The 144,179-nt window shown below is 43.0% G+C and overlaps 6 protein-coding genes and 1 pseudogene across 6 annotated transcripts; 4 read left to right on the top strand and 3 right to left on the bottom strand.

Moving 5' to 3' along the window:
• Positions 1–3,974: 3,974 nt before the first annotated feature.
• Positions 3,975–12,083, bottom strand: LOC147857016 (carbon catabolite repressor protein 4 homolog 1-like). Its single transcript, XM_087328199.1, has 11 exons — positions 11,731–12,083; positions 9,760–10,495; positions 9,539–9,625; positions 8,173–8,256; positions 7,992–8,078; positions 7,764–7,856; positions 5,852–5,905; positions 5,684–5,775; positions 5,445–5,559; positions 5,049–5,178; positions 3,975–4,944 (listed from the first exon to the last, which is right to left on the bottom strand). The coding sequence occupies exons 1-11, from the start codon at positions 11,886–11,888 to the stop codon at positions 4,799–4,801; spliced, it is 1,782 nt and encodes a 593-aa protein (XP_087184325.1). The 5' UTR covers positions 11,889–12,083; the 3' UTR covers positions 3,975–4,798.
• A 55,424-nt stretch (positions 12,084–67,507) lies between these two features.
• On the top strand, positions 67,508–78,881 carry LOC147857014 (uncharacterized). Its single transcript, XM_087328933.1, has 13 exons — positions 67,508–67,713; positions 69,828–69,937; positions 70,034–70,144; positions 70,234–70,291; positions 72,060–72,149; positions 76,355–76,449; positions 76,575–76,628; positions 76,711–76,854; positions 77,662–77,719; positions 77,819–77,933; positions 78,135–78,204; positions 78,301–78,372; positions 78,482–78,881. Exons 1-13 carry the CDS (start codon positions 67,545–67,547, stop codon positions 78,599–78,601), a joined length of 1,266 nt encoding a protein of 421 aa, XP_087185059.1. The 5' UTR covers positions 67,508–67,544; the 3' UTR covers positions 78,602–78,881.
• On the bottom strand, positions 73,939–74,843 carry LOC147857015 (uncharacterized; annotated as a pseudogene).
• Positions 78,882–80,819: 1,938 nt separating the features above from the next.
• LOC147857013 (uncharacterized) lies at positions 80,820–82,324 on the top strand. Its single transcript, XM_087328073.1, has 2 exons — positions 80,820–80,917; positions 81,430–82,324. Exon 2 carries the CDS (start codon positions 81,468–81,470, stop codon positions 82,287–82,289), a length of 822 nt encoding a protein of 273 aa, XP_087184199.1. The 5' UTR covers positions 80,820–80,917; positions 81,430–81,467; the 3' UTR covers positions 82,290–82,324.
• An 11,128-nt stretch (positions 82,325–93,452) lies between these two features.
• Positions 93,453–96,482, top strand: NHO1 (Actin-like ATPase superfamily protein). The gene is made up of 3 exons (XM_087328645.1): positions 93,453–93,645; positions 94,436–95,603; positions 96,006–96,482. The coding sequence occupies exons 1-3, from the start codon at positions 93,521–93,523 to the stop codon at positions 96,246–96,248; spliced, it is 1,536 nt and encodes a 511-aa protein (XP_087184771.1). The 5' UTR covers positions 93,453–93,520; the 3' UTR covers positions 96,249–96,482.
• A 1,826-nt stretch (positions 96,483–98,308) lies between these two features.
• On the bottom strand, positions 98,309–103,124 carry LOC147857011 (pentatricopeptide repeat-containing protein At1g08070, chloroplastic-like). The gene is made up of 4 exons (XM_087328741.1): positions 102,970–103,124; positions 102,781–102,842; positions 99,939–100,026; positions 98,309–99,329 (listed from the first exon to the last, which is right to left on the bottom strand). The coding sequence occupies exons 1-4, from the start codon at positions 103,015–103,017 to the stop codon at positions 98,604–98,606; spliced, it is 924 nt and encodes a 307-aa protein (XP_087184867.1). The 5' UTR covers positions 103,018–103,124; the 3' UTR covers positions 98,309–98,603.
• An 8,703-nt stretch (positions 103,125–111,827) lies between these two features.
• LOC147857010 (uncharacterized) lies at positions 111,828–113,292 on the top strand. The gene has a single exon (XM_087328962.1). The coding sequence runs from the start codon at positions 111,961–111,963 to the stop codon at positions 113,065–113,067; it is 1,107 nt and encodes a 368-aa protein (XP_087185088.1). The 5' UTR covers positions 111,828–111,960; the 3' UTR covers positions 113,068–113,292.
• Positions 113,293–144,179: the final 30,887 nt, after the last annotated feature.

The following is a 144,179-nucleotide window of genomic DNA, read 5'->3' as shown; positions in this document are numbered from 1 at the left end:
CGAATCGACTAGTCAACCTGTTGGTTGAATAACTATTATTTTTATAATAGGAATGACAGTAGTAGTGGCTACATTTGTAAATAACCCATACAGTGTATAAGTATAAATACACTTAGGGAAAACAGAGGGAGTGTGTGTAGAACAGTATTGTGTGTGAGCCTCTGTAGTGTAGCACGACAAAGAAGAGAGAGTGAGTGTGAGTGAGCGACGTCGTAGATGTGTGAGATTAGACGTCAAGAGCCCTGTGAGGTTGTTACACTCTACGGCACGAGAATGTTGTAATCTCGTCGTCTTGTATATCCACTATATAGTGAAGATTTGTTCTCTCGTGGTTTTTTTCCGTTTAGGGTTTCCACGTAAAACTGTGTATTTGTTGTTTTTCTAGTTTTTCCACGATATTACCTATTTATAGTCAGTCTCTCTGACCACTTGAAGAGAACAAATCTCAATAAACTGGTATCAGAGCGATGAGATTGAAGATGGAAGGAGGTGTGACCGGCTTCCCATGCATGATAGTTCTAAACTCGTAGAACTATGTGGACTGGAAGATGAAGGTGGAGGACCTTCTCATAGTCAAAGACCTGTACGAGCCAATCGACAGAGCAGAAATACCCACATGGGTATTAGAGTCGGAATGGAAACTTCTTAATAGAAAGGCGGTGGCCACCATCAGACAGTGCGTCAATGTAAGTGTCCTTCAACATGTGGCGAACGACACAAATGCCTACGAGATGTGGCAGAAGTTGTCAGGTTTATATGAGAGGAAGAACGCCCTCAACAAAACATCCCTGATGAGGAAGATCGTGAGGCTGAAATACACTTGGGACGGGGAAAGCATAGTCAAGCACGTCAGCAAATTCATGGGGTATGTAAATCAACTTGCCGCAACCAAGTTTCCCCTTGAGGATGCAATGCAGGCCATCCTCCTATTGGTGAGAATCTAGTGGTGACTCTCAACACCTCGTGTCAGGAAGAGAACTTGTCTTTACAAGCGGTAAAGACAAGCATCTTGAACTAGGAGAATAGAAGGAAGGACAAGGGTGTCCTAGTCCAGTCGGAGTCAAATTTGACTCAACATACCAGTAGAGGAAGGAACCGGCAAAGGAGTCCACCAAGGAGAGAAAAGTTACATGCCAGATCCAAGTCCAAAGGTAAGCTAACATGCTTTTATTATGGAAAGCCTAGACACTTTTAGAAGGACTGTTGACACCTCAAGGAGGACAAGAGTGTCGGCAATAATGTTGAATCTAGGAAGATTCCTGATGAAAAGGGCACATCAACCGTAGCTATGAGTGTAGAGGAGATTTTGTTCATTTGTAAGCAGGCAAGCACAAATCTTGCAAGCGAAGAGTGCACCTAGGTAATTGACTCGGGTGCATCATTCCACATAACTCCATCGAGAGAGTGTTTTTCGACTTACATAGCCGGTGATCATGGTTATGTAAAGATGGGAGATCATGGAGAGTGCAAGATAGCAGGCATTGGAAGCGTGTGCTTGACGACGTCGACTAGTTGTCGACTAATGTTAAGGGTAGTTCGACATGTCCCCGATATCAGATTGAATCATATCGATTGGAAGATTGGACGACGAAGGCTACAGTGGTAGCTTCCGAAACGGCAAATGGAAGTTCTGTCGTGGAAACCTCATAGTGGCAGGAGCACAGAAGGAGGGCACATTGTATATGATGCATGCCCGACTGTGAAAGTCGGAAGTGAATGTGGCAGCCAACTCGAGTGGAGAGTAATGGCATATTAAGAGGCTAGGCCACATGAGCGAAGAAGGAATGCACATCCTGGCCGACCAGGAACTTCTCCCAGAAGTGAAAGGAGTACACTTGGAGAAGTGTGTCGACAACTCCTTAGTCGGAAAGCAGAACATGACTGCATTCCACATAAGACCACCGAGAAGAAGAGAAGTTGCACTAGAACTAGTACACACAGACGTGTGCTATGTAGATGCTCCATCGCATCGAGGTGGACAGTACTTCGTGACATTTATTGACGACCATAGTCGGAAGACATGGGCCTTCATACTGAAGTCAAGGAGTTCCAAGCAAGAACTGAACGAGAGTCGGGTCGGAAGCTAAAGGATGTCCAAACCGACAATGGTGGCGAATATAAAGGGACAGGAGTTGTTACCGTGGTTTTAGTCACAATAAATATGACCATTTTAGTTAGTCTATCAACCATAACCCAGATGACATCATGGCCTTTTTGGGTGCGAGGAAGGCTAACAATAAAATCCATGGATATACTTTCCCACTTATTGTTGGGAATTTCCAAGTGATGTAAAAGTCCAACAATTGTAAGTCACACGACTTTGTTAACCCGACATTGGTGACATTTAGGTCTGGCTATAAATATTAGGCCTAACTACCCTCATTTGATCATTTGACTACGTCGAGACTCTAGCCTCATGGTGATCAAACTCTTGTAGCAAGCGCGCCAGTACTAGGTACAACTTGATGCCACAGCAGTGGTTGGGACGCCGATCGAGGCTCATGTCTATCTCGATCCCTTCGCCCAGGGGCAATCGGGTGCCAATTTTTAAGTTCTTACATGAATATCTTAAACCCACATTGTGTGGGGCGATGCATTTCACACTATTCTTGAAGGGCCAATCAAAATATTCTTTTTTTGTATGAAAACTTCGTCTACATTTGTGATGCGTGATCCATTGTGTGACTTCCTTATTGTTTTTAACATCGCTAGTGGCAATTGCGATTTGGATGTTATTTGATAGAAGAAGTGTAGAATATGGAAACAATGTTTGATTTGGTACATTAATGTTAGTTGTAGTATTTTTATAGTTGTAAATCATACAACATGATCTTTGGCAACAATGTCTTATAGTTTCAAAAGGCACAATAAAATTTCTTTGCATGTCATGTGGTTAGATGGGTGTTTTTAAGTTTCATTTAATGGTTACTTGAGAATCACATATACAATTTGTACCTAAGCGTATGTGACAAGGCTCTTCTATTGGGACTTCAAATTGAGAGATAAACCATAATGCAATAGTTGCTTATTTGTGCTCAATGATAAAATCTCTATTCTCCAAACCATCAATGGTCAATTGTGATCCAATCTTTGTTTCCTTGAACCCACATATGCACATTTCCTTCACATAATGACAATCCAATTAACTTACATAATTTATCAAAATCAAGATTCAAAACACCACATAGACAAAGACATTTAAACTATGTAAGGTTGGGCAAGACTAAATCTAATCCAAATGGGTGATAGTTGTGCATTGAGATGCCACAAACTTTTGTTGCGACTCCAATGATGTATCTAGTTGGTGCCATTCACATCACATGCTATAATTGTGACAATAAGGAACTGGTTGATATTGTCTTGACAAAATACTGAAGTCATATGCCAAGGCAAAATTAAGCCAAAATAGTGGCAGTAAGGAAATTTTAAATAGTCATGAAGGGATATAACGTATATAAAAAAACACCTTTACTACTGATGATCTATGTGTTGCTTTGCAAGCAGATTCACACCAAATTGAACCAAGCTGCAATTGTAGCTACCAACATCAACCACCGAGTTCATTCTCACATGTATTTTAAATTTGTGATACAAGTTTTACCTTAATCCAAAACAATCATTCTAATGAACTTCAAATGCCAATTTGATCCATTAAGAGAAAAAAAATCAACACCACATGTTCATCGTTATGACAATAATATGCAGCCAGAAACCACATTCCTTGAATACACCCTGCATAATCTAATGCACTCAAATTCTCATGTATATACATGTGAGAGACTGGATTGCATATATAACACGGACAAGTATATCTATACAAACACAAACATATAATATATATGTGGGTATTCTGGAAGTACATATCAAATAAGTATTACCTTCCCATAATTACCAACTTTGTTTTTTCCATCTTCACTCAGCTTGCTTTCAATCCTATAATGCCCTAACAGAAATCATCAATGTAGGTATATATATACATTGAAATCAGAGACATATATGTATAACCATAATCAACATCATGTTCGAAATGTCACAATGAATGTGTCAACACAATCTGGATTAGAATGCATATCTAATACCTGAAAAGAGAAAAAGAGAGAAAAAAGTTCGGTCTATTGAGACCCTTTGTGTGTGATTAACCAACTATAACTAACTTCTCTTTCCAAAAATTGTTTCAATGAGAAAAGGACCTAGTGCACACAAATATGCACACAGGGAAAAGAAAATAAAAGAAGAAAAAAGGTACAAGCCAATTACTAACTACCTACCTTTGGGATAAGAGAAAAAGGCTGAGATTTCTATGAAAAAAGAAAAATAAACCCTTTACAAAGGGTGACATGTTGTCGTGGGTACATGGTCTCAACTAGCAAGAAACAGTTTTTTTTTTCCAAAGCTTATTGGTAAAGTGGCATTGTGGCATATATCACCACAGCCCTCTCTTCCCTCTCTCTTTCACACTCATTTATGATGGCCCGTGATACCTAAGACTATCAAATTTACACCCGACCCAATAATCTGCAATGCTTCCCTAGACCATCCGAAGCTTATGCCCACCATTTGGAGGAGAATATGATGGTGAAGAGCCAGAAGGAAGGATGAGCCATGGTACATAATCTATTGACCATGTTGATACATGCAAATTGGTCATGGTCCCATTCACCATCAAGCATAGAATACACCCATCCATCTAGCCATCGTAACTGGGAGGTTTTTGCAAATGAAATCCAAAAAACTTCACATTCATCAATCATGTTGTCCACTGGAGCTTTTGATGCTTGGCCCTTTTTTAGCTCCTATCTTAGCGCATTGATCTCGGCTTATATCGAAATTGTGCAAGCAGTGCAATATGATCAGATGACCACTCTGGTGATGGAAGAGCTGTATCTCTTCGCAAGCTCTCTTCATCAAGCAATTCCAACAATGACTCCACAGTTAATGAGTCAGCTGGAGAAGAAATCAAACAAATGAGCATTCACGTTTTTATCAATAAGTAATTGATCTCAAAGAACTGGGTATTATTTTAATAGATTGTATTGTAAGCTCAATACCAGTATAAAAGATGTAATCTAAAGTTCCTAAGAAATCACGGGTACAGTTGGTAAACAATGGTTCATTGCTAGCTGGGTCCAACCGTCGACGTTGTCGATCTAGTCGACCAAAGGAAGAGTAGGCACTAACCTGCATCACAGTGTAAACTATGAAGTCAATATATATATAATTGTTGATTAGGACAGGAATTAAAAGCTTAGGTTTCAGAAACGTGACCCCTTTGTGGTGGAGTGAACATACACTCCACTATAGCTAATAGACCAACAAAGCAAGAGCTACTCTATTATAAATGGAAGGCACATGTTGTGCTATGAAGGCGACGATGTTAGGAGGTGACGCTCATCTACTTTCAATGACATGTTTATTTGTCACATTGGACAGAGTAGGAAACTTACCAGCTGTAGTTGATGGCATAGCCTACTCGTCGGATGTAGAATGCCGAGAGGATCAGTTGCCAAATCTGGATGAGACGCTTCTACTCTTCCAGATGTTAAAAGAACATGAGGTGCACTGCTCCAGCCATCCATCATCATAAAAAAGCACAAATCTCAATATCAGTTTCAATTCAAAGAATCACAATTTTGAGCACTTCAAAATGAAAACGCTTGCCAAAAACGCACTAAAATTTCACAACCTTCCCGGAACAGAATTGAAATCGCCACAAACTAACATGGGTATGTCAGCACTGGCAGCAATTTTTTCCAGTCCTTTGAGAAGTGTTTGGACCTAGACAGAATAATAATAAAAAGAATGATTACAAAATTCAATGACCAGCTTCAAATATGAGAAAAAACCATCTAACCTGCCATAACTTTACATCCTTCAGTTCTGGGTTCGCATGAATGTGAGTATTTGCCTGCGATTAGCATTAGGCAAATTTAACCCAAATAAAAACCTATTATTACCAGAAAAAAACTTCCATTACAGAGAAAGAAATATTGATATGTGCATGCACAACAGTATACTTCATATAAATGCATCATAGAGATTCTTGAATATGAAAACCATGAATCCCAAAACTAAAGTCTACTCAATTCATATGGTCAAACTCTCTGCAAAATATTTCACAGAACTCAAGCCCAGGCATTGAGACCAAATAGGAAATTCAATATTAAACTAGTAAGAAAAGGATTTCCAAATTAATAAACTAAAACTAATAAGAATATAGTATTTTAAAACTAGTAAGAAAAGGATTTCTAAATCAAAATAGAGAAAAAGGGAGAAGTACAATGAGCAAGGTGTTGTGAGATTTCTCGAATTTACATTTTAAGCCTGGGAATATAGACTTTCACATAATGCAATCAATGAGAACCGGATCTTGAGGTATAAAACCTTTGAAATATTGGTTTATATGTTTGATATGACACCATGTGATTATCACAAATCCTCCATTCTCGCTATATGAGCATTTAAATAATTGAATCAATGGTGCAAAACGTTCCACTAGAAGGGGTCTACATGATGGGTGAAACATTTTCCTTTTTCACCTGTTCCCAGCGATGCTTGTTGCCACAAATTCATTATAGAGTGATTATATTTCAAATTTGCAGTAACGTATCATGCAATCACCTTAATGCACATCCTTTTCTATGCTCAATCTGGTAATTTGTTTCCCGTTACTGGTACTAATCTATTTATGAAAATTTTGACTTTATGGATTTTGTGGAAAAACTGACATGTTGCTTTAAAAATATTGACAGAGGAACACACGCCTAATTGTTCCAAAACTATAGACGAACATGTCTAGCCTAAGGAAATCTGGGCCAAAACACACTGACACAGTTTTTGCCTGAGCTCAACAATTGCTATTTCAAGCAACCTAACTCCTTTTATTCACTAACTTGCAAAACATCATATGTCTAAAATTGAAGGCACGTGCCAGAGAAGAAACATAAAGTGAAAAGAGAAAATATAATAATTCTGAACTGAAATTGTCTAGCCTTAGGAAATCTGTGCCAAAAACACATTGACACAGTTTTTGCCTGAGCTCAACAATTGCTATTTCAAGCAACCTAACTCCTCTTTTTCATTAACTTGCAAAACATCATATGTCTAGAATTGAAGGCACGTGCCAGAGAAGAAACAAAAAGTGAAAAGAGAAAATACAATAATTCTGAACTGAAATTGTCTAGCCTTAGGAAATCTGGGCCAAAACACACTGACACAGTTTTTGCCTGAGCTCAACAATTGCTATTTCAAGCAACCTAACTCCTCTTTTTCACTAACTTCCAAAACATTATATGATGAAATAAATATTTATTTGTAGAGAAATATTGGCTAAGAAACTGATTTTCCATATACTCTGGCTCTATTGCTCCATGCTATATTATTCTATTAGAATTGATGGCACGTGCCAGAGGATAAACAAAAAGTGAAAAGAGAAAATATAATAACTCTGAACTGAAATTGTCTTTCGAGCACATTGTGCTCAAATAGTTACGATCGGTAATTGAATCTACACATTAGTGTCAAGCTACATATATTAGAATTTCATATGAACTCTGAACTACACAACTTGAGTGGGCTTTCAACTTCCTGAGCCTACACTAGAATTTGATCCCACTTTCTAGGATAAAACAAAAATATCACAGTTATAAAATTCAAACTTGATATTCTTTTTATAATCTTCACATAATCTTTCATTTATAGGTGGGTTTTTTAAGCTGCCTCCCATATAGTATCAGACAAAAGAAAGAAAGATTCAAAAAGCTCACCACACAAAGTAATTGACGCTTTCCTGGAGCAGAGCCCTCAGAACTATGACCCGAATCACGAGCTTCAAGTACTACAATGAGAGCAACATTGTCCTGCAGTAATAGAGATCATTAGAGATCAAATTTCAGTAGAATGTGTAAATTGGCCGCATTTCCATGCAATAATTGACATAACAAGAGATCAAATTTCTGTAAAATTTGGAAATTCTTTTCTCCCAAAGACAGTACCTTCAAAAGCCGGCTTAAGGCTGCCTTCTTTTGGGCTTGAGGAATAGCAGATTCTGTCAATGACTGTGCTGCTTTGTTGAATTCAACCTGAAATTATAAAAGAACAAACATTTCTACATTATTTACTACTTTCAAGGCTGTGTAAAAGAAGAGACGTACGAAAGGAAAAAGCAAATTTTACTTCATATTTTTTCACCAAAGTGAAGCAATCTCTGCGGAAAAAGGTAGCACATCCATCATAAGCATATGCAGTGCCAGTATATAGCTGCAAATGAAATCACAAGTTTAGTAAACAGCAAGTATTTTGTAAATAAAAAATTTGAAGACCTACCCTTTTCGAGGCTATTAAGGTAAGAAAATGAAAAGGCATAAATCATTCAATCTTTATAATCGCATAATTACCATGTAAAACTATGCAACGTTTGTGACTGAAAATTTGTAAAATTGTAACTAAGTAACGTGAACCAACTGTCAGGATATCTATTCTTACATGATCATGTTTAATACTGCAATTTCCTCGACAATATAGAAGGAAGCCAACCTCAACAGTTTCATTGTTTTTGTCTTATCATCCCATTGATGCTATTGTTACCTCATCCACCAGAGTTTGACATTACGAAAAATAGTGCAATTGAACTACCAAAAGATAGTGATTGCATTTTACATGTAGTATTACAAAATAATGGTTGCACAACTAATTCCTCGGCGCTTCAGAAGCCACCCTCACTAGTTTGATTGCTTTTGTCCCATTATTCCATTAATGTTCTCATTACTTCATTTACAGAATATTGATGTTATAAATATGGAAGTAAACTAAAATTACCAAAAGTAGTGAAACAGATAGTGAATAAAATGAAACCTTATAGTAAAAGAAAATTGAATAAAAAAGTATTCACCTCCATGATGCCCAGTTGTAAAGACTCACTAAATCATGGCCAAAAAGTTTTCTAGCAAAAACAAGACGTACTCATAAATTATTAATGCTCATGAATCTTCTCTGTCTATGTAAGAAACCAGCACAGAACCCTTTGAAGGGGCGTTCAGTCAAAATCTCATATAAAATAATAAGTTTCCTTCATCTCCATATTTGAATGGTTTTTTAAAACAGTACCACAATTGGAGCCTCAGAGAGTAGTCACAATTCCTTTAAATGAATCATTGCTCTATACTGCATATAGATGTCATGTGATCTGAATTGTAATGAAAATGTGCATTGTGAAGGAAAACAAAGAAAACTTTCTTTCGTATACACAATTTGCAGTATCCACATATATAGATAATTTGTTTTCCACTCCATTGTTCTCAGATTGTCTGTTATGCGCAAGTTTAGTGTTTATTATCCTCTCGAGCCAACAACTGCCCAAAATATGAGTGTGTTTTATCTCCTCATCATTTGATTGTAATGGTTGCTAATAAGGCAAATGTGTACCCTTCAATTCAGGCATTACCTTGGCTTCATTAGAAGCTGCACTTATTTATGATAAACTTTGATCTAATCCATGCAAACATAGATTTTTAAAATGAATTCACATCTCTGGCTCATTTACCTCTGTAGTTTTCTTCTTGTAGACACCAAAATATCCATGTTTATCTAGCTCTGGTGAAAAAAATTCTTCATAATGATCACTCTGGACCTGTAAGAACCAAAGCACTTGTGAATGCTAGGTTAATTAATTCACACAATAGAGATATAAAGTACCTGTGCATGCTATGTAAATTTTAATTCACACAACAGCGATATCTGTTTTTTCAGATAAAATTCACTCACCTCTTGGAGACATAAGATGTCTGCCTTGTACCCAACAATTTCTCGTAGCAAATTCTGTCTCCTGTAAGCCCAAGATAAAGCCCAAGGAGGACAATAGCTATACATATCGCTTGTGGCATAAAGATCTGATAACACGTTATATGATAGAACAGTAAATGTCCCAGGTGCTGAAGTATGGTTCTCAGATTCTTGCCCTGACAATCCATCTATAAAGCTCAGAGGAACCATTCGTCTTGGTGTAGGAGAAGGTGCAGGAATCACTCTTGCAGTTAGAAGAGTGTTTGCTGGGGATACAGCCTGGCCACTACTGGAATCTATTGCACTACACTCAAATTTCAAAACATGGCCAACATCATCAGCTGATGGTGTATATGTTCTGTGCCGTCCAACTTCATACCATGTTTCACCACTTCCGCCACGATCCGATACAAGAATTGGTATAGATCCATTGCTTAACCCTAGAAACGTTGATCCACCAACAGATGAATTTACAGATCCACCGCCATTAAAGCCCCCAAAAAGCTCTTCTTCTTCAGGTCCATTCTCCTGAATGGCATTAGCTGCACGAGCATGCAATGATCTATGTTGCCGCCATGAATCAGCGAAACATTCTGGAGAACAATGATAGCTTTTGCTGATTGTCTTTGCCTTTATGCATCCCAAGCATTGAAGAGTTGCAGGTTCTGATGGATGTACACTGCATACTGCAATTCCCTTGTCACTTTGGATACGGAACCTGTACCCAAAATATGTTCAAAAAGCTCTTAAATCAGGACCAAATATAAAAGTTAAAGGAGGCATATCATATGTACAAGGTAAAGAGGAAAAAACACCTACGTTTGAGATGAATCCCCTTAAAAATAAGAATTAAAAGAGAAATTATATCTACCCTGACCAACAATTCGTCATTCTCCTATTTCTTAACTTCATATATAAAAGTAAAAAAGCAAGCCCAAGCATGAACACTAAAAGTTATAAGACACATATTACATGAGCTTAAAACAGGCATTTACTGGTCATTTCCCCATAGTCTAATTGGTTAAAATTCATATATGCAATGAAGTGCACAAAATTCACCAAGCCTAACAATGACCAGAACTAAATATTTCAAGAGATTATCATATTTATCCTGACTAGTCATTCTCTCATGCCTCTATTCAGAGAGGCAGCAAAAATAAATAAAAATCTAGCCATGCATAGGAAAATTAAGAGTTAAAGGAGGCAAACCATATGAACTCTAACAGCTCACGTCATCCAATCTCTATTCAGAGGTTTCAATAACGTGAACAGAGCCAAGAAATCATGAACTAAACCAAAAACAAAATACTTAAAGGAGACCAATCTACCATGACCAATCCTTTCTCCATACTCCTACTTGCTTAACTTCTGACATTCAACAAAGCTAAACAAGAATAAACTGGAAGCAAAACACAAGCATTGATAGATACACGCTATATATGTTTGATGGTAATGCCCTTGAGCGTAGAAGTTGAAAGGATACATATATATAATATGCACTCTGACAAGTCATTGTCCCGTGCTTCAATTACGTTTTCAAATTAGAAAATAAAGCTAGCCAAGCATAAAGTGAACAAAACCTATCTTTTATGTTCGGAATAAATTAATACAAAAACAAAAATTACAAGGCAAATACTACACCTTAATTAGTCACCTATCATGCTTCAATGTATGTGCATTAGAAGCAAAAAAAAAAAAAAAAACGTTACAAGAGAGATACCATATGTAACCTGATCATTCATTCTGACTTTCTTCTAGTAAAAGATATATAAGGCACATATCTATATCCTAATCGGCCATTCTCCCATGCTTCTATGCATTTGTTCAGGATCCAAAAACAAAAGCCCCACGGGGCATACCATAAGTACTCTTAACAAGTGCTTTCTATTAGTTGTTCAACTAAGTAGAAGCATACAACCAGAAACAAAAGAATATAATTAAAAGGAAGCATACCATCTATGTCTGAGGTAAAACCCATCTGAAGGGGCAGATTCGGGGATATCTTCAGAAGTGACTGAGCCATCAGGTCGTCGAAGAAGAACATAAGGAGTCAGTTCACAACCCACAATAGGGATATCCGAAGGGAGGTGCACACGCACCACAGTCAGCATTCTTCCCACTCAACCACAACAATGAGAGCAAATTTAGCAACTAGTGAAGAAGAAGAAGACGAATCCTTGATACCAGTACCACTAGAAAAAACCTTCTGATATGATGATGATGATGATGATGATGATGATAACGATGGTGAAATATGAAGCATATCTGCCATCAAGTGGTCAAAACAAAACAAAACAAAAGGAGAGGAGAGGAAGAAGAAGACGGAACAAAGTGTCCGACCTCTTCTGTACTGCTTTTTCTTTACCTCTGTTTTTTTAGGAGCTTTGAACAGAGAAGTGCTGCTGTATTGTTTCTGTATTAGGTCATTGTGGAGCGAAAGCAGAGGGGGAAAGGAGGAGAACCCAAATGAGGAAATCTCTGCAATCTCTTGGATCGATAGTGAGAACAGGGTTTCCTTATTAGGGGGACATGGTGGGCACCTTCGAGTACATCGTGTGGGTTTGTGGAAGAAGTTTGGCTATGGAGTCTTTCTCTGTGTATGTATGTGTGTTGTCTCTTCTCTCTCTCTCTTCTCTCTCTCTCTCTCTCTCTCTCTCTCTCTGTCTCTGAGAAGGAAGGAAGGAAGGAAGGAACCCAGAAGTTGAAAGTGAGACAGAGAGGCTAATGAAAGGTAAGGCTTTTGAAGAGAAGAAGAAGAAGAAGAAGAAGAAGAGAAGGAAGAAGAGGAGGAGATTTTATTTGTTTATGCCATGCTTTTTTACTCTACAAACCCATAATCACACATCATATACACGTATATGTATGTATACATATACATATACACATATATGTATGTATACATATACATATACATATACACATATATGTATGTATACATATCCATATACATACATATAAAAGAGAGAGAGAGAGAGAGAGAGAGAGAGAGACACACACACACACACACACACACACATAGATACTCAAGATCTCTTCTCCATATAACTATGCTACCTTCTCATGTGTGTCCCTTATCATCACAATCATCATCATCATCATCATCATCATGAGGTATGTTATGTTGTTTGGATAAACACCTGCCGCACGCACTTCTATCGGTGTCAGGTGATGCCACTGTCAACTACTATTGTTGAGGCTCTGCCGTCATCAATCACACTCCATAAGCTTCGCAACTTTTTCCTTCCATGTCTTGCCCTGACCTTTTCGCTCCATAGATGGCTACCATGTTTGGCCGATGAATCATTACATGTCTGGACACTTTCTTCACGCGCATCCCGTGATGTGCCTGCTTGATGACTCGACTCGACCCCATGTGACACATTGAAATTGGGTTCATTAGATTAGTATGAAGTAGTTGATGAATCGTCTCTGATTCCGAGTACTCGACTCGACTCCGTGTGACACATTGAAATAGGGTTCATTAGATTAGTATCAAGTAGTTGATGAATCGTCTCTAACTCCGAGTACTCGACTCGACTCCGTGTGACACATTGAAATAGGGTTCATTAGATCAGTATCAAGTAGTTGATGAATCGTCTCTAACTCCGAGTGCATTGAAGTACTCCTCGTTGTCAAAGTTAATGAACCAATGAAATTGTATACAACATCGGTTGTTTCTTTGTTACATTATCATCATGTAGATTCTTAAGAAGCATGTCTCCATTAGCACCACGTTGTTCTTTGATTTTAGGTCTGTGTCGAGAAGCTCCATGGGCATCATTGAATTCTTTGTTAGTTCAATGACAAATGGTTGTTAAATCAATTCAAATTCATCAACACTCAATGTATTAGTTGGATACCACATCATTGATGAATCAAGAGACCTAATGAACACTACAACATTCTTTGTTTAGGTCAACCTCTTCATGTGTGTGTGCGTGCGCGTTATATATATTTGCTTATCAGAAAACAACATCCCTTATCATTGATTTTGTTGTTTGACGAGTCAATTCAACTCATGTGCACATTCCAACAGCCTCCATCTAGGTCGAGACTCGACCTCTAAACATAGACATGTTGTATCTATTTGTCATCAAGTATCTTTCCCTCGTCATTCATTACTCTACTATTTTGTATTGCAATGGACTTTTGTCGAGGATTAACCCTTAATTCATTGACATATTCATTGTATGTTGTCCAAATACCCTTGATATGATGTTTTATTTTTGGCATTGTCATATACCAAAATGTGAAGATGTTTAGAAAATGTTAGGGGTTCATCCTCATGTATATTTATTTCATGTCATCAAGCACATTCCTTTGTTAGTAGGTGCTCTTATTTCTCTTTTTATAATTGGTCATTGAGTAAAAACACGTGCCTAATTTTTGAAGGTTTAGAAGCATTACTTCCATTCACTCTCGAGATTAGCCTTTGCTCTATCCTCTATGCCTTCTTTCATAAACGTCGCTCTTTTTCTTGTTTTGTGCTCTAAGAAGAAACATGCATCAAAATATAAAAAAAGTCTAGAAATCTTCCCGGGATCAAGCTTTTACTCTTTGCCATTGTATTCATGCTTTCATCAAAGGTCTTTTCTTAAAGAGCAACTTTTTCATCTTCATCGCTACTCTCATGTAACAAATGTATATATTTATATTTTCACTGTTAGCCTTAATGGAAATAAAGTCAAAATTCAATGTATTCACATCAAATTAGTAATATGCGCCCAATCTTAAATAATGACAAAGCTATAACAATTATATAAAAATATTAACATTGTAAAACTTATATTTTAAAGATGAAATTGTTAGTGCACAATTATAAAGAGTTTGTACAAGGAAATATTTTATTCGAACATCCTTGGTCAAGACTTGAACCACTATCTCAATGTTGCAAAGCAACAAATATATCCAAATATTGTCATGTTTAAATTCCATATGTATGGTCTATAAAGACAAGACTTTCAAGTTATCATTCAGCACGCGATGACTTGTTGTAAATAGTTCGTTTGTTTAGAATTCCGGACAATGTGATGATACCGGAAAATGATCAATGTTAGGGATCTAGGAAAGAATGGGAAGATCGTCCAGTAGGGATAAATAGATGAAAGTGCAAGCTAGTATCCGATTAGAATTGTGGCAAGAGATGGAAAGAAATGGAAGGTGAATCCACCAGTCAAAGAGGTTGAGGAGGATTGGATCTTGTACGTGGTTGAAGGCAAGCCTCTCGAGTGCTTAGAATGGGATCCCGCTGAATATACGTGGAAGGGAGAAGAAGATAAATCAATAGGTTTCTTTGAATACTCGACGCGCTTGGGAAGAAAGTTAGGTTGGTATCGTGAGAAGTGGGCCAACAAGTGGGCTCAATGTAGCTGTCTATTCAATCTTCGTGGATAGAACCAGGAGCAGGATATGGAACTCATCCCTTCCCGAGCGGGTCAAAGTGTTTTTCTGGTTAATCACCCATCGGGTTGTTCAAACGGGAGAGTGGCTTGGGAATAGAGGTGACATGAGTAGTTGCAAGGCCTGCAGTGCGAGCTTGGAGGACATCGCACATTATTTGTGGTGTTGCCCACAAGCCCAAGAAATTTGGTCGAGGAGGTTAAGAATCTTGGCTCGGTTCGGGGTTGAGGTTCATGTATCGAGCACAACAGGCACTTGGTTGGCCACTGAATCGGCTTCGTGGTTTCAAGGGTGGAATGGAAGCAGTCCTTCTTTAAAGGTGATGCAAGGAACTGTATAACCAACGCAAGGGGGTTCATTCTTCTTACAGGAACGCTACGTGGACATATGGTTATTAGTGGTCGGCCTTACGGTTTGTCAAGTGTGGGTATCTAGGTGCAATGAGATTTTCGTTGGTAAGTGAACCCCACCGGCTAAGAATTTAATGATGATCTCGTTTAATCTTATTTCTACGTTACGAGGAGAGTTTGAAAGTCTTCAAGGGCCCTCTGATGCAAGTGAAGAAGCTAGAACTCGGTTCCTTTTGAAATGGAGTGTTTCGTCGATGATGCAGATGGTGGATGGTAAAGCGAAGTGGAATTATCAACCACCACGGTGGTTGTTCCCTTCGAGTGTACCTAACATCTAGATGGGTGTTGCCATGAGAAGTGAGTGGAGGACGTCATGCTGAATTCGGGTTGTATGAGGCTCACATAGAGAGTATGCGTTCGGTTAATGCTATGCTCATCGAATGATGTGGTGTTTTGGAGTTGTTTTTGTTGTTTCCTCTACACATATTGTTTTCTTTTGACATGCAAGGTGGCCTGTAAGATATGAGTTGTATATTATCCTATATACATTGCCTTAACTAATGGAAGTAGTTTTTTTTGGAAAATAAATAAATAAAAGCAATACTTATAAGTTATCATTTAGGGCACAATGACTTGTTGTGATTAGTTCATTTATTTGTTGTCCTTTGACAAGTTTAATCTCGTCCTAAAATGTGAATAAAGGCTACAAATTATTGCTCTTTCATAGACTATGTTTCACACATTGCCCTCTTAACTTGATATCAAATGCTCGTGTATTGGTCTTGTTTTTAACACAAGGCAATGTTTTCATTTTGTTCCTTTTTGCCATGGAAATTGTGTTGTAAAACCAAATTTAAGCAAAAAGGTTTGATTTTGGTTATTGCAATGATATCAAAGTAAAACGTGAACCTTTTTTACATTGAATTTAGCAACAAATATGTTTGGTTAGACTATAAACCTTAAGATTATATCATCTATTTCATTAGTAATATATAAAATAGTGATTTCCCATTGTTGCTCTAACACATAATGTTTGCTTTCTATGATTAACTATGACCCCAAAAGGCAAAATGTCAAAAATATCTGGATCTATGTTGTCCATGGAAGTATACCTTTATTCATAGACACTTGGCTTTCATTTTTATTTTCGTGCTTTGAGATGAACTTCCTTAGAACCTTTCATTCATTGTCATACATGTGTGTCATTCTAGGATGCCTCTTTCTTTATTGTCGAAGAGGATTGAGATATGACTATTGACCACCAATCTAATAACCGTCACCGTATTCAATTGAGTGTTAAATCGTACAATATACTCTATGTCATTTATGATTGCTATCATTGAACATCTTTTGTTATCATTTTGATTTCTAACAACATTTGTTGTTGTGCATCAAAAAATGTTAATGTTCTTCATAGAGAACTTTTTCATACATGTTTGAATGCCTTTACTATCATTAAAGAAGATTAGGGAATGATAATTGAAAGACCAAACAAAAACCCCACAACATAATTGAACAAGTTTTTATTACTTTAAAATACATTTACGACAATATGTGATTATATCATAGGATTATGTTTCAAAGAAAGAACTTCAATGTGATGGTCATATATTAATGAAAAGAATAGCACTTAGGTGATGTAGCCCATTTCCCTTCTTCTCGTGGATATGGATTGGAGAATGGGAGCTCAATTAGAGATACAAAACTATGAAAATTGTAGGTTTAGGGAAATGGTGTAATTAAAAGCATATCATATCATAAAAATTTAAATAATAGGGAATAAATGTACCTGCCAATGTCATGGTAGATATAAAAGGATTCATAGATGGAAAACTTGAATGTTCATGTTGTTATGGACATGAATGGAGCATATTACCCAATTTCATTATTTTATTGCAAAAAAGTTCATAAATATCCAGAAGGATAAAAAATGCATAAAATTGGTCAATGACATTGGGCTCTCAATGTAAATTCCACAACGACACAAGAACATTTAAATTTGATGACCAAGGGATTTGTAAACTAGAGATTGAATAAATTGTTGAGAAAAAAAACGCATATGGACGACTCCCAAGTAGATGAAAAACGTTTCCATGTTTCCTACAAGTGACCAAACACAAGTTTCCTTGATAGCAACAACACACACCAATGTGCAAGATCCCACCTAATCATCACCATAGAAATAAATCATCCTCAAGATGCAACCTAATCTTCCACACCTCTTTGACTCCTCATTTCCATCAACACAATGACTTATTGATACGCCACATGGTAGTACAAAATGTATTCAATCACAATTCCAATTACAATCCTAAATATTTTTCCTTGGTTTAGAGAGTATGTAAATGTTGATTAGGAGCTAAAAATATGTGACAATGATGTGGCCCAATCTACTTCAATGCATAGTTTGATGGATGTCCCTAAACGAGCGGTTTTAGACTTGTTGATGGTGGAGGCCTTAAGGTATGATGCATTGAGTTTGATAAATGGAATTGATTTTGGTTATAAATTTCAATCTACACAATACAGACAAACTTGGAGTAGATTGGATCGCATATGCCATATATATTACGCATGAAGAGACATTTTTGCTAAAGGTATTGAATATGCAAGTGTATGGAGGGATTTGATCACATTGTCATGAAAATCCGTCACTAAGTGTGGATTGTGAGACGGAGCTATCAAGGTTTTGGATTGGAAGGATTTAGGGCTCACACGCACAACACGGTTGCTCGATCATTCTGTGAAAAGGAGAGATGCATGGGCAAACCCGAATCAACCCCTAGCCACAAAACGAACAAATGCACGAGAGGAAGGCTTACTTAGACAAGGCACAAAAGTTCAAATGCCTTTGCGAAAAGGCAAGGTGCATAGGCAAGCCCGAATCAACCCCTAGCCACAAAACGAACAAATGCACGAGAGGAAGGCTTACATAGACAAGGCACAAAAGTTCAAATGCCTTTGCGAAAAGGCAAGGTGCATAGGCAAGCCCGAATCAACCCCTCGTCACAAGACGAACGAACACACAAGAGGAACAACACACAGAAGAAACGAATGTTCGAACATCTTTGTGAAAAGGAGAGGTGCATGGGCAAGCCCGAATAAACCCCTAGTCACAAGACAAACGAATGCACAAGAAGAAGGCTTTACTGTTAGATATAATCAATGATCAACATGAAGTTGTAAATCTATCCCCATATGTGCTCTTAGAGTGCACATTTTGTGATAACACCCCAAATGATTAGCGACTAGTGTGCAACTCGACCATATGGGTTGATAAGGTGTTAATCTAGGAAACCGTAGATGTGTAGGACACAATGTATTTAGGAAAGAGCGAAATAGGTAATAAGATTGGCTAATCAAGTCAACTATAATATTTCGTGGGCAAGTTACGATGAACTTAGTCTTGAAGTATGTGCCATTGACTTCAATATAAGTACTATCTAGCATTGGCCTATATCTAGGGAATTGGGTCATATTAAATGACAAGTTAGTTGACAAAAAAGGAATATCTCCACTACTATCAACTGACTTGCACATTTAATGTTATACTCAGACCAAACATAGAATATAATCCACTTTCTTACACAGTGGCTAGATTGATCATCAGTCCCCACTAATTTTGTAGTGAGCTGGTCCATATCCTATCTAAGCTCTAAGGTGTGAGCGCATGGGTAAACTACCATTGTGAGCTACTCTCATATGTAATAGAAGTTTTGTTTTCATATATCCATCTTTGTAATTGTAACTCTATATACCTATCTAATCAATTCTCAATATTCCTAACATGGTATCAGAGCAAGGTTGATCTAGATTAGGTGTATATGGGTAGTTGTTGTCTAGCAGCACAAAGAAATAAAGAGAGAGAGAGAGAGAGAGAGAGAGAGAGAGAGAGAGAGAGAGAGAGTATCAATGGCCTTGTCCACGAATGTTGTAGCTGCTCCACTGCACATTTGCCTACCTCCATTGTCTAATGGAAAGCTAGATGGAACCAACTACACTCTATGGAAGTTCAAAATGTCTACCATTTTGGACTCCTACGAGTTGTTGGAGACAATCATGGGACCCACAGGAGGAGACCCTGAGCCCATGGCGACCTTTGACCCTGCACACCCTACCACATCAATCCCTCCAAATGCTAATCTACTTCGAGCCTGGAAGAGAAGGAATGTTGATGCGTTGTGTACCATAGTCACTGGTCTATGTGACTCTGTACTGACATTAGCACAACATACAACCAAGGCACATGAAGCTTGGAGCATATTGGCCAGCTAGTATGAAACCATAAATTATACAAGGATACAAAACCTCAAAAATAAGCTTGCTGCAGAGAAGCTTGTTGATGGAGAGAAAGTAGAATCCTTTGTAAAAAGGATTAAGGATCTTCAAGATCAGCTGGCGGCTGTTGGAGTAGTTGTCTCTCCAGAGGATATGGCTCGTCGGTGCATTCGAGTACTTCCTTTCAAGTATGATGGCATTGTGATAGCATTGAACACTCAAGTTTGACCCACTCCTTTAAAATTTGATGAACTAAGTGCAATGCTGCTTGAAGAGGAGCTTCAACTGAAGACAAGAGAAGGAAGGGAAGATTCAACATTTGTCTCTAGGATTAAGGGTAAAGGGGCATCCAATTCAAACAATGCGAATAGGATACCAAAGAAGAAGAAGTTCAATGGATCGTGTTTCTACTATGACAAGAAGGGTCACACAATCAAGGATTGTTGGAAGAAGATGGCAGACGAGAAGAATGGTTCTAGTAAGATTTCTTGGAGAGAGCCCGGGCCACCAACAATGTCGTAGATGAGCTTGAGTTATGGGTCGCAACTGAAGAAGTGTGTTCTTCAGTTGACACTCAAGTTGTCAACGACTCTTGGATTCTCGATAGTGGAGCGTCTCGACATATGACCAGTAATCGTGACTGGTACAACTCTTGGACACCTCTACAAGAGCCCATCAATGTTATGGTCGGGAACAATGCTCGATGTCTAGCCAAAGGAACCGGAACCGTCTCCCTCAAAGCAACGACCAGCAGGACAAAGCATCTCTCTCAAGTGTTGTACGTGCTGTCGAATACGAGTGTATAATGGCCGTATTCACATTGTCCTTTTTGGACAACCCAAGTTTGGGCTATTTCTGTAAATAGCATAAAGGGCAGCTGCCCTAGGATAGTCACTATATATAGTGACTTTGTAACCTTTAGTAAAGGTTGGTTGGTTGTCATTTGTAACGGTTGCTATTGAGAAATAAAACGTGTTCTTTGTGCCTATCTCTCTCTCTCTCTCTCTATATATATTGTTTCATTCGCATACGCAGGTTCTTCACCAACACAAATGTTGTTTGTTCTTTCGCACTGACGACCTTGTCCCCAACATTTGGTATCAAAGTGTTGGAGGTTCTTCAACCTGCTGCCGGTCGTCATCGTACACCACAACATTATGTTTTTGTAACTTCTTGAAGAATAGAGAAGAGAGAAGACAAACAAGAAGTTTGCATCTCACTGTGTTAAATCACTAATTGGAGTAAGCTAGCCGGCTGTACTCTGTTCCTGTGATTGTAACCACTTGAGGCGAGCTCCCTGTGCAACACCCGACCCAATCGTGCTTCATTCGGTTAAAGGACATCCGAATAGGTCACCAGACGTTATTTACTCGCTTGTTGTAACCACCCGCTGCAGATTGGTCTCTTGGCAACAACCAAATTCGTGCTTCATTCGGTTGATCGACATTCGGGAGGATTAGTTGGATCTGTCCCTCTCATCGTTGCAGTCACCCGAAGTAGAATCAACCCAAACAATCGGTTTCTTGTAATCGGTATTCGGCATACAATCGAAAGCTAACCGGGCTCACTCCGACTCGGCAACATTCGGGAAGACCAACCGGTTCTGTCCCTCAAGTTACCGAAGTCACTCCGAGCAAGTTCAGCAACAAAGTATTTGAAACCAAACCGACTCGGGTTCAAAATCGACTAGAACGATATCGGGTGGTCGCCTCACCCCACTAAGGTTCGTAGTCAACTCCGAACCGAGTCTAACCAACCGAAACTAAAGCAGATGGCATCAACATCCGGCTCATCGGAGATGAGTCTAAGGAGGTTCGACGGTTCGAACTTCAACTTCTTGAAGGAACAAATGCAGGACTATCTCATAGTCAAGGGCCAGATAGACCCGATTGAGAATGAAAATCCTCTAGAAGCATACAAGGCAAACGAGTGGCTAAAGTTGGACAGAATCGTCCGCGCCACGATTCAGATGCACTTGTCGGAGTCAATGTACTTCACAGTGCAATCATGTACGACAACTTTTGAACTTTGGAAAATGTTGTCTGAAACTTATGAAAAGGTCGCTGCAACGAAGATGTATCTGATCTGGCGCCTCTACAACTTGCGGATGAAAGAATCTGATTCGGTTCAGGCACACCTCAACGAGTACGAAAGCATAAGCTCCCAAATCTCGTCTCAGGGGATGACAATCGAGGATGAACTCAAAGCAATGATACTCATGACTAGTCTCCCCTCTTCATGGGAAACTTTCGTTACAACCGTGTGCAATGCTTCAACAGTTGCCGTTAAGTACTCCGAAGTCATGAGCGCAATCCTGACTGAAGCAACTCGGAGAAAGTCTTTCACCAAAGACTCGGCAGATGAAGCTTACGTAGTACAAGGTTCGACCGACCGATCAAACAACCGGGGAAGAAGTTCTTCCCGACCACCAAACAATCAGCGAAGCCAGAGCAAGTCCCGAGACAATCGAATCTGCAACTACTTCAAGAAATCGGGACACATCAAAGCCGATTGTCGGGCTGTTACTGATTAGGAACACAGTCTGCAGTCAGTCCTTCGACCTAGACCTCCAAGTGATTGTGAAACAATGAATGGTGGCGTCTATGCGTAATGCGTAGGGGAATGTTCCCCGTAACCTATCTGTGTATAAGGGAGACGGCTACAACTGACTCCTTATCAGTGGTTACACTCACTTTCTTACACGCTCAGGTATTCCAGACACACAATAGATTAGTCGTAGCTATACACAGACTTTCAGAGAAGATAGAATTCTATTATGATACACTTCTTTACATTCCAAAATACACGCTCCCTCTATCAGAGGTTTTCTGCCCTTTATATACACATGGTCTATTTAGCCGTTCACGCTTCCTGCGTGAACTATTACATGCGTTATGATCTTATATTATTTCTTATTCCTACGCTCTTGTCTGTCGGTTACTATTCCGGCGGACAACACCTGGCACGCCTGTGGGACAGTGCCTTGGCATGTCGGACCCATCTCGTTAATCTTCTTCCAAAATGGCCCGGATGTTTGGCTCTGCTACGGTGTCCGCGTTTCGAGGTGACGTAGGGCCCGTAGGTGCATCGTGGTGCGGCTCCCCTGTTTGGTTGGAATGGTTTCTCCCGGTGTCGCAGTCGTCGTGTGTGGGCGGTCTGGGTATGATGGGCTCTTCTTGAGCTCGTGAGTTGGGCTCCGCCATCGTCTTGCTTGCGGTCGGCCGTGACTCTGTCTCAATCGTTACTTCCTCCGTGGTGTCGGCTGTCTTTGTACGTTCTGGGGACTGGGACTGCGATTTTGCCTGGCCCGCATCGTTCTCCGTGTGGTCCGACGATAGCGTGGGCTCCTGTGGATGGAGCTCCTCTTGGGTAGCGGTTTCGCTGTTTTGTACTGTGGGGGACTCCGCTCGTCGGTCCGCGTTGTTCACCGTCGTCGTAATTTTTGGTGATCTGGCCTGAGGTTCGTCTTCTTCGGCTGTGCCCGGACTTGGCGTCGCGCTGGATTCCTCATTTGTTCGCGTGTTGCCGACTTGTGTGATCTGGTGGAATAGCTCCTCATGGCTTTCACCAAAATCATCTAAGAGGTGCACGAGTTCTTCGGAATGTTGGTCCGCTAGCGCACGATAGTCTTGCGCTAGGTCCTCGCGTATGGCCGCAATGCTCTCCTCATTTAGTTTATAGAAACCTCGGCCGCCTTTTCGTCGGTTCTCCCAGTCCGCATGATACGCGTGCAATTCTGCTGCTTGGGTTGCCCACGCCATCCATCCTTTGTCCAACACCGTTTTCAATTGCGCTGTGAACCTCTCCTGATTTGTTTGGAGAAGGATACGCACGTTGTCTGTGATGGCCTGGCAACGATTGCGTGCGTCCTCCATCGACTTCTGGAGGTTTGCAATTTCTTGCTGCCCAACCGCACTGCTTCTTCGTACGTGGTCTTCAGGCCCGCCCACAACTGGGATTCCTTTATATGTTGTTCTTCTAATTTCCCCATTTCATTGTTTAGGCGGATTTCGAGCTGATGCCTTCTTTCCTGTTCAACCACCAGCTGCTTGTCGAACCATACCTTCTTTTTCTCTAATAAGGCCCGGAGTCCCGCGATTGTCGCCTCCGATTTCTTCGCTTCCTCCCGTAATTGGGCGTTTTCGTCTTTTGTCCGGATGTGCTGAGCTACCTCCGTAGCGAGTTTCTCTTCGAGGGTTTTTACTGCCTTCCGGCCGTTAGCCCGTATCTCCTTTTCTCTATCTGAGGATTGGCGTAGTTCAGCTCGAAGGCGGTCAATTTCTGATTCCGCTAGTTGCACGACCCTTTTCGCTTTCGAGGCGATGGTGGTATGAGCCTCAATTTCTTCCTTCAAAGCATCAATGGCGTGGTGTGGTGGCGGAGTTGCGTGTTGCGCTGTAGTCGCGTTAGCTTCCAACTCCGCGATGCGTTCGTTGGGTTTTTGCAGCTCGGCTTGGGTCATTTTCACCTTCTTCCAGACATTCTTATTTTTAATGGCCATCTCCTTGGCGCCCGTGCTGACCTTTGCTAGTTCCCTATGGACTTCGACTAGGGCCGTGTTTAATGGGGGTAGCTCCATCCCCACTCGGCATACCCCAGCGTTCCTCTGTCTGCCGACCCTGGCCAGCCGGTCCTCATTGTCACTCTCCGCCGTTTGTGTTAGGGCACGCTCGATCATCTGGCGCTCCGCGTGCTCCTCGGTCATTCGTTGGGAGGCTTTTATCTGTTGTGTTGCCAGGAATTCTATGAGCTCAAAAGAGGTTCCGAACTGTAAGAGGGTGCTGAACTCATGGGCCGTATCTGGGATATCTGGATATGCCAAAACCTCGCTTTCCGCTGTCAATACGGTTTCCCTCATTGAGACTCGGTTGTAATGATCGGTTGTGGCTCCCGAATAATTTCGAATGTGGTATTGGGATCTGTAGCTACGGAGCCATCGCCTTCGGTCGGTGTATCTGCCGCCGTGGGGACGTCTTTGACCAATCCCCGCCCATCTTTCCTGTCCAATCTACGCCGTTTCGGTCTGGGGCTATCCTGCCGTGTTTTGGTGTCTGGCTCTGGGGCTGCTTCCACGGAACGTGCCGACTGTTCCTCCTACGTTGTCCGTGTCTGGCTGGGCGGTAGGTGTTGTCCGCAACACGGTCCGCGGTCAGTCCTTCGACCTAGACCTCAAAGTGGGTGTGGAACAACGAACAGGTGTTTAAGCGTAATGCGTAAGGGAAGAACCCTTGTAACCTATCAACGTATAAGGGGAGACGGCTACAACTGAATCCCTATCACGGGTTACACTTACGTACTTAAACGCTTAGGTATTCAAGACACACACACTGAATTAGCCGTAGCTATACACAGAAAATCAGAGAAGATAGAATTCTATTATCAGGTGTTTCTTTACATTCACAAAATTACACGCACCTCCATCAGAGGTTTTCTGCCCTTTATATATGCAGGGTCTATTTAGCCGTTCACGCTTCCTTCATGAACCGTTACATGCGTTATGCTCTTATATAATTTCTTATTCCTACGCTTTTGTCTATCGGTTACTATTCCGGCGGACAACACTTGGCACGCCTGTGGGACAGTGCCCTGGCACGTCGGACCCATCCCGTTAATCCTCTTCCAAAATGGCCCGGATGTTCGGCTCTACTGCGGTGTCCTCGTCCGGAGGTGATGTAGGGTCCGTAGGTGCATTGTGGTGTGGCTCCTCTGTTTGGTCAGGTTGGTTTCTCCCGGAGTCGCCGTCGCCGTGTGTGGGTGGTCCGGGTACGATGGGCTCTTCTTGAGTTAGTGGGTTGGGCTCCCCCGTTGTCGTGCTTGCAGTCGGCTGCGGCTCTGCCTCCATTGTTATGTCCTTCGTGGTGTCGGCTATTTTTGTATGTTCCAGGGAGTGGGGCGGATATTCCGCCTGGTCCGCACCGTTCTCCGCGTGGTCTAATGATAGTGTGGGCTCGTGCGGCTGGACCTCTTGTTGTGTAGTGGTTTCGCTGTCTGGTCCTGTGGGAAACTCTGCTCGTCGGTCCCCGCTATTCTCCATCGTTGTCATATCTGGTGATCGGGCCTGAGGTTCCTCTTCTTCGGCTGTGCCCGGAATTGGCGTCGCGTTGGATTCCTCGTTTGTGCGCGTGTTGCCGGCTTGTGTGATCTGGTGAAATAGCTCCTCCTGACTTTCACCAAAATCATCTAAGAGCTGTGCGAGTTCTTCAGAGTGTTGGTTTGCTAGCGCACGATAGTCTTGCGCTAGGTCCTCCCATACGACCACAATGCTCTCCTCATTTAGTTTATAGAAACCTCGACCGTCTTTTCGCCGGTTCTCCCAGTCCGCACGATATGCGTGCAATTCCGCTGCTTGGGTTGCCCACGCCATCCATCCTTTGTCCAACGCCGTTTTCAATTGCGCTGTGAACCTCTCCCGATTTGTTTGGAGAAGGATCCGCACGTTATCTATGATGGCCTGGCAACGGTTGCGTGCGTCTTACATCGACTTCTGGAGGTTTGCAATTTCTTGCTGTTTAACCACTACCGCTTCCTCATACGTGGCCTTCAAGCCCGCCCATAGCTGGGATTCCTTTGCATGATGTTCTTCTAATTTCCCTATTTCATTGTTTAGGCAGATTTCGAGTTGATGCCTTCTGTCTTGTTCGACCACCAACTGCTCATTGAACCATACCTTCTTTTTTTCTAATAAGGCCCGAAGTCCTTCTATTGCCGCCTCCGATTTCTTCACGTCCTGTCGTCTTTTGTCCGGATGTGCTGAGCTACCTCCGTAGCGAGTTTCTCTTCAAGGGTTTTACTGCCTTCCGTTCGTTAGCCCGTATCTCCTTTTCTCTGTCTGAGGATTGGCGTAGTTCTGCTCGAAGGTGGTCAATTTTTGATTCCGCTAGTTGCACGACCCTTTTTGCTTTTGAGGTGATGGCGGTCTGAGCCTCGATTTCTTCTTTTAGAGCGTCGATGACGTGGTTTGGTGGCGGGGTTGCGTGTTGCGCCGTAGTTGCGTGAGCTTCCAACTCCGCAATGCGTGCGTTGGCTTTTTGCTGTTCGGCTTGGGTCAGTTTAACCTTCTTCCAGACATTCTTATTTTTTATGGCCATCTCCTTGGCGCCCATGCTGACCTTTGCCAATTCCCGATGGACTTCGACTAGGGCCGTGTTTAAGGGGGGTATCTCCATCCCCACTCAGCGTACCCCGACGTTCCTCTGTCTGTCGACCCTGGCTAGCCGATCCTCATCGTAGCTCTTCGTTGTTTGTGTTAGGGCGCGCTCGATCATCTGGCGTTCCACATGCTCTTCGGCCATTCGTTGGGCGGCTTTGACCTATTGCGTTGCCAGGAACTCCATGAGCTCAAAAGAAGTACCGAACTACAAGAGGGCGCTGAACTCGTGGGCCGTATTCGGGATATCCGGATATGCCAAAACCTCGCTTTCCGCCGTCAATACGGCTTTCCCTCGTTGGGACTGGGTTGTAATAATCGGTTGTGGCTCCCGGATGATTTCGAAGGTGGTATTGGGTTCCGCTGCTGCGGAGCCTTCGCCTTCGGTCGGTGTCTCTTTTGCCGTGGGGGCTTTTTTTACCAACCCCCGCCCATCTTTCCTGTCCAATCTGCGCCGTTTTGGTCTGGGGCTTTCCTGCCGTGTTTCGGTGTCTGGTTCTGGGGCTGCTTCCATGGAACGTCTCGGCTATTCCTCCTACGTTCTCCGTGTGTCCGGCTGGTCGGTAGGAGGTGTTGTCCTTGGGTCTGGTTGGGCCGGTTGGGGTTCCTCTTCCCACTCTGGGGCCGATAACTCCGCTAACCTGCGTTTCGCGGATCGGGGCGGGGCCGTGGGTTGCCTACGCTGCGGTGCTGGCAGGCCTCGGGGTGGAAATAGTACCGTAAGGTATTGTTGGATGATCGGCTTGAGCTTTTTGCCTGCTTGGTACGCATGCAAGCCTTCCCTTAACGTTGGCCCTGTGATGACCCCCCAGTCGACGACACACCCTTCAAAGGTATCGATAATGATGCCCGCCTTCTGCTTAGGCATCCCATATGCGTTGACATGTACGCAACCGACTTCTAGCAGGAACTTGGCAACTTCACGGAAGAAGGGATCCGGAATATGTTTTGTTCTATAGGCCTTGGCGGAGGAGGAATATGGCCCAAAATACCGCTGCAACGCCTTTGCATGAGGTATTTGAAATGTCTTTCGCCTAGTGAGGATAGGTCCAACTTCTTTCGGATGGAAGAGTTGGTGACTGTGTCGATGTTAAGCTTCTTGGCGATGTCCATGGCATCCGAGTGCGGAGGTAACCATCTAGGCGTTTCTCCACTAGCCATCGGCGTAGGGCAGTAGAGATGAAGATCGGCATCGCCAGAGTAGGTTCGTGGGGAGGAGACGGGTGGTTGTGGTGAGTTGGAGCTCTAAGATAGGATGGGGGAGAAGGTTAGGGGGAGGAGTGATGGGAGCGTTGATAGCTAGAAGATGGGTTTCTGCTTTGTGTAGAAAATCTTCTGTTTCCTTCTTTTTGTGGCTTAGGGTTCATTGGGCGGTGAGCCATCGTGGTGCCGCGTGTTCTTGAACTAGGAGTTTGTGCATGCTTTTAGTCGTTTTAATAGTCGCTATCTTCTTCTTCTTCTTTTTTTCTTTCGTAACGGTTATTTACAACCTATTTTTACATTATAGTACAAGTGGGGCTGTCCATTTTACGCTGTGGGTTCTCCGGCTCTGTCTCGTTCGGCGGTGAATGGGTTAGGTGGCATAGGGCCCAGGTAAGGTTTGAGCCGAAACCCATTCACCTTTTGCCGTACTACTTCTCTAGCCAGTGTACCTAGTTGGAACGTGCCTTTTTCTGCTCCAATTATCCAGTATGGGCCGGTCCAGCGGAAACGTAACTTCCCCGCCATATGGCCCATGCGCGTTTGAAAAACTAGCACCGCTCAGCCCACGACGAACTCCTTTTCCCTTGTGTTCCGATGTCGATCCACAAACGCATTTTCCCCCTAGTTCGAGGAGCTGGTAGAGCCGTACCTCCTCCGATTTGACTTCTGATAATCGGTTTCGTACCTGAATGCGCAAACTAGGTACTTGAAATTCGACCGGCATCACAGTCTCCAGTCCAAACGCTAGTCGGAACGATGTTGACTGTATGCTTGTTTTGTAGCTAGTTCTGTACGCCCATAACGCACTCTGTAGTTTGGTATCCCAGTCCGTTCTATTTTCATTGACGGTTTTCTTCAAAATAGTCTGTAATGTCTTGTTGGTGGATTCTGCTAATCCATTCGCCTGCGAATAATATGGCGTGCTCTTCTTATGGACTACGACGCAATGATGTGTTAGTTCCTGAACCACCGTATTGAGAAAGTGACTCCCCTGGTCACTGATGAGCTCAATCGGACAGCCGAACCGGCACTAGATGTGCTCGTAAAGGAATCTGGCTATGACGGCCGCCGTATTTTCACGTAGTGCCTTTGCTTCTACCCATTTGGTGTAGTAATCTGTGGCTACCAATATGTACTTATTGCTCGTACGGGCCGCCGCTAGTGTGAAGGGGCCTACAAAATCCAATCCCCACTTTTGGAAGGGGTCTAGCGGTAATACGGGATGGTGTGGCATCCTTGCATCCTCCGCGGGCTGACCCATCCGTTGACACAAATCCCACTTTCTACAATACTCAGATGCATCCTTCTGCATTGTTGGCCACCATAAGCCCGTCTGCCATACTTTCCGAGTTGTCACGTCGCCCGCATAATGGCCGCCTACCGTGCAGCAGTGTGCCTCCCGTAAAATGCTTCCTTCTCATCCTGACGGACCCCACGTCGCCAAATGTCATCACTTCCTTTGTGATATAAAACACCTTCGACGAGGTAGAAGTGACGGCTTCGGACGACTAGTCGTTTCTTCTCGTCCGTGCGTAATTGTGGTGGTGGCATTCCTGTAGTTAAAAAGTACGCCATTTCCATAAGCCACCGGTCTGGAAAGGTCGATTCCGTTTTTTCTGCAAGTGTCGCTACTCGCAGGATGTCGGCGTCCGGAAAATCGTCGTCGTCTTTCTGTATTGTTTCTCCATTCTCGAGTCTACTCAAAAAATCCGCCACTACGTGTTGCGTCCCTGGTCGGTGCTGAATTACGAAATCGAATTCCTAGAGCAGCAACATCCACCGTGCCAATTTCTCTGTCAGGGCTTGTTTCTCCACCAAATACAGTAGTGCCGAATGATCCACGTGGAACGTGAATTTCCTTCCTAATAAATAGTGTCGGAATTTATTGATGTTATAGATCATCCCTAGCGCCTCTCGCTCTGTTGTGGAATAGTTACGCTCTGCTGCTGACAATTTACGACTCGCGTAGTATACTGGCCTGTACCAGTTTGGTTCGATGAGCTGCATTAGTGCACTTCCTATTGCTATGTCCGAGGCGTCGACGAACACGTGGAATGGCTTCGCCCAAACTGGTGGTTGTACGACGGGAGCCTGTGTGAGCATTATCTTAAGTGCCTCGTAGGCCTTATCCTCCGTTGCAGTCCATTGGAAAGAAATCCGATGTACGACAGCGTGTAGCGACGTGGCGAAGTCTGCCAAATACCGTATCATCCGACTATGCCACCATATTTGTCTTAAAAATCGGCTAAACGATTTGGCGTTTGTCGGAGTTTTGGCTTGCGTAATCGCGGAGATCTTGTTTGGGTCGACCGCTATTCCCTCCTTGCTGACTATGTGGCCTAGGAGAGTCTCGTTGATCACACCGAAGGCACATTTCGCGGGATTCAGGGTTAAGCGTGCAATGCAGCAACGTTCCAGGCACAATCGTAAGTGCGTTGTCGTGAAGAATTTCGGCCAGAGGCGGAAACCGGGAAATATTGGCTACATCGGCGGGGTGCACCATGTGCACTCACCCTCGTATAATTATATGGATAATAGGAGTTAAGTCGGGACGAAGAATCCCATGTAAATCGGGATTTATCCCACATTGTAACGCATCCCTCTCCTTGTTCTATAAAAGGAAGGGATGGTCCCTTGTAGAGGGGTTGCCCATTTTGTATTAGTAGGGTATACCGTTAGATGGAGAGACTCTCTCTCTCTCTCTCTCTCTCTCTCTCTCTTGTTTTAGGGTTTCTTCTTCTTGCTCTCCTCTGCTTCTTCTTCGTCCTTCTGTGCGTCGAGCCTTGACATCTAGCGTTCCGGTTTTCTACCTTGTATTCTGTGCAAGACCCCGCTTGGCGCGACAAGCCCGAGAGCTCCCCGACCGGTGGCTTGGCAGTAGACAACAGTTGTATCTTATGCGACCTAGGTCCGGCTCGAAGTTGGTGTTGAATCTCGTTGTCTTGTAAATACATATACATTTGGTTGTGCATATTCGTGTCTCTGTTGGTGTGCGTGTGTGTGTCTTAGTGTCTCTTTCTTGCTTATGTACATGAGGGTGCGAGTTGGGTCGGTGTTGTGTGCGTGTGTGCGAGAGTCGACGTTGCGTGTCTACTCTCTCTCTCTCTCTCTCTCTCTCTCTCTCTCTCTCCCTTCGGTTGCTTCCGGTGTGCTTCTGGGATGCCCCGGAGACGGTGAAGCACGACTTCCTACGCTCCGTCACTCCCTAGTCCAAGACCCCCGTGGTCCCACCTTTCTCCACGCACGCGCGAAACTTCGTGACATATTTGGTGAACCCGACGTGAAAGGCAGCAGGGGAGGATGGAGTCGAAAGACGACGACCTCGCGGAGATGGTGGCCGAAGTGGTGTTGGAGTTTGCACGAGTGGTGATGAGGCGAGAAGAAGCGTAACAAGCGGTTGAGCGAGTGGTCGAAAGAGTCGGCCATTTCAACGGGGACAAAGTCCTAGCTTACTTGGAAGCCTACAACGCAGAAATCGAGGAGCGAGACGTGAAGCGGAGTTCTTCTATCGGGTTGTCGCCGTCCGTATGCACGCGGAAGTGAAGGAGCTCCGAGAAGCTCATAGTTCGTGGGAGGCCTTTGAAGAGGCACTCCGGCAGGCATATGGAGGACGACGGAAGAGCCGGGGACGGCACGACTTCGACCAGTGGGTAGCGTCGGCAAAGACCCACCGGGGCGCAACGAAGGCGTTCCGAGAGTTCGAGCGACGACTTGCTCAGCTCCCGGAGCGGGAACAAGGTTTGGTAGGGGCGGACAAAGTCCTATTGTTCGTCAGGTCGATCGACCGAGCGGAACGGGAGGCCATCGGGATTGAGCACGAAGAGGATGACAGAGCGAATGGGCTTATGGAGGACTGGTCGAAGGTCGGAAAGGTGTGCCAATGGCTGGACAATGAGTGGGCCGACAAGGCCAAGAGGAAGGCGTGCGACGACATGCCATCACAACGGGAAGAGGCCGAACGACAAAGAGAGTCGGGAAGGGTCGGCGTTGGGGCCAGGATTGCGGAGGCGTACGCAGCTCTCGAGGCGATGCTCGAGGAAGAGGAAAGATCGAGGCCGCAAGCCGAGACTGAGGAATGGACCTGCCCCACGTGATGACGGAAGATCGGTACGACGGTACGACGGGAGAGGGTGCGGAACAAAACGCCCTCTCGACTTGCGGAGATAGAACGACCGAGGATGAGGCCGAGATACCGATTGCGGAATCGAAACGAAAGGACCAACGGTTTCGGGCGTGTCAGCCCGAAACTCCGGTCAGGGGAGAAGCAAGCCCAGGCGGGGCTTGCGCAATCGGTAAGGAGACGACCGCTGACCACGAAGGGCTGGTGGCTACGGAGAAGCGCGTAAAATGGACGGGCGATTCCTCGTGTCTTCCCACACTTGCTCCCGAGACGATGGCAGTCGGGCCCGAGTGCGCACGTGAGTCCCAAGAGGAGGAAGGCGGCAGTGAGAGACCGAGAATCACCGACGAGACGATACGGGGAAGGAGCGGACGAAAGCCCTCAGACCCGATTCCGGAGAACTCGGCGTTCGGGCCCTTATGCCCATATGAGACCGAGGAGATGGATGACGGTATCGGGGAGTCCTGGCACGATGCCAACGAAGATGGATGGGAGATGACCCGCGAAAAGGTCGAAGAAGAGACCAAGAAACGGCCCGACTGGGGACCGAACCACGCGACGCTTCGATATGGGTGGAGCGTAATCCGGTCGTGGATTGTTCGATCAGGGCCGGATTCGGGATGAAGGTGCCGATACGGGAGAGGGTGCGGGACGAGCCGCCCTCTTTTACATGGGGAGAAAGACCGATCGGGTGAAGGTCGGGAATGGAAGGAAGGTGATCAAAGGTTCGGAACGAGTCTGGCAAGGTCGGCATCGGAGCCGAAACTCCGGACATTGGAGAATCAAGCCCAGACGGGGCTTGATTGATCACAGCGCGGATGCTATCCACCAACACCACTAAAAGGGGCGGTGGCCCGGACGAGTCGCTGAAAGACGTTGCAAAATCGGTTACCCCACGTCTTATCCGGGGACTTCGGCAGTTCGGCCGACGTGGCAACATGAGACCGAAAGAGATGGAAGATGGAGGTGGGAACACAACAAGGAGAGTGACGATGAGTTCGGGAGAAGTACAGAGGATGAAGAGGAGAATGAAGGCCGGTCCTATGGAGTTCCTTACACCGATCCGGCTGTCGGCCCGAGTGCTAATGTGAGTCCTATAAGAGAGATCGGTGGCGACAGGAGAACGGGATCTGGCAATCCGGAGAATGACGGACAGACCCGGACGAGAACCGGGTGGAGCGGACTTTCGGAAAACCATTCCGGGAGGGAGGAAGAGAGCAGGCCTAAGAAGAGGCCGGGAACGCGGTACATTGGTATCGGAGGAGAGGGTGTGGAGCGAGCCACCCTCTCGACTTGCGAAAGAAGGAAGACCCAGGATAAGGGTCAGAGATACGGCAAACCCAAGGAGGATCCTTCACATTGGTTCGACAGACACCGGTGGTCGGCCCGAGAGCCGGTGTGAGGCCTAGAGTGACGAACGGTGGCGGCGAGGGGACGAAGGCAAAGGGCTACGGATGGGCGGTCTACGGAGATCCTCGCACCGATCCGGCTGTCGGCCCGAATGCCGGCGTGAGTCCTATAGGAGAGATCGGTGGCGGCAGGTGAACGTGACCAACAAAAGAGGATGGCGAAGGCAGAGTGGTGTAGCTGCGACCTTACACACACCGGTTCTAGAGACTCCGACAACCAAGGACAAGAGAAGGCATGAGACCTAGAGTGACGAACGACGACGGCAAGGCGGGCAACCGAAGCTAGAAGGGGAGGTCCCACGAAGATCCTCACACCGATTCGGCGGTCGGCCCAAGAGCTGGCGTGAGTCCTATAGGAAAGGACGGTGGCAGCAGGTGAACGTGTTTGGATGACGGAAAGCAGAGAAGGAAGGTATCAGGCCGACAAAGCGGCTAGGAACCGAATCGGACAGACCGGCAAGGTCACGAGCATAAGGAAGTCCGGTCCTACGGGATCCCCACACCGAACCGGAGACTCCGGCAGTTCGGCCAACATGGCAACATGAGACCGAGAGAGAAGGTTGGTGGCGGCGGGAAACGGGATCCAGCAACACGAAGGCAGGACCCGGCTACGCGGAAGACACGAGGAGAGTCGCGAAGGACTCCGATAGAAGACACCCGAATTTCGGCAAGCAGAGAAACGGAGTCCGGTCTTATGGGACCCTCACACCGATCCAAAGACTCCGGCAGCCGCTAACGGGAGTTGGCGTGAGACCTAGGGAGAAGGACGGTGGCGGCATGGAACGGGACCCAGCGACACGAGATAGCGGATTGGGAGTCGGTAAGACGGGGGCGGACGAAGTGCGAAACCCTTACCGACCGGTTACGGTTTCGGAAGGAGCCGGTAGGGGCAAACACGGGGAGGTGTGTCGCGTTGGAAAGGCAAACCTAGGGCGGAACACGAGTCTCGCAAGTGGCCATCGCGGGCCGGATCGAAGCGTGACTACGGGACAGTGTTCGGCACGGGCGGTGCTGAACAAAGGAAGCAGAAGATGGCACAAGGGAGGTGCCGGGAACGAGGTGACGAGTGCATAGTGGACTGCACAGGTTCGGAGTCAGGGGATGACAAGGGAGTCCGGAGGAGGATCCTCCACACTCGCTTCGTAGGTCTCGGTAGCTCAGTCACATTTGCGAAGACTGACACGAGAAGCCAGGGATGACAAGCTGGTGGGGGCAAGGGGACGACGGCAAGCGGAAGACTCAGGACCTGTTGCAGCAGCGCAAAACGGGAAGGGCCAAGCGGGCTACTACGGGGTGTTCCTTGGATGCGGAGGACACCAGTATGCAGATGAGCGGCGATGCACGATCTGGCCGGGAAAGGGGCCGACAAGGCGTGCAAAGAACCGGAGTGCGACACAGGTAGTGCCAAACAATGGGCGAGGATATGTGGCACACGGAGGTGCCGGAGCGGAAAGGGCGAGCGCGAAGATGGGTTGCGCGGTTCGGAGGTAGCACGTAGAAGGCCAGAGAAGGATCCTCCACACCGTTCCGGAGACCATGACGATTCGAGCCGACATGGCGACGTAAGACCATGGAGGAGGAAGGTGGTGGCAAGAGGACGAAGGCAACGCGAAACAACATGGGACGACAATCAGGACAACACGAATGGTCGAAGGAGGCCAAGCGGGCCACTACGGGCATTCCTCAAGTGGAGGACATCGGGCATACGGCGGAGAGTGGGGCGTGCATACGACCGAACAAGGGCCAACAAAAGTACGCGTACTACGGAGATCGCAGCGAAGGACCCATCGACGGGTCGAACGAGCCTACGGCGAGGTAAGCGCGAAGGAAGAACCGAAGCCGACGGTTCAAACCGGCAGCGAGTCGGGATGTGGACTACGGAAGACCGGTTTCTCACCGGCCGAAATCTCTCACCCTTCACCGGATTTGGCATGTACCGGTGGACGTGCGGTTTGGTGGGGGCGGATGTTGTGAAGAATTTCGGCCAGAGGCGGAAACCCTATTAGTACTATTAAGAAGGACTCCTCAGTACAACTTCCTGCAAAATATCATCCTTATGCCGATGTATTTGACAAGGTAAAAGCCGGTACCCTTCCTCATCACCGTCCCTATGACTGTCCCATCGATTTACAACCAGGAACCGAGCCACCATGGGGACCAATTTACAACTTGTCACCCACCGAGTTAGAAGTCCTTCAAGCCTACATAGAGGAGAACTTGGCAAGCGGGTTCATCCGTCATTCGAAATCTCCGGCCGGTGCACCCATCTTCTTTGTCAAGAAGAAAGATGGCTCACTTCGTCTCGTCATTGATTACCGCGGATTGAATAAGGTCACCATCCGGAATAGGTATGCACTTCCTCTTATATCAAGTCTTTTGGAGCGAGTTAATGGTGCCAAGTTTTTTACCAAAATCGATCTACGAGGAGCGTATAACCTCGTGCGGATCCGACCGGGAGATGAATGGAAGACCGCCTTTTGCACGCGATATGGGCATTTCGAGTATACCGTTATGCCGTTCGGCTTAACCAATGCACCTGCAGTCTTCCAACACATGGCAAATGATATATTCAGAGACCTCTTGGATATTTGTTTGATCATCTATCTGGATGATCTATTGATTTATTCGAAGACCCAGCAAGAGCACGATTCTCATGTACTATTAGTACTAAAATGACTCCGTGAGAATGGACTTTATGCCAAGCTAGAAAAATGTAGCTTTGACTGCAAGGAAGTGGAATTTCTAGGCTACGTCATCTCCTCAAAGGGCATCGCCATGGATCCAGCTAAAGTCCAAACTATACTAGAGTGGCAAATTCCACGGTCGGTACGAGATGTACAATGTTTTCTAGGTTTTGCTAACTTCTACCGTAAGTTTATACAGGATTACTCGAAGATTATTTTACCCCTCACACAACTTACGAAGAAGGGCCAAGCATTTCTTTGGTCCATTGAAGCAGATATGGCTTTTCGGCATCTTAAGAAAGCCTTTACATCAGCACCGATTCTAGCTCATGTGGATACCAGCAAACTATTCCTCATGGAGGCCGACGCTTCAGATTTCGTTCTCGGTAGCATCCTTTCTCAACAAGGAGATAAAGAAGAGTTGCATCCGGTGGCTTTCCATTCGCGCAAATTCGATGTCGCGGAAATCAACTACGAAATACATGACAAGGAGTTATTAGCCATCGTGGATTCATTTGTGCAATGGCGGCATTTCTTAGAGGGCTCTCCACATCAGGTCATTGTCCTTAGTGATCATAAAAATCTTGCTTATTTCCAGAACGCTTACGTACTAACTCGACGACAAGCTCGGTGGGCGCAATTCCTCACGCATTTCGACTTCAAAATCACATATCGACAAGGGAAGCAGCAAGGAAAAGCAGATGCACTATCACGACGTTTGTATCTTGCACCTCGTCCTGGTGATCCAACATTTGATAATCAAAAGCAAGTAATCTTGGGACCAACACGATTGCACACGACACGGATTTTTCACACCCCGATGGATTCACGGATTATCGATGACATACGTGCAAACTTGAAGACAGATAGCTTTGGTCAAGACATCCTAGCGCACATTGATACTTCTCGGGCATCCTGTTCTCAGTCTCAACAACCAGGTATTGACTACCGACAATTCAAATATCATAATGGTTTGTTATTCTTTAAAAAGCGCATATATGTCCCCGATTGCTCCTGTCGCCTTGAAATCGTCCATCATTATCACGACACCCATACAACGGGACATTTCGGTAGTACTAAGACGTTGGAGCTAGTGCAACGATCTTTTTGGTGGCCCCACATGCGCTGTTTTGTTGATGACTACGTTCGGATCTGTGATGCTTGCTGCCGAGCAAAGATGCCACGACACCATCCATATGGCTTGTTGGAACCCTTACCGATTCCAAGTAAGCCGTGGCAGTCTATTTGTCTTGATTTTATCACAGATCTGCCGGTCTTGCAAGGGTTCGATGCTATCTTAACCGTTGTCGATCGATATACGAAGATGGCACATTTCGTTCGGTGTACTAAGGCCATCACTAGCGAGGAAACCGTCGCCCTAGTCATGCGTGAGGTATTTCGGCATCATGGCCTCCCAGACAATATCATCAGTGACCGAGGACCGCAATTTGTCTCCAAATTTTGGCAGCATCTCTTCAAGATGCTCAAGGTCTCTTGCAACCTCTCCTCCGGCTACCATCCTCAGGTCGATGGGCAGGCGGAACGAACAAACCAAACGCTGGAGCAATATCTCCGGTGTTTCCTGAGTTATCAGCAGGATGATTGGGCCGAGATTCTCCACTTTGCGGAGTTTGCGTATAATAATGATGTTCACTCCTCGACTCGAGTCTCCCCATTCTACGCTTATACCGGTTCTCATCCTCGTTGGTCGGTGATCGACACCCCGGAACTACCTACCAATCCTCGTGTCGGCGATCATTTGGAGAGACTACGCAAGATCCAGACAGATCTCTCGACTCATCTTCGTCATGCTCAACAGACACAGAAGACTTACGCGGATTGTCATCGACTTCCCTCCTCTTTTGCCATCGGAGATCGAGTATGGCTCTTACGTCGTCACATCAAGACTACTCGACCGTGTGACAAGTTGGATTATCGACGACTCGGTCCTTTCTGTATTACGGGTAAGGTTAATGATGTCACATTCCGCCTTGATCTCCCTCCGCAGCTTCAGATACATCCAGTTTTCCATTGTTCTCTTCTTGAACCTTATAAAGCCAACACCATTCCCGATCGTGTTACACCGCCGCCGCCCCCGCTCGAGTTGGACGCCGGCCCGGAGTATGAAGTTGCTGCCATGCTCGATTCCAAACCTATTCACAAAAAATTTTATTATTTGGTCGATTGGCTGGGTTATAGTCCGAGCGAATGCATTTGGGAACCCGTCGAGCATGTTGTTAATGCTCAGGATCTACTTGCTGATTTCCACCAAAAGTATCCGGACAAACCCGGTCCGCAATCAGCACCGACTCGTTTCACTTGTCGTCTTTAAGGGGGAGATAGTGTCATGATATGGCAAGACTTGAACCCATTACCTTATGGTATATGGGTCAAGCTCTTAACCATCACACCATCTATTGTAATTCATAAGATATTATTTTCATTTATGTTTTATTATAAGAAAGTATATATTCTAGATTTCTCTGGAACATTCTAGAAGTTTCAGGATTACTCCTGACAACACTATAAAAGAAGGCACTAGACATTATGTTGAACCAAATTGGTTCAACACCAGTCTTAAGCCTCTTAGCCGCTTTGTACTTATCTTTTCACATAATATATTAGCTGCTGTCATCATATTTCTCTCTCTCTCCTCTTCTCACTTCCTCTCTCGGGAATCTCACGTAGTCCCGTCTTCTTAGTACTAATAGTACTTCTCTTATTAGTACTAATTCCATCTCTGCTTTATTACTATTCCTGACACCCGATCCTTCTGTTTACAGAGTTCTTCTTTCAGTCTTTCGATCTCTGTTTCCGCCATCCGTCTCAGCTTCTCCTTTTCTTGCAGCGCCTTCTCTTTCTCCTCCTTCAGCCGGTCATAGGCCTGATGTCCTTTCCGCAGATTCTGTTCTGCCCGGCGGAGGGTCTCAGGAGTCTTTCGTTGCTCTCTTCTGCCGCTTTCTTCAAGTCCCACTCTCGGGTGCGTAATTCTTCTTGTGCGGCCAGTACATCTCTTAATTCAGCAAGCTCTTTTGCTTGCGCCACCACTATCTCCGGGACTGGGTCCATCTCTGGGGTCTTATTGCTATGTACAAGTGTCACCGGTGCTTGGAGTTGTGGTCCAGTTAAGGCCATTTTGGCCAATTCTTCTGTGGCCAGGTTCAAGTATTGTTCTAGTCTCCGGATCCTTGACTGGGCCATCTCTAGTTCTCCGGTTGTGACGAGCAACCGGTCCATCTGCGCTTTCTCTTCCGCCTCTATGTAGTGTACCACTCCGGCAATTTGTTCTCCAATCCACTAGAGCCATTGGTTGTCGGTGCCCTGTTGTTGCGTCTGCCCGAAGGGTTGGCTGTTGGTGTCGCTGGCCAGTGGTTGGTTTTGTCCGGTTGTGTCGAGCTGCAACTCTGGCTCTTGTTGGTGACCACTTTATCGTTCTGGTTGCGGCTCCGTTGGCCGCTCCACCTCTGAATGCTCTTGGCCTACCGGTGGGATAGGAAACTGTACTTCCGACGCTTGCATTTTGGGTCTTGTCGTATCCTGACCCGTCGGTAGAGGTTGTTGTGCAGGGAGCTCTGTGACCGGTTCTGTCTGAACCGGTTTTGGTTCCATCCTTGGTGCGGGCTGCTCAGTGCGGGGTACAAGTGTTCCATCCCTCTTTGGGTCCGAACACTCCCCGGCATGTTCGGAGGTGCTTGCCTTCTGGCGTCGCTGGAGGTGCTCTAACGGTTCCTCCTCCGCTTCCTCCTCCTGAGTCCCGATGTTGATTTTCGTTGCCAAGGGGTCCGACGCTTGTTGAACCGGTCGACTAAGCTTGATTTTGATTGGCCGTACTGGTGGCTCCTCCTACGTTTCCGCCTGCCGCTTCCTATTGGCACGCTCCTTTGTCGCCTGGTCCGTGTTGGCCGCCTTCCCTTTGGTTGCCTTAGACGCCAATAGCTGCTGTCGTTTCGAGGCCATTTTCGGGGTGCCTTCGGTTGTTCTTCCCCGCTTCGTTGTCTTGACGGGCTCGATAGGTGGTGCCAATAGGGTGAGCCATTGCGCCACTACCGTCCATATCTTCCGACCCTCCTTGCCTCTGACAGAATCGATGGCCGCATAGAGGCCATCCGCAATTAGTACCGCCCAGTCCACCTTCATGCCTTCATATGTGGCTATGATTAAGCCGGCTCGGTTCTGAGGAATGCACGGGGGTCGAGGGTATACATGTCCAAATTCATGGAGCACACAGGCAATATCTCAAAAGAGTGGATCTTTGCCGCCTTGTGTCCGGTAGGCCTTGCTTGCTAGAGAGTATTCGCCAAAATATTTTTGGAGCTGCTCCGGGGTAGGGTTGTCAATGGTGAAAATGCCCCCCTCCGGAAGGCCAATCAACGCATGGATGGCCTCCTCCGTAATCAGCTCTGTGTCGATTTCTTTGACTATCTTTTCCGCCTCCCGGTGCGGTGGCGCCTCCATGATTGTGAGGAAACCCTCTAACCCGTGTTGCCTTAGCCACTTCTTGGCTGCTTCAGAGAGTGCTTGGCAGTCCATAGCTTCGTCGAGGTCGGGGCTCTGCATGCGTGGGCTCTGTGTGCGTAGGAACCGTTGAACTCACGCGTAATCCAGTATGGTCCGGTCCACCGAAACTGTATCCTTCCCGGCATCTTACCCATCTGGGGTTGGAACACGAGTATCGGCTTACTGATTCTGAACATCTTTTCGTTCCCTTTTCGGTGACGATCCACGAACGCTTTCCTTCGTTGTTGCTCTAGTTCTAGGTGCATGATGTTGGCTAGCCGGTGTTCTTCCAATTCGCACAATGCGTTTAACTGGATAGCTTCCGATTCCTTCTCATTTAAGCATTCCCGAATCTATATTCGTAAACTCGGTACCTGGAACTCTACCGGCATCACTGCTTCCAATCCGAATGCTAGGCGAAACGGTGTTGTGCGGATACTTGTCTTATATGTCGTTCGGTAGGCCCAGAGTGCACTGTGCAGCTTTGTATCCCAATCCGTCCAGTTCTCATTGACGATTTTTCGCAGGATGTTTTGTAGTGTTTTATTTGTTGACTCAGCTAATCCGTTGGCTTGCAGATAATAGGGAGTGCTCCGTTTGTGTACCACCGCATAAAATGTCGTCAAACTTTCCACTACTAGCCCTAAGAAGTGCCCACCTTGGTCGCTTATGAGCTCTATCGGACATCCATATCGGCACCAGATGCATTCATATAAAAATTTTGTCGTGGATGCCACGGTGTTGCCGCGTAGTACTTTGGCTTCCACCCATTTTGTGCAGTAATCCGTAGCGACGATCACGTACCGGTTGCCGGTTCTCATTGCCGGTGGTTTGAACGGACCGACAAAATCTAGCCCCCATTTCTGAAATGGTTCTAACGGTAGCATGGGTTGGTGAGGCATTCTGGCTTGTTCGATTGGTTGGCCCATTCGTTGACATAGGTCACATTCTTTAGCGTACCGAACTGCATCTTTCAATGTTGTCGACCACCATAGTTCACTCTGCCATATTTTCCTTGTCGTAGCGTCTCCGGCATAATGTCCTCCAGCCACACCACAGTGTGCCTCGCGCAATATTATTTCCTTTTCGTCGTTGCGCACTTCATGCCACCATATGCCATCTGCGCCTTTGTGGTACAATGTGTCCTGTAATAGACAGAAGTGCCAACTTTGAACCGCTAAGCGTTTCCTCTCGTCTCTGTTCAACTCCTCCGGAGGTAAACCAGTGCTCAGAAATTGATGCATGTTGGTGAGCCACTTGTCTTCCTCTGCGACCGAACTATCCGTTGTTGTTTCTGTTGTGACTCTAAACAGCTCTGCATTTGGAAAGTTGTCTGGGACTCCGTCGCCGGTTTCGTCGGAATCCAACCTGCTTAAATAGTCTGCTACCGCATGTTGTATGCCTGGTCGGTGGAATATCTTGAACTCGAATTCTTGCAGTAGTAACGTCCACCGGGCTAGCTTACCGGTGAGTGATGCTTTGGACACCAAATAGAGGAGCACCAAATGATCTACATGAAAGGAAAATTTCCTTCCCAACAGATAGTGTCTAAACTTGGTGACACTGTAGATCATACCTAAAGCCTCCCTTTCCATCGTGGAATAATTACGTTCCGCTTGGGACAACTTCCGGCTGGCATAATAGACTGGCCGGTACCATTTCGGCTCTGTAAGTTGCATTAGTGCGCTTCCGATTGCAATGTCGAACGCGTCAACGAACACATGGAACTCTTTAGACCAATCCGGAGGTTGCACCACCGACGCTTGTGATAACAGTACTTTTAGTGCCCGGTAAGCCTGGTCTTCTGTGTCTGTCCATCGGAACGGTGTCCGATGTACCGCGGCATGCAGTGATGTAGCCAGGTCTGCCAGATACTGGAGCATTTGGCTATGCCACCGAATTTGTCCTAAGAACCGGCTTAGTGCCTTTGCCATGGCTAGTGCCGGTGCCTCCAGGATTGCTTTTACTTTGTCTGGATCCACTGCGATACCGTCCTTGCTCACTATGTGGCCCAGTAATGCTCCGTTGTTTACTCCGAACATGCATTTTGCCGGGTTCAGGCTTAGTCGGTAACCCCTACATTTCTCCAAACATAGTCAGAGGTGCTGAAGGTGGTCCCCTTCCTGGCTATAAACAGCGAAGTCGTCCAAGAACACCTGCGTGAATGCCGAAATGAATTCTTCGAAAATCTCCATGATGATCCGCTGGAAGGTTGTCGGCGCCGTTTTCAGTCCGAACATCATCACTACGGCAACAAAAACTCCCCATTCGGTGACAAAAGCGGTTTTCTCCTGGTCGGCGGGGTGCATGCGGATTTGATTATAGCCGCTGAAACCATCCAGAAAATTGTAGACCTCATGACCAGCGACCGCATCCAGGACTCCATCCGTGAATGGAAGTGGGAAGGCTTCTGTTACCGTAGCCGCGTTCAATTTCCGGTAGTTGACGCACACTCTTATCTTACCGTTCTTTTTGGGTACTACGACTATCAGGCTGAGCCATGTGGCTTTCTTTACCAACCGGATGAAGCCCACTCTTAGCAACTTGTCGATTTCTTCTTTGACTTTTGCTGCGTAATTCGGGTTCATTCGGTAACGCCATTGCGCTACCGGTTTGGCGTCTTTACTCAGATGTATCTGGTGTTGATATAACTGAGGATCGAGTCCCGACATGTCCTTGTAGGACCAGGCGAACACATCCCCAAATTCTTTTAGGAGTGTGATCATTGCCGTTTTGTTCTCCGGGGTCATTTCCTTGGCAATGTGCCCTGGTCTTGTGTCCTCTGTGGTACCTAGGTTTACCTCTTCTAGTTGGGATGCTTTCACGCACTACGATACTGCCATTTCTTTTTCCAGTGCCTCCTGTGCTTGCCGTAATTCCCAGATTGCTTCTTTATCCGGTTCCTCGTCGGTCCCGTCCGGTTGCAGTACGTACGGTGATACTGCTTCGGCTACATCAATCTCGAACAGAGGTACGATCTTCGGATTTTCCTGTAAGTATTGATCGACCTCTTCGTCTGCCAATCCTTCCAGCATGTTGACACATTCCGCATATAGCGGCATTGATTCCTTGCCGGTACTGGATCGTGGTTGAGTCGATACTCGTACTTTTGCTTTTCCACGCCGGTACGTAATTATATTCTTCCTCCAGTTTTGCTTTATGTGTGTTGTTTTGAACCAAGGGCGTCCCAACAATAGTGGGTACGCTCCCTGAGCCTATAGCTGGAGAACTACTGCGGAAATGCGAAATGTGTGACCCCCGATGGTCACTTCCAGATCGCGTATTAATCCGGTCGGCCGTACTGAGCTAGTGTCCGCCATCCGAAGCCAAAACGGGCACAGTTCCCGGTCCTGGATTCCTAGCGTGTTACACGTTCGAAGGCTGATCACGTTCACGCCAGATCCTCCATCGATAATCGTGCCTGGTAGCTCCTTTCCTTTCACGATGGCTGTGATTGCCGGATTACTCGTGTCCACCACTGCCGGTCCTTCCTCCGGATTCGAAAAGAATGCGGGAGCCAGTGGTGTGTTAGTTGTCGTCCTTCCTGTCTTCAGTCCTTCCGTGAAGCTTGGTACCAGTTGCAACAGCCGGCCTAACGACAACATGATTTGGCATTCTTGTAACGCCTGCCATGTTGGGTTTTTGGGTTGCCCCGGGCCAGTGAGCTCTTCGGCATTCTCCTTTTGTTGTTCAAGCTCTGCCGCATTCCGCTCATTTGCCTTCTTCACCCATTCAGTTGCCTGCTTCCGGATGGCTTCTTGAGTTTCCCACTCTGTGGCTTTGCCTTTTGATCTTGTAGTGACTTGTTGTATGTCCGCGACTTCCGCGTCTACCACGTTCACCGTTGGTCACTTGTCGTAGCTCTTCGCCAAACATTGATTACTATAGTGGCCCTCTTGCCAGCAATAATAGCAGTACGGCTTCCGGGTGTTGCTGGATTCGGCGTGTGTGCTTGGTGGCGAACCGGGGGTAAGTGCTTGGTTTTGGTCTGGTTGGCTGCTCGGAGTGACCTTTTCCGGTTCTCGTGGATGACCCCCCTTTTTGTTGAAATGACGTTTCTTATTGAAATTCTTTTTGTTGCGGTATCCTTGCCGGGGCTGGTCGTCATCCTTGCCATAGTCGTCCCGTCGATGGTTGTAGCCAGGGGAGTGATCCCGGTTATATCTTTCATATCGTCCATTCCGATATCTATCATGTCTATCATATCGGTCATAAGCATCTCTTCGATCGCTATACCGAACATCTTGTGCCGTCCGATAGCGCTCCTCTCGCCGCCAGCATTCTTCTTCTTCCTCTCGATTGCTCCGTGGTTCAATTTGCCGGACCGGTGGTGCTTGTCGATTTAACAAGTTATACTCACACCGTTCCATTGTGTGACTTCTGGAGTGGCAGAGCAAGAATTGGGAATGCATGGTGCATTCCAACGCTGAATGTCCGGCATTCAGGCATATCGTACATTGAACTGCTTGCCGGAAACGGAGGTCCTCTTCTATCGGTAGTGTACGCTAAAGTGCGCCCATGGTTAGCCATGAACTCGAGTTTTCCATTTCCCGAACTCGGTCAATCACTTGATCTATGCTGCTGGTGTGGAAATCGATGACGGTGCACACCGTCTGTAAGGGTTCTCGGAGTGCTGCTAAGAATATGGCCTTTGTTTCTTCCTCCGGTGGTGTCCGGCTAAGCTGACTGTGGATCCGCTGGAACCGGATGACAAATTGTTGGATGTTCTTTGTTGGTTCCTGCCGAATACTGTAAAATAAGCTGACCATTTCCCGCTGGTCCATCTCCTTGTGGAAGAAATGCAAGAATTTTGTCTTTAATGTTTCAAACGTGGGGATGGTGCTGGGATCCTGTGTTCGGTGCCATCTAGCGGCCGGTCCCTCCAAGGTCATGCCGAACTCTGCCTGTTTTGAGCATTCCTCTTCGGCTGCATTTAAGCGTTGGGACACATAGTTCGCCTCCCAGGTCTGTTGAAACGCATGGACGTGGGCTTCCGCGTTCAGATCATCCCGGTATCTGGGATATTGGAACGGCATATCGTCGTCTGGTGTCGGTACACAGGCTGGTGGTGGTCGTCGTCGTCGTTCCTCCTCTGGTGGTGTCGGAGGTTTTTCCCGGTCTTCTGTCGCCGTCGGAGGTCTTTCTTGCTCCTCTTGCGGTGTCGGAGGCTTCTCCTCCTCGACTCCCGGTGTCGGAGGTCTCTCGTCCTCGACTTCTGGTTCCGGAGTGTGGTCGACTTCCGTTACCGGGGGTTCTAGCCTTGTCGATTATGGTTCTAGTGTCGGCAAAGTATCCGACTCCTCGTCCTCTAGTCCGCCTGGGGTGTCATTACTGTTGCGGTAGTTCGTCTGCGCGCTGTATTCCCCGTCCGAACCCAATTCAAATGCCGAAAATGCTTCGGATTCGCCTTCCCTCGTTGCCAATGCCTGGAGAAGGGATTCCGCTTCCCGGAGGCTTCTTAGGCTGCTTCCTTCGCCCGGGTAGGCATTTTGTGGTAGCCGAAGTGATTCCTTGGCCACTCTCCGGATCACTTTCGAAAATGAGCGATCCGCTCTGATTTCTTTTGTCACTTGATGGAAAGCCTCTCGCTTCCTTAGCCGTTCAACAAGTCGCCTTGCTCGCTCCGTAACCGGGTCATTCGTTGGTCGCGTCATCCATTCCCGCCGATGTTCGCTGCGATTGTGCAGGAATCGTGGTCGCCAAAAACTGTGTTAATCCTTAGGGCCGGACAATGGCCTAACACAGGGTGTGTCCGGAAGACACTTCACCAAAGGGGTGTTACGGCGAGATAACTTAAGACACCACGATTAATTCGACTTAATTGGCTATTTAGCAATAAGGCATTCACTTAATACACGCATAAGATATAACAATTAATACAGAACGATAATCAATACGTGAAGATAAAACAAGAAGTTTATATTAATTCTCTGTTGAAGTTTTACATTGTAACCGGGCCTTTATATAGGTCACCGGTGCTGCGTACAAAACGGTGCCAACCGGCACCTGTTCGGAATCGGTCCGGATTTGGATCAACATACCGATTCCAGTCCGTTTGTTCACTACATAATTAAAATCTACTTTACTTAATTAAAATATATTCCAAATAACCATCCCTTTCACATTCTGGTCTCCGCTCCGTTGCCGGCTGGGTAACAGTTATGATCTTATATTATTTCTTATTCCTACGCTCTTGTCCGTCGGTTACTATTCCGGCGGACAACACGGGCACTCAAAGCAAAAACCGACAAAGCTCAAAGAGTGGATCAGAAGAGTAGCCGGCATGAGGAGGTCAACTACGTCAACTCTTCAGCCGAAATTTTGATGACCGACCCGAACATATTATGCATAGAGAACCTAGTCGAATAAGAAGTTCTTCTTACGACTGATGAATCGAGCACATGGCTCCTGGACTCGGGCGCATCGTATCATGTGACACCTCACCGATCTCAGTTTCGGCAATACTCGGACCAGCACTCCGACTCAGTTCGAGTCGGAAACTAGCAGCTCTGTGCTATAATCGGAATCGGATAGCTCAACCTTCCGGGTGGCTCTACACTCGTACTACACAATGTCCGATACGTTCCTGAGCTCTCAAGACCCTTGATCTCAGTCAAACAGTTTGACGAAGCCGGCATCCGTGCCGGATTCTCATAAGGAGGGTGGACACTCCACAAAGGGAACCTCTTGCTTGCTCGAGGAACAAAGGTACATTCCTTGTACCCTTTATACTTCACACTCAAAGAGGGTGACTTATTTTTGGTTGGTATCCCCGTGTCATCGTTATGCCGGCATAACGCACCCATCTGGCTCTCCGCAGTCGGGTACTCCCCATCCTGTTCATACCGTTTCGGCCTCGGCCTGTCGGCCTCGACCGAGTTTGTTCGTTGGCACTGCTCTTCTCCCTTCCCATCCGGAGGGACCTGTCTCCCAACAAACTCCCCCTTCACTCCGGCATGGGGTGTCTTTCCAGCCCGATCCTCTTCCGGCATGCGTCCAGCTTGTCGGGTGTCAGCACTTTGGTCAGCATATCTGACCCGTTCTCGGCCGTGTGGATCTTCGCCAGTGCGAACTCCTGGTCATCTACCCTTTCCCGGATCCAGTGATACCTCCGCTGGATATGCTTCGTCCGGGAATGGTAGGCCGCATTCTTAGCAAGGTGGATGGCACTTTGACTGTCGCAGTAGAGTCGGTATTCCTCTTGCCGGATACCGAGCTCTCCGATGAAGTCCTTCATCCATAATATTTCCTTGCCGGCTTCTACAGCCGCCATGTACTCCGCCTCTGTGGTTGACAATGCAACCGTCTTCTGCAGCCTCGACTGCCACGAAACAGCTCCCCCTGCATATGTCATCACATACCCGGATGTAGACCGGCTGGTATCCACATCAGCCGACATGTCCGAATCGGTGAAACCGTCCAGTTGAGGTTTCCCGGAACCGAATCGGAGACACATATTTGAAGTGCCCTTCAAATACCAGAGTATCCACTTGACCGCGTTCCAATGCTCCTTGTCGGGATTGCTCATAAACCGGCTCACCACTCCGACTGCGTATCCAATGTCTGGTCGGGTACAAACCATTGCGTACTCAAGCTCCCGACGACAGAGGCATATGGAATCTTCATCATATCTGCCTTCTCTCCTTTCGTCTTCGGGCTTTGCTTGCCGGATAGCTTGCAGTTTGCCGGAAGTGTCGATCCGACCGGTTTCGCATCTGTCATGTTAAACCTGTGAAGCACCTTTGTCACGTACTTCTCCTGTGACAACCATAATTGCTTCACTGACCGGTCCCGAATGATGTGCATCCCCAGCATCTGTCTTGCCGGACCCAAGTCTTTCATTGAGAAGGTCTGGTTGAGAGCCTTCTTCAGCATCCGTATTTTGACTTGGTCCCGTCCGACGATCAACATGTCATCCACGTACAGGAGGAGTATCAGGAAGTCCCCTCCTTCGAACTTCTTCACAAACACGCAGTGATCGGCCTGCGTCTTGTGGTACCCTTGATCGGTCATGAAGGAGTCGAACTTCTGATACCATTGCCGGGGAGCCTGCTTCAGTCCGTATAGGCTCTTCTTCAACCGGCATACCAGGTGCTCCTTCCCTTTCTCCACAAATCCTTCCGGTTGCTGCATGTAGATCACCTCTTCGAGGTCGCCATGAAGGAATGCCGTCTTCACGTCCAGCTGCTCTACCTCGAGGTCCATGCTTGCTGCTATACTCAGCACCGTCCGGATGGAGGTCATCTTTACTACCGGGGCGAATATTTCGTCGAAGTCCACGCCCTTCTTCTGCTGGAACCCCTTCAGCACGATCCTGGCTTTGTATCTCGGGGGGTTGCCGGCATCTCCCGGTTTCAACTTGAACACCCACTTGTTTCGGAGTGCCCGCTTTCCTTTCGGCAGCTCCACCAATTCATACGTATGGTTCTCATGCAGGGAATCCATCTCATCCTGCATGGCACTTAACCATTTTCGGCTGTGGGTGTCTTCCTTCGCTTCTTCGAAGCTTTCCGGTTCCCCCTCATCGGTCAGCAGAACATGCTCTGCATTCGGAAATCTCCGGGGCGCCCTTCTCTCTCTGAGAGGATATCTACGTCTTCGGGCTTTGGTAACCGGCTTCTCCATTTGCTCTTCATCCGAGTCCGATTCGGGGTCTTGGTCGGTTCCGGTCTCAGCTTCCTCTACTTCTTCTTCTGCCGGTTCGGTATCCTCACTGTAACCGGCTGGTTCCTCGAGTGCTAACCGGTCTCTTGCCGGTTGGGTCTGCTCATTGTAGAGTCTATCCTTACCGGTCGACTCGGAGTTCATTATCTTCTTCTCCGACTCCCAGTCGGCGAGCGTCTTGTCCTCCATGAAGATAATATCTCGACTCCGGAATACCTTCTTGTCGACCGGGTCCCACACTCGGTAGCCGAACTCATCATCACCGTAACCGAGGAATATGCATGGCCGGGTCTTTGGATCTAACTTTCCTCTCCGGTCCTTTGCTACATGCACGTACGCGAGACACCCGAACACCCTCATATGCCGGTAAGACACTTCCTTACCGGTCCATACTCTCTGTGGCGTGTCTCCGTCCAAGGGTACTGAGGGTGATCTGTTTATCACATATGTCGCCGTCGACAGTGCCTCAGCCCAAAACTTCTTGGGTAGTTTTGCATGCGCTAGCATACTCCGGACCCTCTCCATTATGGTCCGGTTCATCCTCTCGGCCAGTCCGTTTAGTTCCGGCGTCTTCGGCACGGTAAATTCGAGCCGGATTCCCTTCGAGCGGCAGTACTCCTCGAACTGCCCCCGGTACTCTCCTCCGTTATCTGCTCGAACCGCCTTCAGCTTCCGGCCGGTTTCTCTTTCCACTCTCGCGTGGAGCTCTTTGAAGACTGATAACACCTGATCCTTCGTCTTCAGCGGTGTGGCCCACAGCTTCCGGCTGTGGTCATCTATGAACGTCACGAAGTACTGCGCTCCGGCATGTGACTTCGTGTCTACTTGACAAACATCCGTATGCACCAACTCCAGTGGTGCATTACGTCTCATCGGTGGCCTTGGTCGGAAGGAGGTCCGGTTCTGCTTACCGGCCAGACAATCAGTGCACTTCTCTAAGTGCACGTTCTTCACTGGAATGAGGTTGTCGTCTCCAAGCCTCTTCATCCCCTTCTCACTCATGTGACATAGCCTCTTGTGCCACAGCTCACCGGCAGTGTCGGAAGCCACGTTCACTTCTTCCGGACATAACCGGGCATTCATCAGGTACAATGTGTTTACCTTTCGGGCCTGAGCCACAATCAGGCTCCCTTTGCTGAACTTCATGACACCGTTCCGGATGCTACCCGTGTAGCCTTCATCATCTAGCCGATCGGCTGATATCAGGTTCAGACGAACTTTCGGAACGTGTCGGACATCCTTCAACAGCAACTTGCATCCGGTTGGTGTTGTCAGCCACACGTCTCCTATGCCGACAATTTTGGCATGTTCCTTTATTCCCCATCCGGACACAGCCGTGATCACCGGCTGAGTAGGATGAGAAGCATTTCCGGTTCGGGGTAAGGTGGAACGACACTCCAGAGTCTACCACCCAGGTCATCTCGTCGCCGGCATGGTTTATCTCACTCTCCTCGGTGATGAGCATCAACTCCTCTTCACTTGCCGCAATTGCCGTCGTTCCCTTCCGGTCCGGCCCCCTCCGGTCTTTACCGTTCCGGTCTGTACCGTTCCGGTTCGGGGTTTGCTTCGAATTGGTACCGTCGGTTTCCTTGTCTTTACGGAAATGCCGACAATTCTTTTGGAAGTGTCCCGGCTTGCCGCAATAGAAGCAAGTAGGCCTCCCCCTTGACTTTGACCGTGTCCCCGACTTCTCCCGGTTCTGGGGACTACGGTTTCTATGTCTTCCACGTTCCGATTCGGTAAGGAGCGCTTTGGAGTCGGAGCTCGTATCTTTGTCTTTCCGACGAGCCTCCTCATCTAGTAAGCTCGACTTTACTCTTGCTAGGGATAACCGTTTTCCTTCCGGCCCGGCGTTGCCCAAAGTGACAACCAACGTCTCCCAGCTATCCGGGAGAGAACCGAGCATGTGTAGCGCTAGGACCTCATCGGCAAGAGGTACTTCCAATGACGTTGCCTGGTGGATCAGCCCCTGGAAGGCATTCATATGCTCCGCCATGCTGGAGCCATCTTGGTACCGGAGTCTTACTAGCTTCCAGAATACCGACACCTGATTGACAACATTTTTGTTCTGGAACATTATGTCGATCTTCTCCCAGAGCTCATGAGCCTTGCTCTCTTCATTGAAGTTGTTGTACAGGCTCATGTCGATGAAGCATTGTATGTACGCCGTTGTCTTCATGTGCATCACCTCCCATATCGCGGCGTCGATTTTGTCCGGTCTCTTGTCCCCGAACTAAACCGGCAGCTAGAGGTCTTTAACCACGAGCATGTCCCTCATCTTCGACTTCCACACTGAATAGTTGGAGCCGGTGAGCTTGAACATGCCGCCAAACGATTCGTCCATTTCCTGTGTCGATTTCGCTCTGATACCACTTGTTGTGAACTCGACGTTCCTTATGTCCGATGCTCGGCCACAACCGAGATTCTTTTCATACACAGAAAAAACAGGTAATGAAACGCGACACAAAGGGGAGAAATGGTACACAGGAAGTTTACGTGGAAAACCCCAAAATAGGGGAAAAACCACGGCAGCCCACAGGCTGCAAACTGTCACTATGTAGGAATATACAACAGTGAGTTCACTGAGGCAACGACCTCGTGCTCTCAGATCTTCGCCACAGGCGGCGGTTACAACAGAGGCAACGACCTCGTCTCTCTCTCTCTCTCTCTGTACAGATACGCGCTCTCGCTTCTTCTTGCACCAACAAGGAAGAATAACAATAACAAAAACGACACACCTAAAAGTTTGCCCTAAGTCATATTTATACTAATATGACTTTTCGGCTATTTACAAATGTAGCCTTGATGGGCTCTCAGAAACATATTTACGAATATGTCTCTTCATCCGGTTCATACCGGGCCTACACCATCCGGCTCTCCGCAGTCGGGTACTCCCCATCCTGTTTATACCGGGCCTACACCATCTGGCTCTCCGCAGTCGGGTACTCCCCATCCGGTTCATACCGGGCCTACACCATCCGGCTCTCCGCAGTCGGGTACTCCCCATCCTGTTCATACCGTTTCGGCACTGCTCTTCTCCCTTCCCATCCGGAGGGACCTGTCTCCCAACAATCTATATGGAGTAACCGAAAGGCTTTGTGGCATCCGGCTAGGAACATCTAGTCTACCGACTCAGGAAGAGTTTATACGGCCTGAAACAGGCACCCTGATAGTGGTACAAAAAGTTCGATGACTTCATCCAGTCGGTCGGCTTCTCCAAGAGTGATGAGGACCATTGTCTCTTCACCAAAACAGCTCAAGATGGGTCTCCAGTCTTCCTCATCATTTATGTGGACGACATGCTACTCTCCGGCCGGAGAGCTCACTGAACTCGTTCGGAAACTGTGGTTGAAGTTTGCCTTGAAGGACCTCGGTCTGGCAAGACACATACTTGGTATGAAGATTAGTCGGCATCGCGATAAACGACAACTTTTTTTGTCTCAAACCGACTACATCGGACGTGTCTTGGAACGCTTCAACATGCACTCAGCCAAGTCTGCTTCGTCCCCGCTCCCCATTAACCTTCGGTTGTCTCAGTGAGACTGCTTGACATCCGGTCCGGAGGGGGAAGATATGAAGTCGGTACCGTATGCACCGGCAGTCAGCTCCCTTATGTACGTGATGGTCGCGACACGGCCTGATATTTCTCACGTCGTAGGAGTCGTTAGCAGATTCATGCACAACCCAGGCCGATTGCACTAGAACGCACTCAAGCATGTGTTCAGATATCTAGTTGACACAAAAGACCGCGACATTCTTTTTGGCCCAAACTCAACCTCAGGCGTAGTCGGTTACACCGACTCGGACTTCGTCGACTGCGTGGACAATCGGAAATCAACAACCATATATTGTTTCAAATTCGGCAATGGAGCAATCTCATGGAAGTCGAAACTTCAAGAGTGCACAACCACCTCAACGACCGAAGCGGAATATGTAGTCGCGTCCAACGTGGCAAAAGAAGCTTTATGGCTCGGTCGGCTGGCGCACACATTTCGACAAGTCGACCTCGACTCGGCTCAGTTGTCTACAACAACAATCAGGGTGTTGTTGCTTTGTCAAAGAATTCGGTTCACCACAACGCCTCCAAGCATATCGACATTCGATATCACTTCGTTCGGGATTGCGTCATTTCAGGTAAAATCGGTCTCGAGAAAATATCCACAACCAATAATGTCGAAGATGGAATGACCAAGTGTCTTTCGGCGGATCATTTCCGGTCCCTTCGGCACCAGATGGGTGTAACGAAAAATCGGTCCGATTAAAGTCGGACACACAACACAGGATGGTTTCAAACAACAAACATCGGTTCTTTGAGGATCAGTTTCAACTATTCCGACCCGGCCGGTTCAGGCTTCAGTCTTCGGATCCTGCCGACTCGAACAAAACCGATCTGTTCGACAACCTTGTACATACCTGTAACTTTAGTATAACCCATGTATACGCCCATTACGGGGGAGTGTCGAATACGAGTGTATAATGGCCGTATTCACACTGTCCTTTTTGGACAGCCCAAGTTTGGGTTATTTTTGTAAATAGCATAAAGGGCAGTTGCCCTAGGATAGTCACTATAGTGACTTTGTAACCTTTAGTAAAGGTTGGTTGGTTGTCATTTGTAACGGTTGCTATTGAGAAATAAAATGTGTTCTTTGTGCCTATCTCTCTCTCTCTCTCTCTCTCTCTCTCTCTCTCTCTCTCTCTCTCTCTCTCTCTCTGTGTATATTGTTTCATTCGGATACGCAGGTTCTTCACCATCACAGATGTTGTTTGTTCTTCCACACTGATGACCTTGTCCCCAACACGTGCCAGATCTCAAGAAGAATCTACTGTCCATTTCTGCACTGATCGACAAGGGTCTTGATGTTAGATTCAAGAAGTCAGGTGCAGAAATAACAGATTATGTTGGCAAGGTTGTAGGAATAGAGGTAAGGCGCAACAATCTCTATGAGCTCAGCGTGTTTACAATTTTTACTAACCACAACACAAGTACTAACACAAAGCAATGGCATGAGAGATCTGGGCATCTCAATGTTGTTGTGTTGAAGGAGATGAAGAAGTCGAATATGGTAGTTGGGTTGCCAACCCTATCTGACTTAAGTCATGTTTGTGATGCTTGTATGATGGGCAAGCATCAAAGATCAACCATTCCAAAAGAGAGTCAAAATCGGACAAAGACTCCTCTACAACTAATACACATCGACCTCTCTGGAAAAATGGTGACTCCTACAATGGGTGGATCTCTCTACTATATGCTACTAGTCGACGACTTCAGTAGAAAGATGTGGGTTTACTTCCTTCGGGAGAAGGTAGAAGCTTTTAAAATCTTCAAAAGATGGCATAAGTTTGTCGAGCGAGAGTCCGAAAAGTTAGTGAAGGAGTTACGCTCTGATCGAGGTGGAGAATTCTTATCAATAGAATTTTGTGAGTATTGCAAAGAGCATAGAATTAAGCGCCAACTTACAACTGCCCACACCCCACAACAAAATGGTGTTGTTGAATGTCAAAACTGAACAGTTGTCGAGATGTTGAAGGCACAAGCAATGCCTGACCATTCTGGGCTGAAGTAGTGAATACAACAATTTAAATCCTCAATCGAAGCTACACGAAGGCACTTCAAGGGAAAACACCCCAAGAAGCTTATTCAGGCAAGAAACCTTTAGTGTTGCACTTCAGAACCTTTGGGTGTACGTGCTACGCACATGTTCCAGATGTGAGCAGAAATAAGTTGGATGCTAAAAGCAAGAGGTGTATCTTTCTTGGATATAGTGAAGAGTCAAAGGCCTATCGACTCTACGATCCAGAGGCAAGAAAGATATTGACAAGCCGCGATGTGGTGTTCGATAAGGAACGATCACAGCTAGATGAGAACAATGATTCTCAAGTTACCTCATCAATCGAAGAAGTATTCCACCCAATCTGGACCCACTGTCCAGAAAAGGAAGCTGACCCATTTGATGGTAATGGCTCAGTAGTTCAGCCTATGCTAGTCCCACATGTAAAGAAAATACCTAAGTGGGCTTTACAACTCTTCAATGACCGTACTCCTAAAGTTGAGTTTCCTGAAACTTCAACTGATGGATTACAAAGATCAAGAAGAATACAGGAGCAAGGGAGAGCCTCTGACCACATTGTCAACATGGCTCTAATGGTGGACATCATAGGCTCAGTGAGTGAGCCGACCTCGGTGGAGGAAGCCATGGCCAACCCGAAGTGGAAAGAGGCGATGATATCAGAATATGATAACATCATGAAAAATGACACATGGGAGTTGGTAGAGAGGCCAACAAAGAGGAAGGTGATAGGCACCAAGTGGGTGTGGAAAGTAAAGTATAAAGTTGATGGTTCTTTGGAGAAATTCAAGGCTAGGCTAGTGGCACAAGGATACTCCCAAATTGAAGGGTTCGATGTACAAGAAACATTTGCCCCAACAGCTCGCATGACAACAATTCGAATGGTCATAGCATTGGTTGCTTCAAGAGGATGGCCGATTTATCAAATGGATGTCAAATCGGCATTTCTGAATGGGCATCTCAAGGAGGAGGTATACGTGACACAACCACCAGGGTTTGAGATGCCGAATTCAGAAAACAAAGTCCGCAAGCTGAAGAAGGCGTTGTATGGTCTAAAGCAAGCACCAAGAGCTTGGAACAAAGGATAGACAACTTCTTACGTTCAATCAACTTTAAGCAATGTGCTTCTAATGCAAGTATGTATGTCAAAATGAAGGACGGGAAACAAGTCATAATCATCATTTACGTGGATGATCTTGTACTTAATGGTGACCATGAAGAGTGTATTGGCCAAACACAAGAGTGTTTGAAAACTGAGTTTGAAATGATAGACTTGGGGATTTTACACTACTTCCTTGGAATTGAGGTTTGGCAAACCTCAGTTTGCATCTTCATGTCACAAAGAAAGTATGCAACAGAGATCTTGAAGACCTTTGGAATGATGGACAACAAGTCGAAGTCAACTCCAATGGAGTCAAACTGCAAGCTATCCCAAGAAGACCTGCCACCAATGGTTGACATAAGGAAGTATAGACAACTAGTAGGAAGTTTAATTTTCCTATGCAACACTAGACCGGATATCTGTTTTGCAGCCAATGTGGTGAGTCGATTCAACAATAAAACCAAAGGAGACTCATTGGAAAGCTGCACTATGTGTATTAAAGTACATTGTGGGTACTTTAAATTACAGAATCTTCTACAAGCCAACAATTGACGAACTTAGTGGGTATTGCTACTCTGACTGGGTTGGAGATAGTGATTCCAGAAAATCAATTTCTGGATATTGTTTTTCAATAGGCTCTGGAGTTGTTTCATGGAGTAGTAAAAAACAACCAACAGTGGCACTATCTTCAGTGGAGGCAGAATACAAAGCAGCATGCATAACAACATGCGAGGTAGTTTGGCTAAGAAGAATCCTTATGGATGTGGCGGTTCTAATAAGGATGACAATGGTATTGAGGTGTGACAATCAGAGTTGCATGGCCATTGCCAAGAACCTCGTATTTCATGCGCGTACTAAACACATAGAGATTCAGTATCACTATGTGCGGGAGCTAATAAATGATGAGATTGTGGAGCTTGAGTATTGTCTTACATCATAAAATGTTGCGGATATCTTCACAAAGGCGCTTGGAGCAGAACAACTACAACAACACCTTCGACAACTAGGAGTTGGCCCAATACCAAGTGAACTCAATGGGTTGATCATTGAAGGGGCGTGTTAGATATAATCAATGATCAGCCTGAAGTTGTAAATCTATCCCCATATGCGCTCTTAGAGTGCACATTTTGTGATAACACCCCAAATGAGGAGTGGCTAGTGTGCAACTTGACCATATGGGTTGATAAGATGTTAATCTAGGAAACCGTAGATGTGTAGGACACAATGTATTTAGGAAAGAGCGAAATAGGTAATAGGATTGGCTAATCAAGTCAACTATAATATTTCGTGGGCAAGTTACGATGTACTTAGTCTTGAAGTATGTGCCATTGACTTCAAGATAAGTACTATCTAGCACTGGCCTATATCTATGGAATTGGGTCATATTAAATGACAAGTCAGTTGACAGAAAAGGAATATCTCCACTACTATCAACTGACTTGCACATTTAATGTTATACTCAGACCAAACATAGAATATAATCCACTTTCTTACACAGTGGCTAGATTGATCATCAGTCCCCACTAATTTTGTAGTGAGTTGGTCCATATCCTATCTAAGCTCTAAGGTGTGAGCGCATGGGTAAACTACCATTGTGAGCTACTCTCATATGTAATAGAAGTTTTGTTTTCATATATCCATCTTTGTAATTGTAACTCTATATACCTATCTAATCGATTCTCAATATTTCTAACATGGTATTAGACAAGACACAGAAGTCTGAATGCCTTTATGAAAAGGAGAGGTGCATGGGCACGCCCAAAACACTCCCTAATCACAAGACACATGAACACACAAAAGGAAGGTTTACACACCAAACATAGAAGTTCGAATGTCTTTGTGAAAAGGAGAGGTGCATGGTTTCTTGAAACCTTCCTCGTCACAAGACGACCAAATGCCCAAAGAAGAGACAAGAACACGCACATGAATGTTCGAATGCCTTTATGAGGAGGACAGGTGCATGGTTTCCCAAAACCTTCCCTATCACAAGTCACACAAACACACAATAGAAAGGCTTACACACAAGACAGGTAGGTGAAAGGAAACATTACTTGATTACAAAATAAGAACATTTTCTACAAAGAAGATAGTTCATCAAGGAAGGGGAAAGAGAGATGGAGAAAAGGAGTGGAGTATAGAAGAGGGAGATCCTTCATTGATGTTGACCCCTCTTTTTCAGCCTTCCAAATCGGCAAAGCATCCACGTCCTCTTCTCCCCCCTTTCTTGTTAATAAGGAACTCTTATTTATAGGTTTTCTATTGCTTCCCCCCCCCCCCCCCCCCTAAAAAAAGCTTCTCTATGTGAGGTGTTTTCTATTTTCATCACTACTTCTCTTTTGTAATCTCAAATTGAAGAAACCAAGCTACATTTCGAAAGCTCTCCTTATGAGATTTTTTATGAATATTTGCTTTAAAAATTTGGATATTAGATGAAGAAGTTAGGTTTGTTTGATCCCAAGTCGAACCAATGCACATCAAGAAAGTACAATGGGTGGTTAGGAGTTGAACCAAGAATTCAAATAAATGACATAGAATGTATAAATAAGCCTAATGGTTAATGGAAAAATCATCAGAATTTGGCCCGATTGCCTACATTAGTTGCGCACTAACAAAATCAGAGCAAAATTATTCAACAACAGAAAATGATTTTTTACCCGTGGTATGGTTGTTCCAAAAATTCCATCCATACTTGCACGACACAATGGTGCAAGTAGAGACAAATCATCAACCTTTAATATCCCTAATTTAGAAGACACAACCACCAGGACGACTACTTCGTTGGGCCCTTGCTTAGTAAAAATATAATTTCATAATGATATATAAATGTGACCAATCCAATGTAGTGGTGGATGCCCTCTCACATATGGAATATCAAGTTGCTCAAGTAAGCAAGACTGATATTTCGCTACATCAACATCAAATAAAACAGATGCAACAACAAGACCCAACAATCAAGGAAATTATAATATGAATTCAAGCAAGTCATGATGCACAACTTAGCCGAAATTTTATCATGATTGACAATGTTCTATATATGTATGTCAGGGATGTCCACCACAGTTGTATGTCCCCGTAGCATTGTGAGTGACATACCTTGATTTCTATCACAACCACCAACTATCTAGCCATTTCACTTTCCATAAACTTCTCCATCGAATACGCTCCATGTACTATTGGCCGAAGTTGCAACAATCCATATCGGTGTTCCTCTAGTCATGCCCTATGTGTCAGGCTATGAAGAGTCTGCAATCCATGGGCAGATCATTGACATCGATCATGGTGAAGGAACCCTTTGAGATGGTCGATTGGAACCTCATGGGGCCATTCCTAGTTTCACTCCATGGCAACAAATACATATTAGTGATCACGGAGTACCTGACTCATTGGTGTGAGGTCGTTCCTTTACTTGATTCAACGGCAAGTACAATAGCAAAGGCACTACTACAACACATCATTTTCCCCCACGGGTGTCCACAATAACTCATTTCGGATTAGGGATCTCAATTTTGAAGTTAAGTTCTCAAAGTACTCGCACAAAGTTTAGCGATCAAACAACTATTTACTTCACCATACCATCCCTAAACCAACAGGCTCACGGAAAGGATGAACAATACTATTAAAACAAGTGATAACCGTTTATGTTGATTCATTGCACCAATCATGGGATCATGTACTCCCATTTGTGGTACATGCTTACAATACTTTGGTTCAAGAATTAACTTGGGTGAGTCCATTCAAAGAATTATATGGTAGGGATCCACGACTTCCACCAAACCCACATGCCATCAAGATACACACTAATCACATAGATGCAACGTCATGGTGGTTATACCTGCAATCCAACATTCCTCTCCGACGGGCACTCCAATACAACCTTAGTAAGACACAACAACGTCAGAAAAAACATTTTGATGTCACACATCCCGTTGTCGCCACTTGTTCCAACTTTATCGGATGTACCAACTTCTTCAGTCGACTCGACTTCCTTTTTCTTCTTGTCTCCCCCTGTTTCAGTTGTTTCCTTCTCTCCGGCTGCTTGTCCGATGCCTTTGCCTATTTTCCCGGTTTCTGTTTTGGTTTCATCCTTTCTCCCCCTCAAGTGCGACATGTCGAGATGTTGAAGACCAAGCATCTTCGAAAAATGTTGCTACTTGTCGGTGCCGAGTGCCTTGGTGAAGATGTCAGCAACCTGTCGATCCGTCTAGACATACCGGAGTTCAACTTCACCGGTGAGGACCCACTCGCGTACAAAGTGGTAATGCACTTCGATGTGCTTCATCCGAGCATGGAACATGGGGTTCTTCACTAGTTGCATGATGCTCATGTTCTCGCAGTGGATCGGGATTAGAGTCTGTACTTGGATCAGCAGGTATTGCAATAGCCGCCAAAGCCATATGGCTTCACAGGTGGCAATGGTAGCGTCCTGATACTCAACCTCAGTGCTCGATAGAGCCACAATAGGTTTCTTTTTGCTACTCCACGCAATAGTTGCGCTACTGAGAGAGAACATGTAACCAGAAGTAGACCAACGATCTGACACATCACTAGCCCAATCAACATTTGTATATCCGACTAGCTTTTCGGTTTTACCGTGTCGGTATAACAGTCCCCGGTCCTTAGTGCCGCTAACATACGTCAATATTTGGTGTGTGCACTGAAGATGCTCCACGGTTGGTTCTTGCATGAATTAACCAGTCATCCCGACCGGATAGTTGATGTCAGGTCGAGTTATTGTTAAATATATAAGGCTTCTGACAATTTGTCGGAACCGTCTCTCATTGCAAGCCGGTTCGAAGTCAGGACGAAGCTTGAGGTTCCAGCCTAGGGGTGTGGAGACTAGTCGGCAATCCGTCATGCCAAACTTGTACAACATATTCAACACATAGTGCCGTTGTGAGAGCAATATGCCATTGGGGGTGTGGACCACTTCGATCCCAAGGAAGTAATGAAGGTCCCCCAGGTCCTTCATTTCGAATGCATCCGACAACTAGGACTTCACTCGGCCGATTTCAGCGAGGCCGGGTCTGGTGATGACTAGATCATCCACGTATAACAAGATACATATCATACCTTCGAGGCCGCAAACCCCATCTTACGCAACCACTGCGTGATCTTCAAATTCCAAGATCGAGGGGCTTGCTTCAAGCCGTAAAGCGACTTCTTGTGTCGGTAGACTGCCGACTTGTTCATCTCCAACTGAAAATCAAGGGGTTGGATCATGTAGACTTGTTCTTCAAGGTCACCTTGAAGAAACACATTCTTCACGTCCATTTGGTGAAGATGCCACCCCCATGACACAACAACTGCCAGCACCACACGAACCGACGTCATCTTCGCTACTGGAGTGAAGGTCTCGTCGTAGTCGATTCCGTGGGTCTGCACATACCCTTTGCCCACTAATCGGGCCTTGCATCGGTTGACCGAACCAACAATATTATACTTCACCTTGTACACCCAGTTGGTACATGCAATGTGCTCAGTGAGCATTATTTATACAAGTCCTCAAAAGTATTGATAGGTACTTCAATGCTCATAAATGAACTACTAACACTGACACCTAAAATATTCCTATGAGGAATATAGGTCCTAACGGCCTATCGGCTCCCCGTCGATCTGGCCTAGCAGATCGATCTCCATCCGACCTAGCTCTTGACTTCTTCAACCGATCTAGGCCTAACTGATCGGTTTCCATCCAATCTGATTCTCATCTTCTTTAGCCAATCTGGCCCAAGTTGAGCTTTGCTCGCTCAACGTGAAGGAATTTGGAGAGGATCGACACATCCTAGGCGTGAGGATAGAGCGAGACAAGACAAAGAAGATCCTATGGCTCTCCCAATCCGACTATATCCGGAAGGTGTTGAGGTGACTCAACATGGACAAATTGAAGCTTGTACCGACTCTACTCCCGACGTCGATTCGACTATTAGACAGGGAATATCCCTCCTCAAAGGTGGAGAAAGAGCTCATGAGGAAGACACCCTATGCATCGGTCATAGGAAGTCTCATGTAAGCAATGGTGGCCACCGGACCTGACCTTGCATATGCCATAGGTGCCACTAGTCACAACATTTCGAATCTCGGAAAGAAGCATTGGGAAGCTATTAAACACATATTTTGGTATTTTTGCAGAATTGAGAACTTACAATTGACTTTCGGATTGAACCGTTTGAAGTTGGCGGCTTCACCGATTCCGACCATGTTGGCAACCTCGACAATTGGAAATCAACATCAGGTTATGTCTTCATCTTCAGAGACGAAGCAATCTCGTGGAGGTCGAAGCTCCAAGAATGTATGACTCTCTCCACAACAGAGGCTGAGTACATCGCCACATCGGAAGCTGTGAAGGAAGCAATTTGGCTGCAACGATTGATGACCAATTTTTCGGCAGGGAGCGACCCAACCATCTCACTCTGACTCTCTATTGCAACTCAGAGAGAGCAACCCACCTCATTTGGAATCTGTTTTATCATGCCAAGACGAAACACATTGAGGCGAGGTATCACCATATCCAGGAGCTCGTCACTAACAAAAAGCTTGAAGTCTGAAAGGAAGATACTGAAATGTGAACATTGCCAACAGCATAACGAAGCCACTCCCAAATCACCGCTTCAGAGCACTAAGGAGACTACATCAAGTTGAGGAGCACAAGGCAGCCGAATCTGATGAAACAGTAGGAAAGTTAGAAACCAGAAAGGTTGAATGTGTTAAATAGGCAGAGTACGAAAGTGCCGAAAGGTATAAAGCTAATTGAAGGGCAGAAGAAGCCAAAAGCCGATCACAGATCCAAAAGGAGGCACGAGGATCAGTCGACCATAAGAGTTGAAGTCCGAAGGACCAAGGAGCCGACTCTACCACTACCGATTTGGCAATTAGCCGACCGACTTGTATATACTCTAATTATAGTTTAAATTCAAATTGTAATTTAAGCTTTTGGGGAAGATAACCCCTAATTCTTTGTAATGGTTAGAGTAATTTTTTTTATGGGGGAGTTTGTTGGGCCAAAAGTTCCACTCTACCCATTGTAATCCTAGTGTGAACACATCCTCACAGTTAGAGCTTACTTACCCTAACTATAAATATGAGGAACCAATTCTTGTAACTGAGGACGTAATGCAAGAAACTATCTTGAGCTCTAATGGTCTCCGAGTGTAATTGTCATCATCGTTCTGTATTATCTCTACATTGTCGTTGTGTGATGATAGTGCACCATATTCTCTCTTGTTACTTGTTTGTCGACTCCATATTCAAGATCCTATTCCACACAAAGTCAACTAACTATATGTATAGTTGACTAAGGTACTCACAAAGTACCAACACATGTGGATGGGGAGCTAGAGGTTGCCCCGAGATATCATACAGTACCTTTGCATATTCATGCCATACATGAGGTGAGGTTGGTTGTCTAGTAGATTTCCTCTCACTAAAAAAAATCCATATTCTTCTTTCTTTTCTCTTCCTAGAAGCTAGCAATACAAATGCTATTCAAAATTAGCTAAATGCAATCCCTTCTTCTCAGTGAGGTGTTGGAAGTTTTCTCTTTCTTTTTTTGTGTATAAATACCCCGAGTTACGTCACATTTTGAGCATCTCCTTGTATCATGACATTCATACATGACTCTGCCAAGTTTGGGGGCTTTGATTGTTGCCTGGAAAAAGGGGGAAGGCATTTGTGGTTGTTGTATGCAATGATCTTGAAAATCCTCCTGTAACTTCATCTAAGGGTGTGAAAGGATCCAAATCTAGCATGCCATGATATACTGCACATCTATACACATCAATTGTCTCTCAAGTAAATTGGTGATCTTGAAAATCCTCGTGTAACTTCATCTAAGGGTGTGAAAGGATCCAAATCTAGCATGCCATGATATACTCCACATCTATACACATCAATTGTCTCTCGAGTAAATTGGTACTTGTGCATCCATCCTTCACCTCAAAAGCGTAATTATGCATGATATGCTCTCGAGCCAATAGGTCTACCAAATATAGTGAACTATGTTATTTCATTTGTAAGAGATGGAGATCCCATTAGGTAATAAACTATTCTTGCGCCACCTTTTGGGTTCCAACATGTCAAAGCATCTAATCTAGGCCACTGTGAAAATCCATTATATATCGACAATTCCGAAGGTTGGAAAGTGTTTGCCATATTATGTTACTTCACTTGTATTTTTAGCTTGTCCCGTTAGACCAATCTCTTATGCCATAACTTCTCCATGATTAACAAGGCGAATGGTGTCAAATATAGTTGTTTATTCATCCTTAGTTCATCCATTGAAGTCTAGTAATAGTATTATGTCCCTAATAGTAGTAAATATAATGGTACATGTGGTGACTCTTTGAGAGGTGCAAACCTTGAGTATGAAAATTGCAATATATAGTTCCCTAAGATCCCCCCTTTTGATTTGTATACACATATAATGCACATCTACATCCTTATGCGCAACATGTGTGCTAGCATGGAGCTCCTTTTTGGTGCTTCTTGGTGTGTGGTTGGGGACAACATATCAACTCCCATTTATATCCTTGTACACTAGGGAATTTCATAACCATGCATGAACAAGTCTCTATATACATAGTCATATATGTGTTCCTAAATGTATCTTCAAAATACCCGACATCAGTCCTAACTCGATTTTGAGAGAGGCATACAACTTTATTTTTGTTTCTCTATATCCTTTTTCATTTCCCCTCTTGATGCTCTTTTTATATCATCTCTCATAAGATTCATCGTTTGCGTGATACATCATGTTTCCCCTCTTCAACAATGAACGAAACCTGCATTTTGGGTGCCTTGTGCACTCTTCTTGTGCTATTCGGGGTGCTACGATCTCGTCCTTTTCTTCTATGGTATCTTCTTGGGGTCATCCATGGAACCGGACCACCATTGAGTTCCATATTGTTCGTTTGTTGTCCATTCAGAATCATGATGTCTTGTAGCTAGGATAACAAGGTATAGGGTATAATGGTCAGAGAAATGCAGAAGAGGACAGAGAGAACAATGATGAAACTAGGAACATCGAGATGAGGCCAAGAGGATGCAGAGAGTAGCCAAGCATTGCAGAAAACACAGAGGATCAGACAGAGAGAGACATCGACGTGGCATGCATGCATGCACACACGCACACATACATACATACATACATACATACATACATACATACATACATACATACATACATACATACATACAGATAGATAGATACATACCTACATATATGCAGCCACAAAGGTGTAAGGAAGTACAAGGATTTGAATTTGAATCCATCAGAGTCGAGGCGTGTGTTGGGTTGGGTTGAGTTTCGTGAGCTCCTTCAATGTAGCTCCAGTAACATTGTCCGACAAGGTATTGATGCATCCTGTATTCCCACGATGCGAAGTTTGTTCTATCAAGATTCTCGGTAGGAAGAGCGCTTCCCATTTGAGTGTTCATTATGTCGATTTCTTCTCTATTGATGAGCCGGTTCTGTTGATCATCGGCGTGTACTACAACATAGTTGAATAGATTCAATTAAGCAACCACACACTCTGATACCATGTAAATAAATGGAGCTGGTGGTGTAATGCAACGGAAGATAATTGAGTGAGTGAGTGTGTATGCACGTAAGGCAAAACACAGAGAGAGAGAGAGAGAGAGAGAGATAAAGACTGTATATTATATTAACCAAAATACTTCCAACAGTAACTAAGTTACAAGGGGTTGGTTTAAATACAAACTAAACTAGGGCAAGGGCCCTTTCTACTATTTACAAGACTAGCCTGGTATGTCGACGAGCTAGTGTGAAACCTATCTCTATGGGAAGTTGAGTTCGACCCTCAACAATAGTGAACTATGTTATTTCATTCGTAAGAGATGGAGATCCCATTAAGTAAACAACTATTCTTGCGCCACCTTTTGGGTTCCAACATGTCAAAGCATCTAATCTAGGCCATTGTGACAATCCATTATATATCAACAATTCCCAAGGTTGGAAAGTGTTTGCCATATTATGTTACTTCACTTGTATTTTTAGCTTGTCTCGTTAGACTGATCTCTTATGCCATAACTTCTCCATGATTAACAAGGTGAATGGTGTCAAATATAGTTGTTTATTCATCCTTAGTTCATCCATTGAAGTCTCGTAATAGTATTATGTCCCTAATAGTAGTAAATATAATGATATCATCATATAATGGTACATATGGTGACTCTTTGAGAGGTGCAAACCTTGAGTATGAAAATTGCAATATATAGTTCCCTAAGATCCCCTCTTTTGATTTGTATACACATATAATGCACATCTACATCCTTATGCACAACATGCGTGCTAGCATGGAGCTCCTTTTTGTACAACATATACCCTCCTCCCAAGTCTCTAGTGCTTCTTTGGTGTGTGGTTGGGGACAACATATCAACTCCCATCTATATCCTTGTACACTGGGGAATTTCGTAACCATGCATGAACAAGTCTCTATATACATAGTCATATATGTGTTCCTAAATGTATCTTCAAAATACCCGACATCAGTCCTAACTCGATTTTGAGAGAGGCATACAACTCTATTTTTGTTTCTCTATATCCTTTTTCATTTCCCCTCTTGATGCTCTTTTTATATCATCTCTCATAAGATTCATCGCTTGTGTAATACATCATGTTTCCCTCTTCAACAACGAACGAAACCTGCATTTTGGGTGCCTTGTGCACTCTTCTTGTGCTACTCGGGGTGCTACGATCGCGTCCTTTTCTTCTATGGTATCTTCTAGGGGTCTTCCATGGAACTAGACCACCGTTGAGCGTGTTGAGTTCCATATCATTCATTTGTTGTCCATTCGGAATCCATGATGTCTTGTAGTTAGGATAACAAGGTATAGGGTATGGTCAGAGAAATGCAGAAGAGTATAGAGAGAACAATGATGAAACTAGGAACATCGAGATGAGGCCAAGAGGATGCAGAAAGTAGCCAAGCATTGCAAAAAACGCAGAGGATTAGACAGAGAGAGACATCAACGTGGCATGCACGCACGCACGCACGCACACACACACACACATACATACAGATAGATAGATAGATAGATATATGTAGCAACAAAGGTGTGAGGAAGTACAAGGATTTGAATTTGAATCCATGAGGAATCGAGAGTCGAGTCGTTTATAGAAAAGTTTGGGAGGGGTATGTTTGGAAATACAGAAAATTAAAAGACACACTCCCACAGGAAAACAGGGAGAGAGAGGGAGAGAGAGAGGGGCATCGTTGGAAATACAGAAAATCCAGGTTTTCTTCTTGAAGCTTCTCACAGGTTTTCTTGTGCCCGCCCCCCCTCCCCTGTCTCTGTCTCTGTCTCTGTCTCTGTCTCTGTCTGTGTTTCATGGAGAACCCAGATGCAGAAGGCGATCCCTTGGCCGCCGCGGCATCTCCCCTCGAAGACGTCTATTTACTTCGCGACACCTTCTTCTCTAGCGATCCTTTTGTCAAGAAATCCCGCCTCGACCATGGAACCTCTCGTGTCCTCGCCATTCTCGATAGCATACCACCAGGTAAGTCCCTCAAAACAAATGCATTTTTGGGTCTTTGAAATTTTTTTGTGGATTGTATATGCTGCATAATTCCCACTGTCTCAGAGATGTACGCTTTTGCAATTGTACCATTTATACATATATCAGTGCATTAGTATTTCTGGATTGCCTCTGTCTATGATGCATTTGCGTTTTTACTTGTGCATAATCACTGCATGTGTAACCCACTACAATACGTATATTAAGTTAAATCATATACGTATATGCATTTGTATATGCTGCATGTACCAATTCTACATATATGTATGGAAATTATGGCATGCACATATGCATACAGTGCCTACTCATTTTTACGACTTCGACATATACGAAGGAAAATCATGGAATGTGCTTAGGATTTGATGACTATACATTCTTACCACTTATATATAGTCAAGTAAATTATGCATTTGCATATAAGGGTACGTGTATGTTTCTACCACTTCTACATGCTTGAAGGTAAATCATAGCATGTGCCTATGATATGATGCACATATTTTGATTGTTCTGATCTAAAAATTGTTTTTTACTGGATGAAAGCATTTTGGTTGGGGGTGGGAAAATCTAGCTATTTAAAACTGTATGAATATATTGATCATTCCTGGGATCAATACTTTCCATAATGGGATGTGAGCCGCTTACCGGAACTGTGAGACATTTATGCAAACTTATCTGATGCATATACATTGAAAAGCCTTGTCGTTGGGGATAGTAAATACATTATGTACATGGCCATTGATGCACCATATTGAACACTTCTCCCAACTGGATGAAACATCTAGGTTGGAACGAGAATCTGTATATATATTTGATTAGGAGTATGGGTGTCCTATGCTGTTATGGTCTTTCAGAGATGTTAGTATTTATTTCTTCCCTTCTTTCTACCGTTGATCTCATTGACACATGCTATTCTGCTTCCTTCATCCATGTAACACTGCTTTCATGGAATCCTCAGTGACCATGCTTTATTAGGTCTTCTATGCCATGATGGTCTTTTGGTGATATTTATATAAATATTAATATAAATATTAATATATCCTTTTTGTCTACTATATTTGTGTTTTACCCATTTGTCTGCTGATTCCATGCTAAATTCATTTTAACATCGTCAAACATTTATCTGCTGTTGATATGAACACCACAAACTTTCCTTGAGGCAACGATCTATATGCTTACATATGGGTATGAAGTATGGTTCAGAAGCGCTCCAAAAATACACAAGATCATATATCTTCCTGTACCCTAAAACCAAGGGGGATATGGTATGCATGATAAAAAACTATCAAATTTAGGGGCTGCCCTAAGTATGAGCTCATTTTTCTCCTAGCTCCATGTAAAGTCCAATTTGATTTTTCTACAAAGAAAAATAATTCGGCTGAAAATCCAATATTTTTAGGGAAAAATGGTGATATTTAACCCAATTCTGAAACAAGGCATTTGAAATCTGATCTAAAATTCTACAGATACAGATATTGAATTTCCAGAGATCTGGGATCTCTGATACAAAGAACTATACTCTCAACTGCTTTTCTGAGTTCTACATTACTCTATTACATGTTATCTTTTAGCGAACTGTTTTGGTATAAGGAGAAACTTTCTCTGATATTGAGCAAGTTAATAATTTGTTTCTTAATTCTAATATGTCGATATGACTTTGACATGTCAGCACTTAGTATTCTCATTGAGAAAGAGGATGCAAATATTCCCTTATGAATGTATCTAAAATCTTGTATACCATGGATGGATGAAAAGCAGTTCCTCACATGAGTCATATGCAGATGGTAAAATATTAACTTTTCATTCCAATTTTCTTTGTGAGGTCTCATCATTTCATGACGCAGTACAGTTGCAGTAATATGTGCTGCCTCAGGAAGGGGATTCGAGATATCTTTCGTGTTTAGCGAAACATCGTTGTATTGTTTCCAGAAGTGAAATTCTTACAGAAGCTTTGATTGTTCAAGTCTGTTGTGAACTCAGACCTTATCTGTTGTCCTCTAGGCTGGAATGTTTAGGATGCATATTGACTTATCTAATATTGGACATTGTAAAACAAAATTTAACTGTTACTTACAAATCTGAGGGATTATGATGTACAGACCAGAGAAAACCATCATCACGCAGAGCATTATTTGAATACTTGAGAGGAAAAGCACTAGATGCAGGTTCTGAGTATTGCAAGGAGGCGGAGGACCATCTATCTAAAGCAGTAGGTTCTAAAGTTTCCTTTCTCATATAAGTAAAGCTTCATGTATCCACAAATGCTTACGTTTCAGATGAACTAAGCAGAATGCTAATACTGTAGGTGAAGCTGGACCCTTCTCTTGCAGATGCATGGTCATGTTTGGGAAATTGTTTTTGGAAAAAAGGTGACCTGACTGCTGCCAAAAACTGTTTTACTCTTGCTTTGAAGAAGGTAAATAGTGATGATGCACGCATGCGTTCAGAATGAACTTGGATTTTGGGGGATGTATTGCTTCATGAAGTCACTTATTTTCTGTCTAGGGTCTTGATAAGAAAATTCTACGACAGCTGTCCATGTTGGAGAGGCGAATTGCGAAAGGTAACCAATGGTCTCTCACACGGAATAACCACGACAACATTTCTTAAGCACTGTGTATGCTAGGCAAATTTTGAATTTTTCACCTATTAGAAATTTAGTTTCATAAAACTTGAGAGCGTAACAACTTTCTCTTACTCAGTTCTAGACATTTTCATGGCTGAGTATGGCAAAAGTGTGCTGTGAACTTTTACAAAGTTAGTGAATGATAATGTGTTTTGTGTATCATAGGTAACTCATTATTATATTATTATATGTTGATTAAAAAGGAAGCATATATATTTTTTGTTTTCTGGAAACTTGGTTCTTATGCAGAATCGCAACAATGATGGAGAGATGTAAATCTATAATTTTAAAGGTTATGCATGTATGGTTAGTAGTGAGTTTTAGTTCCAATAGACTGTGTAGAGGCAAATGAATCCTGGTTGTAATTTATAAGTGGTTATACGGTGGCTATCCTTGAATAGAAAATGAAGTGGTGCTTGGTGTGAAGTACTGGAGGCAGACCCAAAGGTCATGAGCATGCATGTTTGTAATGACCATTTGGGAATGTGTTTGAGCTTCCATCGTTATGGCTTGTCCGCTCTTTCTCCCCACTCATGAAAAACACAGGGTTTTGACCTAGAGATAGAGTCCCATTGGTACCTGGATTAAATCTTTAGTTGCCCACTCCTACCATCAGCAAGACTTTATGTAGAATGTAATATGTAGTAAACACTAAAGAACCCAAAAATCTCCACAAAGGTCTTGCAGTTTACACATTGCGGCATGGGTTAGTGTCTCATAGGGCACATATCATTAGGTGGAATGCCTTTTAGTAGACTTCACCTACCATCACATGAAAAGAGTTGACATGCATTTTCGATTATGCAAATAGGCTGGTGCTCTAGATACATCTTTTTTCATTTAAAAAAGTTGGCAGTATCATAGGAAGGTTTGGTAGGCTGATACATCTTGGAATTCAAATAAATGTCCACTTGCTTTTCATTTCCTACTCTCAATTATCCTTGCATCCATCAAAGGAGTGCTTTCCACAAGGAGCAATAAATACAAGCAATATTGGATATCTAAGGAAGGGCAGAATGGGTTGCTAAAGTTTCTTTGATACGAATGTGTCAAGTGATAACAGACCGTTCATGAGGCAAATAGCAAAAACTGCATCTGTTTCTCAATGGGCCAGAAAATATAGTTATGAAACCTTACTAATCTTCGTATAAGTGGAAGATGCTGCAACTCATTAATGAGGTCCTCGGAAAATGGTTCCAACCAATCCATTTGTTTCAGATTGTGTACTTTACACGACTTGTGTGAGATCCCCCCTTGAAAGATGCTCTATATTAGCATTTTATTCTACAGCACTTGGCATCAAGCTGAGTCTCAGGACGTCATTTCACAGGTCATCGGATGTTTAGATTACATAAAATTGATCCTAATTCCAAGCACTGTGATCTGCATTTTAACTCAGCGGCATCCATATGCACATTAACTGCAAAGCATAGATCAAACTAGAGTAGATGCAGTCCAAAGTAGATAGAGGATAGTATGGCATATAACTATTAGGCCAGATTATATTCATCAGTTTCAGTTTCTTGCCTCATAGGCCAGTTTGACCCCCTTAGATACACTATTAAAACAACTTTCTTATTTACAAGTAATTTATGCTGTCTAGTTCCACAAAAACGAAGTAACAGAGTTATTATATGTTTCTGTAAGATTTTGGTAAGAACCAGCCAATAGATACTCAACCTTGGGCTTGTTATTTGTGTGACAGGATCTTCTGACGAGGCTCAGGCAGTTGAGGAGAGCATCAAACATGCAAAACATGCAGTTAGTCTAGATGTTAAGGATGGCCAATCATGGTGTAAGAATTCTTACTTGAGGATTATTTCTAAAATAGTTTCTACTCTATCAAAATTTGTGAATATGGCTCTATAGCAATATATTTAAGTTCTCTTTCTGTAATGTTTGTTCCTTCATTGGTGTTTGAAAACGAAATTTAGTTGACCCTTTCCGTGGGGATTCCCAAGGTTCACAATATTTTCACCTTTTCCTTCTTGTATTTCCAATTCTTTTTAGTTGTCATTCCATGAATTTCATTACTGTTCACCACATTCCATGTATAGATAGTATTCAATGAAAGGGTCAGAAATGATGTCAATAGGCTTGAGGAACACTCAAGAGTCACCCAATTATGGGCACTTTCGGTGCAACTGTAGAGAAATGGCTGAAAAGATAGAGGAATAGCAGTTGGAGGAGCCCACCTTTGAAGTGACATCCAAAAGTTCTAAACCTATGTTTTATATGACCCATTTAGGGTTGGCCAAGTTCACATTGAACTTGGCCCAAAAATAAAGAGTATGTGAAAAGTGACTTTTGGCCTTTATAATTAGGCCTATACACATGTACACACTATAAGGGGGTCATTTAGGGCCTTTACCCCAACAACCTCCCACTTAAAGGCATAAATGACGCCATTAAGCTACGTAACTCCCACCATCTGTATACATACCTGATGTTAGCTTTGGGTAAGCACTTGGTGATTACATCAACAGGGTTTTGCGATGTGTGGACCTTTATCAATGTGATAAGGCCATCCTCAAGCACTTCTTGAATGAAATGATATTGCACATCAATAAGTTTTGTGCGTGCATGAAACATAGTATTCCACTCCTTGTCCTTTGTGGTGCATCCTGAGGGTCAAAATTGGGTCTAACAAGTGGCTGGTCATGCTGAAATCTAATCCTTTTATGATCATCTTTTAAGGCACAGTTGTTGTGAAGCAGCCTTGCCTCATTGAAAACAACATCCCGGCTGCGTATAACCTTCTTGAGCTGGGGTATCCAAATCCTGTAACCCATTTCGCCTTCTTCACCATATCCCATGAAGAGGCCTTTAATGGACTTGGCATCAAGTTTGTTTCTCAGCTCAGGCCTTATATGTACAAAAGCCTCGTAGCCAAAGACATGTAAGTGATCATATGAAGCAGGTTTGCCAAACCAAACCTCTTCAGGGATGTCACCTTTTAAAGACACATGATGGCATCTATTGCATACATGTACTGCAGTTTTGAGTGCCTCTCCCCAAAATTCATGAGGGAGATTAGCGGTGGACAGCATGCATCTCACACTCTCACAAAGTGTCCTATTATATTATTCAGCCACACCATTAGAAGAGGGGCTGTATGGAACAATAAGCTCCCTCTTAATACCTAAAATTTCACAAAATTTCTTGAATTCAGCACTTGTATACTCACCACCATTGTCTGTACACAAACATTTCAGTTTTTCACCTGTTTGGGTGGTCACAAATGCATGAAAACGCTTAAACACAACAAAGGCTTCATCCGTAGATTTAAGCAATTGAACCCAAGTTTTTCTAGAGAAATCATCAACAAATGAAATAAAATACAAAGCACCCCCCATAGATTTGGTGGGCATGCTACACACATCAAAATGAACAAGATCAAGTACACAAGACTTACGAGACACACTAGAGTAAAAGGAACACTTCACTTGCTTTCTATATTGACATGCATTACAAAAATCAAGCTTTGTACCTTTAGCATCGAGCTTCTTTAGATTAGAAAGCCTAGTGAGATTCTTTTGGCCATATGGCCAAGTCTCTTATGCCACAACTCCCTATGGGAGTGAACTTCAGCCAAAGCGATAAGCTTGCCTGATAAAGCATTTCCATGTAAGCAATAAAGAGTTCCCTTCTTTGTGCCTTTCACAATCAGCCTTGAACCTTTTGTCATTTTCCATGATCCTCTCTCAGAGAGAATGCTATAACCATACATATCCGTTTGATCCAAAGAAAGCAAGCTCTTCTTGTTCCCTGTTACATAACGCACATTATGCAAAACCAACTCATTAGTGCCATTTGTAGAAAAATGCATTGTGCCAATACCCTCAATGGAACATGCATGATTGTTTCTAAGTTATACATGACCATGGCTGCCTGTAGTAAAAGTAGAAAAACACTCCTTGATAGGAGTCACATGAAATGAAGGACTAGAGTTAACTATCCACGTTTCGGCCAATGCATCATTGACGGCTAGCAAAGCATCAATACGATCATTCTTAGTGATGCTCATGTTCTGTGAATGAACATTTAGAGAGGCATCATATGCATGGGCCAATGCGTCATTGACGGCCAACAAAGCATCAATAAGATTATTCTTAGTGATGCACATGTCCTATGAATGAACATTTAGAGAGGCATCATATGCACAAGTATCATCAGCTGAAAAAGTAGCACATAAAATGTCCTCAACATTTGACAACTCCTCTATGACTACATTAGAGGCCAAATTGGCCTTCTTTGTCCTTTTGGTTGTCATGTGCATCAGTCTTGTCCTTTTCTTATCTCTAGATTTCTTCTTTCTTTCAAATTTTTCTTTGTAATAGTGGCAATCAGGTTTCTTGTGGCCTTTCCTACCACATTGATAGCATGTTACATCATTGCGTTTACCTTTACAACTATTTCTCCTTTCCTTGGTTTTAATTTTGTTCCTGTGTGCATAATCACTTCTATTATCTGTCCTACCTCTAACCATGTTGGCTGACCTGCCACCTTCTCCACTTCCTTTTCTTCTAATCTGTTCATTGAGTATGGAATCCCTAACACCATCAAAGGTCAAGTTGGGGTTAATAGACAATGAGACTACCAATGTCTCCCATGAGTCATCTAATGCCATAAGCAAGAAAATGTCTCTGAGCTTGTCATCAAAAGGAGCCATTCCTAAGTCCTGCAGCTGTGATAAGGTACCTGTAAACAAGGACAAGTGTTCAGCTGCATGCCAACAAGCTTTCACATCAGGTGTACTTGATTAATAGGTGTAGTGTTTTCATATGTAGCCTTCAGCTTTGCCCATATTTTGGAAGCAGATACCAAGCCTTTGAGATCTACCAAAATCTCATTAGAAACAACCTTCCTAATATATGTGACAACCTTTTTGTTCAAAATCAGCCATGCATAGTCTGACATGTTATCTAGTTTTCCTGCCTCCAATGCCTTGTCACAATCCTTTATTTAGAAAGAGAATTCCTTGCATTCCCGCCTTCCATAAGTCGAAACCTGTTCCCTCAAATCGTCGAATCTCAAAAAGATTCTTCACATTTGAGGAAGATGACGCTATAGCTGCACAAGGTCTAAACACCTTTTCTTTGCTGTGTAGCACCTGCATAGTAGCTGTGAAACCCTAAATCTGCTTTGATACTAGTTGAAAGGGTCAGAAATGATGTCAATAGGGCTGAGGAACAGTCAAGAGTCACCCAAGTATGGGTGCTTTGGTGCAACAGTAGAGCAATGGCTGAAAAGATAGAGAGAGCAGTAGTTGGAGGAGCTTACCTCTAAAGTGAGATCCAAAAGTTCTAAACCTATGTTTTATATGACCCATTTAGAGTTGGCCAAGTTCACATTGAACTTGGCCCAAAAATAAAGAGTACGTGATAAGTGACTTTTGGCCTTTATAATTAGTCCTATACACATGTACACCATAGTACGTAAAATTCGTGATCATCTAGCATAACATTCGTTTTCCTACGTTGGAAAACGAATGCTAATGTTATTCCAACATTCTTGTGTTTTTTTTTGTTTTTTTCCCATTTTTTTAATGTTATTTTTTTCATTTTTTTGGCTTATTTACCTCATAATAAATAGTTAATCCAAAAGTATGGTATTTATCATTCTTTGAGGGTGTTTTTCTTACGCGAATGATTGAAACATTCACGAATGCGAATGCACATATGGTATTTATGGTTCACACTATGATGTACACAATATAAGGGGGGTCATTTAGGGCCTTTACCCCAACAATTCAACACCTCTATAGTTAGAAGACTGTGTTTTGTGATATCCTTTTTCTTCTCTCGGTGTTTCTCTTGTACATATCTGCGTTGTTCTGCTGTCTAATTTGTGCAAGTTTCTTTCCCTTGATTCAAAGAGCTAAATAAAAGTTTGATTCATGATTTCCTTTTTCTTTTTAAATTATCATTGATGTCATGATTGTTTTGCTCGACAGTTAAGTCAATTGTAATGAATCATGACATATTTTTCCTTTCACAGATACATTAGGAAATGCATACCTTACAAGCTTCTTTGTTACTGGAACTTGTGATCAAAACAAGCTTCGGCAGTCCTTGAAAGCATATCAAAATGCAGTACGTTTTTTCTTCTGGTATATTAATGGAGAACTATATGCTGCATGCATCTCTATCATTTACCTGAAATGTGGCATTGTGATGAAGCTATATGGAGAGTAACAAATGCTTTATTTCTCTCACAGGAGAAAGATGAACTGGCAAACACGAATCCTGATTTATACTTCAATTGTGCAACAGTAAGCTTTCTTATTTGCTCAAAGGACACTCAGTTTGCATGCTATATTTTTTTGGTTTGCTCTCAGCATTGACATGTTATAGGTCAATCGGTACTTGGAGGATTATGAGAGAGCTTTAAAAGGTTTTAAAGCAGCGAGTATTAGAGATCCTGGACTTCATGCAGATGAAGAGGTTGAAAAGTTGGTTAAACTTCTTACTAAACTAGAAGACGCAACAGCAAATAAGGTAACTATGTCTTCTTTGAAGTGTTGGAAGAGAATGGTAAGGATAGGAAACTTATATATGGTTTTTGTGTGCTTCAGGGCATCATGATTTTATACCTATACTGTGTTCTTTGCTACAGTCTAGACTAGGAGCCACCTATGTAATGTTTTCATGATACAATTCTATACATTAGTTTAAATAGCTTCATTCGGACATGTATCAACACCTTTTACATCAGGATTTGTCTTTATAGACTTATTTAGCCTGAAGTAGAGTTTTTCGGAAACAGCAAAAACAAAGAACTTTACTAATAGCATCATCTATTATATTGATAGAATCTGGAAAATGAGATATTAATGATTCAAGGCTTCACCAGCAGTCAAGATAGGTATCTCGCTTAAAAACGTTCATTATAGGTTGCAAATAGCAAATAGAAGACTTACTACTGCCACAGGATACACAGGGCAATCGGTAACTAGACTTGGTGTTAGAGAAAAGTGTGAAGATTCTAAAGTGCAGAACCTATATGCACAGAAGGATTTAGGATATGTATGTGACGTACCTGTAGTCTTTAATGGAAACCAAAAGACAATGTGTCATTTGTCATTAGGAAAGTCTTTTCCCTCTGATTTGTTGAGGTAACATTGGAAGTATTGCCGTGAACTTTTTTGCGTTACATGATTTATATAGTCAAACACTGATGGAAGTATTGTTGGACTATGCACACAATGAGAACTAAACGTTTGTTTAAAGTGAAGCTTAAATTTTTTGCAGTGTTTTAAATATATGATTGATGTATTAAGAGGTATATTACCGTACATTGTGTAGGGCCGAATTAAGACAAAGCGACTTTCAACTCTACTTTCAGCTTTACAGGGTGAAAATGGTGCTGTAAGATATCTGAAAATTTGCCATGTGTCTATCTTTTTGCTTGATGCTTCTATTTCAATTTCATTAGTTTGTTTACTTCCTTTCTTCTTTGTAGCTCCAGCACACCTCAGGCAAGTAAATTTGCTTTCTCTGAAAGAAGGTTACAACAAAGGGGTTGTATTATTGAGTAAAACAGTTCTTTCAATACGCCATGACAGTGGTGTTCCATTGTAAGTTTTTGATTGCAATGTGGTCTTTGCTGGACCTTGGAGAAGACCTAGATAGAATGTAATTTGTATAAAGGATAACTTGTTTGAAATTCTCAGAATATAGCTGCAAAGATATAAATAAACATTTGCGATATATATCTTATATTCCATTTGATGACCATACGTATTATGAGGTAGTGATTAGCCCTTGTATGCATGCAGGTTTTTCCTTATGGTGGACTGTGAGGGGAACTTCTTTATTCTTTCTGTTTATGCTTTGCGTGATGGAGTGGTAATCATACAATGTTTACCATAGATTCCCAATAAAATTCATTGGTTTTTCTGTAGTAATGAAGGTTAACTCTTTGGAATGATGGCTGTGGTTCAGATCAAAGAAGGTGATTCATTGAGCTTGTTTGAGCCCTTCTTCCATCAATTTAACGTTTCATGGGAAAAGAAGGTCCATAGTTTTTCCTTAACTAGAATTGTACTGGTTTGAGATATGCTATTCTTTAAAAGATGGGACTGCCAATTTAATGTTTCTTTATTTTATATATTTTTGGTTGCAGTTATATCAGTATAAGAGTGTCCGTGTTGATTTCCCACAACAATTTCATGTGAATGGTCAGTCAACTCCTGTTCAAGATGCTGTCTTCTTAACTATCCGGGCTGAACATGTCCCGCCCTAAACCATCCTTCTAACCATCATTATAGAAGGAACTGGATAGAGGAAGAGAGGAATATACTTGTATAGATAGTTAGTTCTAGAGACTAAAGAAAAGATAATTACTGTCCAAGATTCAATGTACCATATGATAAAGAATTACAGCCAAAGGATGCACTTTGAAATCTGTCATTGTTATGAGAAAGGAGGGCCTGTTGCAAATCTATGTGAAAAAAGCATGCATGGAAGTGAAGCAATTAATGCTGATCTAAGGTGTTAACAAAGATGACAGTCCTATGTTGCCATCATTGCACATTGGGTATCTAGAATAATAATAATAATAGTTGATACCCAAGTTTTGTGGAATGAGATTAGGATGGGGATTTTGTTGTGGAAAGAGCAAATGACGAAATGCACATGATAATATGTTATGGTTATCAACTTATCAGAAATATCACAAACCAAGGGGAGGTTAGACATTTTAAAAAAATGGAGAATGGGAAATGTGTGGCCTTCGCAAGATAAAATGCATGGGTGTTAACATGGGCAGAATTGGCAACAAAATTTGACGTGTGATGTAACTGTATAGAAACAGCAGTTTGAGCCTTCAAGAGATGCATGCCATGGTGTTCTGGAGGAAAAAGAAGGGAAAGGTATAAATTTATTCTAAAGGGAATCAATTAACACATTTTTAGAGATTTATAGGATATCTTGTAGGTCAAGCATGTTCATATAGAAAGGTGGTAGTGGAAAGACCTATGTTATTTGAGTTTCTTGAATTGATGATAGAAATGAGCTTGAAAGATAGTTTTGGGGAGTAAGGAAGGATTTGCTGTTCTGTGTGTACCTACTTTTTGAAGGGGAAATTATGGTAGAGCTAATGGATGGAAATGCTTTTTTTAGAATGTTTTCACAAAACTCTTTGAGCTCTCCTCTCACATACGAATTAGAATTGCTAGTAACTAACTACCAACTGATAAGTCCTAAACTTCTCCATTATTAGTTTTGTTCAATAACTTTTTCTTGATCCAAGGACAATGATCGCAAGGCTTTACTCTAAAATATTGATATTGAGACACTTTTTTCTTGTGGTGATGAGAAGTATGTCAATTTTATGTTTGTTGACATAATAAAACTCAGAACTTCAATCATATTTCTTTTAAATGTTTCAAATGATGTATAACTAGCAAGATTCCAAAATGGAGACTTAAATCATATATTTTTTAAATGTACTACAATTTTTATTCAAATGACGTTTAACAATCAAGAACTTTATCCATGAACCATGATAAAAGCAAAAGTTTTGCAAATTCAATATTCATATTGAGAACGATGTGCATGGTAAAGGGATTTAGATGGAGAGGAAAGTCTTAACAGCCATTTTTTTGTGATTTGATGTGTATGGTGGGCTCAAAAGGAAGCATTTAAACCAAGTTCTTGTCACGACTTTGAATAGTATATGGACAATGATGTACCGAATGGAACAAATATTGTTTGACATTCCATTTTGTGCCCCATTTTTAGGTGCATAAGTCTATAGGTTGATCGATGATGTGTTTTATCTAATGCTTCGAAGAACCAAATAACTTGTCAAAAAAAGCCTTGTACATATGTGTATGATGTACCAAAGAATGATAAGTGTGCTCTTTTCACAGGCAAAGATGCACCAAGGATTGCTCGACTACAAGACATTGATATGGTGATTGGTTTCTATGACACCTCCTTGAATCTCCATAATACCATCAACCTCCCTGCCCCCCGTTTTTTTCTTCACTATCACTTGAATTTGTGACCAAGCGATTTTCACTCACATGAGAACGATGGGACACCATTTGAGGACCCGGAATGACACATGTTTGGAGCATACAATTCTTACGAGAGCTATGATATGGTGTAAAAAGGCAGGTGCTTGATGGATGGTTGTTACCGACATGTGTGTTGGCGCAAGGGCAGACAAACGGAGTGCATGGCGTGGGGTGTGGTGGGATGCTCGATGGGCGAAACCCCTGAGCCATGTACTATACATAGGTTTCACGAATGTGTTTGGGCAGGCGGGCGGGCGGGCGTGCGGATGGATGGATGGGTGGCCTCTCCATTCCTTTGTCCGGCCTCGGCCAAAAGAAGCTTTCCTTCCTTCCTTCCTTCCCAAAGTCAAGTCCATCCATCCATCTAAATTTTAAAAGCATGAGCTCTCTCTCTCTCTCTCTCTCCATCATCCATTAAATCTCTCTCTAAAACATCACACAACACACTCTCTCACTCTTTTGCAGATCTTCTTCTCCTACCTGACCGCATCTCACACAGAAGAAACACAGGAATCGTCGGTCTCTCTTTCAACCAGGTATCTCTCTCTCTCTCTCTCAGATTAGAGGATGAAGGCGCTTAATAACCATCTAGAGTGGCTTATATTCACTATCTCTGTTTTGACTGTATGGATGCTCTATGTACCCATGTATGCATACTATTGGTATATATGTTCCTCTCTATATATGCATATATTCCGTAAATTTAATATCTATGATGCCTTACTCTGTGTGTGTGTGTGTGTGTGTGTGTGTGTGTGTGTGTTTGTGTATGTATATGTATGTATGTCTGTATGGGTTTATGTGTGTATGTATGTATTTTATGTGTGCATATCTGTATTTATGCATGTAAGTATGATGCTTTATTTATACATCTTTTATGTATTTATGCTGCCCTATATGTATATATGCATACAGTTTGGCTTTGTGTGATGTCTTACTGTATGTATATATGTGCATGCATGTTGATGTTTATATATGCAAGTATCAAACTTGTTAGAAGGTGATATTTACTTGCTTGCTGACTCCTGCAATCTGTCATATTTGGCAGCTCTTTCTGGTTGGATTCCATAGCAAAGAAGAAGAAAAATGCAAAACTATTCATTGTTCCTTAATTCACAGACATCATGTTTAGGTCGAAAAGAAGAGGATTTGCTCCGAATACGTCTTGTCGAAACCAATGATCCGATCGAGGTATTCCCCAATTCTTTGAAACATTTGGTTCCGGATTATCTCAAACACTTGGAATTAGAGGGTTTTGGTATCCCAGAAATTATAACGTTTGCACCTAAAGAGCACCAAGAGCTTTCAATGTCCCAAAGACTCTTTCTCTGCCGGCTCCAGGATGTCACACTACAAAGGCTAGATCCAAATGAAAAGCTCGAGATATATGTGCAAGACCTTGTAGATCTCATCATCAAAGAAAGCAAGCTAGATGATGGTGGTGTGAAGCTATATAGCCGATTCTCGAGGCTTGCATTGCACCTCAGATCTGTGGTGTATACTATCTTCTCGGATCGAGAAGGTAAACGAAGGTCAGGTGAAATAGTTTGGCTTCTTCAACATGGGAAACATAGGATTGACACTCGATATAAACAAGGGGATATCCATATGGTTGGGTCATTGATCGCGGCTTGTCAAGAGAATATTGCTAAACACCAAGGTGTTCTAAACCCAAAAGTTCTGTATGGTATTAAAGTGGTGGGTGAAGAGTTTTTTGTGTACAGTGTGAATTTCCGAGAAGAATATATGCGACAATTATCCGAGGAAACACCTAGTGTTGATGATCTGGTTGCTTTTAAATATCCATGCTCTACTGGATTGAGAATCTCCAAGAAGGAGGAAAGGAAGAAATTGTTATGCATCTTATATACATTGAGAGAATGCTCTCTGTCGAATACTCATTTGTAAGACGCACCAAAATGATTGTTTTCATTTGGGATCAATCATGTTTACTTAATCCCACCAGAAATCCAAACATCCATGGCATCAATTAAAGCTATAACGAAAAAACAGTTGTTTTTTGACAATTGGTGTACAATAGATTTAACATCAAAGGAAGAAACAGAGAAATTGTTCTATGTTGCTATAGATTGACAGGTGTGGACATAACAATAAGTGTTTCCCACCAGGCACAACATGTAGTTTTAAGGCCTAATAACTTTTTGAGACATGTTTGAAATTAAAGATCATTAGCCTAACAAGATGTGGAATTTGATGAAGACATGGCCAAATTCTTCAAACTTGAAGGACAAGTTTGAGATATCAAAAGAAGAGCTACACCAACACCAAAGATCAAGCTAACCCTGAATGAAGAAGTGGAAGAGGATGAATTCTTTTTTACATCAACTCACATTTATGTTTGTTATATTTGCTTTGATCCTAATACCTTGCTCTTCCTCCTTAACAATGAGGCAATTAGTATTGATAATCATGATTAGGTGTGATCGTGCGATGCTCATCAACATCAGATCACATCATAATTGCTAGTCTAAGTGCAATGCATTACTTGCATGTCAAGTATAAGGCAGTCGAGGACAAGGTGATGAGCTATGATTTGATCTATCCTCCATTTTTGTGGGCACTTGAGTTATATTAAGCAACTTTAGTATTGATAATCATGATTACGTGTGATCGTGTGAAGCTCATAAACATCAGATCACATCATAATCGCTTTGTTTGATGCTAGTTTAAGTGCAATGCATTACTTGCATGTCAAGTATAAGGTAGTTGAGGACAAGGTGATGAGCTATGATTTGATCTATCCTCCATTTTTGTGGGCACTTGAGCTATATTAAGCAACTTTAACAAAGTCATAAATTTGAGGATCTTGAGGGCATTGAACTAGTTGGATGGCCTTCTGTTTCGAGGAGCACCTTCACATACATCAAACACCTTTACATTGTAACATCAAAGTTGTAAATTTGAAAGAGTGTCCATAATGTCTCTTTTTAACCAAAGAAAACACCATCACCATGATTAACTTATAGTGGAATTTGGATCCAAAGTTGGTAAATTTGGAAAAACCCAAGTTACAATTGTTACGATGTTAATATGTGTCTCTTTTACAGAAGAAAAAAACTCCACCATGATTTAGAATAGAATTAGGATCCACCCCATGGAGACTAACTTACAATGAACTTCGAATCTGTCTTGGATTCAAATACTAAGAACTCATTCTCAACCTAATATGATGACATGTCACCTATGTAATTGTTGCTCTTCATATGGAAGATTTATTGTCTTTTCAAACAATCAAAAATTGCTGCGAAACTAGTTCTTCATGCAATTGGTGCAACTCCAATTGAAACATACCCCCTCCCATATTGTAATTGCTCCAAAATAACTTGGAAATGGGCCATCACTCTACTAAACTCAACATATGCAAAAGCCCAATTGAATGGAGATCTTGCTACAACTTGAGATATCTACATTGCATTGATTACCTTACAAATCATTTTTGCTATTGGACAAGAATCAAATTAATGCGTAATGTGTTAATGATTTTGGATCTAAAGTGGAGGATATCTAAAGATGAAATGAGTGTCATTGATGACATAAAAATTTGACTATGGAACATAAAAGCAATTTAACAAGAAAATTTGAGGAAAATTATGCTTGGGATTATGGCTAAGGCCATAACTATAATTTGGGGACGGCCATATGTGTGATTTGAGGATAAAACTTTATTGAGAAGATCAAGCATGTCCAAAAGAGGAGTAGAGATCAAGGCCTAAATTTGATGGGTTAGTATCACAGTTTTTTGACTGGCATTTTTTAAAGATGTATGTCATTTGACATTCAAATTTTAAAAATGAAAAGCTCTATATAATGCTACATTGTTATACATGTCATTACTATAATACAAGATACACAAATCACAATAACTACCTCACAAAGATAATGAAATACATAAAATAAATATTATGTTAATGTTTTTACTATTAAGTATAAAGAAAAGGTTATTTTTTGGAAAAAAAGAAGAAATGTATTTTGGAAAAAAGGTTAGTAAAAAATTAAGTTTTAACTTAAAACTTAAAACTTAAAACATTAAAATCAACCCTAGAGTTTATGCTCTTAGAGTATTTAATTAAGGTTATTGCTTAAAATTTCAATCAAATTTAAAGTAATATTATTAGTAAAGAATAAATATTTGAAAAAACATATTGTAACATACATAGGATAGCTCAAAGTATGACCCCTTGGGTCATTTCCTTGGGTAATTGTTCGCTCCACCGGCATGATGGGTTTCTGCCCAAACATGAGCTCCGCAAGCATGTATCCAGTCATCGAACTGTGCGTAGTTCGGTCCGCCCACAACGCATAAGGTAGGAGCCTTGGGCAATTGCCGACTCGCCCTTCGCATGCGTGTACTATGGCCTTTACAATCGGCTCATGACCCCGCTCAACCTTCTTGTTTGCCTTCGGCTTGTATGCAGTTGTAAGGGACAACTTGACCCCTAGCCGGTCAAACAGCTCCTCGGCCTCCTCCACATCCAACTCTCCGTGGTCGGCCACAATTTTCCCCACGCACCCGTATCGCCAGACGACATCGTTCATTAGAAACTTGCATACGGCCGTGGTGGTATTGTTCGTCAATGCCCGCCCTTCTACTTGGTTCGTCAGATCTTCCCTCGCTAGCACCATGTACCGCATTTGTCCTACTCCCATCGGCATCGTCACCAAGTTGACCATCCACTTGAACTGTATGGTTGGGGGGTAGGTCGGGTATAGCTCGTCGCGGTGTCAAACCACCGAGTGCATCTGGCAACTTTCGCACGTCGACACGAAATGGTGCACATCCTTGTACATTCCCGACCACAATTACCTCTCCTTTAGCTTCTCGAACATGGCCCATGTACCCCGATGTTCAGACCAAGGGCTCTCATGGAACTCCATCATCAGCACTGTTCATGTCACTACCCGGAGTGGCGCGTCGTTCCGCTTCTTTGGATGTCGCCAGATTTTCCTGCTTCGTAGGAAGAATTTGTATGCCTTCTTCCGGAGTCAACTCGCTTCCTCCCTTGTCCATGACGTGTCCGCCGTCATCGTGCTTAGGAATCTTCCAATTAGAAGCCACTCCCTGTCATAGTCATTCTCATCGAACTCGTTCAGGGGCGGAGTGCTTCGCCTGTTTACCTTCATCCGGGTTGATTTGAAGAAGTCCGCGCGGACTTCTTCGTTTTTTGACACCATGTCGTCCTCGTTCTCGAACCTCACTCTTGAAAGCATATCGTTCATGACGTTGTCCTTTCCAGAAATATGTCGTATTTCTGGGTTCAAGGACTTGATGTACACAATCCATCTCAGCATCGCCAGATCTGGAGTTGCACATCCAGAAACCATATCGATAATCGATAGGCAGTTCATCTCTATAATCACTTTTGTCCCAATTAAGTAGTCCATCTCTATAATCACTTTTGTCCCAATTAAGTAGTCCATCTCTATAATCACTTTTGTCCCAATTAAGTAGTCCATCTCTATAATCACTTTTGTCCCAATTAAGTAGTCCTTATTGACCTTAACCGCCGAAACGATACCCCATAGTTCGCGCTTGACTTGGGCGTATCCTCGTTGCCGCTCACTCAACACCTTCACACCAAACCGGATGGGAAAACGTGCGCCGTTCTCATCTTCCTTATTTGCAGCCCATCCGATTCCGGTCAGGTTGGTGTCCATTGTGATGTAAACCGGAGTGTTCGGCGTGTCTGGTTTGTATATGGTTTTTCGTAGAGCCGGTGCAGCCGTCAACATTTCCTTTAGTCTCTGGACTGCCTCTGTGTGTTCTTCGCCCCATTCATATTTCCTACCTTTCGTTAGCAAGCCATAGAGTGGCTTGGTGATATGTGCATAGTGCGGAATCCAGATATGGTAGAAGGCGCATGCTCCCAAGAACCGCCAGACATCCGTGACGAATACGTTGTCGTGAAAATCCGTCACTATGTGCGAATCGTGAGGCGGAACCGTCGGGGTTCTAGACCGGAAGGATTTGAAGTTTGTACTAGCTTTAGCGAGAAAGTATTTAAGACAGATTGAGAGATTGATATGGAGAAAGAGAGAGATTGAGATAAAGATTAAACACGTAACTTTAGATTTGAGAGACAAGATACATCAACAATAAGATAACAAGTTTCTTATTTTTCCCAAATTTTTCATTAGATTTTTCTTGCGTGATTCCTCCACTCTTTTATAGATGCCCCCATGCATATTGTGCATGTGAGGGTGCAAAACATGCATGCAATGCATGTTTGCCATGTCGTCATTTAAGCTTTCATGTATGAGAATTTAGATGTAAAAAATGATCAAAGTAAGACTTTTGAAGATATGATGACTTGGCTTAGTGGTAAGCCTATTGACTTTCAACTTGGAAGTGCAAGGTTCAAATTTTTACTTGCACCCCTTTGTATACAAATTTGTTTTTACTAGGCTTTTTAGTCTTGTTTTTACAAATGTTTAAGTGCATATACCTTCACTTGTCCTCCAAAGAACTCGACTATTTTGTTCGTTTCACAACGAAAAACTTCAAGACATCATGCGTCACAATAAATCTTCTCGTCCGGTCCATCCGATCCGCATGCCATCCGGTTCCTTCTGGTCCGCAACCTGAGCCAATTCCTTCCGGTCCGCATCCCGATTCGGTTCCGTCGTCATCCGGTCACCGATCCGGTTCCGTCCAAATCCGTCCAAAACCAATGGACTTGGTTGCATCCATTCATCAAGTCATACAACTCAACCTTTCTATGCTCCAAACACATACATATATTACGAAGAGATATTGGTCTGTTTATATAATCTGGGATCCTTATTTGTCCTATCTATGTGGGATATCTCACAGTTTTGTTTTTCTCTTCTTCTTCGCAATCTTCATACCCACATAACTTGACACTTAGTTGTCCATTTCTTATGTAGTAAAGTGCATTCGAAAGTTCTTAAAAACCTCAATCTTTTCGTACCAAGATATTAAACTTATTTAAAATAGTATCTTTACTATTATTGTTTCATATCTTGTGAGAAGAACCACACTTGATTTTGTATGTTCCTCACAATTTTCACACTATCGCCGAAAATCTTCACGACACCGCACTCTTCTTTCATGACCGAGATGGTCTCTGCCTTCACTAGGGACGGTTTTCGGCCATATGGCCTGCACAGGTGGCCAACCACTAAGATCTCCAGTTTCGTGAAAGCCAACTTCTCCCCAAAGAAGGTAAACCAAGTGCCCTCAAGCCTCTATCGTATCTTCTCGCAGTCGGAGATGTGGTTCGCGACAAACCTTCGGCATCTGTTTGCTCCGATCGACTCGTTCGTTGTGTCCACCAGACACCCCTTGATAGGAATGTCGTCCAGGAATGACACGGTGATGTCCGGGATGCAGTCCCTCAATACTTTGTCCATCGCATTCACCATGTGTGCCACTGAATTGGTCCCTCCTTATGGTAGGGTACACATCTGAACTAGGCCAAGAGGAGTTCGCATCGTCGTGATGTACCTGCTTTCGACGGCTAGTTGAAATTGGTTGTACCCCAAGTATAAGTTCTTGACCGAGTATATGGACCTTCCGATAAAGGCCTTTGCGAATTCGTCGATTGATGGCCCAACTCCCATATTGTGAATGGTCATTTTATTGACCGGTTGCAAGTCCTGAATGAAGCACAATGAGCCGTTCTTCTTTGGTACTACAAACCACTGATTTGAGTAAGGGGCACTCGACAGCTCGAGGATGCCAGCTCCACTTTCTACTTAAGAAGTTCCATCAACTTCGAGATGTGAGCTCTTGGTACTTGAATCGGCTTGAGAATCCACGGTACGTGCGGTACCGTGAAGATTACCATCGGTTCAACAATGGTCAGGTTGACGCACCCGATCTCTCCCGGCGAGAATGTGAAGGTTTTCCCATGCCTCTCGAGCATCCTCTTAAACCAGTCCTCTTTTGCCAGCAAAAGGAAGTCATCCCCACCGATCTTCAGCTCTCGTAGCATTTTCTCAATAGGAGAGAGAGAAAGAAGGTTGCCGATCCACCCGACCATCCCTAAACGAAGGGATCGAGACGAACTCGAGCCTCGATCAACATCCCATACCACTGTCGTGGCGTCGAGTCATACCTGGTGATGGCGCGCTTGCTACAAGAGTTGATCCACCACAACGTCAAAGTCTCGATGTAGTCAAAAGATGATCAAATGAGGGTAGTTAGGCCTCATATTTATTGCCAAACCTAAGGCCCCCATGCAAGTTCACACTTCGCCTAATGGGTTGTCTCAATCCCGAGGATTAAAAGTAATCATCCCCTTCTTTACATTCTCGTTTAACCCTCACACTTTATCCACATGTATAGAATACTACAGTAAATTCTCACCACGGGATATTATGTGGTCCTGCCCGTAACAGTGGAAGATTATAGTGTTGTATCAATGCGTAATGTATACAATTACGAGTGTGAGTATATGAGTGAGTGTGGATAGATAGGAAAGGGTGTGAGTGAGTCTTAAGTGTGGATGGCTAAAGGGGCATGTAGCCCTATGAATCTAACCTCATTGTAACTATTTATCCCTCTTATGGGGAATGAATGAATAATGAAATAAGTTCTCTCTCAATCTCTCTCTCTTCGTCCCTCCCTCCCTCCCTTACGTTGAACCCCCTCTAGAGGGGGTTGGAGCCATTGTACACACCACCCCCCACCCCGCAATGCTTATCAATATTCAACACCATCTCCATCATCAATAATCAACATTTCATCCATAACCCTAACCCTAAACTTATAACACTAATTTTGGCGACCAGGATAGGATTCGAACCCATGATGGATCGCTCTTCAAAACATATAGGGTTTTCCACGTTAACATCTCGTGTCTCTGTGTTGGTGCATCTATTTCTGTGTTAAATTCTATGTTCCTTCTTTCCCTCTTGTGCTTGAGAATCGCTTGTGGCCAATCAAATATTCTACAGCTTGTTGCTACTCCAATTGCGCTCATTGGGAAACGAATGCCAATATTTCTTTCCAAGCTAACATGCTTCACAAGTTTTTCTTTTTTTGCCACTAAATTTCGGTAAATCGAATACAACTTGCTTTGATTGCATGTCTTAGAGTTTCAGGAAGTTGATGTGGCTGAACCGCTTGTGCCACAACTTGATATGTGATTCAACTTTCTGTCCCTTGGTATATATAGCGGTCCAACATCATTGGTGTCCAGCATGAACATCTATCATTCTTTGTGTCCTCCTGCAATTACATTATCACCATTTTCAATGAAGCATTCGTCGTGATTGAATCGCACTTGCATGCTTGGTCGACAATCTGTCTAACCGACACCAAATTCTTGGGGATTGTCGGCACATTCAAGACATTCGTCATACATCCTCTCTAGCCGACATGACTCAGAGGGACATCTCCGATGTGCTCGATTGTGTGGATGGTGTCATCATCGGTCTCCATGAACCCCGACTGTTTAGGCTTCTTCAAAGTGTTGAACCATTCTTCATGGTTCATCATATGGTTAGAAACTCCTTAGTTGACGAACCACACCTCTCCTTGTGTTGAGGTGCTTGCTTCCATTGAGTTGGCCTGATGCTTCATGACAAGCATGGGGTCGCCTCTCGATCATGTCGTGTTACAAACATAGTGCGGCTTTTGTCGGTCGTTGGTTTCGGCTCTACCCAAATCGGCCTGCTTTTTCCAACACTCGTCTTCCTTGTGGCCCTTCTTGCCATAGTACTAGCAATCGATCGACTTGTTCTGATGACTCCCCTTTCTTGTGGTGGGTCCCTAACTCCCATTGACCATTGTATTCAGCCTCTGTCCATTTCGGTCATCATGGGTGCAAGACCATGACCACAAGGGCGATCTGCCTCAGTGTACAACATTTGGCCATCAGAGAACGCACTCCTTGTCATCCCTGCATGGTTTTCTTCAACCATCAGCATTGATTGTAAGTCGAAGGATGAGGATGGCTCCTCCCTCGTGCATATAGTGGTTCGGATCATGCACTAGACCTCCTAGACATATCTACACCATTTTGTCTTCGTCCACTTTTACATTGATGAAGCCTAATGAGTCGCAGATGTCCTTGATTTTAGTAGTGTAGTCGGCCACGAACATGTCCTTTTGTCGAACGTTATTGAGCTCTTGCTTGAGCTGTAGATTTTTTACCGTAGTGCCAACAACGAAAATCTTCTTCAGATTTTCCCAAGCCACTTTCGGCATCTTGGCATCTCTGATGTAGCCCAACATTTGGTCGTGCACACAGGATGCAAGCAGTAAAGCACTCTACTTCCTGCATGTTCTTAAGTTGGGAAGTCCTTATGTGTCGACTATGTTGCTACTTTATTCACTCCCTCAATATAACTCCAGTATCCATGCCCAAGCAAGTACTAGTGCACCTTGTACTACCAGGATGTGTAGTTGTTGCACTCCAACTTCTCACTCGGCAGTGCACTTCCCATGTTCTTCTCCATCTTCTTTGGTGTTGGTCGTTTACTTGTTTTTGTGTACAAGAAAGCCGTTGCAGGGGATCAGACTCAACCCTTGCACTCTGATACCATGTAAATAATTCGGAAATCCTTAAACGACAAACATAGAGATGGTGAGAGAGAGAGAGAGAGAGAGAGAGAGAGCCAAAAACAAGAAGCTTCTCTAATGCTTTTCTTCCGCATGGATATTCTATATGAGTTTTCTATTTCTATGAAATATATCATTTTAGCACGTCATGCCATAATACAAAGTACCTTTAATAAATATATTTAATAGATCTCTATTTATGTTTCTATTTATTTTCTACTTAAGATGAATTACGTGATTGGTAAATCTAATGCTTTATAAAGTAGAGGTGTAGGGTTTGAATCTTGTTCTCCGTAAAATAATACATAATTTTTTGTCTATTCAACCTTTATTTATTTTTTCCATTGTTTCCCTTATATGAGTGATTTCACATTGTGGGTTGAAATAACTAAGACACTCAAGATGATCATAAAATTTATCTATGAATCTCTTTCTCTCTCAAACTATCCATGCATTAAAAAATATGAACCAAAAGTTGGTTGAATATTGCAAATAAAAAGGAATGAAAATATGTGCCCCAAGTTATCTTATCTAAAACTTGAAATCATAGTGTTGTGTACCAAAGAAATTTTATCAAAGTGTTGAATCTTGGGGCATCATATTGAGCTTGAGCACCCCTCCGATAGTTGGGTATAGTGTTTAAATCGGGCCAATAAACCTTTATGTGAATGATACATATAGTAGGGTGTAAGTAGTGATGTGTGTGATAAGTATTGTATTTGCATGGTTGCTATTATGATGCTAAGTCTAGAAGTAATCATCCTTTAGATATTGTTAATATTTGTGTTAAATGACAACCTCCTATGGATACTTTAAACATCTTTATCAGTGTACACCATACATCACCGTCTATCCTTTTTATCCTTCAATATAACATATCATAGTATAGTCTTATGTTTCTCTAATAGTGCAATTACTTCTTGTTTTATTTAATCACATTGTCATTAGAGCTAGTATTGCCATAAACCATCTCTAGTACTTAATCATTCGTAACTAGTCATCTCCAAACCTACATTGACTTTTCTCGAAAAACTAAACATGTGTCACATATATTGATTAAGAAAACAAAGTTGAGTTAGTTAATAGACTAAATATGGGCTTATTTTGACACTAAACAAATTTTGGACTTGTCTATTTGTATGCTAAAAACAATGTCAATAAAGGTAATCTAAATCTAACGTAAGAATGAAAATTTGGGTCCTAATTTTGAATAAAGTTTACTACTTTATGCATAGTATTTATAGCCTAAACTACAATTTGTTTTGGAAGCCAGTCACATAAAGCATCCATGTGGAGAGAGTTATGGGACAATCTAGTTTGACCTCCCACTAAAGAAGGCACTTGCATATATGGCCTTTATGTGTGGGTCGGAGGTCCCATAAAGAGCCATAAAAGGAGTTACATAAAAATGTCAATGAAAGGAACCCCACGAAAAGCTAATGATGTATGTATAAGAAGCCAAAGCATTGACTCCCTATTTATGGTAGTTGTCTAAATGTATGAGAATTAGAAGAGTGTGTCATCTTGGAATGCCTCTCAAACAAGGACATTACACATCATTTATAGAATTCTTCGCACGTTGCACTAGCTTTCAAGAACTCTAAACAAGGATTAAATCATCACCAATAATCGTAGGGATGCGCTTTGCTTATCCACTTGACAGCATAACCGAAATCATGGAGTGTGCTTCGTGTCACCCTCCTAGTCTTTAACGATAGAAACAACTCCAACAACGGTTGGAGTAACTATGACCGAGTCGGAAATTTTCACGACGGGTGCAATGATTTTCCAAAACAACGATAGCTTCAAAATTGATCCAAATTACAATCAGGAATACAAGAATTTGAAAATGTATTTATCGAACTACGCCCCCGAAAGTATGGGTCGGGCGGGCGACAAGCACAGAGGTCGGGACGGGTCCAATCAAGTCAAGTCAAGTCAAGTCAAGTCAAATCAATCAAGGCAAGTCAAGTCAAGAAATTTTTTGTGATGGGAGGGGTAGGCTCGGGAATTCCGTGAAACCTCAAGAGCAATTTTGTAGACACGGAGGAGGGGTAGGCTCTGCAATTTCGCAAAACCCTCGAATCCTCATCGCCATCGCCATCGCCATCGCCAGACAGAAGAAGAAGAAGAAGAAGAAGAAGAAAACGACAGAAACCAGCAGAAACAGAGGCGCGGTAGCAGAGAACAGAAAAGGACAAAGAAAAACTACCTCCCATCCAAGGAGATCGAAAGAAAGTAACAATAAAAAGGGGAAAAGAGAAACCCTAAAAAGCCCTCCTGCTGCAGAAGACTCGGATCTGACTCAGTCTTTTTAAACTGAACGCTTATCCGACTTTGTCGTTGATTGCTGGATCGCCTTTAAATCCGCCACCAACCCTAATCATTTCTGCTTTGCGCCAACCCTAAGTTTCTGCATCCAGCTTCTATTAATGAGGAAAGAGGAGAGGCCTTACACAGAGTGTGAGTTTCTGCATCAGAGGCATTGAATCAAAGGAAAGGGAAGGAGAAAGAAAGAAAGAAAGAACGAAGAAGAAAGAGAGTGCTATATTGTGTCTGAGAGAAGAGAGAGAGAGAGAGAGAGAGAGCCATGGGGGAATTCATCGGAGCACTGGACCAGGGCACCACATCCACGCGTTTCATCATCTATGACGCAAATGCTACCCCTGTTGCTTCCCATCAGCTCGAGTTCTCTCAGATCTGTCCTCAACCTGGGTAATAATATGCCGTAATCTTAAGCCTCCTCCTTCTCCATCATCTCCATGAATGCTTAGCTCCCCCATCTGGCTATGAAACCTGTGATCGTTACTTTTTTAACAGTTTAATCTAGCCATAAAACTTGTGAATATTACATCTTCCCTAGCCATAGAATCTGCGAAATTTACATATTACAGATTCGTAACCATGACTCAACCTTCGTACCCTTTGAAGTTTAATGGCATCTGCTTCATATCGCAGTCTTCATAAACTTGTCTCACTTCCATGAAACCCTAGGAGAATTCATTACATGTTACAGACTTATCCAGGAAAAAGAACATATGGCCATTACGCGTGACAGTCTTCCTTATATTTTCTTAAATTTCAAGATTATATGGAACATGTTTCATCCCTCAGCCCCCACGACATGTTTCTTGATTCAGGATTAATGTGAACGAAACATGTGTCTCATCCTTTTTTCATGCTACACATTCTTATGCCAAATATATTTATGACCATTAAACCTGTGACAATTACATGTGTCATGATTCTATATTTATCATCAAAATGTAGAGGAAATATGTGTAATGAACTGTTCCTACCTAGAAAAAATATGCCTGTACATGAACCTTGTTTTCTCTATTCCCATAAACACATGTTACCTTTCAAGCATATTTTGTATCTAACATGTTTTGCAGTTATATAAGAACGCAACATGAAGTGAATGCATGCAATTGCGATTTTATGTCTGCCATGATTATTCTTCCAGACAACGGAACTGATGATTCAATATATTGTATCATTGTAGATGGGTTGAGCATGACCCCATGGAAATCTTACAAACTGCCCAGATATGCATGGAAAAAGCATTGGAAAAAGCCAAAGCAGCAGGGAAGTGTGTGGATAAGTCATTAAAGGCTATAGGGATCACAAACCAACGAGAGACAACTATCGTCTGGAGTAAGAGCACTGGGAAACCTCTGTACAATGCCATTGTTTGGATGGATGTTCGCAATAGCTCTATTTGTCGACGCGTAGAGGCAAAGCTCAGTGGAGGTGCTACACATTTCGTAAATGTATGCGGTCTTCCGATAAGTACCTATTTTAGTGCACTGAAGCTGATTTGGCTCATTGAAAATGTTCCTGAAGTGAAAGTAGCAATAGAGAACAAAGATGCTCTCTTTGGCACTGTGGACTCATGGCTTATATGGAACTTAACTGGAGGGGTAAATCAAGGGGTTCATGTCACTGACTGCTCGAATGCAGCCAGAACTATGCTCATGGATTTGCGTTCTTTAAATTGGCACAAGCCGACACTAGAAGAACTTAGCATTCCAGAAGAAATATTACCAAAGATTGTGAGCAATTCAGAGATTGTGGGTGGAATTGTGGAAGGATGGCCATTAGAAGGGGTCCCCATCGCGGGATGCCTAGGTGATCAGCATGCTGCGACATTGGGTCAGAAATGCAGAGTGGGAGAAGGAAAGAGTACTTATGGCACAGGTTGTTTTATCTTACTGAACACTGGTGAGAAGATAGTTTCATCTCAACATGGTTTACTGACTACAATTGCATATAAATTGGGTGCAAATGCATTAACCAACTATGCCCTCGAAGGATCAATTGCCATAGCTGGAGCAGCAGTGCAATGGTTGAGAGATAGTTTAGGTATCATCAAAACCGCAAGTGAGATTGAAGAGCTAGCAAATACTGTTCCAAACTCCGGCGGTGTTTACTTTGTGCCTGCTTTTAATGGTTTGTTTGCCCCTTGGTGGAGAGATGATGCTAGAGGTGTGTGCATTGGGATTACCCGGTTTACTAATAGAGGTCACATTGCTCGAGCTACATTAGAGAGTATGTGCTTTCAAGCTAAGGAAGTGTTGAAAGCTATGCATGCTGATGCTCAGTCCAAGGGGGATTTCCTTCTTCGTGTCGATGGAGGAGCTACTGTGAATAATCTACTCATGCAACTGCAGGTATTTTTGCATTGAGTTTTGTTATTGTTATTTTAAAGCCTTTATCCCTCTTAAGATTTTGTGGCATTATGGATTTTAATTGGTTTGGAGCTTTGTAGTCTCATAGGCCTTAAAAATGGGATAAGAAAGAGAACTAAAGTGCAGTGATCTAATCTTGTGGTTAATGTTGATACATATGAATAAGGGATTTAAACTCATCAGCATGAAGCTACGAAATCTCAGTGATCAAATTTGGTTATCAATCTTAAATACTTGTATTAATATTTCAAATAACTATTCATGTCGTGTTAAATCGTAGGAACATGTGAATAATTTATTTTAACAATGTGAGGTAAAGCTTCTAAAATTCATTACTCAATGCTTTTAACAGTTGTTTTAATCTTAATGCTTTGTGTTTAACAGGCGGATCTACTAGGCTCACCAGTGTTAAGGCCAGCGGATATAGAGACCACTGCGTTAGGGGCAGCATATGCAGCTGGTTTAGCCGTGGGGGTTTGGACCGAAGAAACTATATTTGCTAGCAGTGATACAAACACGAACATCACTATGTTCTATCCAAAAACAAGTGAAGAAGAGAGAGAAAGTCGTTACAAATCATGGACCTTTGCCGTTGAAAGATCTTTTGGTCTTGCTAATCTGGCATGATGAGGTATTAACCAATAACTAAGCTAATGGCAAGCTTCATTTGGGCACCTTTGGAAAAGGATTCTCTTGGTAACAAGGCAATGAAAAGTGTATGTTTGTGAGTGTGGGTGTATTAGTTTAATGTTTAATTTGCAGGAAATGTTTCATGAGTATCATAATTTGTCTTTCTCTGAATGTATGAATGAGAACAAGGAAACTTCATCCCTCGATGGAAGTCTTTCTTAGCTTACATAATCTGTTTCTTATGGGAAACCCTTTCTTAGACCGCATCCTTCTATAACACTGAGTGATGATTTTCATATGACTACATCATTTTCATGTGATTGAAAGCTTTACATTGTGATTCAAGGAAACCAAACATTGTGATTAGAGTTGAGGAACATCCTTCTTTTACGCAGCAATGCTTCTTCTTTTTTTGTGGATGAAATTACAAATTGTTTACAAGTCTTACATGTGATAAAAGAAATAACCATAACTTAATCATTGAAACGTGTCTTACATTTGATTAAATTTACAATCTATCTGTGTAATGTGTCTCTCGAAAGTAACTGCTTAATTCTTGAACATCAAGGGTCACTACTCAGTTCCAGAAATGCTATATAAAAATGTCTCTCTCTCAATTTTGTAGGTCATATTCACATCCAAAGATGACAGGAAATCTGTGTTTTTTAACCAAGGTTGTATGCTCTCGTGACCAGAAGGCATTGTGCCGATGCAATGCCGTCTGGCTGAACATAGAAGGCAAATTAATCTCATGTGCCATAGATAGTGATGAATCAACCATCAATAGACATAATAGAAAACACATATATTGCACATTTCCTTATAATACCAATTCGCACATATATTAGACAATAGTATTTTAGCAATATTGTGAAGCTATTTAAGCTCATTTAGATTTTGACATGCAATTAGTACCAGATAGTCTAAACTTATTGACATGCAAGGGGTCCAACAAGTTGATCTAGACCTTTTTCAGCTGAGCCTAGCATATATATATACATCCCAATGAGGAAAAATTAAATTCTTAGATTCCATAAACCCTAAACCACTTAAAAAGTATTTAGTTTAGGATCCCCTAACCTTAGTTAATGCACAATATTTGCTTAGACATCTGGTTTAGGATTCCCTACCAATGCACAAAATATGCGCACACATGTTGTAGCCACATATACAAAGAGTGGTTTGTTAATACTTGTATATTGTTTCATAATATCATTGTATCCAAGTGAATATGCCTTTGTTGTATGCAAATACACTTGCATTTAACTTGTCAATACTTGTATTGAGGCAAATATTTGGCACTTGTATTCATTCATTTGGAAACATTGTTCAATTGTCTGTATTTATTTGCTGTGTTAATGCCAGATGTTCAATACCTCTGTTAAATACTTGTGTTAGGTTCATAAGGGGAGTGGCATGAGTATTGATAAATATTTTGAAAGAGACCCCTATATAATCTAGGTTCAGCCACAAAGAGATAAGGAGTTCATATGTATTGAAGGTGTTGTCATACTCTCAAGTATTATATTTGTCTCATCAAACCAAGGAATTTTACAATCCAATGCCCAATTCTAGATACTTGAAACTACAACTTTAAAGGTTGTGTAGCACCTCTCCAATTGTGCCATCCTATTTATATTATTGTGTGGTTCTACTACAGCTAGAGTGAATTTTACAATGCATAACTCGCATGACAGATCATCCATATACATTTTTCCCTCAGCAAACAAAGCATTTCAAAATACCTAATAAAACCTCAGCATAGAGGAACAAAAGAAAAATCAGTTACCACTTGTAAGCTCCATGCAACATTTCGTATTATCATTCAGTACATTAATAAAACGAAATGTATCGTTAGTTTTGAAGTAAACGACAGACACATTGCACAATCACTTTCAAAACATCATCATGTGCACAATGTCTCAAGTGATTTCTTACTGATAAGTAACTAAAAGACAAAGTAAACCTCTTCAAAATGAAAACTACATATTATACTAGCAAAACCCAAACCCTTCAAGCAAGCTTCAGCCAAGCTTTGCAAAGCACCAAGCTTCATCGCACCAACACTCGGACACTTCACCACTATTATATTCAAATAAGAGTTCAGGTTTCAACTCAAAAACTACATCGGTTACAGAAGTTTTGGGCAATTTAGACAGCAGAGAAAAATTAAAGCTTTCGAGACAGTGACAAAGTAAGGTTTTAGCTTGAAGATCAAGTGGGTTATCATTCAAAGTTTCAATCTACCTACAAAGTCAAGAAGCGTCGTGGAAAATGAAAGCTTTCTCCTAAACATGACTTCATAACTCAATATAAGACGAGGGGCACAAGATTTTGAGCCTGGTCAGAATTTCACCAATAATCTCCACATGAGCAGTATCCTTCCTTGAAGTGATGAAATCGAGTAGCATCACGTACAATGATCTCCCTCTTACATATATAGGCAAAGTATTTGGTAGCTACATGGCAATCATTGCACACTCGAAGATTCTTAATGACCCTTAGTGGAGCTCTTGGTGGCAAGCTTATGTGGCCAAGCGCCATGGCAAGTCTCTCACTATGATGTTGAAGAGCATTTTCTTTCTCTGAGTCTGGTATATCACGCAAAACACATCGAATATCAGCCACATAACCAGCTTCTTTCATAAGACCAAGCATCCTCTGAAGCTCAGCACGGATCTCTTGGTTTCTTGGGTGCGAACGATCGTCAACGAGGAAAGTGTTTAGTTGGCCTTGAATTTCTATACGGCTCCATCCGGGTTCCTTCTTCAAACCTCGACTCTCCATAAGCGCCCTAATCTTGGCTTTATCCTCAAATCGGCTACTCGAAGCATAACTATTTGATTGTATAAGGGATGGAGCATAGCCCGACGGAATCAATGGTCCATGTTTTTGAAGAGAGTTAACCGATACTCTTCTTGTTAGTCCATTCACTTGATGACCATTATTTATATGGCACGTGCATCCACCTGGTGAAGGAATAGAGAGGACTGACCGAGCTTGGTGATTGATCCCATTACATTCTTTTGAGTGCACATAAGTATTAAAATCCATATCCAACTTCCTGATACCGTCCTCCTGAAAGAAAAACACACTCATCCATCAATTTAATACATATTACTCACTTCAGCTTGGAGGTATAGAAACATAAAATAACCAATAATCATAGTTGTGCTGCCAAAAACCACTGATCAGTTATGTTTATGACTTTGGAGACAGTAAACAATCATTTTTGGCAATACATAGCTTAAATTGATTACCAGGAAAAACAAAACAAAAAGTGAAATAATACCACTCCGTATTGCCCAAGCAGTTCACACTATGATATAACACCATTTATAAACCAAAGGTTTGTTTACAACAAAAAGACAGGAAATCCCTATTGTTCTATACTAGCACAAATTATACCAAAACAAAACTACAAGATCAATTTCATAACACGCACAGTCAGAAGTGGCAAAACATCATTACTCTTCACCAATCATCAGCTAAAGGGTTAATGCCTAAAAAGATTCGATTGTACCATCAAAGAAACCAAAAAATCACTAAAAAGAGAAAACTTAAACAGAAAAAAAAACCTTTGTTTTGTTTCACTAGAAGTGCCACCTAATTAGCTCAAAAATAAACCTAAATAATTAATGCTATGTCATATAACATCAGATTCATTTCTAAGAAGAAACAATTCACCTGGCATCCTATGGTTGTTCCACAAGAGCTCGACGGAAAGTAAACAGGCCGCATAATGCCATCATCATCAGCACCAGCAGGTTTTGAACTGGTCCAAATAAGTTTACAAAATCTTTTACATGAGCATGAATATTAAACGCATGAAACTACTCAGGACACATAGATTTCACAACCCCCTCAATAAACAGAGTCTCCATTACATGTTGATCTCTATTATCTATAACTACTGAAAGAAACTATATAACAATAGATCAGACTCTCCTACTTGCAGGCTTATGAGCATCCGATACAATCTATACGAGTCCTTAGTACGACCTGTGGGGAGAGTCTAGTATATTGTAAAAGTCATATCCATGGTCACTGCCATGGTACATCACTAGATTGTGGATGTGTTCATGTAGCGAATGGGAAGAATAGAAAAATCTGTAACAAGACACCTAAAATCTAGGAACTCTTCATTGATAATGCACAAGTACAGAATCCCAACTATAGCTATTCACACTGATATGCTCACGCCTAGCTTACATTGACTCAAAACATCTCACATTAAACCCTTAATCTCAGAACTATGCATGGATAACATTCCAACACCCTAGAAGAGTTGATATCCAGTATCCACATCTAGATTGTATTTATCCATAGTGCAAGTGATCACTAGACACACAAATGCTTATTTTCCTATCTCTAGATTTATTAGACTCCTAATCAAATATTAGATGATAAACCCTAGGAAATGCGCTCAAGGAAAATGCAGATGTGCAGGTTACTATAGCAATGAATAGATCAATTGGCCATAAGGCTGCCAAATGCTGTTTGGCCTACCCCTTGACCTTTTCCAGACTTCTTATTCCATATTAGACTTCAGATCTCTAGCATTACAAGATTCCTAAAACTCATGTTAAACCCTAAACCCTTTACACGTGCTCAAGCTGTTATAACAGCATATAGATTTGGTAACCAAGGTAGGGGTGTTGCAATGACTCGGTACCTTCAATAATTGATTGTAATCCATTTTTACATATAAAAATTACCTGTAGAAAATGTCCCTGTGCATAACTCAAATTATCGCTAGCCATGCCATAAGTGGCCATAACACCATCCAGATGCAGGATGGACTGCATCTTGCATATATTAGGCTGTTAGCTGATATATTGAACCCTAATCTCTAGGAACTAGGCATTGAAAATTCTTTGGAAGAATGATGTCCTAGACCCTAGGATTTTTGCATGAAACAATTTCCATGTCTGCATGAAAAACTATAGCTGTGCATAGCACAAGTGCACATAAATCCCCCCCCGACAAAGATTGTCCTAGCTTTGACCTTTAATAGAATTCCGATTGCATATTAAACATGTTATTTAGGAAATATTCACAGAGACCCTAGGCACTTTGCAAAGACAATGTCCTAGACCGTAGTATTTTTGTATGAAACAATATCCATATCTGCATGGCAAGACTATAGCTATCCATAGGACAAGTGTACATAAATCCTCCTCAATAAAGATTGTCCTAGCTTTACCTTTAATAGACTTCCAATTGCATATTAAACATGTTATTTGGGAAATACTCACGGAAAGAATCAAAATACAGACTGCAGACTATATCTACCCATAGCAGATGTGCCATTAGACGTGAATGCTTGCTTACTTACGGCCCTAAAGGTAACCTTTATTACAATCCTACATCCTTAGGAATTTTGCATGGATAATGAGTATGTGCATAGTCCAGACCATAGCACCATCTAATAATGCTAGAGCCAATGTGTATGTGTACATAGCACCATCCTAGATTGGAATATCCATAGCCCATATTTTCCGAGATTTGGATTCTGGATTCTGAGTGGCCTATCCAAAGCCTATATTTTCCTCTTAGGCTGCATTGGCAACCATGCACAGTTAATGTACTAAACCTAGAAGTCATTAATGCACGATGTCAGTTTCAAGACTGTAGCTACATACAGCACAGGTGGTTATTGCCCATCAGGCTAGCCTTTTATGGTTCTGAATCAGATATTAAACTGATTAATCTATCTCCAGCCTTTATTTGACTCCTAAAGAAATATCAAAACATTACTCTATAGGAGCCACATAAATGAACAATACCAGCATTTGAACTACAATTATCCTGCTGATTCTCCTATCTATCGCCTATAATTCGAGCTCTCGCATCACATAGCAAACCGTAAAACCCAGAACTTTCTCATACAACAAGTCCATAACTATACTATAGAGTGACCAATATGTCTGCAAATACTAGTTGGTATATACATCTACATTGGTTTTAACTAATAATTACATATTAATCTCTAAACTCTACAGTTGTTCAGGGACTATGTTGGTGTCAAGAATATATCTATCAAGGCTGCCTAATGCTGATCTGAGAATAACAAAGGTTAGGAAATGGTGATTATCCTAACTCTAGCATATACTGACTCCTGACTGCATAATAAACCCTAAATCCCAGAAAATATGTATGAACAATGCATGTGGCCAACCGAAAAAAAGCATGTTCATTTTATCATCTCTAACCTATATCTGAATCCTAAACATGTACTAACCATGTTAGTGTCCATACTACAGATCATGTTCATTGCCCTGTATTTAGACTTGATTTCACTATTAGATTTCACTTAATCTGCGTTGTTATGGATATGATCGTGGCAATCAAGTTGTTCATCTAAAACCATTTCTTCCTACTTCTCTCTTAAATCTCTCTTTTTGCAATGGGCTATACGAAACAGTAAACAAAGAACAATTAACACAAGAAGGTACACAATGGTATATGGATGACCTAAACGATCGAAGAATTAACACAATTAGGAAAACAAGGGTACAGGGATGACCTAAACGATCGATAAACTCCATTAAAGCTTCTATTGAGAACTGGTTTCCTCGTCTCCTCTGCCTGAAACAAGAGTTCATCAGACAGATGTAAATAAGTGTAGCTGTTATGTTGTCACTCTGCAAACCAAAAGGAACAGGACAAAAGAAGAAAGAGTGAGGGAGAAAGGTGGGGTGAGAAAAGAGAATACCAGATGAGAGAGAAGACGAGATAGAGACAGAGACCTCGTTGTCGCCATAGCTAAGCTTGCTGGAAATCACTGACACAGAACAGGGCTTCTGGTCTCGCTCTCTCTGTCTCTCTCTCTGTCTCTGTCTGTCTGATACAGAAACCCTAAAAACCCTGTGAAATCATAAACCCTCGGGTTTTAGTTTACTCTGAAAGTACCCTTGTATTTTCTGTATTTCCCAAATATGCCCCCCCTTAAGGAGATACCCCCCTTGACATATATATGTATGTATTGGCTAAATATGACATGACATAACCATAACATACACACACACATACATACATACATACATACATACATACATACATACATACATACATACATACATACATACATACATGCATACATACATACATACATACATACACACACACACACATGCATGCATGCATGCATACATACATAACATACATATGTATAAATTTACTGATAACCATAACATACATACACACACGCATACATACATACATACATACATAACATACATATGTATAAATTTTATTGATAACCATAACATACATACACACACGCATACGTATGTATAAATTTATTGAATAGCACTTGTAACTGAGAAAACGGGTGATGGAAATATGGACCATGAAACTGGTTGTTCGAATGGCTTGTACCGTTTCTAAACGAAGCCAATCAATTCCCATGGGCACTCGATGGAAATACATAGAAACTCTCATACGTTCCCCTTGTCACATTCCCTGCTACTTTTCTGCAGATAGTCAATCTCGCACATTCCTATGGTGTTTTCTAAATGTGAAACCATTTACGACATTCCATAAATAAAGGTTACATCGTTTGCAAGAAGCATGTCGACACTCTTGACATTCATCGAAGTATCTCTCGACATTAACCTTGAACTTTCCATCCATAGAAGCACTTTTTAGTTCATTATTTACTCACTCGACGTTTCAGTGAGAGTTTCAACTTTAGAAGCACGATCATAGAGGGCACCTTTTGTATATCAATATATCCGTAAGTATTTTTCTCTTCATTTTGTTCGAGACGAGAATTTGTTATGTAAGGTTACATTTATTCTTTACACACAAAACATCGAGCACCTAAATGGTAGATCCAACTACATATTATCAAGAATAATCCATATCTTTGCTTTATTGAATATAGTCTATACAATAGATATTTCTACCAAGAAGAACTTGTTCAAGGAAAAACATGCATAGTGAGTGAGTCACCTCATCAAAAGCCCCAACATCTATCTTGCATCAAACAAAATGTGAGCTAGGTTATATGGAAACGATGGTATGGATGGTGAAGAATGGCACATGCTCTAACATTGTATGGGGGAGTATGGTTTCCCCATTTGTAGAAAAAAAAGAGGTTTTGAAGTTTCTAGAAACATTTGTAATATATTGCACGAATTGTGAACCTTTACATCTCCTAGAGTCATGGTACATCTCACAATTGGCAATGCCGAACCACAAAACTGCAACTAAACGGTTTGAACGGTTTGAGTTTTTTTAATGGTTCGGTTTCAACCGTTAGAAACCGTGGTTTAAACGGTTTGGCGGTTTGGCGGTTTTTTGTTTTTTATTTTTTATTTTTTATTTTAAAGATTAAACCAAATTTAAAATTTTGTTTTTAAACAATCTTTTCGTTTTCATGCCTTATTCTCACATTTTAGGAAAATCTTTAAATTTTAAAAATTTTAAATAATGATTTTTTTTTTAATTTTAAAGCTAAAAATTGAAACCGAACCATGAAACCACAATTTTACCAGTTTAATGGCTTAATGGTTTGAATTTTTTTTAATGGTTCGGTTTAACAATTTCGTGTTCAGTTCAGTTCGGTTAAGGTTTCAAACAATTTTAACGGTTCGGTTTCAAACCGATTTGGTTTGGACCCTCTCGAACCGAACCGAACCGTTGCCTATTGTTAGGTACATCAACATTGCAAAAATCCTCATTTATTCAAGAATATATATATATATATATATATATATATATAGGCATGATAAAGCAAGTGGAATGCATCCCATCGTCCAAATCATTTATGCATGTCTTATGCATCCATTGGTCATTACAACATCCATATTCTTTTGGTATATCTTTTGAACCCCTTCTTGTTTCCCATGCCAGCCCAAAAGTAATGTGAGTTGTCATTTTTAAATTACACTAACTTCACAACCCTCTCCTTATCAATTAAAGAGAAGAATGGAGGAGAGTATATCTACTTTTGTGATAAAGATAAATAGATATTATATTATCGTCTCTAAAGAGGCCAAGATTGACTATGAGGTCCATGTATGTTAGGAATCGTGATATCATAGTTTAGTGTCATCAAACCTCACATAGCTTAAATATGAACTACATTGGAATTCATTGAGATAATTGAACTAGAGTTGTATTATGCAAAATGCAATTGTACAAAAAAATACAATTAGGGAGTGTCGCTTAATAGTAGAGCATTAAAATGTATCCCTATTGGCATCCTCACAAATGAGTCTATATATCACATTACTTATATCCGTCTAAGCAAAGCATCATCAAGGAGTTCTTGGAGGTGAGTAATGATGGATTAGATCATAAAATCAGCTCTTATGACATGAGTAATGTAATTTGCAAGTCTCTAGAGTGACATAGTACTGTTCTAGGATCTCTTTGTACTAAACCATAGAGTAGATTCATAATCACAATGTCTAATACAAAGAGATCCTAAAATGCTACTATGTAGAAGTCATAGTTGAAAGGATGAGAGGGTAAATATTAGAGACACGTACTAAAGTAAGCATTAGATAAGGATAGATCTAGGTAGATAGAAAGAAAGGAGGGAGAGAGAAAGAAGGGTGTCGATCCACTCGACCACTCCCGAGCGAAGGGATCGAGATGAACTCGAGCCTCGATCGGCGTCCCATACCACCACCATGGCGTTGAGTCGTACCTGGTGTTGGCGCGCTCACTACAAGAGTTGACCCACCACAAGATAGAGTCTCGACGTAGTCAACAAGATGATGAAATGAGGGTAGCTAGGCCTCTATTTATAGCGATACCCAAGGCCCCTAGCCATGTTCACACTTGGCCTAATGGGTTGTCTCAATTCCGAGGATTTAAAAGTAATCATCCCCTTCTTTACACTCTCGTTTAACCCTCGCACTTATCCACGTGTATAGAATACTACGCTAAATTCTCACCACGGGATATTATATGGTCATGCCCGTAACAGTAAAAGTGGTTCAACATAAAAGCCTCTATTTAGGACATGGCATCTAATAGACTACTTGTATATTTTCTTTGGTATTGGGTTGGCAAGATTTTTGTAAAGGTGGGTTAGTCTTGAAAGAGGATAGTTCTTCGATGTCTTAGCAAGCACACCGTCAAGTTCTTTGATGTCAACGCATTGATAAAGAGAAAGAGATGATGATGATGATATATTAATTATGAAAGAAACAATATGATGATATATTAACATTGACAAAGCGATCAATATGACTGATGGAACCAACCATCGAAAAGCTCTCTCAACATGGGGGACTTAAAAATTGTAGAGCAAAAAGAAAAACTAAAAGTTTAACGGAAAAGCTTACATTGTTTCCTAATTTCATTATTTCGATCTCCCATGGGTTTGGTCACGTGGTCAAGTAGATGAGCAATGAGCCTCCCTAGTGTTGTCGACTTTGGTTACATCCTCGTAAATTCTTGAAAGCTAGTACTACCTTGCAGGAACTTTTGAAATGTTTGAATGATGTCATAGTATATGGAGCATTCCAGAGAGAGACAACATGGCTAGTGTAGTGGACACTAACGACATCCTAGAGATGATGTCGATTGAGCTGTAGTTGTGATGGTTGCATTACTTGTTTGAAGACTTTGAGGTTGTTAGTTTAATATTCTAATGTAGCTTGTCGTTTTGGGGAAGTGATATATGGTGTAGCAATGATGTGTGAAAATAAGGATTATGGTTTAATAGACCAATAACCACCATTAGGATAAACACAATACGATACAAAAAAAAGCAATACGGCAATGATCATAATAATGAACATCCACAAGGAAACAAGGTCCATGGGATCAAAAAGTAAAACTAAAACTTGGAATGAAGGAACTACGCTCCTCGCCAAATTTCATTGTTGTGATGTTCTGAAGATTGTGCTTTATGTCATTGACAATAGTTGTGTCTTCATTATCCGTTGTTGAAAGGTAGTAAGATCGTGTAGAAATTCCGGAATATCACGTCAAGATGTTCTCTTCTTTCTAGTATGTTGAGACAACATAGGTAAGACATTTTGATTTTGTGCCCTATATTACACCAATCCCCAATTTCTATTTTTAATGTATGTGAGCTCAAAGCATGTGCACATCAATTTATGTTGTTGTAATGGTAGTTAGAATTTAGATATATGTTTGGTTATTCTCCATTTCATAAGGAGGCTTTTTAGGATGGTTGAGTATATAAAACATGGACTCATGTTCTCTTGTACTATTTTGTGTATAAAAATTTAGCATCTAATTTCCCACACGGACTTGGGAAAGTGATTTCGGGCCATTGTGCTTACTTTCAATATGTTGCAATCTCTTTAAACGGCATTGAACGCAACTAATATTTCTCTAGTTTCTAGAAGCATTACATCTATCCTTTAATAGTGGTACACAAATTTTGTTTATATTTTCTCTATTTCATTCCATGAGATTGCCGAAATAGTAATAACTATTTTATGGAAGGTAGGGGATTCTAATTAACCATTAATGATAATCTTTTATCAATTCAATTATGTCTAATTTCTCTAGGGAGTTTCTACGTTACATATTTTCATAACTTTTATGAGGGGCATCATATATTTGGGTAGTTCATATTGTGACGACACTTGGACAGGGCTTGAGAAAAACCAATTTTGTTTCTTTGATTGGCGAATGTCAACTTTGTTTGTTTGTTGTGTGTGCCGCGATATAGTATGGTTTTGGAATATGTCAAATTTGAAGGATTAGTACCGAATGCTTAAATTGAAGAAAAATGCATGGTTAGGAATTTCTTGAAACAATATTTTCCTTCAACCATATTTTTCTTTTCGAAATAATAGTCTCGAGAATGTATAATTCAAAGGAAATCGAAATGGGTTTTCCAATGTATGGATAGAGTTATTTGGGGTTTGCAATGCATAAGGGAACACTACACCACTACGTATAAGATGACCTTTCTTTAAGAAGCACCTTGTAACAATTATAAAACTATATTAACAATATTTGAACTTTCAATGCACTAACATAGAATAGCTATATTAAACATATGCTTACTTAATTCTAGGTCTTGTGTGGATCACGTATATTTCATACCTTGTGGACCCCTAACTTACCTATTTTTAATGATAACGACCAAGTTATTAGATGATTGCTCCTTAATAGTCTAGTCGCAAGAATACCAAGCTTCACATCAATTGCATAAAATATGTCTACCATTTAATTAAGATGACAATATATTTTTAGATAAACACCCCCAACTCCTTTCAATCTCCCTTTCCTCATACATGTTCTATGAATTTGGCAAAGAGAACAATAAAATATAAAAGTGTCCTAGCTAGTTGGTACTGACAATAGATTAGGTTTGTAGCCCTCGATAAACAATGAGGGGACATGGAAATTCATGCAATAGTATAATCGTGCAATGGGAACAAAGTGTTGGTAGGTTGGATGATATGGTTGAGATAGTCCCTTGAGGGGAGATTAGTTGAACTTGGACATCATGGGACCCATTGAAGCCCCTATGTGGGCTAAAGGGAAGCCATGTCACCAACATTATGGCCACTAAGGTTTGGCTCAAAAGGAAACCATAATGATCAAAATATCAATCTTAAACTTTTCTCTAATATCTTCGATCTTCTGCCAACAAGCATAAAGGCCTAAGATTTCCTATCATGACATTCAATGTATAATTTACTTGAAAATATATGGAAATTGGATTCCTACTACTACCTTTATGCATCCCCTTGCCATGCTCCAAGTTATTTCATGTGGAAGGCTTCTTTCGTATTCTCAAACCTCCTAAATTACCTCAATTCTCTCTGAGATCCCTCCAATAGCATGGCATATCTAACTCATAGGCAACGTTCTCACATTTTTATTCCACTTATATTTCTTTTGTATGTTAGCCTAGTCATTCGATAGGGGCAATATGTTTGTACAAGCTTGAACCTTATTGTTCTTCTAGTTTGACTTACAAATGGGCACAACTCATTCATGAAAAATAACCTATGTCAATTAAGAATTCAACACAAACCCACATAAGACGAGTAATTTTTAGATTACTTGGAAAGGTCTGAGTTGAATGCCTTCTCTTAATTAAAAGGATAGCACTTATCATAAAACCTTGACGAAATCATATATTAAATTAGACAAAATGTCACTTTGTACTTATGAAGTGGGTTGAATCCCCACCAAAATCGGATCAAGCCATGGGCCTTTAAATTTTGTATAAAGGTGCAATGCAATTCAACACCCATCCCTCTTTGAAGAACTCCATCATCCTTATGTATTTGTACTTTATTAATTCATATATCCTTCTTTTCATATTCAAGGTTATGTGAGAAGTCTAGACAAGGTCCACTGAAGACCATACTTTTTGTGAGGGATGTTGTGCATTAATGTGTGTTATATCCCATATCAGGATTTTTGAATCTTGATAATTGGCAAAGGTTTACTTGTTAGCCAATATATTCTACAAACGTAGACAACTGTTGCATATAATTGTGATTTCAACCACATAAAAATTGATCGAAATTCCCCAAGATATCACGCGAACATCCAAATCGACTATGATGATATTGGTATTTCCAACCCAATGCCCTGAAGAATCCAACGAATATTATGTTAGACTTATCTTAACACAAACAATTTGACTAGCCTCCATAAATGTGTTTGGCGTGGATGTAATTCCTTGACTTTAATAATTGATTAATCCCATATACTATGAGAGCATGATCAATATGTAAGCGCTATGTGATGATTCTTGATAGCATGTTTATCTCAAATGAACCAACAATGTGGCTGGCTATCCCTAAAGGCTTCAATGAAATGATACTCCTTAGTATGATCCCATTAAGGCCGCCTGCACGTTATCCACCTATAAATGAGCAGTACTTTATAGAAAAGGTCGAGCTTTATCCTTTGTACTACCTGTTCTTTTTAATATATCATGGAGTGAAAAACAAAATAAATAAGTGTTTTATTAGATGATATTGTCGTCGGATATTTTATTTATTATTTGTAAAAAGTTTGGAACATCTCTCTACATTTTTTGTATGAATTACATTTGGGAGTATAAAATGTAAATTCTACTATCATTAGTTTTTTCCAAAAACTTTCGGGCCAAATAAAGCTCTTGGAAAGGATTGATGTATAATGGGACTTGAAATTCTTGGATTTGGTTTTTATGTTATATGTAAAATTGATTTAATATTAGAAATCCATCGATTAATAGAAGTCTATTCTATTGAGAACATAAAATAGGGATCTAAAAGTTATATACTTGTGATTGCACCCACCCGCACCTACCCATATTTTCCTCCATGATTTCTAGCTTAGGTATGTAATCTCATAGGTTCTAGATAAAATGCATTCATTGTCTTTTCCTTAACTCATGTACACAAGACAAAAACGTTTGATTAGGTGTAGTGGCTCAAACTTTTTATGTCGATAACACGGAATATATGTGTGTGCAAAGTTGTAGATAGATGAATGGTTAGACACATAAAAAGGATAGCAAGGAAACTTGAAGGATTGAATGTTATCAGGTGAAGGTCACAGTTTAAAGTTTGGTAGAAAAGGTGGAAATGATTGGTCAGGTCACTATAAAAAAGTCGACAAAAGTAGGCTTCTTCTCAAAGGATTGGTGTTCACACAACTTAAGAGAAGAGATCGGTTAATGATACACTCTATGCGAATCATAATGTTTTTCTTTTTACTTTTATTGTAGTATTACTTTCAATAAAGCGTTCTTTGTTTGAGACTCTTCTATCCATTATGCTCATATCATGGTTGTGAAATAATATACTTCTACGGATGCTCAAAGGCCTATATAGTCGATTGAAAGTTCACATGATGAGTTGTGTGGTTTGCGTCAAGGTTCCGATACCTACGTGTGTGAAAAGATTGATCATCTATAGCACATTTTATGCCCCATGTTGTGAACACCCCACATCCTTACATCTATGGTGCAAACCTTTTTTTGTCATACGACAGATCATCATCCGAAACATTTCTACAGATTTCCTTGCCCCGATGTTTTCTTTTATTAATCATGGGCACGTCTAGTCTCGAAGGAAGTTCATTGGGTTCCAATGGTTTTCCTTTTCACATTCTCGATCCGTGTGTCCAGTCGGTGCAAGGTTGGAGGACATTTCGTGCTCCGACGATTGCTTGTTAAGACAAGGATTTGATTTAGAGGGTTATGGGAAGCTCCTGTTGCTTTCGTAGCAGAACCAGTTTTATGGGCGGGGCAATTCCGCAATGACCCATAATGCTTAATCTTTGGTTGGGCGGTCTTTAGTTGAGTCCTTTTATTTTCACATGGCCGAGTTGGTCGATATGGTCGGGTGGACGAAAGAAACGCTTAGTTTGGTGTGTCCGTCCATGAGAGAGATAGAGAGACAAAAGAGAGAGGCACACCCCAAGAGGAACTCTACCATAATTTAGTGATGAAAATTCAAATTGTGTATTAAATCTATAATAAACACTTCCCATGTTTATTATTCTTTCCAATCCTCTCTCTCTCTCTCTCTCTCTCTCTGTCTCTCTCTTCTCTTTTTGTTTCTTCACACATTTCTTGTATCTTTCTTCCATATATGATGTATACATATGTATGTGTCCTAGAGGATCGGATCTGAGAGGCTCCATGGCACTCTCAAGATCACTCCTTTCCACAGAAACCCTAGCCATAAGAATCATCTTCCAACCCTAAAAACAAGAGAGGTAAAAAAACACACAGAAAAAAAGGGACATGGATGAGACCCTTGATCATAACACTAGTAATCTCCATCGCCTCGTGCTCGCCCTCCGGGGCAGCGGTGTCCCGGCCGAGGATCGGAGAGAAGCGGCTCGGGAGCTCCGCCGGCTCACCAAGTCGAGCTCCTCGAACCGATCCTCGATCGGGGCGCACACGGACACGATCCCGTGCCTTATCGAGCTCCTCTCCGCCCAAGACCCCGAGACCCAAACCCATGCCGTCACAACCCTCTTCAATCTCTCGCTCCGGAATGAATCCAACCGATCCCGCATAGCCTCCACCCGAGGCGCCATCGATGCCTTTTCCCATGTCTTGTCCAAAGGGGCCTCCATGGAAGCTAGGGAGAATTGTGCAGCCCTCATCTGCAATTTGTGCAAGTCTAGCATGTCAAGCAAATTGAGCAAGACCAATAAGAATAAGGGAACCAACAGTAGTAGCATAAGTCTACTCCTTCATGATGATGATGATGATGATGATGGCATGCATATACTTGGCCCCAATGTTGGGCTTCCCCTCATGGAGGGGCTCGTCTCGATCCTAAGGCTTAACACGGGCGCTCGTGCGCACCGTGATGCGGCCTCGGCCATATATAGCCTCCTCGAGACGGGTGGGCGGGCAGCCCACCGTGCGGCCATCGCGTCGGGCGCCATCGATGCCTCGCTCGCTCTCATTTCCAATGACCCATCGGCTAGTGGGGGGCCCGGGGCCGGCACTTGCCTCTTAGTAAATGAAGGGCTCGCCCTCCTCACCGCCCTTTGCCGCCGCCCGAACGGCTGCTCCTCCCTCCTCCGCAACCCGTCCGCCCTCCCCGCCCTTTGCCAGATCCTCCATGACTCTACTAGCAACCATCATCATGACCCGAATAATGACACTTTCGGAGGTATTGGTACTACTACTACTAGTACCCCATCTGGAAACTACTACTCGCCTTCTTCCACGGAATTCGCGCTCGCCCTGCTCCTCCTACTTTGCCATCACTCCCCATCTATTTCCTCCTCCTTACTTACCTTTGGTGCCTTCGAACCCGTCTTCACCCTCTCCCACCGTGGAACCGACCGTGCTCGGCGCAATGCCGTCAAGCTTCTCGAATTCCTTGTGTAATACTACTACTTGTAGCGAATCGAATCATGAGGTTCGAAACTCATGCGGCCGCAAAATCCTTAATCCATTCCGCGCCTCCAATCAATGCCAATATGAAGGTTATTGAATCCTTTTTAAAGACGATCACTAGTACAAATGTCATCGGATTCCTCGAATCAATGCCAATATATGAAGGTTATTGAATCCTTTTTAAAGATGATCACTAATACAAATGCCATCCTGGAATCAATGCCAATATATTATGAAGGTTATTGAATCTTTTTTAAAGATGATCACTAGTACAAATGCCATCGAACTCTTCGAATTGGGAGTGTACCCAAACTCTGAAGATTGGGATTGGAACTTCTTCCGAAAATTCAGGCCTCACTACATTACATGAAATGCATTAAAACCATTCTCCAAAATGGGGTGCTGCATTTAAAGTATATTATTGATGCTTTGGCCAATTTCTTGCATCATTTATTCTGCCCGATATTGCCACCGACCGTTTTTTTTCCTTCCATCGCCATCGATCCGTCAATGTAAAACGAATCGACTCATAAATGCAACGTCATCAACTTAAGCTCCCTGAATTCCTGTAAATACCCATCAAAAGTACAAAATGTGTGTCTTCAAAAAAATCCTCAATTCACTATGAGGTGTACATCATGTTGACAAAATATGGGCAATTCATTTGTGTCATTCTTCCTCAATGTTTGACTAACAAATGACTAATATAATCAAAGATGGGTTAAGGAGTCGGGATTGAAACCACAGGAAAAGACCAACATTGTAATTATGTGTGGTTGTTACATATGGCCGTGTTCGAGATGTTACTGGAGCATTGTCATGTACATGTGCCTGAGATGCTCCCCTAACACTGTCATATGTATGTACATATGTGTGTTGTTGATCACCAGAGTGTGAGTGTTACATATTGATGTGGTCATGTTTGGGATGTTACTTGAGCATTGGCATGTACATGTGTTTGAGATGTTCCCTAAACATTGTCATGTGTATGTGTGTATAATCGATCAACTATGCATTGGTGTTACGTGGTGATGTTTGGGATGTTACCTGAGCATTGACATGTCCATGTGTTTGAGATGTTACCTGAGCGTTGACATGTCCATGTGTTACGTAATGGTCATGTTTGAGATGTTCCCCAAACATTGCCATGTATAATATGTGTGTGCATAATAGACCTATGTTTGGATTGCATATTTAGTCGACTACATTTACTCACTTAGAAAACTAGATTTCAAATCATCCACCATAATGTGGCCATGATTTTACATGTTTTGATGTTGTGCCAAAGTTGTGTGTATATATTGTATGATATGTATATTCAAATATTACATGTGGGTTCCAACATGTACATATATCCTCATGGTCATGATCACTTATGTATAAGAAATATGTATGTTCAAAGTTTTTTTTATACTGACATTTGAAAACCAAAACTAGGAAATCAAAATTTATGTGATAGCTCATATGGATTCTTCAAGAATTCTATGTGATTACTCCTGTACATGGTACTCTAATTAAACGGAATTGTATACTTCAATATTTGGCTTGGTGACATATTGATTGAATATAAAAAAGATGACCAATATATGACAAACATAGTCCTCTTGATGTAAGAGGTGCTCGTGCATTTGTGATGCCTTGGAAACAAGGTTTTACTCCTATGGAGGCAATACGGAAAGGAGATCGGATATTTCCGTTAACAATTGTCTTCCCGGGATTACGTAAGGAGTATTTACCGATGTTTGGAGCGATAGCTTTGAGGATCGGAACAGTGGTGAAGGTCCAAGAAAATATGGTTGTGTGAATAACTAAAATGTCAGGATTTCCGTTAGCCTAAATCTTGGTAGGATTACTCGAAAACTTACCTACAAAGATAATGCTACCAAATGAAGAAGGAGATTTTATAGAGAAAAAGGTGGAGTTTGCCAAACTCCCTGGACAATGTTTCTATTATCGGCAAATGGGACATTTAGCCAAGAATTGTCCAAGGAGAAATGCTAAATTGGGGGAAAAAAACGTTGTTGCGAGTATTGTAAACAAGAGGGGCATGAGGTAGATAATTGCCAAGAGAAACTAGCCTAAGATTGTATGGATGTAAGGGCACAAGGGGAAACATGAGACAATTAATGGATGAATGTAAAGGCTAAGCATGGGTGCAAGACACGTACGGTGCCTATGCAAGAGACATGCCTCACCCCTAGTGCGTACAATGTGTTGGACATAGAAGCTGATATGCAAGCGCAACCAACACCCACTACAGAGATAAGGGAGAAAATTGTTGGTACCATCCATCCAAATGATGGGTGTGTAACTAGAACATTTGCTTCGAAAAGAACATTACGTTCACGAAAATTGGATAATGAGGTCACGATAAGAACGTGTGGGATGTTGAAGGAGGATACCGGAAGTGGTGCTTTTTTGATACTTGATTATGCAGCCCCCTTTGGGCACGACTTACAAAACATTTGGGTGTTAAGGATGTTCATGAACCCATTGCAATAAGGGTTCATGTTTTATTTAGACAAAAACAATTGGAAAGCCCATTTCTCGGTTATTCCTTTCCATTATGTGGTTATGAGAGAAATGTATGGAATCACCCAAATGTGATGTTGGCCATGAGAGGACATGTTTTGCATTTTGTCAAATATGTGCAAAGCCCTCAATTGGGGGAAGCACTATTGAGGGGGTTAGAGAATGCAAGTTGTTCAATGGTTCCAAATTTGGATGAACCACAAGAATGTTGTATTGGATGTACCTTCAAACATGTTGTTTGATTTGGGTATGTTTATATTCATGAAGATGAGGTACTGGAAAGCCAAGCCAAGGCTTGGGCCCATCATCATTGGCGTTTCATTAAAGAAGGTTGTGACATACTCAAAGGCCAAATGGTGATTATGGGAGATTTGGGGGGGGGGGGGGGGGGGCTAAGCTCCATGGAACCATCCTCTAAAACTTGTAGGCTTGGGCCTGGTTCGACTTCTAGCGGTTGTTAATGAGGCTCCTCACGTGGAATGTTCAGGGCTTGTGAGGCCCCTTGTACCGAAGATATAGAGGCAGGTTAAGGCAAACATTACAAAAGTGTCTTACAAATGGGCCGTTGGATATTATGATGTTTCAAGAACATCATTTGAATGAGCAACGAATAAGGAACTATGGCACTATATTACCTGGTAGTTGGGAGATGTTTTGGTCCTCGGCTATTGGCACTAGTGGTACACAAGGCGGGGTGGGGTGTGTATGGCAATAACACCATTGGAAATCAAGTATTATATGTAAAGAGATCAGAGCACAATATATTGTGTTACAAGATTGCATACAACTTGGGGTTACTTGAATATTTATGCGCCAAATCATGGATTGGCTAGGAAACACTTTTGGTGTGAAATTACAAATGCATTACTGAATGTGCCTCATTGGTGTGTTGCAGGGGATTTTAACATGCTTGAGGACCCAAATGATAGGAAAGGAGTGAGTGTGACAACAATTCACGGGGAGGAACTAGTAGTCTGGGAACAAATGTGTTTGAAATTGAGTATTTTGGATGCATGGCATATGCCTAATGTCTATAGATCTCAGGGTGATTCTCATGTTCTCATAGGAGAATTGGTGGAACCAATCTTTCAAGATTGGATAGATTTTATGTGGGGGAGGCCTTTGTCTTAAATGGGGGAATATCACGATTACGCCAGGCACAATTTTCTCTGATCATGCTCCTGTTATATTGAGAACCGTTGGTCAATAAAAAATGGCGTCCATACGATTTAGGATACCTGAAAAAGTAATGTGAGACGATCAGTGGTATATTCAAGTAAGAGATACTTGGTGGAAGAAAGATAATATGGATGTTCCCATTACAATCAAGGTGGCTTGTGCTTTGACGGAGCTATCACAATATTTTGTGTGGAAATCAAGATCTGAATATATGGAATATGTTGAGAGATCAAGCTCAACTTAGTTTAGTTAGTTAGTCAACCATGTAACTTCGTAGTTACCTAGATAGAATCTAGTTAGAAGTGTTGACTATAACACCTTAAATAGGACCTTGTACTTAAGTGGGATATTGTAGATCCTCCACTCCCAAGTACATTTAATACAGGACTTACACCTTTGTACCTATATTATACTCACATATGTGCACCCTTGCACATGAGATCTATATATACCTCATTGTAGGTATTTTTGTATTTGATGATGATGATGATGATAATGCTAATTTAATATAGTTACTCATCCCCCATCTTGTGTTGTTCATAAGTGTATCTTCCTCTCTCTCTTCCTCTCACACACATACACACATATCACTTAATCTTCCGCTTAACTTAATCACATAATTAGGTACTAATTAACCCGTAGTTAATCACTTAATTCTTAACATGGTATCAGAGCGTGTGGTTTAGAAAATCCACTAAACCCACCCGACTCCGTGATTGTGTGTTCGAGACGCCAACGACAAAATTCGGCTATCGGCTACTGTAGTGCCGCTACGTAGCACATGTACGTGATCAAAGGAAGAAAAGCAAAAGAAGAGAAGACACTACAATCAACATGAACACACAAATGGGTAGCTCGCTCCCTAGTGAAAAGCTAGACCGGAGAAATTATTCATCTTGAGCGTACAAGATGAACCAATACCTTGTCGGCCAAGGGTATTGGAGCTACATCAACGACGTTCAAGAAAATCAATCCGATTCAAAGAACGCCGACTACGCAACATGGGAGCAAGCGGCGAGTCGAGTCATGTATTGCTTGACAACATGTGTAAACGACCACATGCTTAGCCACATTCGAGACGCCAAGATGCCAAAAGAAGTGTGGGTGAACTTAAAGAAAATGTTCGTCGCTAACACGACCACCCGAAAGCTTCAATTCCGACAAGAGTTGAACAACATTCGGAAAAAAGACATGTCTGTGTCGGACTACACCACCAAGATCGAGAGCATTTGTGACTCACTTGGCTCCATCAACATAAACGTCGACGAAGACGAGATTGTTCAAGTATGCTTGGGCGGCCTCGCACAACGATTCGATCCATTACGGACGGCAATCTTGGCGAGAGAAAACCCTCCATTCTTCGACCTCCAATCAATGCTATTGGTTGAAGAGAACCACATCCAAACCAAAAGCAAGAGGTCAGAAGGAAAAATGTTCTTGTTGAATTCGAACGGTGGCCGAGGAGGAGGTCACAACGGTAGAAGAGGTCAATTTGGCCCATCACACGAAGGGAACTCAAACCTTCATGGAAGCCATCGAGGAAGCTTCGAAAGAAGGGGGAGCTTCCACGCCGAACAAGGTCGGCAAACGCGGCCCGCAACTTGCAATTATTATGGCAAAATCGGCCACCGCGAGGAGGAATGCCGAAAAAGAAGAAGCGAGTCGGATTCCACAAGTCGACAACACACGAATTATGCCATCAACTCCGAATACGATGATTACGACGGACTATTCGTAATGAGGCATAGAGCGAACTCTATGTCGGCCTCCAACTCCACAAGCACCTCCAACTCGAAAGACGTGTGGTTCGTCGACTCCGGCGCCTCACATCACATGACATCTCACAAAGAGTGGTTTCATGATTTACGAACGACGGATCGACCCGGCTTCATAGAGACGGGAGACGACACCACGCACCCCATTCGACACATCGGCAATGTCCCATTCGGGAAAGAAGGCGAGCAAACTTGCATCAAGAGTGTCTTGCACGTGCCCACAATAATGAAGAATTTGGTCTCAATCGGCCAAATCATGGAGCAAGGCATGCAAGTCTGCTTCAACAACGAAGGTTGTTTCATTGAGAAAGATGGCCAACTCATAGCTAAGGGGTGGAGAGACGGCCAAATGTTCATCCTTGATTCGAACGAGGTGAAATCGGCAATGTACGCCAAAGGTCTCAAAACCGAGACAAGCATCGAGTTGTGGCACAAGAGAATCGACCACATAAACCTCCAATGGCTTCGAGCTATGCAAACAAAGGAAGTCGTCATCGAAATTCCGACATTCGAGTCGAAACGAGTCGACCGAGTATGCGAAGCGTGTCAACTCGAAAAACAACACCGACTCCCATTCCCGAAGGAGAGACCTCGACGTCGTACACTTGGATGTATGTGGACCGGCTCAAACGCCGACGATCGGTAGATGAGCTTCATCGACGACTACTCGTGCTACGCGTGGATCTACCTGATGAAGAAGAAAAGCGAAGTGTTCTCCCACTTCCAAAAGCTCAAGGGGCAAGTCGAAAAAGAAACCGGTCGGCACATTCGATGCCTATGATCGAATGGAGGCAAGGAGTACTTCTCCGATGAATTCACCTCCTACCTCCAAAGTGAAGGCATTTGGAGAGAATTCTCGTGCTGACACGCACCCCAACAAAATGGAGTCGTTGAAAGGAAAAATCGGCAAATACTCGAGGTAGCACGGGCCATGATGCATGAGAAGCACATGCCGAATTTCTATTGGGCCGAAGCGGCATCCACGACCGTCTATCTCATGAATCGATGCACCACTAATGGAGTGCATGAGCTAACTCCATACGAGCTCCTTGTCGGAAGGAAGCCGATCCTGTCACACCTCAAGGTGTTCGGAAGCATTGCGAATGTATGCATCCCGAACGAACAACGACAGAAGCCCAACGCGAAGTTGGAGGAATGTAGCCTCATAGGATACTCATCTGAGAAGAAGGCATACAAGTGCTATAACTCCTCAATTCGAAAAGTTCGTGTAAGTCGAGACGTCGACTTTGACGAGTCCGCATCTTGGTACACATCGGAGACAACTTCAACTCTAATTCCGCTTAACCCGGAATCCGCCGAACAAGAGGTAGAAGATGGAGATCGCTTCAAACACATGTTCGAAGAAAGTCCGATTATGGCGAGGCCTAGTGGGCCACAAGAGGCCCCACGCGACCCAAACATGTCGCGGCCAAGTACGAACTTGGACAAAGGCAAAGGTAAGATGCCCGAATACGAAGTCGATCACCCCAATGACAATGATTTGGATGGATCGGCTCCCTCACTAGACAATGAGTTTGGTGTACCCATCATGTGTACACCCGGAGTAAAGAAGGCGCTCACATCGGCGAGCGAAAAACTTTGATGCTCTTCTAGAGAGAAGAATCCCGTCACTCGGCTCGGCTACAACGAGTATATGGCCCATCATTACGCCTTCACGATGAAGGTAGCGGCCGAACAAGAGCCCGAGAGCTCTATAGAAGTGGCTTGTAACCCACGATGGGTGAAAATAGTCGGCCAATTTCGCAGGACAAGCCTTCATCACAAGCTTGAGGGGGAGGCACCAAAACTGCCACAAAAACGTCGACGCCAAAAGAATCAATACCGGCCATCCAAAGCCGAAGCCGATTCAACCAAATTGAAGATCTGAACGTCGAAAGTCAACGCGGACATCGGATGCCCCGTACTTGAGCTTGAGGGGGCGTGTTGAGAGATCAAGCTCAACTTAGTTTAGTTAGTTAGTCAACCATGTAACTTCGTAGTTACCTAGATAGAATCTAGTTAGAAGTGTTGACTATAACACCTTAAATAGGACCTTGTACTTAAGTGGGATATTGTAGATCCTCCACTCCCAAGTACATTTAATACATGACTTACACCTTTGTACCTATATTATACTCACATATGTGCACCCTTGCACATGAGATCTATATATACCTCATTGTAGGTATTTTTGTATTTGATGATGATGATGATAATGCTAATTTAATATAGTTACTCATCCCCCATCTTGTGTTGTTCATAAGTGTATCTTCCGCTCTCTCTTCCATTTATTATTTCACTTAGGAAATCCATGTATATTCTAGATTTCTCTAGAACATTCTAGAAATGTCAAGAATATTCTTAAAGCCACTATAAAAAAGAGGCACATGGCATTATCAAGAACCAAATTGGTTCAAACGGTCAGGAACAATACTATCAAGATGCTATTGGGGAGGCCATGATGTTGACATACCTCTTGCATGACAGTTTGAACCGATTTCTTGGTACCCTCTTCTTGGTACCCTCTTCGGCTTCGTATCCCTCCTTCCCTTCATACTAATCTTCTTATCCTTCCTTCCTCCAATACTATGGCAATTGTTAGCGCTCAAGAATACCAATCTGTTTTCTTGGAGCTGCAGTGCTTGAAAGAAAGGTTTGTCGCATTGGAACAAGAAAATCAACGGTTTTTTGGGGATCTTCAACAAATCTCTTTAGAAAAGCAGCACACGCAACAACAACATGGGGAGTTGCAACAGCAACATGGGGAGTTAGCATTACGCGTGCAACAACTTGAAGCAACCATTGTAGCATTGCAACAACAAGGATCAAGTACTCAAGGGATTCATAAAGAACCCAAGATCGGCCTTCCTATGAAATTCAATGGAACACAATCACAGTTCAGAGGATTCCTTAATTAGGTACGATTAGTCATTCAAATGCATCCTTCATGATATCCCACCGATGCATCACGAGTGGGTCCAGTAGGCACGCTATTGAGCGGGTCAGCTTTGGCGTGGTTCGCTCTGTTGTTGGAAAAACGTTCTCCCTTACTAAATAATTTTGAAGAGTTTATAAGCTAGTTTAAAGCCTATTTTGGAGATACTGATAGCATAAGGACGACAATCAACAAAATCCGACGATTACGTTAAGGTGATCGTCTAGCCTCCGCTTACGCTGCAGATTTCCGTCTACTCGCCTCTGATATCCCCTGGGATGATCAAGCATTGATGGAGCAATTTCGATATGGCCTACGAAATGATGTCAAAGACTTACTCCTGACTTACTCCGAAGAACCAAAATCACTCACAGAGGCAATCAATTGACTGGTATGATGCGATAACCGGCTTTTTGAATGACGTTCAAAACGCCAGTTACAAATGCCAAGGACCAGGTCGGAGCCCACATACGCGTCGGTCATAGCAAAATCATCTGCAAGGGAGCCATATCATGCATCTCCGGCAAATACTCCAACACGAATGGAAATTGACACCACATGTCGTCGTGGACCATTGTCAGAAGAAAAAAGCAGCGGTGTCGAGTAAATCGATTATGTCTTTATTGTGGAGGACCAAGGCATATCGCAATAAACTGTCCACATAGGCCAAGAAGACATGTAAATAAAATAGTTGCTTGTATTAAACCAGAGTCTATTTTGGTAGGAGTGTCCGATAGTCCTAATAGTACTAATAGCCCAAGTTTATCAAACAAATTTGATATCCTTAGTCAATTATAAGAAGAGTTAAACGTCTAAGTTCAGCCAAAATAGGAGCCGTTTGGTTGGACAACCCTAGATTTGTGCAACCCATTAGTGGTTCCATTCCCTCTAAGCAAGTTAGCAATGTGTTCTTAGCTCAAGTAACAGTTAGTACCAAAAGTACCCCTCCAGTACATGTCTTAGCACTCCTAGATTCCGGAGCTAATTCTTGCTTTATGGATAGGAATTTTGCCTAAGCTCATCAGATATCCCTAAGAAAACTCCCTTGTCCAGCCTCCGTAGTAGTCATTGATGGTCGTCCCATTGCTTCCAGAAATATCATAGAAGAGTCAGAGCCAATTAATATTATCCTAGATAATTTTGGGTGCGTAGTATCATTTAATATAATTAGTAGCCCAAAACATCTCATTGTTTTGGGATTACCATGGTTTGAATTATATAACCCAGACATAGATTGGTGAACAAGAGAAATCCAGTATTGACAAACTCGAGGATCTACTCATAGGATTGCAACCATTTCGCTACATCAATTATGTGAGGAAGGATGCAAGGAACCAATGTTCATCTTTGCGGTATCAGTAAAACCTTCCAACACCACTAAAGAGGAATCAACAGTTCAACTTCCAGAGAAGTATCGTCATTATATTGATGTGTTCGATAAGGTACAAGCCAATATGCTTCCTCACCACTGACCGTATGATTACCCCATTGTTTTACAACTGGGAAAAGAGCCACCATGGGATTGATCTACAACTTGCACCAACTGAGCTAGAAGTCCTTCGAGCCTATATAGAGGAGAATCTGGCAAACGGTTTCATTCGACATTCGAAATCTCCAGCCGACGCACCTGTTTTCTTTGTCAAGAAAAAGGATGGATCATTTCGTCTTGTCGTAGATTACCATGGCTTGAATAAGGTCACCATCAGGAATAGGTATGCAGTCCCCTTATCTCAAGTCTTTTAGAACGGATCAATGGTGCAAGGTTCTTCACAAAGATCGATTTACAAGGAGCATATAACCTCTTACAGATCCGACTAGGAGATGAATGGAAGACTGCGTTTCGCACTAGATATGGGCACTTCGAGTATACGGTCATGCTATTCAGTCTCACTAATGCGCCAACAGTCTTCCAACACATGGCAAATGATATATTCCGAGATCTCTTGGATGTTTGTTTGATCATCTATTTGGATGATCTATTGGTTTATTCGAAGACCCAAGAAGAGCATGATTCTCATGTACTGTTAGTACTAAAACGGCTTCAAGAACATGGTCTTTATGCAAAACTGGAAAAATGTAGTTTCGAGTGCAACCAAGTGGAATTTCTGGGCTATGTCATCTCCTCTGAAGGCATCTCTATGGATCTAGCTAAGGTCAAAACTATGGTAGAGTGGTAGAATCCATGTTCGTTGCGAGATGTGCAATGCTTTTTAGGCTTTGCCAATTTTTACCGCGAGTTTATACAGGATTACTCAAAGCTTATTCTACCTCTCACACAACTTACCAAGAAGGGGCAGTCGTTTGTTTGGTCTAAAGAAGCATACATGGCTTTTGAGAGTCTTAAGAAGGCATTTACATCAGCTCCTATCCTAGCCCATGTTGATCCGAAAAAACCGCTCATCATTGAGGCAGACGTGTCAGATTTCGCCTTGGGTAGCATTCTGTCACAACAAGGCGATGATGAAAAGCTACATCATGTGGCTTTCCACTCGTGCAAGTTTGATGCCGCCGAAATCAACTATGAAATTCATGATAAGGAGCTATTAGCAATAGTGGACTCTTTTACGCAATGGAGTCATTTTCTAGAGGGATCTTCTCATCAAGTCATTCATTGTATTCAGTGATCACAAGAATCTTGCCTACTTCCAGAATGCTCATGTATTAAATCGACGTCAAGCTCGGTGGGCCCAATTCCTCACTCGTTTCGACTTCAAAATTACATATCGTCCTGGGAAACAACACTTAGGGAAGACAGATGCGTTATCACGACGCTCGTATCTAGCACCGCGTCCTGGTGAGCCAACATTCGATAACCAAAAGCAAGTAATCCTGGGACTAGCACGACTGCAAGCAACGTGGGTTTTCGATATGCCATTGGATTCCCACATTATTGATACCGTACGTGAGGACTTGAAGATAGATGCTTTCGCTCAAGCCATTCTAGCACAAATTGATCCCTCTCGGGCATCTTGTTCGTAGTCGCAACAACCAGGTACAGACTATCGACAATTTGAATGTCATGATGGATTACTATTCTTTAAGAAACTCTTGTCTGTTCCTAATGGTTCTGGTTGGCTTTGAGTAGTCCAAACTTGTCATGACACATATACAGTTGGGCATTTCAGTAGTACTAAAATGTTGGATTTAGTACAATGATCATTCTGGTGGCCTCATATGCGACGATTTGTCGAAAACTATGTTCAGACATGTGATACATGTTGCAGGGTAAAGATGCCAAGACATCATCCATATGGTTTATTGGAACCACTGCCAATTCCAAGTAAGCCGTGGCAATCCATTTCTCTAGATTTCATCACAGATCTTCCAATTTCAAAGGGATTCAACCCGATCTTAACAGTAGTAGATCGATATACAAAGATGGCACATTTTCTGCCTTGTACTAAGGAAATCACTAGAGAAGAAACCGCTGAAACTGTCATGTGAGAGGTATATCAACATCAAAACCTCCCCAATAGCATCATTAGTGACCGTGGACCCCAATTCGTCTCGAAATTCTGGAAGCATCTCTTCAAAATGCTCAAGGTCACTTGTAATCTCTCCTCTGGCTATCACCCGCAAACAGATGGACAAGCAGAATGAACGAATCAAATGCGGGAACAATATCTTCAGTGTTTTCTAAGTTATCAACAAGATGACTGGGCGGATATTCTCCACTTTGCAGAATTTGTGTATAATAACTCTGTCTACTCATGGACTAGGGTTACACCATTTTATGCTTATATGGGCTATCATCCCCGGCAGTGTGTATTCGAAACTCCAGAGTTACCCATAAATCCTTTTGTAGAGGGTCGTTTGGAGCGGCTACACAAGATACAAGCAGACTTATCTACTAATTTACAACAAGCTCAACAAACACAGAAGGATTATGTAGATCATCATCGGCTTCCATCCAGTTTAAACATTGGAGATTGGGTATGGCTATTACGACGATACATCAAGCCTACTCAACCATGTGATAAATTCGACTATCGGCGGTTAGGTCCTTTCCGTATTATCGGAAAAATTAATGATGTCGCTTTTCGTCTTGATCTACCTTCGCAACTACGGATACATCCGGTTTTTCATAGTTCTCTTCTCGAACCGTATCACGACAACACTATTCCGAATCGTATTTTACCACCTCCACCTGCGATCGAGGTTGAAGCAAGACCGGAGTACGAAGTAGCTGCCATCCTTGATTCCAAGATTGTTCACAACAAGCTCTACTATTTGGTCGATTGGCTAGGCTATAGTCCAAGCGAGCGTACTTGGGAACCAGTCGAGAACGTGGTAAATGCTCGAGCTCTTATTGAGGACTTTCATCGACGATATCCTGACAAGCCAGGTCTTCCATCTAAGACGACTCGTAACACTCTTCATCGCACTCTTCGTCTTAAGGGGGGGTAGTGTCATGATATGGCTTCAAAAGGATTTGAACCCATGACCTTGTGGCACATGGGCAAAAGCCTTACCATTAAGTTATAAGTTGTAATACAAAGAATTATTTCCATTTATTATTTCACGTAGGAAATCCATGTATATTCTAAATTTCTTTGGAACATTCTAGAAATGTCAAGAGTATTCCTAAAGCCACTATAAAAAAGAGGCACATGGCATTATCAAGAACCAAATTGGTTAAACTCTAGTCTTAAGCCTCCTAGCTACTACTGTATATTCTCTTCACATAATATATATATTTTGTCATCATCATTCTCTCTCTCTCTCTCAATATATATATATATATCTTTCCTTCTCTCGAGAGTTCTACACCTCTTTTAGTACTAATCCTCATCTTTTAGTACTAATTCCTTCTCAGTCTTAGTACTGTACCTGACACGACGGTGGGTGGATTATGGAGTGATAGTATAAGATGGATCTTTATACCAGACAATAAACATGTTATGAAGATGAATTGGGAAGAAATTTTTTTTAATAGTCTTCTAAGAGCATGGGAGCATGTACATAAAGGGTTGGGACATGGTGTACCAATGTGTGAGGAGGAACACTTGAGACAACACTTAGTGTGGAATCCGAATATGAGTTTTCCGTCAGGGCACATGGTGAGGCCCGTACAAGATTGGATTGGGCCAAGCTCGATGCAGGGCTAGGAGCGTCCGTTGATGCATGGAAATCCTTTCATACTTTGCATATAAATGACAGGTCAGAAATTTTTTCTTCCTTGAGAGAGGGCCAGATTATGTGGGACTAGGTGCAGTTGGTTTTGGGGCACTCAACGTCTACGGTATGGTCCTTTAATCCTCCCAAGTGGGAAGGGGCATTTACGAGGCTTTAAGTGTTGGTGGGGGTAACGGGGCACTTGTCTTGCGGACGATTTCAAGACTATAGTGTGGAGGAAGATGACATTATATGTAGAGCAACGATATAACCAGAGATCTTGCAATATGCTACATTCGCTTATGACGGATCTAAGTGGATCATCGACCCACAAGTTGATGTAGTAAAGGAGCATTGGAAATTGAGAGTTTTTGAACAGAAACCTTTCATAAGGTTGCAATGGGATCCAGGAGAATTTTGGTGGAAAGATCCGTTTGAATGTGTTGGAAAAAGGTGTGGTTTTTTTCAATACTCAGTTAAGATTGGACGACACATTTTGGCAGCTCAATGCAGGACTACACCATGGGCTAGTCAATTTTGGACCCATCAAGGGGTCACATCTGAATTCCTAGAAAAGTTTTGGAGGACATTATGGAAAAGGAAGCAAGATATGGAAATAAATGTCTTCCAATGGCTAGTAATACATAGAGCATTACTAGCGGCCAGTGGTTGCAACAATCAATTGGACTGACCACAATGTTTTTGAAAGGGTGGATGATGAAATTAAAGGTGAGACAGATGTTGCAGTGTTGCAACATCTCGAATTTATTGCCTATTAGAAGAATGCCCCTTTTCTCACATTACAAAATGCAAGACCCAAATGGTGATTAGCACCACCAGTATGGTTGTTCCCACCACCAATCACATAACTAGGTTATGGAATGGTGGAGTGTTGATACTATTTATCCTTTAAGGATGGGGACCTAAGGAAGAATGCAACATACCAATGGTAGCTTGACGGTACGTCAACGTGCTTATAATAACTGTTTATAACTATTGAAAGGATATTTCCAGGAATGTATATATATATATATATATATATATATATGACAAACAATAAGATTACACTGACATATGATTTTACTATCACCCTCACTAAACTGGCTCTCATGTGAATCTTAGTGGCAGTTTGGATGTTGTAAATAATTAACTTTTGGCACAATACATTGTCACAAGCACACAATTAGGTTAACATTATATTCATAATATTTTTATAGGTTGCATTGTAAATTCTTGCACTACTATAAACACTTCACACAATAGGTATGCACAATAGTCTAGCCAAGTGGTGAGCATACATTATAGATCCAATTATACTATATATAGAGAAATGGAAAACTTGTGAAACTATTATGGTTCAACCCTAGTGTTTGGGAAATATTTTGTCTCTTCTTCTTTTTGTTCATAATAAAATTCCTTTATCAATTTAGTATTGTTGATAGCTTCGACGAAAATCTTCTTCCTTCTTTCTAAGACCATTGTAAAGAATCGATGGTGATTCTTGTGCAGCGGAATAGACTAGAGATATGTGTTGTGAGTGTGTGTGTATGAGAGAGAGAGAGAGAGAGAGAGAGAGAGAGAGAGAGAGAGAGAGAGCAACACAAGATGGATAGATTTTAACAACAATAGAATACTCAAGACGATGTATATTACAAAGGAGGAGAGTGCTTTATATAGTCACTCTCTCTCTTCATTAACTACTGAAGCTCTTGGGTCATAGGGAATGTGAAAACTCATTAGTTATGTGTCATAGAATATGATTCTATGACACATAGTTAATGTGTAGATAAGAGTGGTGACTTTTGACCTTTGAGTGCACACTCTCAAGGGTGTGTTCACACACTAGACTAGGTTGAGCTTGATTCTCAACACGCCCCCTCAAGCTCAACTTTGGTCGGCTACTTCGGTTGATGTCCGCTTCGGCTCGTATCCGGTTCAGACGGTATCCGGTTTTCGCTTGTACTCCCCCTCAAGCTTGGCAAGTCAGGGACCGCCAATCCAAGGTCTGACAGGAATTGCCGAAGCTTGTCGGCTCCTAGGGCTTTGGTGAAGATGTCGGCTGTCTGAAGATTCGTAGTGATATGTTGAAGGTTGCATCGCCAACTTGAACGCACTCTCGAATGAAGTGATAGTGCACTTCGATATGCTTCGTGCGTGCATGGAACACTGGGTTCCAAGCCAGATAAATATTGCTCATGTTGTCGCAGTAAAAGGGAATTGGATCTTTGATGGGAACACCTAGATCCTTCAAGATCCTCTTAACCCATACGGCTTCACATGCAGCCACCGCCGAGCCCCTGTATTCGGCCTCTGTGCTCGAAAGAGCGATGGTTGGTTGCTTCTTGCTACTCCTGGAGATGGCTCCACTTTCGAGGGAGAAGACGAAACCAGAGGTTGATCGTCGGTCGGCTTTGTAGCCTGCCCAGTCGGCATTTGTGTACCCCTCGAGTTGAATTGGCGTGGCCAACTTATAGAGAATGCCATAGTCCATCGTTCTGCTCACGTATTGTAGCACTCTCTTAGTACAACCCAAATGGATATCTCGTGGCGTTTGCATGAACTGGCTAAGAAGGCCGACCGGATAGCTCAGGTCTAGTCGAGTGATCGTGAGGTAGATAAGACTACCGATTAGTTGTCGATACTGAGTCGGCTCACACTCTGTGGTGCCATAATTGGCATCTAGTTTGAGGTTTCAGTCGAGAGGTGTTGCCACAGACTTGCACTTAGTCATCCCGAACTTGTATAACAAGTTGAGAATGTAGTGCCGTTGGGAGATCATAATCCTGGCTAGAGTCCAAATTACCTCGATGCCAAGGAAGTAGTGGAGCCCTTTCATGTCCGTCATCTCGAATTTGTTGGAAAGGAGGGATTTGACCTTGTTGATGTCAACTAGATACTCACCTCCAATGACCAGATCATCCACGTATAGGATGATGACGATCGGACTTTCGGAATCGCTTCTTACATACAGAGAATTGCCAGATTTTGACATTCGGAAACCGATTCAATGAAGATATTGTGTTATCTTCAAGTGCCAAGCACGTGGTGCTTGCTTAAGGCCATAGAGGGGCTTCTTGAGTTGACATATGGCTTTCGGATGAATGTTGGATTCGAAGCCGGGTGGTTGTATCATGTACACCTCCTCTTCTAATTCGCCTTGAAGAAAAGCGTTCTTGACATCCATTTGGTGGAGGTGCCACCCTTTCGCTGATGCAAGCGCTATCACACTTCGCACGGTTGTCATCTTTGCCACCGGGGCAAAGGTCTCTTCATAGTCGACACCCTATGTTTGTGCGTAGCCCTTTGCTACGAGTCGAGCTTTGTAGCGGTTGACAGAACCGTCAACATTATACTTCACTTTGTATATCCATATGCAACCGATTGCCTTCTTGTGTGGTGAGTGAGGGACGAGATCCCATGTCTCATTCTTGCTGAGAGCTTGCATCTCCTCGTTCATCGCTTCGACCCATCACGGATCTTTAGCGGCTTTGACAAAGCTCTCCGGTTCTCGAACTGTTGCCACCTTCATTATAAAGGCATCGTGGTATGCCATATAGTCGTTGTAGCCAAATCGGCTAACCGGATTCTTCTCTCGGGTGGAGTGATAGAGTTTCTCATTTGCCGATGTGAGTGATTTCTCATCTCCGGGTGACCTCGAAAGAGACACATCAAAGCCATCGAACTCACTATTGAGTGGATGAGTCAATTCGTTGCCGTCGACGTGATCGTCTTCATATTCTGGCATTTTGGCCTTCCCTTTGTCCATCTTTGGACTTGGCCAAGATGTGCTTTGGTTGCTCAGAGGCTCTTGTGGTCCGCTCAATTTGGTTGAGATTGGACTCTCTTCGAGTATTGACCTTAGTTGATTATCGTCTTCTGTGTTGTTGAGGTCGTTCGTAGATGGTTCGGGAGGAGTCGGCTCAAGTTTGTACCATGATGTCGATTCTTCAAAGACGACATCCCAACTTACACAAGTCTTCCGAGTAGAGGGGTTGAAGCACTTGTACCCCTTTTGCTCTAGTGAGTACCCCACGACGATGCACTTCTCTGATTTTGGGTCAAGTTTCTGCCGCTTCTCATCGGGAATGTGTACGTATGCAATGGAGCCGAATATCCTTACATGGGATAGATCCGGCTTCTTCCCATAGTATTTCTCGTGCGGGGTGACCTCGTGCACTCCGGATGTTGTGCACCGGTTCATGAGGTAGACGACGGTATTTGCAGGTTCTGCCCAATATGACTTGGGCATATGCTTCTCATTTAGCATGGCCCTTGTTACTTCGAGGATGTGCCGATTCTTGCATTCCACTACACCGTTCTATTGCGGTGTGTGTCGGCAAGTGAATTCTCACCGAATTCCTTCTTGTCGAAGGTATGCCGTGAACGCATCGGAGAAGTATTCATTTCCTCCGTCTGGCCGAAGACATCGTACATGACGCCCAATTGTCTTTTCGACTTCGCTTTTGAATTTTTGGAAGTGTGTAAACACTTCGCTCTTCATCCTCATGGGAAAGATCCATGTGTATCTAGAGCAGTCATCGATGAAGGTAACATAGTACCGACATCCTCCGAACGTAGCCGTTTGTCCCGGTCCCCACACATCCGAGTGGACTATGTCCATTAGGCCTTTGCTCACGTTCCTCTCCTTCGGGAACGGGTGCCGATGTTGCTTGCCGAATTGGCATGCTTCACATACTCCTTCAATCTCTTTCTCTTTGAAGGTTGGGAGCCCGATGACGACTCCTTTCGATTGCATCGCCTTGAGTTTGTTGAGATTGATATGGCCGATTCTTTTATGCCATAGCTCTATGTTGGTGTGGAATTTGAGGCCCTTTGCAAACATGGCCGATTTTACCTCGTTCTCTTCGAGGATAAACATTTGGCCTTCCCTTCGACCACGAGCAATTAGTTGGCCTTCCATCTCGATGAAGCAACCTCCTTGGTTGAATCGAACTTGCATCCCTTGCTCCACAATTTGGCCGACCGAGACCAAATTCTTCGTTATGGTGGGTACATGTAAGACATTTTTTATGCAAGTTTGTTCACCTTCTTTCCCGAATGGGACATTGCTGACATGCTGAATCAGATGAGTTGTGTCGTCTCTGGTCTCGACATTGTTGGGATTTACGGTCCCTCCGGATGGGATGTCCGGAGATGAATGACGGCAAGCCCGGTTGCGGTTACGGAACCGGAGGATGAAGAGTACCCGGCATGAAGCCGGATGAAGAGTACCCGGCTACGGAGCCGGATGATGAAGACCCCGGTTACGGAGCCGGATGATGAAGACCCCGGCTACGGAGCCGGATGACGAAGACCCCGGTTACGGAGCCGGATGACGAAGACCCCGGCTACGGAGCCGGATGATGAATGTACCCGGAGAGAGATCCGGATGCGGGGACATATTTGTGAATATGTTTGCCAAGGGCCCTTGAGGCTATATTTGTAAATAGCCCGAAAGTCATATGTGTATAAATATGACTTAGGGCAAACAGTTTGTTGTTGCTGCTTATGTTCTCTGTTTTTCACTTAGAGAGAGTGAAGAGAGCAGCCGAGAGAGAGAGAGAGAGAGAGAGAGACGAAGAGGTCGTTGCCTCTGTGTATTACCGCCGCCTGTGGCGAAGACAGTGAGCTCAAGGTTGTTGCCTTGAAACTCACCATTGTACATCTCTGTGTATAGTGTGAGTTGGAGTTTGAGGACTCCCGTGGTTTTTCCCATTTAGGGTTTTCCACGTAAAATATCCTGTGTACTCTTCTCTCTGTAGTCTTGGAGCATTTTGTATTTCCTGTTTTCTGTGATTTGATCCTATTTCTCGGTTGTGGCCGAGCGCGGTTTTCAACAAATTGGTATCAGAGCGACGGTAACACAGAAAAATGGAAGGCGGCGGTAGTGGGCCTCCGGGCATGATGGTGCTGAATGCGCAGAACTACGCCGACTGGAAGATAAAGATGGAGGACTTGCTCATTGTTCGGGATCTGTATGAACCGATCGACAGGTCGGAAATACCCAAGGGGGTACTTGAGACGGAATGGAGGCTACTGAACCGGAAAGCCGTTGCAACCATTCGGCAATACGTCGACGTGAGCGTTTTGCAACATGTGGCGAACGACACCAACGCATACGAGATGTGGCGGAAGCTGTCGGGCCTCTACGAGAGGAAGAATGCGTTGAACCGGACCTCCCTGATGAGGAAGATTGTGAACCTCAAGTACCGGGACGGCGAGAGTATGGTGGAACACGTAAGCACGTTCATGGGATTCGTGAATCAGCTTGCGGCGATCAAGTTCCCGTTGGAGGATGCAATGCAAGCCATCATTCTGATGTGTACATTGCCGGATAGCTGGGAGAACTTGGTGGTGACTCTCAGCACCTCCTGCACGGAAGATAACTTGTCCTTGCAAACGGTAAAGACAAGTATTTTGAACGAAGAAGCGCGTCGGAGAGATAAAGAACCGGCCTCCGACTCGAAGGCGCTGCTTACCGAATCGGATCGGGGAAGACAATGGAACCGGAGTCCTCAAAGACGGGAGAAGTCGGGGACCCGGTCGCAGTCAAGAGGAAGGCCCACATGCTTCCACTGTGGGAAGCCGGGGCACTTCCGGAAGAATTGTCGGCATTACCGAAAAGACAATGGAGCCGACGACACCGATTCAAAGAAGTCACCGGAGAGAAACGGTGCATACCGGGGAGCCACGGACCGGAGAGGTCCGGATCGGCGAGGGCAGGACCGGAAAGGAACGACAGCACTTGCGGCAAGTGAAGAAGAGATAATGCTCATTACCGAAGAGACGGAGCTGAACCTTGCCGGTGAGGAGATGACCTGGGTGGTCGATTCCGGAGCATCGTTCCATCTGACCCCGGAGAAGAAATACTTCTCATCCTACACAGCCGGTGAGCATGGTTGTGTCCGGATGGGAAATGAAGGTACGTGCCGGATTGCCGGCATAGGAGACGTGTGGCTGATGACATCAACCGGATGTAAAATGCTGCTGAAGGATGTCCGACACGTTCCGGAGGTTCGATTGAACCTGATTTCGGCCGGGAGGCTAGACGATGAAGGCTACACAGGTAGCATCCGGAACGGCGTAATGAAGTTCAGCAAGGGGAGCTTGATAGTGGCTCGGGCCCGGAAGGTCAACACACTGTACCTGATGAATTCCCGGCTATGTCCGGAGGAGCTGAACGTGGCAGCCGACACTGCCGGTGAGCTGTGGCACAAGAGACTGTGCCACATGAGTGAGAAAGGGATGAAGAGGCTTGCAGAAGACAACCTTATTCCAGTGAAGCATGTGCACCTGGAGAAGTGCACCGACTGCCTGGCCGGTAAACAAAACCGGACCTCCTTCCACTCAAGGCCACCGACGAGACGTAGTGCACCATTGGAGTTGGTGCATACTGACGTGTGTCAAGTAGAAACGAAGTCACATGGCGGAGCCCAGTACTTCGTAACATTCATAGATGATCACAGCCGGAAGCTGTGGACGGCACCGTTGAAGACAAAGGACCAAGTATTGTCCGTCTTCAAAGAACTCCACGCGAGAGTGGAAAGGGAATCCGGCAAGAAGCTGAAAGCGATACGAGCAGATAACGGAGGGGAATACCGGGGGCAGTTCGCGGAGTACTGTCGCTCGAAGGGAATCCGGCTCGAGTTTACTGTGCCGAAGACGCCGGAACTGAACGGGCTGGCCGAGAGGATGAACCGGACCATAATGGAGAGGGTCCGGAGTATGCTGGCGCATGCGGAATTACCCAAGGGGTTTTGGGCTGAGGCGATGTCGACGGCGACATACGTGATAAACAGATCACCCTCAGTACCTTTGGACGGAGACACGCCGCAGAGAGTGTGGACCGGTAGGGAAGTATCCTACCGGCACCTGAAGGTGTTCGGGTGTCTCGTATATGTGCATGTGGCAAAGGACCGGAGAGGAAAGCTAGACCCAAAGACCCGGCCATGCATATTCCTCGGTTACGGCGATGACGAGTTCGGCTACCGAGTATGGGACCCGGTCGACAAGAAGATATTCCGGAGTCGCGATATCATCTTCATGGAGGACAAGACACTCGCCGACTGGGAGTCGGAGAAGAAGATGAAGAGCTCCAAGTCGACCGGTGAGGATCAACTCTACAAGGAGCAGTCCCGACCGGCAAGAGACCGGTTAGCACTCGAGGATCCGGCCGAAGACGGTGAAGAAACAGAACCGGCCGAAGAAGATGAAAATGATACCGGAACCGGCCCCGATCCCGAAATGGATTCGGATGAAGAAGAATCGGAAGAACCGGTTATCGAAGCTCCGGAACGGAGATATCCTCTAAGAGAGAGAAGGGCCCCCCGAAGATTTCCGGAACCAGAGCACGTGCTGCTAACCGACGAGGGGGAGCCGGAGAGCTTTGAAGAAGCAAAGCATGACACCCATAGCCGCAGGTGGTTAAGTGCCATGCAGGAGGAGATGGATTCCCTGCATAAGAACCACACATATGAACTTGTGGAGTTGCCGAAAGGAAAACGGGCACTCCGTAACAAGTGGGTGTTCAAGCTGAAACCGGGAGATGCCGGAAACCCCCCGAGATACAAAGCCAGGATCGTGGTGAAGGGGTTCCAGCAGAAGAAGGGTGTGGACTTCGACGAGATATTTGCCCCGGTAGTGAAGATGACCTCCATCCGGACGGTGCTGAGCATAGCGGCAAGCATGGACCTCGAGGTAGAACAGATGGACGTGAAGACGGCATTCCTTCACGGTGACCTCGAAGAAGAAATCTACATGCAACAACCGGAAGGATTCGAGAAGAAAGGAAAGGAGCACCTGGTATGCCGGTTGAAGAAGAGCCTCTACGGTCTGAAGCAGGCTCCCCGGCAATGGTACCGGAAGTTCGACTCCTTCATGACAGACGAAGGGTACCACAAAACGCAGACCGATCACTGCGTGTTTGTGAAGAAGTTCGAAGGAGGAGACTTTCTAATACTCCTCCTGTACGTGGACGACATGTTGATCGTCGGACGGGACCAGGGCAAGATACGGATGCTGAAGAAAGCACTTCACCGAACCTTCTCAATGAAGGACCTGGGTCCGGCGAGGCAAATACTAGGGATGCACATCATCCGGGACCGGAAGAAGAAGCAGTTGTGGTTGTCACAGGAGAAGTACGTGACAAAGGTGCTTCACCGGTTCAACATGTCGGAAGCAAGACCAGTCGGGTCAACACTCCCGACAAACTGCAAGCTGTCCAGCAAGCAAAGCCCCAAGACAAAGGCTGAGAAGGAGGACATGATGAAAGTACCATATGCCTCTGCCGTCGGGAGCTTGATGTACGCGATGGTGTGTACCCGACCGGACATAGGATATGCAGTCGGAGTGGTGAGCCGGTACATGAGCAATCCCGGCAAAGAGCATTGGAACGCGGTCAAATGGATACTCCGATACCTGAAGGGCACGGCAAACATGTGCCTCCGATTCGGCTCCGGTAAGCCCGAACTCGATGGATTCACCGATTCGGATATGTCGGCTGATGCAGATACCAGCCGGTCCACATCAGGGTATGTGATGACGTATGTAGGGGGAGCTGTTTCATGGCAGTCGAGGCTGCAGAAGACGGTTGCACTGTCAACCACGGAGGCGGAGTACATGGCGGCTGTTGAAGCCGGCAAGGAAATAATATGGATGAAGGACTTCATTAGAGAGCTCGGTATCCGGCAGGAGGAGTACCGACTCTACTGCGACAGTCAGAGTGCCATCCACCTTGCGAAGAACGCGGCCTATCACTCCCGGACGAAGCACATCCAGCGAAGATATCACTGGATCCGGGAAAGGATAGAAGACCAGGAGTTCGTGCTGACGAAGATCCACACGGACGAAAATGGCTCAGATATGCTGACCAAAGTGCTCACACCTGACAAGCTGGAAGCATGCCGGAAGAGGATCGGATTGGAGAGACATCCCATGCCGAAGTGAAGGGGGAGTTTGTTGGGATTTACGGTCCCTCCGGATGGGATGTCCGGAGATGAATGACGGCAAGCCCGGTTGCGGTTACGGAACCGGAGGATGAAGAGTACCCGGCATGAAGCCGGATGAAGAGTACCCGGCTACGGAGCCGGATGATGAAGACCCCGGTTACGGAGCCGGATGATGAAGACCCCGGCTACGGAGCCGGATGACGAAGACCCCGGTTACGGAGCCGGATGACGAAGACCCCGGCTACGGAGCCGGATGATGAATGTACCCGGAGAGAGATCCGGATGCGGGGACATATTTGTGAATATGTTTGCCAAGGGCCCTTGAGGCTATATTTGTAAATAGCCCGAAAGTCATATGTGTATAAATATGACTTAGGGCAAACAGTTTGTTGTTGCTGCTTATGTTCTCTGTTTTTCACTTAGAGAGAGTGAAGAGAGCAGCCGAGAGAGAGAGAGAGAGAGAGAGAGAGACGAAGAGGTCGTTGCCTCTGTGTATTACCGCCGCCTGTGGCGAAGACAGTGAGCTCAAGGTTGTTGCCTTGAAACTCACCATTGTACATCTCTGTGTATAGTGTGAGTTGGAGTTTGAGGACTCCCGTGGTTTTTCCCATTTAGGGTTTTCCACGTAAAATATCCTGTGTACTCTTCTCTCTGTAGTCTTGGAGCATTTTGTATTTCCTGTTTTCTGTGATTTGATCCTATTTCTCGGTTGTGGCCGAGCGCGGTTTTCAACAGACATAACCAGGTCGATCCGGCTCTTGAAGGTCTTTGAACCATTCTTGATGGGACGTCATATGGTTTGAAGCACCGGAGTCAATGAACCATACATCTATGTCTCATTACAAACATTCTGCCATGATCTTCATAGTCGGAGTTAGTGGTGTAATTGGTGAGTTGCCGGCTTGTGGAAGCCGACTCGCGCTTCTTCTTTCGGCACTCTTCTTCATGGTGGCCGATTTTTCCGCAATAATCACATTCGATCGAGGTTTGTTGGCTCGGACCGGAATGAAAGCTCCCCCTTCTTCCGAAGGTTCCTCAATGGCATCTGTCTTGATGCCGAAATTGCGAGTTGTTTTCGTAAGTCGGTCCTCATCTGCCTCGTCCTTGGCCGAATCGGCCTCTTCTTGCACGACCGCGTCCTCTTCCTCTGTCCGAATGCGTGTAGAGCATGTGGCCTTCCGAGGCGTTGCTCCTTGTTCAAACATGATTTTCTTCGACCAACAACGTGGATTGAAGATCGAAGAAGGAGGGCGGATTCTCTCGTGCTAGTACGACGGTCCGCATCGCGCCGAACCATGGTGCAAGGCCGCCGAGGCATATTTGCACCATTTCATCATCCTCCACATTGACGCTTATCGAGCCGAGTGCATCACAAAGCTCCTTGATCTTCATGGTTTGTGATGGACATATCCCGTTGTTGGATGTTGTTCAACTCTTGGCGTAGTTGAAGCCTCCGTGCCGTTGTATCGGCGGCGAATATCTTCCTTAGATTCTCCCATGCTTCCTTTGGCGTCGTGGCTTCTCGAATGTAGCTGAGCATGTGATCATGAACACATGTCGCCAAGCAATACATTACTCGACTCACCGCTTGCTCCCATGTTGAGTAGTCGACGTTTTCCGGGGCGGGTCGGTTTTCTTGTGCTCCCTTGATGTAACCCTAATAGCCTTGGCCGACAAGGTATTGGTGCATCTTGTACTCCCAAGATGCGAAGTTTTTTCGATCCAACTTCTCGCTAGGGAGAGCGCTCCCCATTTGAGTATTCATGGTTTTCGATGTAGATTTTCTTCGCCTTCTTCTCTCTTGAATACGAGCTATGTAGCTGCACGACAATAGCGATGAGCCGGTTCTTCTGGAACGTCGGCATGGAACACAACACACGCGGATGGGCTAGATCGAGCTACCAAACCGCTCTGATACCATGTAAAGAATCAATGGTGATTCTTGTGAAGCAGAATAGACTGGAGATATGTGTTGTGAGTGTGTGTGTATGAGAGAGAGAGAGAGAGAGAGAGAGAGAGAGAGAGAGAGAGAGAGAGAGATTTTAACAACAATAGAATACTCAAGACGATGTATATTACAAAGGAGATTAACCGAACTTATTACAAAGTAGGAGGAGAGTGCTTTATATAGTCACTCTCTCTCTTCATTAACTACCGAAGCTCATGGGTCATAGGGAATGTGAAAACTCATTAGTTATGTGTCATAGAATATGATTCTATGACACATAGTTAATGTGTAGATAAGAGTGATGACTTTTGACCTTTGAGTGCACACTCTCAAGGGTGTGTTCACACACTAGACTAGGTTGAGCTTGATTCTCAACATAAGCTTTTTTGTGACTACGAAACACCTCATTAAGCAAGACTATATGCATGTCTTGTTAGAGCTTTAGTGCCTCAAAGCCAAGTTCGTGGCTTTAGATGAAGTGAATTAGACTTGCAACTCAAAGATTTGTAACATGTGAGTGTCTAGAAGGCACACAAATATAAGGAGTTCCAACAACAATTCTAGAAACTAGAAATAATTGTATTAGCTTTGCAATAATAAACTCAAGGAGTGCAAAACACTCCAAAAAATCCGGAGCTAAGTCTCTTATTAGAGTTCAATGGTATACAAATGTGATTTTGACGATTGTTAAATCACGTCCATCTCGTGATTTAAATGGCCACCATTTCAATACTCAATTAAAGTTGCCCGAGTTGTATTGAAAGCCTTATCAACAAGTAAAAAATGAGCATGGTTCACACCATTGGTTGAAAAAAGGATTTTTATCAAAGAATTTTAAGCATGCTTCAAAGATATTGATCATCAATAAGATTTGTGTAAAGAATAAGATATGATTCTTGTGTAGCGGAAGAGATGTGTGTTATGTGTATGTGTGAAAGGAAAAAGATGAGAGAAGAGAAAACACAAGATAGATAGATTAAAGAAAAATGAAGTACTCAAGAAGAAGATGTATTTTAACAAGGAGAATAGCAAATACAAAATGTAGCATTTCAAGGAGTCACAACCGACACTATATGAAGTAGGAGGAGGGTGCTTTATATAAGGTCACCCTCTCTCTTCATTACCTCACTACAACAACTACTCTCTCTTAGGGAATGTGAAGACTCATAGTCATGGGAAATATGGAACTAATTAGTTATGTGTCATAGAATATGATTCTATGACACATAGTTAATGTGTAGAGAGTAGTGTTGGGCAAAGTTTCTAGTCCCTACTGGAAATTTTCCTACTGCTTATGATCCTAACCGGAAATTGAAATTTTTAACCGGCCACTTTCCTATAAGTGATAATGTCAATTGGAACATGTTCAAACAATTATTTTTTGGAACATTCAATTATATCAAACTGATGAAACATCTTAATCAAATTCCCAAGCTTTTATCACGTTATGTTTTCTTTATGAACCATTTACCATCGTGATGGCTAAAGATTTGATTTTGAGGCTCGATATCGGATGTCATTGGCAACACACAAATATTTCAAACTTCAATACTATTCATATCTCATCTATATCTGAGTTGTTTACAATGTTCAGATACATTTCTAGGAAATTAGCCTCTCCTATCCAAGAAAAAAATCATGGCATTTGGTACTTTGGGTATCCATACTCAAAATCAGAATGTTTGAAAAGCTTTTGTTTATCCAATAATGGTTGTTTAAGGCCTAGTAATTGTTTCCCGACCTTATCTGGTTTGTTTATCAATCATTCTAGCTTTGTGAATTCATTGAGCTCTGCAATGGGGAAAAGGAACAAACCATACTTTTATATAGCTTTGAGCAACCACCGACATTGCCAATTAGCATATGTTTTGTATCCATAAAACCAGAAGTATTACAACCATACATTGCTTTGGATGAACTTAACCTGCTGTGCGAATTTCAATGTACTCATGTCTCATTGGTACACTTACAACAAATCAGCAGGTTAGAGGTTGGTAATAACCGTCAACAGGTTTCTGTGTCAGTTTGTGAGCCTGAACAAAATTGTTAAACAGGATCTCTTGCTAGACTTACGAGATAGATGGGTTCACTATAGCAATAATGGTTGTTTTCGAGTTACCACCCAAGGAATCCTATATTAAAAATCTCTCCTTGAATAATCATCAACTATAAATTTTCATGTCCTAATAATCTAGGTAGACTTAGATAGTAACTTACTTGAAGTAAGAATGTGAGTTTGGAATCCGGGTAAGGTACATGGCGTTGTTCTCCATGTGCAATGCCCACCAATACCATGATAACTAAACTGGAAGGACAATTATATTTGATAACTTATGAAACAAAGTGCACATTTAGTATAGGGAAAAGTACCAGGATACCCATGGAAGTTCGTCTATTTACCAGAATGCCCTTGGAAATTCCAAATTTACCAAACTACCCCTATGTCCAAAAAGTTACAGTTTATAAAGTAATTATACACTCAAAATTTTGGTAAATAGGGCTAGTTCGGGTCCATTTCTTCCATCTTTGGTAAATAGGGCTTGTAGATTTGAGTGTATAATTACTTTATAACGTGTAATTTTTTGGACATAGGGGTAGTTTGGTAAATTTGGAACTTCCAGGGGGGCATTCTTGTAAATAGATGAACTTCTAGGGGTATCCTGGTACTTTTCCCTTTAATATAGCACCGTAGAATAAGAGATTTGTTATTGCTAGGGCCGGACAACAACCTAACACAGGGTGTCCACTTAAGACACTTCACCAAAGGGTGGACAGAATGACTTACGGCACAACCCTTAACTAGACCTTAATCGATTACTTAACAATACATCATTAACACGCGTAAGATATACAATAAGCATAGAACGGTAATCAACACTAACAAATTAAGGAAATAAGTTTTATTAATTATCCGCTCCTGATTACATTGTAACCGGGCCTTTATATAGGTCTCCGGTGCGAAATACAAAACGGTGCCAACCGGCACCTTTACGGGATCGTTCCGGATCCGGATCGGCATACCGATTCCGGTCCATCTGTCCACATCTTCTCATATATTACTATATATTTTAATATTACTAATTACAACAGTTCCCAAATAAACTATTCCTTTCACACTCTGTTTTGGACCTCCTTAAGCCTTCTTGCCGGCCGGTAACACATGGCACGCTCGTGGGACAGTACCTTGTACGTCGAACCCATTATCTGGCCCTTTTACGCTTCATCCAAAATGTCCAGAATGCTTTGCTCCAAAATTTCCAATGGCTCGTCGGGAATATGTTGTTGTTGCTGTTCCGTTTGTGGTTGTGGCTGCTCCGTTTGGGGCGACGGCTCCGTTTGTTGCTCTAGCACCGGCGTTTCCTTCGTTGGTTCGTTCGTCGGAGTTGTCTGTGACTGACTGACCCCGGCCTGGTCCCCGTCTGGTCCTTGCACCAGCGACGGTTCCTCATCACTAAGGTTGACCGTTGCCGCCTTTCTCGCTTTTTCTTCCCGAAGCCGGGACCGCTCATAACTCTCAAACTGGATTTGAGCCTCCAACCGATCGTCGTCCAGTTGAGCTACGAGTTGCCGGACCTGCACAAATTGTTCATCCGCCAGGGTTGTGAAATCTTCAGCCAGCTCATCCCTTATGGCAGTGAAGTCCTCCGATGTCAGCGTATAACAGTCATCACCCTCCTTCCGCCGGTTTTCCACGTCCACCCTGAGCAATTGGAGTTCCGCCGTATTCTGCGCCCATTTCGTCCACCAACGCACAGAGCTGTCATCAATCAAGCTTTTGGTCTTAGTGAGCCATGACCGGAGGATGCACTGGATCCGTTCGGCTCCCATCTGTGATTTATTTTCTGCGGCTTGCCGCTCCTCTTTTAATTGCTTGATGATTCGAACTGTGTTCGCCTCCTGCTCCCTATAATGCGACAATTGATTTTGATAGGTTGTTTGCAACCTCTGTAATACCATTGTTGCCCTTTCCTTGTCTTCATGGTTCTGTTTGTGGAGCGCCATCCGGTCATTCGCCGCTTCCTCCAATAGCTTGGAACTCTCAACCCGTTCTTCGGCGAGTGCCATTGTGGCCCTATCAACTTCTTGCCGGAGCTTGGCCATCCGTTCCTGCTGTTGCTTATATTCCGCCTCCAGCTGCTTGTAGTCCCGGTGCAGATGATCAAAATCATCAGTCTTCTGCTTCAGCCTTTGGTTGATCTACCGGCGCGCGCGGTCCTCCCGGTCCTTCTGTTGACGGAGTTCCTCCTTCAGCCTCTCGATTTCCGTCTCCACCATCCGTCGCAGTTTGTCTTTTTCCTGCAGCAATTTCTCTTTTTCCTCCTTCAGCCGGTCGTAAGCATGATGTCCTTTACGCAGGTTTTCCTCTGCCCGGTGGAGGTTCTCAACAGTCTTTTTAAATTCTTCTTCGACCGCCTTCTTCAAGTCGCGTTCGCGGCTCCGTAATGCTTCTTGTGCGGCAAGTTCATCTCATAATTCCGCAAGCTCTTGGGCCTGCGCCGCATCTTTCTGCGGCAAGTTTGTGTCTCCGGGGTCTTATTCCTTTGTACATCAACCGGAGTCACTGGTGCTTGGATCTGCGTTGCAGTTAAGGCCATTTTGGCCATGTCTTCGGTAATCCGATCCAAGTCTTGTTCGAGGCACCGGATCCTTGACCGGGCCGTCTCTAGTTCATCGGTTGTGACGAGCAACTGATCCGTTTGCGCTCTTTCCTCCGCCTCTATGCATCCAACTACTCTGGCAATTTGTTCTCCTATCCACCGGTGTCGTGAAGTACGAAAGCTTCACATTAAAAGTCTACAATAAGATAAATACGTAACTAAAATAACATTTGATAATGTTTTATATATAAATATAATATTAACAACACATATGATAATATTAGATATATATATGTAAAGAAAAATAATATATATAGATAGATAGATAGATAAATATATTATATTACACGAACGAGAGAGGACTTGAACCAATAACCCCAGCCTATGACTCTCAAATCTTACCATTTACTCTATACTTGTAATATACATAAAATAAAGCATAGTTTATATATACTTTATATTACATAAAGGATTTGCTTCATGATATAAAAATAAAGTTGTATGTTGTATTCAATAGTATTTCGAGACTCAAACCCACAACCTCATGCACCAAAGTCAACACACCTACCATTAGGCTAGGCCCTTTCTCTTTAAGATTATATTTTCATGTTTATTGTTATTGCATATATTGTTTCATACATAAAAGCTCAAATGAGCGAGATGTTTATCATGCATCATATGTAATGCATGAACGCCAAATGGTGATCATGCATCACATGTATTTCATCCACTACATGCATGAACGCCAAATGGTGATCATGCATCACATGCATTTCATCCACTACATGCATGACTTGTACCCTCCAATGCATCATATGCATGGGGGCACCTATTTAAATGGTGAAAGATCAAAAGGGGATATGTATGAGATATCAATCAAATTATGTATTACATAAGAGATACCACAAAAATAGATAAAGAAGGGAAGAAGTTTAACATAAAGGTGGAGCTCTAGCTTGGCGGTCGTGGTGCTCAACTCTCAACAAGAGGGAGGCGGTTCGAGCCTTATCTTCATCAAAATATTGAAATGAAGATTGTAGTGGTCTACGATCAAGAAAGAGAAGAGCGATTACC

This window comes from Azolla caroliniana, unplaced genomic scaffold, assembly GCF_043228905.1.
Source record: "Azolla caroliniana isolate FFs.n. ecotype wild unplaced genomic scaffold, voAzoCaro1.0.p SCAF_12, whole genome shotgun sequence".
In the NCBI taxonomy this organism is placed as follows: domain Eukaryota; kingdom Viridiplantae; phylum Streptophyta; class Polypodiopsida; order Salviniales; family Salviniaceae; genus Azolla; species Azolla caroliniana.
The sequence above is the reverse complement of the archived record's forward strand: the minus strand, read 5'-3'. Positions and strand labels throughout refer to the sequence as shown.

Excerpts from the sequence above, each read along its gene's own strand:
- LOC147857016 (XM_087328199.1), bottom strand. The coding sequence starts at position 11,888 with ATGCTGACTGTGGTGCGTGTGCACCTCCCTTCGGATATCCCTATTGTG. Across the intron at positions 5,776-5,851 it reads AGGATGTAAAGTTATGGCAG|GTCCAAACACTTCTCAAAGG; the intron begins GTTAGATGGTTT and ends TATTCTGTCTAG. Across the intron at positions 5,560-5,683 it reads TTCAATTCTGTTCCGGGAAG|TGCACCTCATGTTCTTTTAA; the intron begins GTTGTGAAATTT and ends TGGCTGGAGCAG.
- LOC147857010 (XM_087328962.1), top strand. The coding sequence starts at position 111,961 with ATGGATGAGACCCTTGATCATAACACTAGTAATCTCCATCGCCTCGTG.
- LOC147857011 (XM_087328741.1), bottom strand. The coding sequence starts at position 103,017 with ATGGCGACAACGAGGTCTCTGTCTCTATCTCGTCTTCTCTCTCATCTG. Across the intron at positions 102,843-102,969 it reads CTCGTCTTCTCTCTCATCTG|GCAGAGGAGACGAGGAAACC; the intron begins GTATTCTCTTTT and ends CTCTTGTTTCAG. Across the intron at positions 100,027-102,780 it reads GGAGTTTATCGATCGTTTAG|TTCAAAACCTGCTGGTGCTG; the intron begins GTCATCCCTGTA and ends TATTTGGACCAG.
- LOC147857014 (XM_087328933.1), top strand. The coding sequence starts at position 67,545 with ATGGAGAACCCAGATGCAGAAGGCGATCCCTTGGCCGCCGCGGCATCT. Across the intron at positions 67,714-69,827 it reads TCTCGATAGCATACCACCAG|ACCAGAGAAAACCATCATCA; the intron begins GTAAGTCCCTCA and ends TATGATGTACAG. Across the intron at positions 78,205-78,300 it reads ATGCTTTGCGTGATGGAGTG|ATCAAAGAAGGTGATTCATT; the intron begins GTAATCATACAA and ends GCTGTGGTTCAG.
- LOC147857013 (XM_087328073.1), top strand. The coding sequence starts at position 81,468 with ATGCAAAACTATTCATTGTTCCTTAATTCACAGACATCATGTTTAGGT.
- NHO1 (XM_087328645.1), top strand. The coding sequence starts at position 93,521 with ATGGGGGAATTCATCGGAGCACTGGACCAGGGCACCACATCCACGCGT. Across the intron at positions 93,646-94,435 it reads CAGATCTGTCCTCAACCTGG|ATGGGTTGAGCATGACCCCA; the intron begins GTAATAATATGC and ends GTATCATTGTAG. Across the intron at positions 95,604-96,005 it reads ATCTACTCATGCAACTGCAG|GCGGATCTACTAGGCTCACC; the intron begins GTATTTTTGCAT and ends TGTGTTTAACAG.